The sequence below is a fragment of the Phacochoerus africanus genome, chromosome 9 (genome assembly GCF_016906955.1).
Source record: "Phacochoerus africanus isolate WHEZ1 chromosome 9, ROS_Pafr_v1, whole genome shotgun sequence".
NCBI lineage: Eukaryota > Metazoa > Chordata > Mammalia > Artiodactyla > Suidae > Phacochoerus > Phacochoerus africanus.
Window position 1 is genome coordinate 31028505 of NC_062552.1, and position 128537 is coordinate 31157041.

Consider the following 128537-nt stretch of genomic DNA (forward strand, 5'->3'; position numbering starts at 1 on the left):
AAAGGAAGAGATAAGTGGAGCTGAGAGGTGCTCTCATTTCCTTGTGGTTCCACTTAAATGTTATTACCCGCGCCCCCCACCCCCCACAGGCACACTCTCACGCTCACAGGCAGCCTGGTCCTCCTGCATCCACAGCCAGATCCCACACCCCAGGGGCACGGAGATCCTGTTTTGTCTCTTCAGCTCTTGACTTTTCTCAGAAAAGTCCAGTTTGTGTCCATGTTATTCCATTGCTTGATCTTGGTCTGGAGAGTCTGCCCGTCTTTCGAATCATCCATACAATTTGCCAGCGATCTCCTTCCAGTCTTGTGCTCAGTAGGCCAGACCACTGCTCTTTGTTCCTATTACCTGCTGGGCCAAATCCCTCCTCTTCTCTTTTATATCCCAGCAGTCTGGTGTTCTGATGTTCACCTTTTTTTTTTTTTTTTTTTGCCTTTCTCTTGAGCCGCTCCCGTGGCATATAGGAGGTTCCCAGGGTAGGGGTCTAATTGGAGCTGTAGCTGCCGGCCTACACCAGAGCCGCAGCAACTCGGGATCCACAGCTCATGGCAACGCCGGATCCTTAATCCACTGAGCAAGGCCAGGGATCGAACCCGCAACCTCATGGTTCCTAGTCAGATTCATTAACCACTGCGCCACGACGGGAACTCCTGGTGTTTACCTTTTTTTTTTTTTTTTTTTTTTTTAACAGCTGCACCTGCAGGCATTTGGAAGTTTCTGGGCTAGGATAGAATCGGAGCTGCAGCTGAGACCTCTGCCACAGCCACAGAAACCCCAGATCCGAGCCACATCTGTGACCTACACTGCTGCTGGAGGCAACACTGGATCCTTAAACACTAAGAAAGGTCAGGGATCCAAAGGACAGTATATCAGGTTCTTAACCCACTGAGCCACAGTGGGAATTCCTGGTGTTCATCTTTGTGTGTGTGTGTGTGTGTTTACATTTTTAACATGTTCAGCAATTGATGACAATGTCCCATAAACTGGGTTTTGCTGACCTTCTGGTCTTTGACATTTAGATACCTCCAGCAATCTTTGATAACTCCATTTTCTGTCTCTCTCTCACACACTCACACACCTGTTCTGCTTGGATTGAACTAAATCAGATTTTACAACTGTCTTTGATCTGGGCATGTACATCTGTGATGTGTACAACTGCAGCAGAATATTATGATTTTATTTATTTTAATTAATGAATTAATTTTCATTTATTTTAATACTATTCAGATGGTTAGGTCATAAAAACTTTTTCAAACAACGTTATGAGTAGTTTGGGCAAAGGGAGGATTTTCTCATTTGGATGGACACCCAGTGACCTAAAGCACATTTTCTTCAGAGGTGTTCAAACAGCAGACACATCAAGGTGACCTGCAGGGCAGGGGCGGGGAGGCGCTGGGCAGGTGTCTACACTGACCCTGAAAAGGCTGAGCTAGGACCCCGAACATGCCCCTCCCGTGGCTACTGACCCAGGAATCTAGCTAGACCTCTTCCGAGGAGACGAAGCTACAATTTCAGAAGAACCACGCATTTGGGGATGAATTGGATTGAACTTCCTCGGTGCCCGCAGAACCCGTTGCTCCCTGTCCCCTCACAGCCCCTGCCTCATTCTGTCCCTTCTAATATTACAGGCCTCACAACTCCGGAATTAGATTTCTGTTCTGGAAACTTCCTCCCGGCAGAAGGAAGGGTGGAGTGGAAGGAGCCGGCCTAGACACAGGCCCAAACCTTTTGGGGGTCCCTACGCCCTTCAGGATAGCCTTCCTACGCCCTCCCTACAAGGCAGAGGCCGCAGGTCCAGCCACTCCCCACCCGCCCCTTTCCAGGCCCCGCCGGGAGGGAGTGGGAGGGGATGCGAGGCTCCGCCCACAAGAGAGCGCTCGACGCCGCGGCGGCCATCTTGGACCCGGGCGGCCCGCCCCCCTCCCGCCCTCCTCAGCGCGGTCGCGCGGTAACTGACCGCCGGGCGGATGGGCGCCCCCCCATCCCCCAGCTCGAGGACGGGCTGGAGACTAACGGCTCCAGCCCCCACCTCTCCGGCCTGACCTCGAGCCAGTATCCTGGCGGCAAGGGCCAGCTCCCCACCCTTCCCATCTGATGACTCTGGGCAGGTACCTCAGTTTCCTTATCTGTAAAGTGGGAGTTTGAGGGCCCCCGCCGATCACAAGCCGAAAGGCCTGCTGGTTGGGCATGTGTGATCAGTTCTCGGCAGAAAGCCCGGCACGTAGTGTGTCCCATAAATGTTGTCTAGAACTTTAACGGCAGCAGATTGTGGGGTGGCGCTGGGGGTCCTGTGGCCACCACGGCTGCAGGGCCCTCTCCCTGGAACTGGGAGGACTCCGAAAACTTGGGTGGAGGGCCCAGGCGATTGGCAAGACGCCACCAGGGGTCAGGGGAGTGAAAGAGAAGCCCGAGTGCTTTAGGCCTTGCATGTGACCGTTCTGGAAGGGTGTCAGAAAACAGAGTGCCCCGGGCTGGAAAGACTTTGTCGATTTTGGAACATCTAAACGCCCCCGTGCTTGTTATTTTTATCCCCCTGGCTCAGTCCCCACAGGGACTCCCGTGCAGCACAGAACTAGAATGGAAAGCCCTGTGTGTGAGCTGTGGGGGACACTGTCCCAGCAGGAGACAAGCGTGACTGGTGGTCCCCTGAAGCGAGGAGGAAGTCAGGCCAGGCCTGTGGGGGTCCCCAGGCAGGTGCATCCCCTCCATGGGCTCTGCTGCCAGAGCCTAGCAGTTTGGAGACCCGTGACTTCTGTGGGGGTGGGAAACTTGCCTGGAACCCAAAGAGATGAGGGGAGTGACTGGAGAAGAGGCCAGAGAAGAGAGGGGCCTTCTGGGGGGCTGGAGAAGCTTGCCCAGCCCTCCAGGGGATCCTGGAGGCCCAAGATGAGACTTTATTCTCACTAAACCAGGTGAGAGCCAGCCATGCCCAGGTTCCCCCAAGCCAGTCTGACTGGAGAGAGGGGTAGCCCAGGAGACAGAAATGATCAAACGGGAGTGGGGGGGTTGCAGTTTATTTTCAGATACACTCAGAGGTTGGGCAGTGGCCAGCCCTCTCCAACTGCACCCCCTCCCTGCATTTAGTATAATCAAGAACTCCTTCCCCGCCACCTCCAAACCCCTGCAGTGCAAGGTAGACAGCCTGCTCCCCACGCCAGGGGCTTAAGCAGGTGTGCAGTGTGGCAGGTGGAGATTGGGGGTCGAGTTCAAGTTCACAGTTCCTCTAGCCACACCCCCGATTACACAGTGCCCTGGCCACAAGGGAGGGTCCCAACCCCAGGGTTCCTAGTGGTGTTCACAGCCCTCAAGATGAGCTCCCTACCCCTTTCCCTGATAGTAACAAACCTAAACCCTGCAGTCTGAGCAAGGCCCGTCCTCAGGACTGCAGCACCCAAGACCCCTGCCTGCCTTAGTTGGGGTGATGGGGACGGGGTGAACTTCATTTGTAGTGAATGGGGTGGGAGCAAGTAGGAACAGGTGAGGGTGGGGGACGGGGAGGACCTCAGGAGGCAGGCTTGGCAGGAGCTGATGGAGGGCTTCAGACAGCTCTGGTCTGCACCCCTGCCCCAGAATCCCTGAGTCCAACTGCAGTGGCAATGGGGGATGGAGGGATGGGGGGGAGGGGGGAAGTCCAGCAGCACCTCCCCGCCCCCCACCCTCCACCAGTCCTGTTCCCAGAGAATATGATATTCAGGAAGGGCCTGGGCTCCAGGCCCAACTCTCAGGCTCTGCCCTTCCCAAAGGGCAGAATCCTGGGGCAGAGCTGCTGCCGCCCCCCCCACCCCCCCAGCCATCCTAGCCTTGGGCAGAGTGCTGGGGATGGGCTGTCCTCCCAAGGGTATCAGGAAAAGCTAAAACTCCTTGGGGAGAAGTGGCTCCTGGCCTATCCCCCAAGTTATCAATCTCTCCACGCCCAGCAGATGGGCTAGGGGAGGGGTCACAGCCCCTCTGAGAGGGGCCCATTAGCACCACACAATGATGGGGCACCCCTGCAGCCTGACCGACTCCTTCATGGGGGCCTCCAATGCTGGGGTGCCCACTTGCTAAAGCTCCTGTACTCTTGCGGGGGGACCCCTGCAGGGGAGGAGGGGAGGGGATAAGGCTGGGCCAAAGTCCATAAAGGGGTCTCAGGACCCCAAAGGGCCCCTCTGGGAGTCATGACCTGAAGAATCTGCGTACCACAAACTGGCCCAGCAAAACCACAGCCAGAACTAGCAGCACGTTCCGGATGGGGCCATTTCCCAAATCCAGGGCTGCCACCTGCCAGGAGAGACAGAGTGGTCAGAGGGGGGTGGGCAGCAGGGCGGGGCTGGGACTGGGGCTGGGGCAGCTTCAACACCCAGGCACTCACCCAGCCACCCCTCTGCGCAATCCACCGGGCGATGCAGTGATGCAACATGAAGTCGGCCACAAAGCGGGTCACCTGGCCTAGGAAGCCGGTCAGGCCCCTCTGGTAGACGTACAGGGCCAGGCGGTAGCCAAAGCCCAGAAGAGCCACCACTCGGCCCCAGTTGATGCCACTCTCGAACAGGCTGCAGGCAGAGCATGGATACAATCAGCGGGGACCCCCAGAAAGCCCTCCAACCTGCTTCCCCTCTCACCCCTGGGACCTCATCCCCTCCCCCGGCTGGAAAGCAGAATGGCTGAGCCTGACCTCGATTTGGGAAGAGCCTGCGTCTCTGTGGGAGGAGGAAGCTCAGAGGGCAGGTGAGCAGATGCTGCTGTTGGGGTGCAGCCCCGGGGTTGGGGACGTGGAGGGCACAGAGCACAGGACAGAGCGAGCGGACAGAGGCCGCAGGGAGATTACCTGTGGGCGTTGCTGTGGCCTGGCAGCCCGAGGGACAGCAGAGAAAAAGGATAGAAGAGGAGTTAGGACAGGTCCCAGACTCACAGCAGAGTGGGTGGTGGCCTCTGAGGACACGGGCAGGATGTGTCAGCTCTGAGCACTAATTCTGCAGCTGTTGCCTACTCCTGCCTTCTCTCAGCCTTAAATCTACCTGAGATGAACCTCCTTACCCCAGATGCTAATAACAGCTAATGCCTTTGAGTGTAGACACTCTTCTCAGCATAGTCCCCCTATTTTATGGACCACAAAACTACAGGCTAGAAAGTTGCCCAAAGCCAGTAGATGGCACAGCCAAGATGTGATGCAGGCAGTTGGTCCCTTTAGCCACTGCAGATGGCTTGTCCAATGCCAGAGGACAGCATCTGGACACCATTTCTAGGACTAGCAACCTTACCATCTTTTTTTTTTTTTTTTTTTGGCTTTTTAGAGCCGCACATGGGCATATGGGATTTCCCAGGCTAGGGGTCAAATTGGAGCTGCAGCTGCTGGCCTACACCACTGCTACAGCAACACCAGATCTGAGCCGCATCTGCGGCCTACACCACAGCTCACGGCAACACTGGGTCCTTAACCCACTGAGCAAGGCCAGGGATCGAACCTGCATCCTCATGGATACTAGACGGGTTTGTTACCGCTGAGCCACGACGGGAACTCCAATCTTACCGTCTTTGGTATGAGTCATGAGTCCAAATCAGAAGGACAGCTATGTCCTTCTGGGGAGCTTTGGGGACAGTCCCACCCAAGCCCTCTACAGTCCTGACCTAAGCAGAGCTCACAGGCTGTGAGCTCAAGGGCTGTGACCTTATGCACCAAAGATCAGGCATCTGGGCCCTGAGTGAGCAGACAGGACAGTGAGCACATTTCCTGACAACAATGGAGGAGCGGGTGTGCCCCCAGGGGCAGGGCCCAGTTTGTTGGTGATGGCTCTGGCTCGGCAGGGGTGGTGGCCAGAGCTACCTGGAGGCGATCTTGGTGAAGTACTCATAGGCGTTTTCCGCTGTCGGCTGCAGGTGTTGCAGCATGGCCTGGAACTCCGAGTCGTATCGCCGGTTGATGTCGTCCCCAATGATGGCGAGCTGGCGGCCTACCTGCCCCATGGTGCTGGAGGAAGGTGAGGCAGCAGGTGAGCTGGCTGGCAGACAGGCAGTCCCGGGCCCTGGGCTCACGGCAAAGGGCTTCTGCCCAAGATGCCTCTGGCCCTGTGCACCCTGGCCTGCTGAGGCCCTGATGGGGTTCTCAGACAGGGAGCCAAGGGCCAGGGACAAGGTCCGAGACGGATGGGGCTGCAAGCCCAGATGAGAAAGGTGCAGCAGTGGGAGAAAGGAAGACCCCCCCAATCCCCCAGGTCGCTCAGCTCCCAGGGCTGCGTTTGAGCCTCGACCTCTCTAGAGGTGTCCCTGAGGGCCCAGGGGCTGCTGCTCACCTGCTAGGTTCTAGGGGCAGGGTGACCATCTCTGGGTCGGTGGGCGCAGCTGCCCCCTCGGCCTCCTGCTCCTGCTGATGGCGGTGAAAAACGTAGCTGCGGAAAACCTCCTCCGTGTCCCGGGCCACCTGCTCCTCTGAGGATCAAAGCCAAAGCTAGAGTCAGGGAGGGATGCTTTGGGGACGGTTGGTTCACTCTGCCTGTGGACAGAAGTGTCCCCGAGTGGTCTCTAGTTAACCCCTAGAGCTCACGCTGGCCTTTTACTCCTCACAGCCTTGTGCGGTGGGCGATCCCCAGTTTACAGATGGGGAACCCCAAATGTTTAGGTAACTGGACGAGGTCACACAGCTGGAGCCAGCAGTGCAGCCAGGATGTTACCCCAGCCAGCAGGGTCCCTCACTCACGGCTTAGGGAACATGGAGAACAAATGTGAGACTCTAGCCCAGAAATGTCTCATTGGGCAGCAGTGGCAGGGCTGGGACTGAGCCCAGAGTCCAGAGGATGGCCTGTGGTGGGTGGCCCTTGGGCAGAGGGAGGAGGGGCGGCCACCTGATCTCCCCCCAGAGTGGGACAGTCCCTATCCCTGTGAGGGCTGACTTGGTGAGTTCAGCTTAATTTCTCCCACTGCCCTCTCTACCCACTGCCCTGGTGGCACTGGGCCCTCCTGCTCACTCCCTGGCCCTTTCCAGCCGCCATTGCCCCCACCCCACCCCGCCCCCAGGCTTAACCTGGTGTGCACTTGGCTTCTGAGCCCACGGGCAACTGTGCTGGGTGGGAGATGCTTTGCCGCGTATCCCAGGTGAGTATTCAGGGGCAGGCGAGCCTGCTTTAAGTCCTGCCTGGCCTCTCCATCCTCACACATGGTCCTGGCGGTTATGGGATGGGTGAGAGGCAGCAAGATCCTTACCTGATGTGGACGAGGGGTCGGGCTCTCCACAGCCCTGGCTGGGGGGGCCTGGGCCTTGGCCGGATGCCATCTCTCAGGTCCTGGGGAGGGGTGAGAGAGCAGAGATGGGGTCAGAGCTGCCCAGAGGGAGGGCCCACTTCCGGAAGGCCCCCCTGCCCTAAGCACTTGCTGAGTATTTTCCTGGCAGTTCTTCAAGGGAGACGGGGTTGGGAAAGGCTAGCGGCCAAGATTCCCACCCTGGGGTCAGCCCCGGGAGGGGTGGGTCTCTGGTCGTGTTTCACCCCACTCCTGGGCCCGTGAGGTGAATTTCAGAGGCTGAGGTTCCTTCTGCTGCTCCCTCCCCAGCACACGCCTACGGCAGACTTGCCACCTTCCAGCCAGTGACCCATGAAGGCCAGCCCTGCAGGTCCCACTTCCCCTTGGCCAGTCAGAACACACCTGTTTTCCATGTCAGGCCTGTGAGCCGCAAACCCTCCTGAGTGCCTGTGGTAAACTTCCAGCACGTACAGAGGAGTCCTCCCCAGGGTGCCGGACACAGAGCACATTGACCTGACCACAGGGTAAGCACGGTCATACCCACTATCCAGGTGGGAAGAATGAGGCACAGAGAAGTCAGTGCCAAGGCCACGTGCTGGTCCAGGAGTCCGGTTGGTTGTCTGAGCTTCCAGGAGCCCATCCTCCACTCAACACTCGTTTTGGAACCCCCTGAGCAAGGCCAGGGATCGAACCCGTGTCCTGATGGATAGTAGTCGGGTTCGTTAACCGCTAAACCATGACGGGAACTCCTCGGATTTATTTCCCAGTTTATGGACCTCAGAGAGTGTCCTTTCCAGGGCAGCTTCCCCGTTTGCCTGTGCTCTTCCCACTCCCTTCTCACGGGGAGTTGAGAAAACTACATGCACCCCTTGCCCTCGGGTCTCCAGCCCCTACTCTCCTTTTTCACCCAGTTCTGGCTGCTGCCTGGGCTGCTCTGTAAACCCTCTGCAGAGGGAGTATTTCCTGGACATGAGCTGTTTCACTTTCAGTTTGCACCCCTTCACTTCCCTCCACCCCAAAGCTGCCTCCATCACCCAGGCAGAGGTCCCTCCTCCCGCCCCAGGGAGGCCCCTCCCTGCCCTGGGCCAGCTCCCTGGGAGGACCAGTGCACCCTCCCGGCCCACCCCTCCCTCTCAGGCCTGGGGCTACTTTCGAAAGCAGCAGAGAGAAGGGTGGGGACGGTCCGGACCACCTGTGCCTCCCCTCCTCCACCCAGTGCCACCTGGGGAGGACAAACCTTGGCCTGGCATGCACCCATCCCAGCAGCTTCCTCCTGAACAAGGTGCCCTTCTGGCTCCCTTGGTGCCCCCAGGACTGCAGGGCTGGAGGATGCTGACAGCACCCCTGCCACCCTCGGGCTCAGAGCTGGGGAGAAGTTGGCGCCGCAGAGCAGCCCCAAGGCCCCAGGCCTTGCTGATCTGGGTCTACCCCTGCCCCCTCCAAGCGCCTGACTTCCTGGTACTCTGAGTTCCCCACTTGTGGGGTCTGCCCAGGGGAGGAGGGTGGCCAGGATGCTTCCCCAGGGGAAGTGCCTGACTCTAGACCGCTCTTAGGTCTCCTGGGGCAGCAGGGAGGCTGTGAAAGTTCTCCCCGTGCCCTTGACCTTGGCTCTGACCTCCCCCCCATCCCCCAGACTGCTAAAGAGCCTGGTTCTTTGACACCCGATTCTCAGGCCCCTAGGGCCAGGGTGAGAGGGGAAGCTGCCTGAGGGGTGGCCAGAGGGAGCCCCGGGTGGATCAGACCCCCAACAGGGCTCGGTGGAGTCCCGGGGGTTGGGGGGAGCCTGGGGCCTCCCCCCCCAGCCCCCTGCCTCCCTCACCTACCCCCGGCCCGGAGCTCCCAGGCGTGGGGAGCACAGGCGGGACCCTCCCGGCTTACCTGCCCAGACCCTGGCCCAGGCCTGGGTTGGCTCAGCAGGGCGGAGGCCGGTGATCCCAGTGGCCAGTGGCCACTCCCAGGGTAAGGTACCCAGGCTCGGCCTCCAGAGACGGGCGCCAGTGAGTTCCTGGTGTCAGGATGCAGCCTGGGCTGGCCCCAGCGCGGCCTTCAGGACCCGCGAGGCTTTGGCGATCATAGAGGTGCCGGCGGCTCCCGCTCCAATCAGCTCCCTCTAGAGGAAGTTGCTCTGCGGCCGCCGGATGCAGCCGCTGAAGCCTGCAGCGCGGGGCTGGGGCTGGGCTCAGGGCGGAGAGCGCGGCTCCCACCCCTGCCGAGTGTCCCCACCCACAGCTTTTCCCACCCTGGTTCCCTGTCCTCCTCCTTGATCTTGCCCCACTTCTGTCAGTCGGTATCAGCAAGAAAGCCAGGCTGGTGAAGTTTGTGAAGCCCTGCTGTGTGCTGGGCACTTTATTTTATTATTATTATTATTATTTTCGTCTTTTTGCTATTTCTTGGGCCACTCCTGCGGCATATGGAGGTTCCCAGGCTAGGGGTACAATCGGAGCTGTAGCCACTGGCCTACGACAGAGCCACAGCAACACGGGATCCAAGCCTCGTCTGCGACCTACACCACAGCTCACGGCAATGCCGGATCCTTAACCCACTGAGCAAGGGCAGGGACCAAACCCGCAACCTCATGGTTCCTAGTCGGATTCGTTAACCACTGCGCCACGACGGGAACTCCAGTGCTGGGCACTTTAAACCAGCCTCACTGAACGGTCTCAACCACCCTTGGAAGTAGGTGCAGTGACCACATCCATTTTACAGATGAACGAACTGGGACTCGGCTGCTTTAAGGAACCTCCGACAAGGTCACTGAGCGGGGTTTATAATCAGGCATGTAAGTGCCATGGGCATAATAAGATGAAATTGAGATTCCACGGAGTTCCCATTGTGGCTCAGCAGGTTAAGAACCCGACTAGTATCCATGAGGATATGGGTTTGATCCCTGGCCTTGCTCAGTGGGCTAAGGATCCTGCATTGCTGGGGCTGTGGCATAGGCCAGCAGCTGCAGCTCCGATTCAACCCCTAGCCTGGGAACCTCCATGTGCCACAGGTACGGCCCTAAAAAAAAACAAAAAAGATTGAGGTTCCACGTACAGTTGAGGCCTGTGTACCAAGCTCCTCAATGGCTGCGGAGGTAGAAACCCTGCAGGTGATAGGCAGGTAGATGTGAACATGCAGAGGGCCGATGAGACTGGCTGTGAAGGGAGGGGTGGGAGGACACACACTCCCACCCTCCTGGACCAGCAGCCACAGCCAGAGGAGGACAGGCTGTGGGGAGAGCTGTGTGCCCCATTCTCAGAGTTGGGGTCCCCACCTCTGCATCTCCTGGAGCCTCGCCAACCCCCACCCTCGGGGTGCTGCATTGACACCCCCACCCCCACCCCCGGGCACACTCTGCCCCCACCCCCAACCCGCCTTCGCCTTCTAGAACTCTGGGAAGTTTCTAACCCCCTCTGTTCTTAAGCAGTTGGTCTCAGTAGCTGCTGCGGCCCTTCCCTCTTGAGTCAGGTCCCCTTCAGGATGGAGGCCCCAGCCCCAACCCCTCAGGCCCATAATCTGGGCCGCTCGTCCATGTTCCGCCTTTTCCGTAGCCTGGTGGGGGGCAAGGGCAGCCCAAAGAGCTCAGACCAGGCCCTGGTGGGGGGTCAGCCGTGCCCCTTGCAAGAGCAGGACGCCACCCCCCTGATGACTGGCTGTCAGGGAGCAGCGGGGCAGAAGGAATCCTGGCCACCTGCCTCGCTGCCCTGTACCCTCGCTGTGGCCCTGCCACGAACTAGTCCCTCGGGGCTGGAGCTAGGGGATGCGGGGGCCCAGACCCCCACCCCTGTGCAGGTCCTGAGGGTGGTGGCCCGGGGTGTAGAAGTAAGGTCAGATCCACGCAGAGGAGGCCAGGAGGCGCTGGGCAGCCTGTCTGAGATGGACGAAAGGGAAGAGGAGGAGGTGGCAGGGGCGGCCTTGGGGGACCCGGGGTCCTCAGACAGGTGAGAGGTGGGCTCTGGGCGGCAGGGACCTGGGAGCCTCCTGGAAGGCAGAAGGGAGGGTGTGGGCCTGAGCTGGGAGGGTCCGAATGGGGGAAGGACTGGAGAGGTGGGGGTGGGGAAGCAGACTGGGTCCTCCACCAGTGAGGGCTTGGGGATGGAGGTCCCCAAAGGACAGGAGGACAGGCCGGGCCCTGGGAAGGGTGTGTGTAGGGTGAGCAGGGTCCCAGTGCTCCCCAGCTCCTTTATGGCCCCCTCCCCTGCCTCCCCTCCCCCTTCTTCTGGTTTCCAAGTTCACTTGGACTTGGCGCCCCTCCCTTTACTTTGGGGGAGCATCGTCATCTCTCTGATGGACCCCAGAGGGCTGTGCAGGAGGGGGGAGTAGGCTAAGCGGGGCCTGTGGGAGAACCTTGGGGTGGGGGCTTAGGGGGGCTTTCACCGCATCTCTGGGCTGCACCTGCCACCTCCACCTGACTGTGCTTTGGGATCAGGGGCCGCTTTGCCCAAGCCTTGGAGGTGGATCAAGGATGCCTGCAGAGGGCTGCGGGGCCACTGGAAGTCAGCCCCAAGGCCTTGGCCAGAGAGGAGGAGGAGTGTCTGCTTGACGGTGAGTGTGGCGGCCACAGGCAGGGGAGGTACCAGACATGGACAGAATTGACTCCTCTGGGCACAGGGCCCAGAAGGGCAGGAGCAATCTGAGGGAAGGCCAGAGGTAGGCAGCCTGGGTCTGAGTCCCAGCGCCACTAGGCCAAGCTGTGTGATGGCAGCAAGTCGCTCGGCTTTTCGGTGCCTCAGTTTCCTCATCTGTAAAATGGGACTAGAACTGCTTATTTCAGCAGGCAGCTGCAAGGATCAAATGAGAAGTTCTCTGAGAAGCGCCCAGAACTGTGCCTGGCACACAGCAGGTGTTTGCTTAAGAAAACAGGGAAACCACACCCTCAGCTCAGCCCTCCTCATGCCTCTGTGGCCTGGGCCAGGCCTGGGCTGCCTCTCACTTCTGTCCACCTGTCAGTGACCACCACCCCTCCACAGGAGAACTCAGGCTGGCCTCCTCGAAGGTGGGGGCAACGCCATGGAGCCGCCTCCTCAGCTTGTACAAGCAGCTTCAGAAGTCAGCCATGACCAAGGTCTGTGCAGCCGGCTAGGGTGGGGGTGGGGGACCTTCTGAGAGCTGCCATCCTGCCTGCTTTCTGTTTAAGGTCAGGGTGGGGGTGGGGCTGGACTTGGGGACCCCCTCCTCACCTGCTCAGCCCCTGGCACACCCTCAGTTTCCTCTCAAGGAAGTCTCGCCCCAGGAGGACAAAGACATAGAGGAGGAAATGGAGGACGATGACAGTTCCTTCAAGTTCTGTGTCCCAGGCATCGTCACCCTCCCGTCGCCGCTGCGTAAGCCTTTTAGATCGTCAGATACACTAGGTAAGAGTGGTGCCCCCAGCCCATCCAAACAGCTCCCAGATGGCCCTCTGTGGCCGCGGCTCGTGGGTGCGATACCGGTTCCTACCACCAGGTGGTAGCAGAGGACCTAAGATGACCACTGGGGCCGGGGGACAGGTGTGCAGCGGGTCTGGAGGTCCACCTAGGGCTGCCTGGGGTCCTCCTCCCTCAGGGTTTGGGTAGGGAGTGGTGGGGAGTGGGGTGGGTTGTGACTAGGGCTGTGGCTCTTTGAGCACCACACTTCCCCAGCTGGGAATCCTGACTCCAGTAGCCACCTCTGTCCGTGGTTCTCTCATCATGCATGCACTGCTGTGACAGTGCCCAGAAGGCCCCCTGTCCTATTGCAGCCCCCTTGCTGATTATAGCCAGTACTGTGGGCCAGACTCTATTCCAAGCACTCTCCATGAAGTAATGTATTTTAACTTTTAGGTAGGTCCTGTTACGGTCTTCACTTCCCTGTAAGGAAAATGGGGTACAGAGAGGCTAAGTAGCTTGTCCAAGAACACACAGCTAGTAAGTGGCAGAGCTGACACAGGAACCCAGGCAGTTTGGGTTGTTCCAGATACATGCTCCGGAATCAGTGGCTGGAAGGGTTGTGGGGGTGTGTGGACAGATGTCACCCACACACCCGGGGAGGCAAGGAAAGAGACTCTTGCAGCCAGAGGGAGCCATGGGAAGTGAGTTTTCTGGGGCAGGCAGGGCAGTGGGAAAGTGGAGGTCTGGCTGGAGATGAGGGAGCTGGAGCCATGTCCTCTTCCTTCCCCCACTCCTACCTGCCCCATGCTGAGCTCTCTGCTCTCAGGTTTTGTGGAGTCAGAGTTAAAGAAGCTTCTGGTAGTACAGCGGGAGTCCCGCCTCTGGAAGACAGACAGCCCCGAGGGCTGGGAGCTGCTGGCCCAGTCAGAAGTCACCCTGGAGGAGGCGGGCATTGTGGACAGCCAGGTATTTGGCCCCTCCGAGCCCACAGCCCGCTGAGGGCCCTGGGGAAGTGGGCAGGAGGCCTCCCACCTCCTCAGGCCTCTGGACTGATTCCCTCTGGGTGGCCCGGGCATGCACAGCTCTCCATCAGTCGCTCACTTGGCCTGGGGTCCACGGGTCTGCTTTTAAAGCTTCCCTGCCACCCACTGGCCATGTGGCCTGTTCCCTCAGCTCCACAATGGGCTTTGTCCAGGTGCCTTCGTGGCTTTCCTGCACATCTGTCTTAATGTTGCTCTTCTGTTTTCTGTCCGGTTGACGCCTGTGCCCATGCCTGCGAATACACGCAGGTGCTTGGGAGTCCCCCACTGGGTCACCCCAAGGACCTTTCAGCCCACCCTCCTTGACACTGGCCCATCCCAGCTTCTGTTGATGAAAAATGCCTCCGTGTCCTTTGGCAAAATTTCTATTCATTCTTCAGCTCATCCTTTCGTTCAGCGGGCTTTGGCCCCTGCCAGTCTGTGTAGTTCACAAAGGAAGGGGCAAAGTCTTTAGCCAAGTCCCTGCTCTGGCACCAACTTGCCCTGTGACTTCGTTTCTTTCCTTTTTTTTTTTTTTTTTAATGGCCGCACCCACGGCATATGGAGGTTCCCAGGCTAGGGGTCCAGTCGGAGCTGTAGCCACTAGCCTATGCCACAGCCATAGCCACAGCAACTCGGGATCTGAGCCATGTCTGGGATCCCAGCTCACGGCAATGCCAGATCCTTAACCCACTGAGCGAGGCCAGGGATGGAACCCGAATCCTCATGGATACTAGTCAGGTTCATTACCTCTGAGCCATGACAGGAACTTCCTGTGGTTTGGTTTCTTTACCAGAAAAGGGGATTGTTGGAGGATCAGAAGAGCTGAAGAATGACTGGCAACCTCAAGGACACTCCAGGGTTAGGGGTCACATCCACACTCTGGGGGTTGCGCACATCAGAAATACTTGCCTACCAGGCACCGGCAGGCAGCCCTCCCATCATCTGCCTGCCGTGTCACAGGGTGGCCACCTCACCCTAAAGCCACGCAGGTTGTGGCTTGGCAGGACCCCTGCTTTTGCCTCTTCCTGCCAAAGGGATCTCTCCCCCCTCCCCCCTCCAAAACAGCCCCCTGACCCCCAGCTGACCTGTCTCAGGGCCTCCAGTCCTGGGGTAGCCTGAGAAGCCCTGAGGACCCCCAGGGAGTTTCTGGGTGGCAGGTGGGAGCCAGGTGCAGTCCTGGCTTGGGGACAGAGCAGCCTCAAGAATGTCTTCCTCCTGTGGGTGTTTCGAGGGTCCGGCCTCATCAGCACCTCCACTCTCTCCTTATCTGCCCCCAGGGACACCAAGTGGAGGGAGAAGGAAGCCACCTCCCAGCCTTTGGGGAATGCTGGGGACCTGGGGGCAGGATGCTGAGGCAGCAGAAGCAGCACCCCAGGCTGGAGGGCAGGGTGCGGAGCCCCCTTGGTGTGGCTTCCAGGACAGAGGTGAGGGAGGGGACCCCAGGCTGGAGGGAGAAGGGCACCTCCGTCCCCTGCGGGGGAGGCGGTGCAGGGCAGGTGGGCCCGCAGGGCAGGGACGGGCCACTGTGGGCACCTGGGGGAGGGCCTGGGGAGGTGGCCTTGGGGTGCTTGTCTTGGGGAAGGTGGGAAGGTTCTGGAGGCTGAGCTGGGAGGGGGAGCCCAGGGAGGCCAAGGCATCTTCCTCCCTGGCTCTGCCCCCAGCACCTGCTCCTGGACGAGATGGACGAGATGGAAAACTGGCTTCCAGAGTGAAGCTGGGGCCACCGTGCCTGCCCTACCCCAAACCGCTGCCCTGGGGAATGTCGCCCCTCCTCACAGGGCCGGTCAGAGAGCCCTGGGGCCAAGGGGTCTTAAGATACATGGTGTTCCTGTGTCTGCAGGGTGGGCCTGCACAGCATACTCTCCCCACCTATCAGACCCAGGCCTCGGATGTTCAAATAAAACTGTTTGACTTTGGCCTCCTTGGCTGCCTGTCTGGGCCCCGCCCCCACCCACAACCTGGGGACAAGCTCAATTCCTGCCGGGTCTCCATCTAGTCTAATGGCCCAGGTTTGGTGCACCTGGCCTGGGGGCGGGGAGCCTTGCGGCCACAAGACCTGCCCCTCCTGCCTAAGTTCCTCAGAGGGAGGATCCGGGAATTCTCCTACAGGAAGTCCCTGCCCAGCCAGTACAGGGACAAAGCCAGGAAAGCAGCCCTGGGGCCATGGGAACCTGCCTCAGGCTGGGCTGGGGGCAGGTGAGGGGTCCCTGCCAGGCGCAGTGCCAGGCACCTCTGGGGATCTGGGCGGAGGCGTCTGGAGGGCCCAGGTCTGCCCAGGCCCAGAAGCAACCTGGCTTTGTTGGGATCCAGTGGGAGGGTGGGCCCTGCCCAGCTTAGACACCTGGAGGTCCTGCTGGCTCCTGGTAGGACCCTGGTGCCTTTGGTCCCCCGCTGGTCCAGGCCCTGAGTCTCCACACACGTGCGAGAGCTCGCATCGCCTGCCCAACTCCTATCAGCACAACTGCTGTGCACAGAAGCTGGCCTGGCTTCCCCATGGGGCCCCCTCTGGGTCTAGCCCTTGGCCTGTGGCAGAGCTGAAGTTCAGTGTCAGAGCAGGCAGCCACTCTGAATTATTACTGTGATTGGTCCCAACAGCTCTCGGGTGGGCAGATGGCCTTGCTTGGGGTTGGGGGAGGGAACTCCAGCAACCTGGCCTCCTGCCGCAGCTCTGCCCAGCCTAGCGAGGGTGGGGGGTCCCGGCCAGCCGCTGGGGCGGGGGGTAGGGGGAGACCTGGAGAAGGTAGTGATTCACACGTGGGCTGGGGCTTCTTTTTCTCCTGGGCTTCCCGGTCAGCCCCCACCCCCTGGAATCCTTGACTCAGGCTCTGAGGTGGAGCTGGTGGAAGGGCCCATCTGGACGGTCCCCTGAGTCAGCCGGGAGCAGCCTTGTGACCATATGACTCACCTGTGCCCTGATTACTTCCTCCCAGAGTCTCAGCTGTTGGGAAGGGGGAGCTGTGGAGGGAGGCCTGTGGGCTCCCTGGTTGCGCATAGACTCCATGGAGAGGGGGCCTCTCTGCCTTCCCCCTTCCTAATGGACCCCCAGACCCGCTGCCAGCCACACCTGGGCTGGAGGGGGTCTCCGGGCCGCCCCCTGCCCCGTTGCCTCCTGGGTGGGGCCAGCCAGCAGCTCCTGGGCACCAGCAGGCAGCAAGTGAGCCACATGGCCACTCAGAGAGAGCATCTCATCCTCGGACCCCACAAGGTTGGAGCTGCCGGGGGTGAGGGGAACTGCTCCTCTCTGCTCCTCTTCCCTTGCTGTCGAGGGAAGCTCATGGCTCCTCCTTGTCCCTCCCACCCCCTATTCCTACAAAACTAGGGGTAGGAAGGTCCAAGGCTGGGGGGCGATGACAGTTGGCTCCTGGACTGCTTTCTGTGGGCCTGGCCTGAAGCTCACAAGTGGCGAAGGCGGGGTGAGGTGGCCCAGGGGGAGGGGAGGCCCAGGGGCAGAGTGCTGGGCACAGGCTCGCTGCCCACACGGAGACATGCCGGGTGTTCCTGCAAGGCTTTGAGGGGACCCTGCAGATGCATCTGTGGGTCTGATCTATGACGGGGCAGGGTTTAGAGTTGTCTCCTCCTCCCCCCAGGTGTGGCTCAAATACTTATTAATCACCTACTCCATCCTGTTCTAGGCCCGGGGAACAGAGCAGGAGACAACATACAAAACCTTCACGGTTCTAAGCATTTGTTACTGCTGCTGTCGCAGACCTGGGGGGACAGGTACTATGAGGAAAAAGGTGAGCCTGAGTCAGGGGTGCTGCTTCAGAAAGATGGGATGAAAAAGGACTCTCTGAGGAGGTCAGGTGGAAGCTGGACCATCAGGAATTGAGTCAGGAGCTGTGGGGATGTTGGGGAAGGGCTTTCCAGCAGAGAGAACAGCAAGGGCAGATGCCCCGAGGCAGAGCAGGCCTGGGGTGTTTGAGGCAACAGGAGATTGTGGCAGAGCAGAGCCAGGGGGAGGAGGAGTAATATGGGTGCGATCCGGAGGGAGGGAGATCATGGTCTTTGCTGATCTCGTTTTGGGGGGTTATTTTATCAGACTGAGGAGTGACCTGATGTGGTTTACATTTTAAAGTCTCCCTTGGGAGTCCCCTCTCTGGTACAGTGGGTTAAGAATCTGACTGCAGTGGCTCCGGTTGCTGCAGAGGCATGGATTCAATCCTCAGCCATGTGCAATGGGTTAAGGATCCAGTGTTGCCACAGTTGCACTCAGATTCAGTCCCTGGCCTAGAACTTCCATATGCCATGGGTGTGGCCATTAAAAAATAATAATAAAAATGTGAGGAGTTCCCATTGTGGCTCAGTGGTTAACGAATCCAACTAGGAACCATGAGGTTTCAGGTTTGGTCCCTGGCCTCCCTCAGTGGGTTAAAGGATCCAGCGTTGCCATGAGCTATGGTGTAGGTCCAAGACGTGGCTCAGATCCTGGGTGGCTGTGGCTGTGGTGTAGGCTGGCGACTACAGCTCTGATTAGACCCCTAGCCTGGGAACCTCCATATGCCATGTGTGTGGCCCTCAAAAGACAATAAGTTAAAAAGAAATAAAAGAGCTTCCATTGTGGTACAGTGGAAATGAATCAGACTAGGAACCATGAGGTTGCAGGTTCGATTCCTGGCCTAGCTCAGTGGCTTAAGGATCTGGCGTTGCCATGAGTTGTGGTGTAGGTCACAGATGCAGCTCAGATCATGTGTTGTTGTGGCTGTGGTGTAGGCCCGCAGCTGTAGCTCTGATTCAACCCCTAGCCTGGGAACCTCCATATGCGGCGGGTGCAGCCCTAAAAAAAGCAAAAATAAAATAAAATAAAAATAAAATAAAAATAGGAGTTCCTGTTGTGGCTCAGTGGGTTAAGGTCATGATGTCTGTATAAGGATGCAGCCTTGCTCAGTGGGTTAAGGATCTGGTGTTGCTGCAAGCAGCACTGTAGATCACAGACGCAGCTCGGATCTGGTGTTTCTGTGGCTGAGGCATAGACCTCAGCTGCAGCTCTGATTAGACCCCTAACCCAGGAACTTCCAAATGTTGCAGGTTCAGCCTTAAAAAGAAAAAAAAAAAAAAATTTGTCTCCCTTGGGAGCTCCCTGGTGGCATATTAGGTTAAAGATCCGGCATTGTCACTGCAGCAGCTTGGACCACTGCTGTGGCAGGGTTTGATCCCTGGCCTGGGAACTTCTGCATTCTATGGGCGCAACCAAAAAAAAAAGTGAAAAATAAAAGTCTCCCTAGGCTTTTGAGTGGGGAAGAGACTGCAGGAGACCGCAGGAGGCTATGGGGGTCCTGCTCTTTGGCCTCACTGGTTGCTGTTATTATTATGAAGGGGGTTTGAGGGTTGGGTGGGGGGTTCTTTACCACTAGGGAGCGGCCCCTGGACCCGCAGTGATCTACCAATCCTCACCCCGAGCCCAGAAGGGTGGGGAAGGTGAACCTCGGGCCTGGAGTCTGGGAGGGCCTGAGGGTCTCCATGACTTCAGCTGAGGAGCGCTTGGCACAGGCAGGGCCTCTGTGTGCAGATCGCGGCAAACACGTCCTGGCCAGGACAGCCCCGCCACCCCCACCACCTGAGGGTGGCCGCAGTCTGCCGAGGTGAGCACGTGGGCGAATCCCCAAACCTTAGGGTGTTTCCAACTTAGCGCGGAATGCTTGGGTTGAATCTGTCAGGAGACCGAGGGTGCCTGAATCTACAGTGGGGGGCGTGGAGTAAGAGCAGAGCCCTGCTGGGACACTCAGAGCCCCGTGTCGCTCTGACATAGGTGGGGAGAGCACAGAGGAAGGAGCCAGGAATTTCATGGGAGGAATCCGGAAGGCTTCCAGGAGGCAGCACCATTTGTGACTTTGGCTTGCAGGAGATGGAGGAATTTGACAGGTGATTAAGGGGAGAGGGCACGCCTGCCGGCGGGGGCGGGGAGAGCACTCCGTGGTTCCGGGCAAGTGTCCAACCTGCACCAGTTCCCCACTGGCCACTTCTGACCCGGCCAGAACCACCGCAGACGCCCCTCTCCTCGGTCTCCTCGCTCAGCCCGCCCGTGTGTGTTCAGTCTTTGGCTCCCCGCGGCCCATCCTCTTACACCTGCACTCTCCGCGCCTTTGCTGGGGCCCAAATCACAGCCTCTCCGAGTGGCCGCACCTCCTCCCACTCTCCTCCCGCCCCTGCCTCCAGCACGGCTCGACCCTGGAGCCCCCTCTTCTGCTGTCCTCACAGCGCGGGCTCTGGGACTAAGGATGCACACGTCGTCCTGCTCGCCCCGACCACGGGCCGACACACCCTGAAGGCAGGCCCTGGGGGCGGTGTCCGGCTGGCACAGGGCGGGCTCAGCACCAGGTGCTGGGGGGGAGGGGCTCAGGGGCGGAGCTGCGGAGCTTGGGGAGGCGGGGCCTTGCTGTGTACGGCCGCCCACGCCCACCTGCAGGCTCTTCACCTATCCTGAAGGCCTTGGGCTGGGGCGCTTGGGGCTGTAACGCTGGGGGAGGGGCCTGGTGAAATCCCTGGACCTGGGAGGTGGGGGGGCGGGGCCAATTAGGCGTCTGTCCCCCTCGTCATCGCGAGGGTATGTGAGCCCCAGCTGGGGCGGGCCGCAGACGGGAGTGGAGAGGATCCTGGGGCAGTGGTTCTCAGGGGCTCTGTCTGCCAGGAGATGTGATGTCTGGAGATTGTGGTTTGTGACTGGGGTGGGGGTGGGGGGGGTGGATTCTTCTAGCGTCTAGGGGTAGAGACCTCTCTAGGATCAGTCCTTATCTTTATTAAAGGTTATTGGGCAGTTCCCACTGTGGTGCAACGGCATAGACCATGTCTCTGCAGCTCCAGGACACAGGTTCAATCCCCTGCTGGCAACAGTAGGTTAAGTATCCGGTATTGCAGCTTAGGTTGCAACTGCGGCTTGGATCTGATCCCTGGCCAGGTTAACGCCATATGCTGCAGGGCAGACAAAATAGAAAAAAAAAAAATCTTTGGGAGGATTAAATGAGTTTATATATGTTCAGTGTTCAGAAAAGTGATACTTTTTTTTTTTTTTGGTCTTATTGCCATTTCTTGGGCTGCTCCCGCGGCATATCGGAGGTGCCCAGGCTAGGGGTCGAATTGGAGCTGTAGCCACCAGCCTACTCCAGAGCCACAGCAACGCGGGATCTGAGCCGCATCTGCAACCTACACCACAGCTCACGGCAACGCCGGATCGTTAACCCACTGAGCAAGGGCAGGGACCGAACCCGCAACCTCATGGTTCCTAGTCGGATTCGTTAACCACTGAGCCACAATGGGAACTCCAGAAAAGTGATACATATTAAGCACCAGGTAACATGAGCTACTGTGATTTTATTTTATTTTTTTTTAATTTTTTTTGTCTTTTTGCTATTTCTTTGGGCCGCTTCCACGGCATATGGTGGTTCCCAGGCTAGGGGTCGAATCGGAGCTGTAGCCACTGGCCTATGCCAGAGCCACAGCAACGCGGGATCTGAGCCGCGTCTGCAACCTACACCACAGCTCACGGCAACGCCAGATCGTTAACCCACTGAGCAAGGGCAGGGACCGAACCCGCAACCCCATGGTTCCTAGTCGGATTCGTTAACCACCGTGCCACGACGGGAACTCCTGATTTTAAAACATAAATCCGGAGTTCCGGTTGTGGCTCAGTGGTTAACGAATCCGACTAGGAACCATGAGGTTGCGGGTTCCATCCCTGGCCTTGCTCAGTGGGTTAAGGATCCGGCGTTGCCGTGAGCTGTGGTGTAAGTTGCAGACGTGGCTGGGATCCCGCGTTGCTGTGGCTGTGGTGTAGGCCGGCAGCTAGAGCTCTGATTAGACCCCTAGCCTAGGAAGTTCCATATGCCGCAGAAGCGGCCCTAGGAAAGGCAAAATGACAAAAACAAACAAACAAAACCCATAAATCCTCTGAAAAAAACTAACCAGTTTAAAACAACTCCTCTGTTCAAAGCCCTGCACTGGCTCCCCGTTGCCCACGTCCTCCTAGGGCTGACCCAGCCACTCACACCTGCTCCTTTTCTGTCTCCTGTTGCCCTCCTTCACTCTCTGGCTGCTCTCTGCTTTTCTTACACACACAGCCCACTCCTGCCTCAGGGCCTTTGCACTGACTGTTCCCTCTGTGTTGGAGACTCTGCCCCAGGCATTGGCTTTATTCACTTCCTCCCTCCTTGAGGTCTTTCCTTAGCTGTCAGCTTCTCTGGGGGATATTTCTTAAACACCCTCTGTAAAAAAAAAAAAAAAAAAAGTTCATACGTATATCTTCCGACTGGCTCTCTCCTTGTGTTCCTTTCCTATTTTACTTTTCTTTGAAATACTTTGATCATCTATTTAGTTTGTTTATGTGCTTGTGGTTTCTCAACTGGAATGTAAGCTTCATGAAGGGCAGGCACTGTTGCCTGTTTTGTTTGCTGCTGTATCCCCAGGCCTAGAGCCTTAATAGTCTGTTAAGGGTCTGTTCCAAGAACCCTTAAACGTTGCTAAGAGGAATGAACAGAGTGAATAAAAAATCCCTCCAGGAGTCAAGAGAGGCAGGAAGGTGGGGAGCAAAGGTAGAACAATGCAGGGGCGGGGTGGGGGGTGGGGGGGAGCCGATTGGACATCTGAGAAGGGCTGGGGGCACAAAGCCTCGCTCATCTGCCCTCCCTAGGCCTCGCATCTTGATCACAGGAACCTCCTGCAGGCCGAGGCCGGCTCTACCTGACAGGCCCTGCACGCAACACCCTGGTCCAGATGGGTGACCAGGCCTGAACACAGTGTCCTTTCCCCTCTGATAAGCTGCCCCCTTCCAGGGTGCTCAGGGCAGGACACGTGCTGCTGCTGAGGAAGTGCCCAAGGAGCGCTGGGGAGCCTGGGCAGCGGCCAGGGCAGACCCCCGCCCACCACCAACCCCAGCGCCCTCTCCTCATTCATTCACCAGATCTCTCTTGAGAACTTGTCTGGGGAGCCAACACCGCCAACCCAGCCCTGCCTTTCCATGAGTCCAGCCCCCAGGCAGCAGCTGACAGCCATTCTGGGACAGACCCCCAGCAAGAGCCTCCTAGCCGGGCCCTCCTGAATACCTGACCCACGAGATCCTGAGCAAAATGAAATGGCCCTTGTTTTGCTCAACTAGATTTTTGATAAAATTTGTTTCTTTTTTTTCTTTTTAGGGCCACATATGGAGGTTCCCAGGCTAGGAGTTGAATCGGAGCTGCAGCTGCTGGCCTACACCACAGCCGCAGAAACACAGGATCTGAGCCTTTTCTGTGACCTACACCACAGGTCACAGCAATCCTGGATCCTTAACCCACTGAGTGAGGCCAGGGCTTGAACTTGAATCCTCATGGATACTAGTCAGGTTTGAAACCCCCTGAGCCACAACGAGAACTCTTTTTTTTGGCCATGCCCCTGGCATGTGGAAGTTTGCAGGTTAGGGACTGAACCCATGCCACAGCAGTGACAATGCTGATCCCTAACCAGCTGAGTAACCAGGGAACTCCAGTTCCCTCTCTTAGGGTCATTTGGAGATTAAAAGAGCAGATGGAGACAGAAGTGTTAGAAACTGCTAATTCTTATTGGCCGTCAGTGGGAACAGTGTGCGCTCTGGGTGTGGTCCTGACTGCAGGTCTGAACAGGTCCTGGAGGCAGCCTCCCAGCTCCCACTTGCAACTCAGCCCTGAGGGCAGGAAGCTGAAGGAATTTCATTAGTCTGGAACCCCTGAATTTGGATTTTCACTCAGGCAGCGTGCCATATTCCTCTTTTAAAGAACCCTTCCACCTCTGGCACCCAATCCCTGAACCTTCCAGCCCCAACAGCTGGAAGTCCTCCCTGCTGTCTCTCCTCTTCCCCTCTTGCTGTGCATTTTGTCTGTGGGGATGAAGGGGGAGCTAATGAATGGTGGTGCTGGAATCCAGGCAGGTGCAGCCTGCATGTGGACCCCAGGCTGTGCCGCCCAGAGGGAAGCTGTCCTAGGCACAGAGGCCCTGCACCCCCCAGGATGGAGGGAGCCGGGCCAGGCCCCTCAGGAAGGTGGGAAGGCACTAGGTGGCAGCTGGAGGTGGAAGCAGGAGGCACAAGCTACAGTGGGGGGTCCCAGAAGCACCACTGGGGCAGGGTGTGTGAGGAAAAAGGGGCAGCCCTCTGCCGGGCCTCAGTCCTGAGGAACAAGCCCTGCCACGTTTCCTGTCTGTGACCCTTCTGCAGCGGGAGGCCTAAGCCACACTCTTGGATTTTTACTCAGCTTGCCTGACCTCAAGTCCTACCGCTGTGGCTTATTAGCCATGTGACATCGAGCAGGTCCCTTCATCTCCCCAAGCTTTCTTTATCTGCAGAGGGAAACAGATGCCTAGCTACATGAGCTGCAAGGTCTGCTGGAGGCTGGTTTTCCTACCCAACCATCTTCGCCTCAGCTCCCTGAGTCTCTGGTCTGTCAATGGGGCCAGGACTGAGGGCCGACCAAGCGCGGATGCGGCCACAGCGCCACCTAGGGGCGGGCGCCCTGCGGGCGGTGGTATCACTACCCGCTCCCTTTGCCTTGGGGGCCTCTTCTCTGCTCCTCCAGCCCACCTGGGAGTGGTGACGATTGCCAAGAGAGTGCAGAGTGACTGCTAGGCCAGTCCCAGGCTGTGTCTGCTGAGGTTCAGCTTGGTCCAACTCTCGTCTGTCCGGTCTGCTGGGGGGCAGGGGTGGGAACCACAGTGACCCCATCCTGCCTGTATGGGACCCAGCACCCCGCACAGATTCAGTCAGTGTCTGTCAGGGGGCCTGCTGCAGCCCTCCTTGCTGGACGCTAGCCCTGAAGGCCCAAGGGTGGCTTGTTCTCTGAAGACCAGGAGGTCCCCTTCCGGAGGGGCCTGCCCAGCCTCCAGGGCCCAGGCCCGAGGGTTCTCACAGCAACTGGGCTGCCTTGGGAGGCTCTGGTGTCCTGGTGGGAGCAGGGGCTGTGCCTGTCTCTTCCTGTGGGTCAGGAGCTCCCTGGGGTAGGGGGAAGAAGGGGCTGATCTCAGCCTTGGAACCCCACCCCCCAGCTCCCCATCTGGCCAGCAGCCTCCCCCACTGCCGCAGGACAAGGGCCCCAGTGTCTGCTCAGCTCCTGGGCAAACAGCAGGCCTTTCTCTCCCTTTCCCCTCCCAGAGCAGAGCGCCTTGACCATGACCCCTCCCTGCCCCTCTGGGAAGGGCCTGGCACACCCCTCGCTGCAGGACCTCCTCCTTCTGAAAGATCCAGAAACAAAGGCTGTAGGAGTGGGTCCTGTCCGGTGTATGAACTCCTACATTTCAGCCATTCTGAGCTATGGCCGGGCAGCCCAGGCAAGGGCCAGCTCGCCAGGCCTGCGTCCTGCCAGGGTGGGTGTGGGGCATGGCTGGAGGCCAGGGCCCAGTGCAGGTGGACTTGACGGCATCCTGTTCTCTCCTGCTGGACAACTCACTCCTGCCTGGCCCTGGCCCGGGGATGAGGGGAGGGTTCTCATGCTGGTCTCCTTTCTCAGCAGGGTCCTGGCTGAGTCCCTCCTCCAAGCCCACCTCCCTTGCTGGCAGGTGAGGTGCAGAGGCCTGTCCACCTTCTCTCCCAGTGCAGGGACACCTCCAGTCTGGAGAGACAGAGTTATCAGAAGCCTCCCTTTGTTTCGGGGTGCCTGCTGGGGTCCTGACCTGAGCATCAGGATAGGAGCAACTGCAACTGCACAGGCTGAATGGGACCTCTGTCACGCCCTCTGCTGTAACCTCTACTCTCCTCAACTCTGACTCAGCCCTGTGGCTGGGGGCACATGTAGCCCAGCCAGCTTCCCAGCACTTCCTCCTCTGGCCGGTGGGTGTTAAGGCTACTCAGTAGCTGATTATTCTATCAGGGAGGGATTGCTTTGTGGAAACCTCACTAAAATCTTGGTCCTCAGAAATATCCCCTCCTTGGTCATCTCAGCAACCAAAATTCCACTATTAGATTCTCATTTCTTTAGATCTATAAGCACTTTATTGAGAACCCTGAGGACTATGCAAACAAAGACAGTTAAAGAATATTTGCTGCTTGAAGAGTTCCCATCACGACTCAGTGGTTAACAAACCGACTAGTATCCATGAAGACACGGGTTCCATCCCTGGTCTCACTCAGTGGGTTAAAGATCCAGAGTTGCCATGAGCTGTGGTGTAGGTCACAGACACGGCTCGGATCCTGCATTGCTGTGGCTGTGGTGTAGACCAACAGCTACAGCTCTGATTCGACCCCTAGCCTGGGAACTTCCGTGTGCTGCGGGTGCGGCCCTAAAAAGACAAAAAACAAACAAACAAAAAAGGAATATTTGCTGCTTGAGCTATAATGTTTTACAAAGTAGTTATATGCTGGATCATCTCCCCTCACCCCTCCAGATCTACTGTCCACTCTTCCCTTCTCGGCGGTGTCCCAGGAAGCTGACCATACTCTGACTCCCTTGTCCTCTGAGCCAGTGGGAGGCGCTGGGAAGAGACTGGAGGGCAGGAGAGAGAGGTTGGGTGTTCCACTGGCTCCCTTTCAGGCCTGGAAGGTAGCATAGCATCTCTCTGCAGTTCCCAGCTCTAGGGCGCTGCACCGCCCCTGCCTGGGGCCCTAACCCTGCCCTCAGCTCCTCAGGTCCATCCCCTCATCAGCTCCCGTTAAGCACCACCCTCCCCTCCCCTCGGACAGGTACTGCCAGGTGCCCCCCAGGATCTCTCCAGCGCAGCCGTGGGTTCTTACTTCGCACCGGGAACCCGGAGGTCCAGAGAGGTGGGCGGCGGGCTTCGCGCAGAGCTGGCAGGGGGACGGGGGGCGGGGCTGGTGGTCCCGCCCCTTTTCTGCTTCCCACTGAGTGTGAGGGTGCCTGGGGAGGGGGTCATGCATGTCAGCCTCAGGGCAAAGGAGGAGGAGAAACCTCAGCCCTCGGGCGGGGCGGGGGGCTTCTCCGAAGTTAGCAGTGGCGGGGGGGGGGGGGGGGTGTCACTCTTTCTTCTGTGACCAATGGCAGTGGCGGCAGTAGGTGCCTTGATCCCTTTCTTCACAGGCCAGGACCACGTGTTGGGGTTAACTGGCTGCGTTCCTACCCTGTTTCCTCTTCTGTCTCTTGCATGTGCTAAGTGGTCAGCAAATGTCTGCACTAAATAGATAGGGCATTGATGCCCCGGAGAAGGGGCGGGGGAGGGGCAGGTGGTCAGAGCTCGTTCTGTCTCCCGTCGGGCTCCCTGGGGGAGCGGGGGCACATATGTGAGTGTGAGTGAGGGCTGGAGGGGCCAGCAGCCTTGGCTGCGGCTAAGTGGTTACTGTGGGCTGGGTGCCCGCCCCGGGCAGCTTATGGCATGGGGAAGGAATTCTGCGGGAGCCCCAGCGGGCAGTGGGTGGGGTGCCCGAGTGACCGGGCTGGGTGGCTGCTGCACTGAGTCAGCCCTTCTGGCCGCCCCCGCCCGGCCCCACCCTACCCCGCTGTGAGAGGCAGAGGAAGCCGGGGAGAGCTCCCTGTTATCTGCCCAGACCACAAGATGGCACAGCTAGTTGTGGGGGGGCAGCGTTCCTGCCCCTCCCAGTCAGAGCCAGGGAGGGCCAGAACTAGCTTACCGAGCAGTCAGGCCAAGGCTGAAATCTGGAAAGTGGCATGACCTCTGTCCATAGGAAGGACCCTGAGGCCCAGAGAGGCCTGTGCCTCTGCAATTCCTAGAAAGTTGACAGTGCACCTGGCCTGTGACAGAGTAATTCCTCTTTCTGAATTCACACTCTGGAGCAGTTTCTCAGCCTTTGGGCAGGTATCCTCAGGCACACACTGTGACCCAGAATACACACACCACACACTCAGGACACACACACCTTTCACCCTAAAAGTGACCCCCATGACATGTGATGCATGTTATTATCTAATCAATTTGGAGCTTTTTTTGTTTTTCGTTTTTTAGGGCTGGAGGTGCAGCATATGGAAGTTCCCAGGCTCCCTAGTCAAATTGGAGCTGCAGGTGCCAGCCTGTGCCACAGCCATAGCCACGCTGGATCCTAGCAGCATCTGCAACCTACACCAGAGCTTGTGGCAATGCCAGATCCTTAACCCACTGAGCAGGGCCAGGAATGGAATCCGCCTCCTCACGGATACTAGTTGGGTTCGTTTCTGCTGAGCCACAATGGGAACTCCAAGTTGGAGTTTTTAAAAATTATTTGTCTGGTCTTTTTAGGGCCGCACCTGCAGCATACAGAGCTTCCCAGGCAAAGGTTGAATAGGAGCTCTAGCTGCTGGCCTACACCACAGTCACAGCAACACCAGATCCAAGCTGCATCTGCGACCTACACCATAGCTCACTGCAATACTGGATCCTTAACCCACCGAGGGAAGTCAGGGATGGAATCCGAGTCCTCATGGATGCTAGTCAGATTCGTTTCCTCTGAACTTGGGCGTTCCCATCTCTGTGGCTGTGAGGTAGGCTGGCAGCTGTAGCTCCAATTGGACCCCTAGCCTGGGAACTTCCATGTACCGTGGGTGCGGCTCTAAAAAGCAAATGAATAAATAATAAACAAAAATGCTGAGCTTGGAGTTCCCAGCTATGGTGCAACAGGATTGGAGGTATCTCTGGAGCGCTGGGACACAGATTCGATCCCTGGCGCAACTTAGTGGGTTAAGGATCTGGCGTTGCCACAGCTGCAGCATAGGTCACAACTGCAGCTTGGATCTGATCTGTAGCCTGGGAACTCCATGTGCTGAGGCGCAGCCAAAAAAGAAAAAAATGCTGGTCTTGGAGTTCCCTGGTGGCTCAGTGGGTTAAGGATCCACACTGTCACTGCTGTGGCTCAGGTTGCTGCTGTGGCACAGGTTTGATTCCAGGCCTGAGAACTCCTGTATGCCGCCCCCAAAAGTGCTGATCTTTACCCACTAAATTTATTTCAGGATCCACGAATACATCTGAGTTCATACTTTGAACAACATTGCCCTAGAGACATTCCTGTGTTTGCACAAGGAGACAAGAATGTTCACTGCAGCATTGCTGTAACAGCCAAGACCTAGATAGGGCTTTCATGGTTGCTGAGAAGACAGATAAATAAATTGTGATGTGGTCAGGAAGTGGACTATCACAGCTCTACTCGCACCAAAGGATACAAGCGCTGGGTGATACTGTGGTGTAAAAGGTAGAACCCTGCAGGGTGCTGGCATACTTGTTTATGCATATGGCTGTGCGGTTCAAGCATAAAACCCGCAGGAAACCATACCCCCCAAATCAGGTCGGTGGTTATCTCTGGAGGGAGGGGGAGGGGAGTGCAGCCGGGGAGGAGTGCGTGCGGTGCGTAAGGAGCTTCAATTGAAATTTGTTTTCATTTTTTAACTGAATGTTCAAGATTTAATTAAAAATGTATATTGGAATCAAGTTTTGCAAAATATTAAGATCTGACAAAGTTGGAGGAAAGGTGCAGGACACTCACTATATTTCTTATGCATTATTTTAAATTTAACATTTCTTTTTTTGCTTTTTTTTGTATTTTTGTCTTTTGGGGGGGTCACATCTGAGGCATATGGAGGTTTCCAGCCTAAGGGTCCAATGGGAGCTGTAGCTGACAGCCTGTGCCAGAGCCACAACTATGTGGGATCTGAGCCTTGTCTGCGACCTACACCACAGCTCACGGCAACGCCAGATCCTTAACCCACTGAGCAAGGCCAGGGATCGAACTCACAACCTCATGGTTCCTAGTTGGATTTGTTTCCACCGCACCACCACAGGAACTCCCCTAACATTATTTCTTAAAAATTTTCATACTACTTTAAAGATTGCTGCTCCAGGACATCAGAGAAGGAGACTTTATTCTACCCCTGGGAATAGAAAGAGGGGGGTGGGGGGGGATCCCGAGCCTAGGTACAGAGGTGGGGAAGTGAGACTGAACACGCTGTCCTTTTTTTTTTTTTTTTCCCCTTTTTTAACCTCCCTGTGGTATATGGAAGTTCCCAGGCTAGTGGTTGAATCCAAGCTGGAGCTGCCTCCTTACGTCACAGCCACAGCAAAGTGAGATCTGACCCACTTCTGTGACCTACACCACAACTCAGGGCAACGGTGGATCCTTAACCCCCTGAGCAAGGCCAGGGATCGAACCCGAATTATCGTGGACACTGTTGGGTTCTTAGCCGGCTGAGCCACAATGGGAATTCCACTCAGAATGTTCTAATCTGACGGTCGAGGGACAGCCAGCAGCATGTGCTTTGGAGATGGGCCCGACCTCCTCCACCTCCTGGCTGTAAGATCTTGGCTGAGTTATGGAACCATCTTGAGTCCCAGGGGAGGAAGGCTGTGGACCCCTGAATGTGCCTGTGCCAAGGATGGCACATGTCCAGGCTATAGTACAGACACTGACAGGGTGTTTCCAGCCCACTGTCTTTATCATCTCTGTCTGGGGAAGGGGAGAAGGCAGTTGGGCTGAGGCTGGTGGCTTGATTGGAGCCTGGTGCCCAGCAGAGGCCTGGCACAGAGTGGGCCCTTAATAAATGCTTATGGAACGAACGCAGAGGTTTCCCTTCCCTCTGCAGGAAACACCATGGAGGCCTGACCTCTGGGAGCAAGTGAAGCTGTTCAAGTGGCTGGCTTTTCCCAGTTGGGCTCCAGGGGTGGAGAGCTGAGGCTTCAATGGCAGTGTGAGGCCGTGGAGAGAGAGCCAGGCTGGCAGGAGAGAGAGCCAGGCTGGCAGTCAGGGGCTGGGGGTTGAGGACTGGCCTTCTGGCCCCAGTTGCCCTGAACCTGCTGCCTGACCCTGAGGTCAGCTCTTTTTGGCAGAGTGGCCTGGACGAGGTTTTTCCAAGTGCAATTTGCAACCCATTTGGTACATTTAACAGAACAATTTAGTGGTTCGCAATCAGTATTAACAAAACAAAACGAAACATAACACAAATAGAACAGAAAAATATCGGAGTGCAATCACGGGTCATAAGGGTAAGTATTGTTTGTGAAACTATTGTTTGGCTTATATATAGAGAAGGTGGGACTGGCCCGATGTAAAATTTATTTGCTACGGTGCCTCCTGGTACAAAGACTGTAAAACGAGCTCAGCAATGAAGTTCTGAGGTGGCCTCCTCTCCCTCGAGGATTCTGGGGGTCTTTGTGGCCGAACCACACTCCAGGTGCTCCTCTCCCTCCCGTGTGTCAGCAGCTGTCTCTGCTCTATGCCTCACCCCTCTCGGGTCTTTCTTTTCCTGCTTCAGTCCTCACTCCCTACTCCCTTTCTCCCAGGGACCAGCCCCCCTTCCCAGGAAGTCAGGGTGGGGGTGGGGGGCGTCGGAGGGATTGAATGGGGGTGGCAGTGGGCACTCTATCCCAGAAGCTAAACTAAAAGGAGTGGTAAGCAAACACCCGGGAACAGAACATAAAGTGGGCGAGCCCGGCCGTGCGCTGGAGGGCAGGACTTGGTGAGCAAGAGCTTGGCTGAGACACCGCAGCGGGTCACTCCCAGGGGGCCGGCACCGGCCTTGGCAAGGTTGGCGCTCGGGTGTGCTATTAACTAGGAAGGTACTTTCACTCCTGCCACCTCCCACCTTGGAAAAAAAAAAAAAAGGAAAGAAAGACAGAAGGAGCCAAGAGTTCCGGAGCCAACTCCTGGAGAGGGAGCGGCTGAACTGATTCGGAAGCTGGATCTCTTTGTACACAGGAATGCGGAGAGAAAAAACAAAACCCACCCCATTGCTTCACTTCCCCTCCGAGCCCGAGCACTTTCTATTGTGCAATGAAAAGGCTTTTCACGTTGAGAAAAATGAATCCCAATTTGCGCTGCGAAGGAATGAGCGCGCCTCTCCGCTCGAGACGGCTCTCAGCTGGGCGCGGAGACGGCGCAGTGGCCGGAGGGCGACCGCGGCCAGGGCGCTTCGGAGCACAGCCCCCGCGCGCGGCTCGTGGTGGAGTCCCCCTTCCCCGGGCGGCGGCGCCGACTCTCAGCGACCCGCGGGCCGACGCGGAGAGTGTGGGGAGCTTCGAGGGCGGAGAGCCCCCGCTACAGCTGGGCCTCCCGGGGATGGCGGGTCGGCGAGTCCGGCCGGACACTCGCCAGAGCTGGGACTCGGTCCCGGGAACCCTCGGAGTCTCGCGGGGCGGGCGGTCCGGACCGGGACCCGCCAGGGGCGCTGGAGGCGGGCGGGCGCACGTGGGTGCCGGCGGGCGGGCCGCGGCGGGGTGCGGGGGGCGGGGTGTGGCTTCCCCGCCTCCCGGGCGAGATTTGCATGTGTGTGTGGCGGCCCCAGACTTCCTGCTCTTTTACGCCGCAGGTACGCGCGGGCCGGCCGGCCGGGCTGGCGGGCGGCGGTGCGCCGAGACGCGGGCACCTCCTCCCCCGGACACCAGCACCGGCTCCCGGGCCGTGCCGCGCCGCCTTCCGCTCCGCGGGCTGCTAGTCCGCCCCGGCCGCGCGGAGCGCCCGGCTCCGAGTTGGGGGCGCGCCGCTCTCGGCCTCCCTGGTCCTCTCGGCCCTCTGCCCCAAGCCTGGCCGCGCGCCCCTGGGCGCCCCTACCGCCTCGGCTCCCCGGAGGGCCGCAGTCATGAGCGAGATGTCCAGTTTCCTCCACATCGGGGACATCGTCTCCCTGTACGCCGAGGGTTCCGTCAATGGCTTCATCAGCACTTTGGGGTGAGTGAGCCGAGTTCAAGGGGGTGCGGGCGGGGAGGGGGCGAGTGGGTTCCCATGCCAGTTGCGTGCGTCCTGCCGCCTCCCTCCGACGGAGGACCTGGGCGTCCCCAACCTCCAGGAGCGGGGGAACGGCTCGCCTCCTTTTAGAGAAAGGAAGTGAGATATTTGCCCAGGTAGGAGTCGGGCGCCCTGCCGGAGCTGGCGGGAGGCGCCCCCTCCGCGAAGCCGCCACTCTCGCGCGCTCGCCTTTCTTCAGAAGGGGCGGGGACGCCGAGACTTCCTCTGCAGGTGGTCCCAGTGCGGGGGGCAGGTGGGTGGCTGGGGCGTCAGCTGAGGAAAGGCATCCGGGCCTGGACGTGACCAGCTCCGGGGTGGGGCGGAGCTGCGGGGGTGGGCGGCTCAGCCTGGAGCCCCCGTCGCACCTTTGAGGGGACGCAGTTTTTCCTCCCAGGATTTCCCCGTCCTGCCCCCCCCACCGCCGCCCCCCGCGCGCCATGGGTATCTTCCCAGCCCTCCTCTTCCAGGCGTCCCAGGTCCCCACGCTGCCACCTCCCCCGCCCCGTCAATTTCCTGCGCAGCTCATCTGGCGCCCCTGGGTCCCTGGTCCCCGGGATCTCTGGAGCACTTTACAAACATTAATTAATTCTGGCCGCCACCCCCCAGGGTCTGGATAAGCAAAGAATCAGCTCAAGTCCCAGGAGAGGGCCAGGCCTGAAGCAGGCACAGGGCCGGGAAACAACTAGAGAGAATGGTTTATCTTCAAGAGGAGCAGTTGAGCAGTTGAGTGAATGGCTGCGGATGGGAGCTTGTGTGGTTTCTCCCCATCTTCAGCCAGGCCCCAGGGCACCGCCTGCTCCTTTGTCACATTTTCAGTCTGGGACTTGTATTGAATCGTCTCATCTTCCCCACCACACCCAGCCAACTTTTTAGGATAAACCCACCCCCTTCTGCTGCTCCTACTGTGGATGCAACCAGCTACAAGGAGCCTCCTCTCTGGGGGTGCTGGGGGATGGCCTTGGCGCCCTCAGCCCTGGGGTGGCTCCCCAAGCCCAGAGGTGGTGGTGGGGGGTCACCTGGCTCCCTCCCTTGGTGGCTTGTTGGGAGTTTAGCTTTAGGCGGGTAAGGAAGGGAATCCACTAAGATGGATGGTGGATGGGCCGGGCCCACAGGGGCTTCTCACTGGCAATTCCAGCCTAGCTTGCTCCCCTTATCTCTGCACCCTCCGGGCGCTTGGTGCTGGTGGGGACTCCCCAGCCCCGGGGAGCTGACTTCTGCCTGCCTGCTTTCCCAGAGGAAGGGGGTGAGCCACATCTGGCCAGGTTCTGTGCCCCCCCCACCCCCCAGGGAACTGGCTGTTGCATGAGGGGAGGCACAGAGAAGGAGCAGAGAGTACAGGGCTGTGGGGGGCATGGAGGCTGGTGGTGGAAGCCCCCCTCCTAGGGTCTGAACAGTGCTGGGGCTTTGGGGAATAATCAGCTTCTCTGTTGCCCAGTGCCTGGCTCAGGCCTGAGCCCATAGTGGGGGCTTTTTAAGCATCTGATAGGTCTGACCCAATCAAGGGAAACATTCCGCCTCCCATACAGGCTGCCCACCCCCAAGAATTCCTTCTGTTACTTCCTAGCAGCTCTGTCCCGCCTTGGCCTTCCTGCCCCAGGAGGGAAGGCCACTTCCGCCGTCCAGTTTGAGAGGCCTTCTGCCCCTGGTGACCTCTGAGAGGCCTTCTGCCCCTGGTGTCCTTCCCTGGGCAGACACCTCCAGCAGCTCCCAACCTTCCTGACACCCCCCCCCCAAAATCTTTGCTCTTTCTTTCCCACCTCCCCCTCCACACCTGGACACTCGTGGGGGGGGCACTGGGGGGGCACTATATATACTACCGGAATTCCTGGAACCTACCCCAGGCTCTTGCTCTCTGTCTCTTTACCTTTTTTTTTTTTTGTCTTATTGCCATTTCTTGGGCCGCTGCCGCGGCATATGGAGGTTCCCAGGCTGGGGGTCTGATCAGAGCTGTAGCCACCGGCCAACACCAGAGCCACAGCAACGTGGGATCCGAGCCGTGTCTGCGATCTACACCACAGCTCACGGCAACGTCGGATCGTTAACCCACTGAGCAAGCGCAGGGATCGAACCCGCAACCTCATGGTTCCTAGTCGGATTCGTTAACCACTGCGCCACGACGGGAACTCCTGTCTCTTTACCTTTGCTCCTGTGTTGCCCCCCTGCCCTTCAGCCAGTCTACACCTGGGTAAAACCAACCCACCTCTAAGACCTAGTGCCAGTGGCCTCTTGTGAGATCCAGCCCTCCCCCCCCCACCAGAATTAATCCCTTTCCCCCCTGTGCTTCTGGCTGCTTTCTACAAGTCCCTCTCTTGTGTTACTGGTATTGTTTTCCAGTTAGTTGGAGGGTTTTCTTAGGGGCATCTAATGCTGGGCACTTGGCCAGGGTTAACTAACTAATGGCACCATCCGTCCACTCAGGCACTGTAGTGGGCCCGGGGTGAACATGGGAGCCGTGGGTCCCCCTTCTTCAGAACTTGAGTCAATGAGAGAATGATTTCTAAACACTAAGTCATCCGCTGCTCAAAGTGTAGTCCTTGGTCCTCAGTGTCACGGTGAAGCTTGTTACAGAACATACAAAGTTTCGGAGCTCCCTGGTGGCTCAGTGGGTTAAGGATCTGGCATTGTCGCTGCTATGGCTCAGGTCACTGTTGTCCTGTGGGTTCTATCCCTGGCTCGGGAAGTTCTGCATGATTTATGCACAGCCTAAAAGAAAAGAAAGAAAAGAAAAGAAAATACAGAATCTCAGACCCTTGCCTGTCTTACTGAGTCAGAATCTGCACTTTGATCCCCAGGGGATTTGATGCCTTAAAGAGAAGCCTTGCTCTAAGTGATTGCCTCTCTGCTCTGTCCTCGCTGGCATCTTTCTGCCTCCATCCTCAACTCTGGCTCCTTCACCTTCCCCTGGCTGTTGGTTCCGTGTCTGCGGACCCCGTAGGCTCACTGGACCGAGTTCCCAGGACCCGCCCAGTGGTGGTGTCCAAGAGGTGCCCAGTCAGGGCTGCAGGAAGTGAATTTGACGGTGGGCGGTGGGGCTGGCTCAGCTGGGAGGGGAGGGGGGCGCTGGTGGGGGAGGGGGTCTGGGGCAGCCTTGAGGTTTCAGCCGGGCCCTGCAGAGCCAAGTGGAGGAGGCCAATTAGAGCCGCCTGGATAGTCAGAGCTGCCAGGGAAGATTGCACATTAACTCTGGTTGGGAGCATGGGAGGGGTCTGGGGAGTGGATCCTGGAGCAGGTGGAGACCTTGGCTGGGAAGGGAAGGCAGGCTTACGCCTGTTCCTGGCAGGAGAGGAGGCCAGGGACACTGCCCGGTCCCTCACCTGGGTGGGAGAAGCAGGGGCAGGGCGGCAGTAGGAGGCGAAGGATTTACCATGGCTCCGGCCAGTGGCTGCTGGAAACTGGCCCTGAGTGTGTGGGGCGGGCCCCTCAGGGTCACACCGGATTCCTTGAAGGTGTCTTTTGCGTGCCCAGAGGGGTGACCCCCAGACCACCAGGAGGAGCTGGGGTGCGCAGGTGACCTGGGTCTTGAAGGGGATCTCCCAAGACTGTGAGATGGCCTGTGCCCACACATGGCTGGACCTCGGAGCACCATCTGGGGGCACTCAGGGCCCCTGGACCGGTGTCACTCAGGGTTGGGTGATTGCAGGGAGTAGGGTCAGAAGGCTCCCCTCTCGCCTTGGGGTTCCCTGTCCATCTCCCAGCCTGATCTGCTTCCCCAGGAGGGGGGCACTAGAGGTCAGGACCTTTGGCTTGGGAGCTCCCCAGGGCATGGCTGTCCTGTTCTGTTACCAACTGGGTAGGTGGTGTAGACAAGGCCTACCTTCTCAGAGTGTGTTTCCTCAGCCTGGCTGTCCTCTGATTTGCACCGAGAATTCCCCTATGGGTCTTTAAAAAAATTAAAAAAAAATTCCAGCTCCCACCTCCCATGTCAAACCAACTATTGGCATTTCTAGGGCTGGAGTCTGAGGGTTGGGTTTTTAAGCTCCCTAGTGATTTTATTTTATTTTATTTTGTTTTTATTTTTACAGCCCTTTGGTAGTTCCTGGGCTAGGGTTTGAATCAAAGCTGCAGCTGAGGCCTGCTCCACAGCCATAGTAATGCAGGATCTGAGCCTCATCTGTGACCTATGCTGGACGTAACCCACTGAGTGAGGCCAAGGACTGACCCTCATCTTCACAGAGACAATGTCAGGTCCTTAACCCTCTGAGCCACAATAGGAACTCCTCCCCAGTGATTTTATTTATTTATTTATTTGTCTTTTTTTTTTTTTTTTGGTCTTATTGCCATTTCTTGGGCCGCTCCCGCAGCATATGGAGGTTCTCAGGCTAGGGGTCTAATCAGAGCTGTAGCCACCGGCCTATACCAGAGCCACAGCAACGTGGGATCTGAGCCGTGTCTGCGACCTACACCACAGCTCATGGCAACGCCAGATCCTTAACCCACTGAGCAAGGCCAGGGATCGAACCCGCAACCTCAAGGTTCCTAGTCGGATTCGTTAACCACTGATCCACGACGGGAACTCCTTCCCAGTGATTTTAATGTGCACCTGGGGTGGGGATCCCTTGTGAGAGCCCTCCCAGGCTAATGGGCTGGAAGGAAGCCTACTTGTTGGGTCTACCTGCCCCTTGGTCCAAAGAGCCCCTTTCCAAGCCTTTGTCAGACTTCATTAAGTCACTTAACAAACATTTAATGAGCACCACTATGTGCCAGGCACTGTTCTAGTCACTGGGGTATCAGTAGTAGTCAAGACAGAGTCCAGCCTGTTTCTAGTCTGTTCGGTGGAGAGCTAGAAGGGGTCTGTAAGGGCTCTTTGAGCCTCAAGTCTCAGAGACACATGTTGTTTCAGGAGGAGGCGCTGCCCCTCCTGTGCAGACTGCATTCCCCAAGGATTTCAGACCTGCCCTTGGCTTTCATTTAATCATGATTTCATTGGAATAAGATGTTGGGCTTCCCCTTGTGCTATGCCCCAAGGCAGGGTCTCAGTCTCTGCTAGGCCAATCAATATATCTCATTTTTTGGAAAATCCACATTTTTTTCTGACTGGAAAATAATATAAACACCATGGAGAAAACTTGAAAAACTAAAATAAAAAATTATCTGGGAGTTCCCGTCGTGGAAGCGAATCTGACCAGCATCCATGAGGATGCAGGTTCGATCTCTGGGCTTGCTGCGGATCTGCTGTTGTCGTGAGCTGTGGTATAGGTTGCAGACGCAGCTCAGATCTGGCCTTGCTGTGGCTGTGGTGTAGGCCAGCGGCTGCAGCTCTGATTTGACCCCTACCCTGAGAACTTCCATATGCCACAGGTGCAGCCCTAAAAAAAAAAAAAAAAAAGGATCTGGCATTGTCATTGCTGTGGCTTGGGTTTGATCTCTGGCCTGGGCACTTCCACATGCCACGTGTGCAGCCAGAAAAGAAAATAGCATATCTGTAATACCACTGTATATTGACATTCTCTATTTGGGCTTCTTAGCCTTTAATGCACACAGGTTAACAGTTACAAAGTGTGTGTATCCTGTCCTTTTGCGGGGTACATTAAGCTTTCCCACACTTGCCAGTCCAGCACCCCCGGTGTGGTGCTCTGGTGTCTGCACTCAGCCTGACTCTAAGCTTTCGCCGTTATAAACAGTCTGCACTCAACACCCTCGTCCATACATGTCCTAACGCTTGTCCAGCGAGCCTCTCAGGATAAATTCCCAGAAGTGCAATCTGAGATCAAAGGGAAGGCGCATCTGTGACCTCACCAGCTCTAAGGAGGTGGAAGGGGGGGACCCTGCGCCCCAGGGCTCTGGCCCACTTGACATCACGAGTCTGGGAGCGCCCAGCCAGGGGTGCGGGAGGAAGACCCGCCCCGCCCTCGAGGTTGGGCGCGGTGGCCGCCACTGGCGCCAAGGGGAGGGGCAGAAGCGAGACAGAGGGGCTGCCTGAGGCAGGAATCTGCCCCAAGGTGGAACCCAGGCCGGTGAGTCCTGGGCTCTGCCCTACATTCCTGACCCCACGTCCCAGGGGGGCGGGTGGGGCAGAGGCTTGGGGTGGGGTGGTGGAGGGCTGATGTGGGGCCTTGCGGGTGGGGTCACAGCAGCTTTCTGCTCTCAACTTAGCAGGGAGGCTTCTGGCTTTCACATACCCTGAGCGCACTCCCAGACTTCACACCCCTGTAGAGCTGGGGGGCTCCTCCCTGGAAGTGGGGGCTGAGAGAGGAGGGATGGAGGCCCCGGGGGGAGGGGAGGAGAGGGGAGCTCAGCTCTCCAGGAGTTCATCACAGACTCTGTGAGCTCCAAGCGCCCCAAGCAGGTGACGGTGGTCACTCCCAGGAGTGGCAGCTGTCCCTGGCATCGGTACCTGCAATGGGGACTCCTGGCTAGCAGGGCTAAACAGCTTCCCAGGGCTCACATGGGAGGGGTGCGCCACCAGGGAAAGGGCTGTAGGGCTTTCTGTGGGGACTGGGGGGCAGAAGTGAGGCTGAACGTCGTGGGCACAGTGCGCCCAGGAACCTGGGTAGGAGCGCACAGCAGAGGCGTTTCCACTTGGGGACACAGACCCCTTGCGGGGGGGGGGGTGCGTGGGGAGTAAAATGATGACAGTGCTGTGTAAAGGTCTGTACTTTTTTGGCTGGCAGGTGGGCAGAGCCAGGAGCGACAGTGAACGCAAATCCTGGCCGGGCAGCTGCAGGTGCTTGAGGCAGACACCTGTGCGGATTTGGTTCGCAAATCCCTCTCCCGCCACTCACTGAGCCAGCACCCCTTCCTCCAGCCCCCAGGAGGGTCTGAGCCTAGAAAGGGGAGACGTGGTCTGAGTCTAGATGTGGGTGACAGGTTGACATAGGTCACAGGAGGGGGCACTAAGTCTGTGTCTTGAAGCTGTTGGCAACGCAGACTGCAGCGCGTTTACCACTCTGGCCCATGCTGTCTTTGACCCCTTACCATGAGGCGGAGGCACAAATATAATTTATGAAAAGGAGCGAGGACCATTTTAGATTACCATATATCACCACCTAGACTTGATCATTGTTTACATTTTGCTACATTTACTGATTATTTTTTGCTGAAGTATTCATTTTTTTCAGCCACACATGCAGAAGTTCCTGGGCCAGGGATCAAACATGCACCACAGCAGTGACCAGAGCCACAGCAGTGACACTGCCGGATCATTAACCCATTGAGCTGCCAGGGAACTCCTTTTTTCTTTCTTTCTTTTTTTAAAAATTTTTTTTTATTTTTAAGGCCCCACCCGAGGCACATGGAAGTTCCCAGGCTAGGGGTTGATCAGAGCCGCAGCTGCTGGCCTATACCACAGCCACAGCCACGCCAGATCTGATTCACATCTGCAACCTACACCACAGCTCACGGCAACGCTGTATCCTTAACCCACTGAGCAAGGCCAGGGATGGAACCCACATCCTCATGGGCACTATGTTGGGCTCTTTACCAGCTGAACCACAATGGGAACTCCTTCCTGAAGTATTTTATGTTAAATTCCATACATTGCATGTTTTCACCTCTAAATACTTCATTTTACATCTCTAAGGGAGTTCCCTTGTGGCCTTGTGGGGTAAGGACCCAGTGTTGTCACTGCTGTGGCGCTGTGTGTTTGATCCCTGGCCCAAGAACTTCAACATGATGAAGGCATGAGCACACGCACACGCGCGTGCACACACACACACACCCACGCACACACACACACACCTCTCTAAGAAATAGGCTATGTTCCTGTGTAACTACAGTTATCACACCCCTTAGTAATTTCCTAATAGCGTCCAGTGCCCAATCTGTAGTCAAATACACCCCATTGTTCTCAGTCTGTCCTTGACCACTGGTTTCTTTAAATCAGGATCCAGTCAAGGTTCACGTGTTCCAGCGGATTCTTATGCCTCCTGCATCTCCTTTGCTCTCAAGCAGTGCCCCGTCCCCACCTCTTTCTTTCCCTCCCTGATAAGCACGGAGCCCTGGAGACGGTCTCACTTCCTGGAGGCGGCAGGGCTGCGCCTAGATTGCTCTGCTCTGCGGTGGTTTCACAGGGGTCTGGAGCCGGGCGGGCCGGGACTCCTGCAGCCTCAGCTGCTCTGTCAGGTTGGACAGGCTGAGAGCCAGGCTCCAGACGGAGAGCAGGAGGGAGGCCTGGGCCGGGCCAGGCCCGTGTGGGAGGCAAAAGTGAGCTGAGTGCCCAGGGTTGCCCCTCTTCTCGGCCTCTTCTCAGCTTCTCCTCCAGCCTCTTCTGTCCCCGTCCCTCTTCTTGGCCTCACAGACACGCCTTCCTGAGCGCCCAGCAGCTCAGCCGAGACTCAGAGTCCACCCATCCTGAGAGCCAGGAATGTGGGCCTGCGGGGTGTGTCGGGGAGCCGTGTCGGGGAGCCTGAAGGCTTGCTCCCACAGGCTTGCTCACCGCCGGCCAGGGGCCTTTCTTTCTCTCAGGCCAAGTTTCGGCACTTTTGCTGCCTCCATTCGTCACTGGAGAGACTCTCGGGTCCCCTGAGTGTTCGGCTTACCGCCCTTTCTAGACTTAAGCTCTCTGAAAGGATGAGCCATGCTTGTTTCAAATCCCATGTGCCGGTCCCTTTCGTGGCTCAGGGTGGATCCCGGTGAAGAGAGACATGAAGAGGTCAAGTCAATGGACGTTTCTGCAGGGATGCAGAAGTGAATTTTGTTTCTCCAAGGAGCCAGGATCCCCTCCGGTGAACCTGGGTTTCTCCCCATACCCCAGTGGAATGTGACTTTGGGTATTTGGGGAGGAGATCAAGGCTGCCACCCGCCACCCGCCGATCCCAGTGTTCTGACGGTGCCTGCTTTGGGAGCGGCCTTCCATAGGTTTGGCCTAGATCTGCGGGGTGGTGGCCGGTGCCCTGGGCTGGAGGTCAGGAGATCTGGGGTCTGGAACTGGCCGGCCATTCCTTTATCTTGTGTGACTGGAGCTCAATCAGTTCCCCCTGCACGCCTCTCTTTTGCAGGCTAGATGCGGGGGGTGGGGGCGTCCAGGGACCCAGCCTGGTTCCTCCTCCCTTGGCCACCCTCAGAGGTGCCCACGTGGGTTCAGGCTCCTCTGACAGTCACTTGCCCCACTTGTGACTCCCTCCTTCCTCCTCCTTATCTAATCTTTCCAGACGGCACTGACCCGCCCCACTGCCTTTCTGTGGCTCCCACCGGATCTCAAAGTCCACCCTGGGCAGAACGGGGCCAGCCAGGTCCCTGGATGCTTCTGCCTCCCCCTCTTCCCTCAGACCAAGGTCCTGGGATGCAGACCCCACAGGCATTTCAGGGTCCACACTCTCCTCTGCATCCTTCTAGAGCAGAGGGTCCAGGGAGGCCCACCCACATTCTGCCTGCCAGACCCTCCCTACCTCTTGCCCTCATGCCCAGGGGCCTGCATGGTGGGAAGTGGGGGGGGGGGCAGCTTGCCTGGCTCAGGACATGGCTGCTGTACTCACAGCATTCAGTGTGGTGGCATGAGCGTCCAGAGGCTGGGGACCACACCCAGCACGTAATCCCTTCTCAGTATGTGCATGGAACTGAGGTGGTACCAAGCCCAGTGGTTCTTCAACTCTGTGACCCTCACCCTGGACTAAGAATGGAATGAGGTATCAGATGTGAAAACAAGTTATCACTTCGCGTGTTCCACACACTGGTGGGCGGGTTTCTCTAAGGTGATCTTGGGTGGGCTGCCACAGAGGCCTGGGCACTGCCTTGAAGAGGAGGCGCGACTGGGTGGGGGGGCTTCTGCGTGAGCGGAGGCATGGAGGTGGGTCAGCGGGAAGAGGGGGCTGGCAGAGCCTGGGAGCAGGCCCTTCCTGGGACCTTGGGTGGAGGGGCAGAGGTGGGGTGGCCCTTGAAGCGACTGGGCACCTGGTCCCAGGAGAGCCCGGCTCTGGTTACAGCGCCAGGTGTGCATCCTAAGCCGGACACCTGTAACCGGGAGAGTATCATCAACACAGATGCCCCTGCCATGGGGAGGGTGCCGACCGCCCGGGACGTGGGTGCCTCCAGGTGGGGAGGGGTCCCTCCCCCCGCGGCCACCCTTCCGGTGGGGGAGGAAAGCCTCGCGCCCGCCACCCGCCGCCCCCGCGCGCGCCTGGCACGGGGCCCGCGTCCCGGCAGCGGCTGGCAGCAGGAGGCAGGCCGGGGCGAGGCCGCGCTCGCATTCCCTCGCGGCGCGGCTGGGGCGACGGCCACACGCGCGGGGAGGCCAGTTTCGCTGGGTGGTGGGGGCGGTGGCGGCGGGGCAGGGGCGGGGCCGGGGCTCGGCGGGCCGGGGGCGGGGTTTCAGGAGGCGGGAGGGCGCTCGGCGACCCCTGCACCGCTCCAGGGACAGAAGTCCCGGTCTCGCCCTCTGAGGCGCACCCCCCCCCACTCCGCCCCGTATCCTGGCGGTGGAACTCCAGGATCTCCCCGCAGCCCGTCTGATAAGGGCTTTCCCGCTTATCTGTTAATGGCTTCATGGGACACCCCTCCCGTCCCCTCCCGCCTGATAGCACCTTCTTGGGATGCCTATGTCCTAAGGAGTAGATGCAGAGGAATGGAGGGGCGGCTTTTGCGGGCGCTTGGGCACACCGTGGGACTCTAAAACAGCCTGCGGAGCCTTGGTGGAGCACCAGACAGGACATGAAAAGATGGGGCTGACGGGGTGCCCTCCCTTAGAGGTTGCAGGGGGCATACAGGATATTCCCGGGCCTTGTTAAATTTACTCCTCCAGGACCCACATTTGGAGGAAGGGAGGGTGTGGACCACTGGAGCCAGAGCTAGGAGGAAGCTCTGAAAGTCCCATCTTCCTGACCTTGTTTTCCTGACACCTTCCGGGAGCCCCCTGCCTTCTTACTGTCCACGTGGCTTGCTTCTCTGTGCTGGTTCCTCACACAGGCCGTTGCTGTCCCCTCTTGGCTGAGGTCTGGGATGTTTCCCTTCCCAGCCTTGCTTGACATTCTCCTCCTGGAGGCCACACTCTGTCCTGAGCGAGTCTGCCCCCTTCTCTGAGTGGCCTCAGCTCGTCCTCCCCAAATGTGCCCTATTCTGTAAACCACGGGCTCTGGGGAGGGGCTGAGTTGGAGACATCAGGGCCTCAGAGGCTGTGCCAGGTTGGGCGGGAACTGGACGTCTACAAAATGACCAGGCAGATTTGTGCCAGGAGGATTAGGGAAAGTACGCCAGGCATTCAAATGTGCATGTCTTTTTCCTGCATGTGTGACCCGGACAAGGAGTCCCCAGGAGAAGGCTGGAGAGGGGTCTGGAGTGAGGATGGGTTTTTCCTTGGACAGGGAGTAGCCAAGATGGCCTCTGCAGAGCCTTGTGCACTGGTCAGGGTGGGGCTGCAGGGGCTACCCTGCCTCTCTTCAACTGCACCTGCTTCCGTGATGCTCTGTCTGTCTAGTGCCCCCAGCAGAGTCAGGTCCCAGGTCCCTAGCCAAAACTTACCCATCCTCTGTCCCCTCCCCTCCAGGGCTTTGCCAGGAGACAACCAGCTAATTTCATTCACGAATGTCTTACAGGGAATTCTATGAACTCTGCAGGGCTCTGTACAACTGCTGCCTCTTCTTTCACACCTTCTCTGATTGGCTAAGCTCTGACCTTTCCCTTCCCTGGACAAGATCCATACTTGGTACCATCAGTTGGCACCAGTGCATATTCCTTATATCATTAACTCTTCTGAGTATTGTGACTTGTCTTCCCAATGACATTTTAAACTCTCCGAGGTGAGGCGGGGACCTTATCTTTGGCTTCTCTGTACTTCCCTCAGCTGCCGGTAAAATGATTGATTGAGTCAATATGCATTTCATGTGTGCCTGCTCTGTGCCAGGGAGATGGTCCAGATGCTAGGGATGCAGGAGGAAGCAAGGCAGACACATCCCTGTCCTCCTGGGGCTTCCATCTCAGGCTGTGGGGTGGGGATAAAAGAAACTGGCAAAATCCATAGCAGCCGGGTGGTGTGAACAGTGAGGCAGGGAGCGGAGGGTGATGAGTGTGGGAAAGAGCAGTTTACAGTTTTAAACAGAGTGAGGAGGGTGTCCAAGGGGTGGGTCCTTTGAATTGAGATTGAAGGAGGCGAGGGAGGGAGCCAGGAGATGTGCGAGGCAGAGAGAGTTCCAGGTAGAGGGAGGAAGCAGAGTCAAATCTCCTGGAAGGTTTGAGGAGCCAGGAAGGGGGGCTCTGGGCTGGAGCCGAGTGGGCAAGGGGCCAGGGAGGAGCTGAGGTCTGGGAGCAGAGGAGGTGGCTCCTCTGGGGTCTTTCAGGCCATTGTGAGTTCTCAGCTTGGTTCTGGAGGGTACTGAGCAGGGCACTGCCCTGATTTGACTTACCTTTTATTTTTTTAAAATTAATTATTTTTTTTTGTCTTTTTATCTTTTTAGGGCTGCACCTGCGGCATATGGAGGTTCCCATGCTAGGGGTCCAATTGGAGCTCTCGCCGCCAGCCTACTCCAGAGCCACAGCAACTCGGGATCCTAGCCGTGTCTGCTACCTACAGCACAGCTCACGGCAATGCCGGATCCTTAACCCACTGAGCAAGGCCAGGGATCGAACCCGCAACCTCATGGTTCCTAGTCGGATTCATTAACCGCTGAGCCATGACGGGGACTCTTGACTTACCTTTTAAAGGGACCCCTCTGCTGCTGTGTGGGACAGGCTGTAGGGGGATGAGAGGGGATGTCAGCTGTGAGGAGGCGGTTCCATCAGGTGGGGGGGCTGCTGAGGGGGGTTGGACCGGCGGCGGCAGCATGATGAAAAGAGGTCTGATTCTGCATGTATTTTAAAGATCAAGCTCATGGGGTTTCCTCACAGATTGGGGTTGAGGGTGAGTGGAAGAGAGGATCGAGCATTGGTCCAAGGTTTGGGGCTGAAACCACTGAAAGGGTGGAGTTGCCATCAGCTGTGGTGGGAGGCCTTCAGGAAGGGCACATGCAGGGTGGAGCGGGAGCTCGGTTCAGAGCAAGCCTGTGGCGCTCGACGTGGAGCCGTGGAGGGGGCGGTTGGATCTGAACCCATGTTTGTGGCCTAGATGACCCGGGGCCTGAGTGCAGGTGGTCAAGAGGAGAGGGCCGAGGACTGGGCTGGAGGCTGGGGAGGGGGAGGGGACCGAGTAGGTCCTCACAACCAGGGCCCCCCCCCCCCGTCACCATCATTGTCACTGTGAGGTCCCCACAGCCTGGCCTCAGAGCCCAGCTCTGCCACTTGCTGGCCGTGTGTGCCTCTCTGTACTCTGGTTTCCCTGCCTGCAACATGGACATAATAACAAAGGAGATTTAGAAAATTAGATGACATGTGGAGTTCCCGTCGTGGCTCAGCAGTTAGCGAATCTGACTAGCATCCATGAGGACATAGGCCTCGCTCAGTGGGTTAAGGATCCAGCGTCGCTGTGAGCTGTGGTGTAGGTTGCAGGTGCGGCTCGGATGTGGTGTTGCTGTGGCTGTGGTGTAGGCTGGCAGCTGTAGCTCTGATTCCAACCTCATGGTTCCTAGTTGGATTCATTAACCCCTGTGCCACGACGGGAATTCCTGCAACTCTGATTTGACCTCTAGCCTGGGAACATCCATTTGCTGCAGGTGTGACCCTATAAAGAAAAAGAAAAACCCAGGATCCTATCCTCAAGGAACCTTCCATATAGACCTGGCAAGTAGTTGCAGTAAAAGAGGTGTGGCAGCAGGAGAGGCCAGGACCAAGGGCTTCAGGAACACGGGGGAGGGAGGGCATGGCCTGGCAGGGCTCCCCAGAGCAGGAGGGGCTGAGGGTGGAAGAATGAAGGGAGGTCTGGGAGGCCCAAGGCTTGGAGGGGATCCAGGGGGTTCTGGGCACGGAGGACAGTGAAACTGCTCAGACCACCTCTGGAGATGAGAGCTCGAGGGACCTTGGGATTGGCTGGAGGTTTAGCATGGCTGGGACAAGGAAGTTGCGAGGCTACCTAGGGAGTGGGTGAGGTCAGATCACAAGAGGCCTTGTTAGCCACTCCAAGGAGGGGAGTGACTTGGGGCACTTTATTTCATATTCAAACCCAGTTTCCTCCTCTGTGAGATGTGTGCATGACTAGCCCCTTGTGGAGAAGTTGATGAGAATTCAAAGGCAGCAGTTGTGAAGGGCTGAAATGGAGCTGGCCTCTGAAAGGGGGGTCATTGTCATCCCTTTGGCTGGGGTGGCTTTGCAGACGGTTAAGTGCAGGGACAGATGGGTGGGTGGGTGGCTGTTCTCCGGGGACTTAGGAATAACCCCAGTCTTGGCTCTGAGGGAGGAGTTTCAGGCCCAAGTGTGGTCAGGAGTTCCCGTTGTGGCTTAGAGGCTAAGAAGCCGACTAGTATCCACAAGGATGTGGGTTCAGTGGGTTAAGGATCCAGCATTGCCGCAAGCTCAGATCTGGCGTGGCTGTGGCTGTGACCCCCAGGCCTGGGAACTTCCATATGGGCAGGTGCGGCCATGAAAAGAAAAAAAGCCAAACCAAACCAAGGGTGGCCACAGAGGAGGGTGTGAGATGGGCCTGACTGAGGTCGGGAAGGGCAGGCTCTGTGTCCTGTCTTTGAGACCTGGAGGCCTGTCCCCCTGGTTCAGTGTCACATGAGCTTCTCTCCTCCGTCGTCCGTCTCTGGTCTCTCCCGGCTTCTGTTTCTTACCCTTTTATCTTTCTGACGCTACTATCTTTTTCTGTCTCTCTTGATCTCTCCCTGTTTCTGTCCCTCTGTCCCTTCTCCGTCCTCCGTCGCCCACTGCCCTTCAGGTCTGGGAGGGTCTTGGGGTGACGACAGGAGTTACAGCTGCAGTGTGTGACAGCCTAGACTGGCAGCAGACCCTGCAGGGCTGACCCAGCTCTGGCTGGGGGTGGGGGCCGGTCGAAGAGGGGCTGGAGAGAGGATGGGGGAAGGGGCTGGGGGGGCTGGTTTGTCTGTTTTTCTTGGGGGCTCCCCTGGGCTCACCTTGCCGTTAAGAGCGGGGCCGGGGGAGGGAGGGTTTGCTGGTTTCTTTGGAGGCCCCCCCTCTGGTGCCTTGGAGTCCTCTGCCCCGAGGGAGGGGTCCCTGGGGGTGCCTGGGGAGGTGGTCTCTTCTCTCCCGCTGACCCAGCTCCGTGTCCCCCAGGTTGGTGGATGACCGCTGTGTGGTGGAGCCCGCGGCTGGGGACCTGGACAACCCCCCTAAGAAGTTCCGAGGTGAGACCCCCGCTACCCCCCACCCCAGGCTGCCGTGTTCCGGGACCCAGGGGGCAGGTCGGACGCGCTGCCATCTGTGGAGACCCCCCCCCCAACCCCCGGCCCCTTGGGCTTGCTCGACGCCATCCTGCCCTGCCGGCCGGCCTCTCCCTTCATTTCCTGGGGACCACACCCCACTTCTCTGGGGCACACCCGCTTCTGGCCAGCTATTCTCCCCCAGCCCCCTGCTACCCACAGGGCTCTCTGTGTCTGGGCAACTGGGTGTCCTCTGAGGGATGGGGGAAAAGAGACTTCCTAGGTGTTCAGAGGCCCTTCTCTGTGTCACCATCTCCCCACAGGATGGTGAGGTCCCCAGTCCCTTCTCCTGGCCCCCGTGCTGTCCTCAGCCCTGGGCCGTGTGCATGAGTCCTGCCTTTGGGGACCCTGTGGTGCTGGAGCAGGCTCTGCTGTGTGACCCTGGCAGGCGCCCTCCCCCTCTGTGTCCTCTATGGTCAGCAGCCCCACCTGCGGGCCCGGGGGCCCTCGTGAGAATGAGGTGACACCCTGCTGTCACTGTGGTGTCACCGTGATTACCTGGGAGGCTGTGGCAGACAAGCAGGCACTCCTGGGCGTGCTGGGCAGGGCGGGAGCAGGCGGGAACACGCTGGCTGTTCACCCAGTCTGCCCTGGGGGAGGCCAGCTGGACTGTCCTGGAGACAGATGCTGGGAGGGCCGGGCGCTGCCCCTCCGTGGGGGAGTGGAGGACAAATGCGGAGGCCTCGCAGCCCGTGGGGGCCAGGTCCTCTGTTCTGCTTCTGCTTCTATCACAGGCTTCTGCAGGGGTGTTGCCTGGGGGTCTTAGGTCCGGACGCGCCTAGAGAAGGGGCCCTGCCTCCGGCCCTGTGCTGTCCTCATGGCCCTGCCTCCGGCCCTGTGCTGTCCTCCTGAGACCCTGTGTCCTGTGTCTTGAGACCCCTGTGTCCTGTGACCCCTATGTCCTGAGACCCTGTGTCCTGTGTCCTGAGACCCCTGTGTCCTGTGTCCTGAGACCTTTGTGTCCTGTGACCTCTGTGTCCAGTGTCCTGAGATCCCTGTGTCCTGTGTCCTGAGACCTTTGTGTCCTGTGACCTCTGTGTCCAGTGTCCTGAGATCCCTGTGTCCTGTGTCCTGAGACCCTGTGTCCTGTGTCCTGAGACTCCCATGTCCTGTGTCCTGAGACCCCCGTGTCCTGTGTCCTGAAACCCCTGTGTCCTGTGTCCTGAGACCCCTGTGTCCTGTGTCCTGAGACCCCCGTGTCCTGTGTCCTGAGACCCCCGTGTCCTGTGTCCTGAGACCCCTGTGTCCTGTGTCCTGCAACCTCTGTGTCCTGTGTCCTAAGACCCTTGTGTCCTGTGACCTCTGTGTCCTGAGACCCCCGTGTCCTGTGACCCCCGTGTCCTGTGTCCTGAGAACCCCATGTCCTGTGTCCTGCACCGTCTGGCCATGTCACCTCTCCCCTCACTCCTCCCTGGCTGCTCCCCCAGTCCCTCTGCTGTTCTTCACATTTGTGGGCCACACTCTCGCTAAACGTGGGGGTCTCGGGGTGTTCATGTGGGCCCCCTGCTTGGAGGCGCGGCTCTGACTGGCCTGCGCTGGGGGCCTGAACGTGGGGGTGGCAGCGGTGGGGACTGGGGCCTTCCTGGGCCAGAAATAGGGGGGCTTTGAGGCTGCAGGGGGGCAGGTTTCCCTGTGCCAGGGAGCCCATCCCGTCTTGGGAAGCACTCAGAGGGGCCAGGGTGGTGAGGGGCTGGCGCAGGCTGTGCCAGGGCGAGGACTGGGGGTGAAAGGTGTGTCGCGGTGTGTGCAGCCAGCCGCGTAGCCTGATAGGTGGTGACAAGCGGAGGGTGTGGTGGGAAGATTAGCCCTAGAGTTCCGGCAGACAGTTTGGGGCCAAGTGTTGACAACAAAAAAGCCACTGAGCAGAACAAATGCTCCTTTGACGCCTTATCCCCCCCCCCAGCCTGTTCCTTCCCGCTCCTTTCTCTTCCTCTTTATGTTCCCAAAGCGGAGAGCAGGGCCCATCCCAGATCTGAGCTGCCCTGGGGTCCCCTTGGCCCCGGGGTTGCAGGGGCTCAGTGGCTCCCCGCCCTCCAGCCCCATCGGGGCTGCGGGGTCTTGGTGAGGCGGGTGTGGCCCCTCTGGACCCCATCTGGGCCTCTTTGGATCTGAGACAAGGGCCAGAGCCTGGTCTCCGTGCGGCCCCACAGCTGCCGGGCACAAGGCGGAGTGTGAGAACTTGGGACGGGAGACGCGGGCTCCAGCCTCTTGAGTTTTGAGACCGAAGCCCAGAGACGAGAAGGCGGAGCTTGGTCTGCAGCCCTGGAGGCCGGCTCTCAGGGCTCCCCGTTTCTCCTGCTAACAGCCTGGAGGGAGGTCCCGGTGAGGCTGTGGGGACCATGGCAGGCCTTTCAGAAGTTGTTGAGAGGTCATCAGAGACGACTGTGGCCTGAGGGCACCCTGGGGTGGGCCCAGCCATCCCTAGGAACCCCCAGCTGCTCCAATCGCGGAGGCCCCCAGGCTGGGCTGGCAAAGCCAGGAAAGCCCCCGGCCTGCCTCCGTCAGCCTCTGATGAGCTCCCAGTTTGTGGTTTCATCTCCCGCCACCTTCCGAGGCCCTCCCAAGCCCCAGCACGTTCAGGGAATTCTTTCCAGAGTTTGCTGGGCCCTGGGAGGCCCAGGCTGCTGGGGCCCCAATGGGTTGGGCACCCCGCGCCAGCCTTGCCTCCCTGCTCTCGCTTTGCTGAAGGCGTCTTGGGTTATGGCTGCTCCGAGTCCTGCTCCCCTGGCCCGGCCTGACCTGGGCAGGTCCCTTCCCACGAGCCGGTTTTCTCCTCCACGTTGGGTGCAAAGACTCAGCGCAGAAGCCCCGGCCCTGCAGTTGACCTCGGGGCAGCTCAGTGCTCACACCCCAGCTGCAGCGACCCCGTGAAACGTGACGTCTCACTCACCACCCAGGGGGCCGAGGAGAGGCCTCTCCTGCTTACACACTGGGTGCCCCCAGCCTTGTGCCTCTGTTCTACTTATCTACCTGCCGAGCCCGGTTTATTGTTACTTTGACTATTATTAAGACCCATTTCAACTGTACAAGAGTAAAGAGAAAAATAGGGAGTTCCCATCATGGCGCAGAGGAAAAGAATCCGACTAGGAACCGTGAGGTTTCGGGTTCAATCCCTGGCCTTGTTCAGTGGGTTAAGGATCTGGTGTTGCCATGAGCTGTGGTGTGGGTCGAAGATGCAGCTTGGATCTGGTGTTGCCGTGGCTGTGGCGTAGGCCGGCAGCTGTAGCCCTGATTGGACCCCTAGCCTGGGAACCTCCATATGCCGCAAGTGCAGCCCTAGAAAGTTTAAAAAAAAAAAAAAGAGTAAAGAGAAGAATAACACACACTCATGGACCCACTACTGAGCTCTCTCAAGTCCTTTTTGCTGTGTTTCTTCAGGTCCTTTTATTTTAATGGCTATACCTTCGGTATATGGAGTTTCTCAGGCCAGGGATCAAATCTGAGCCACAGCTGTGGCAATGCTGGATCCTTAACCCACTGTGCCACAGCGGGAACTCCAAGGTTTTGTCATTTTAATTTTTTAAATTAAAAAAAAGTTATAGTTGATTGGAGTTCCCGTCGTGACACAGTGGTTAACGAATCTGACTAGGAACCATGAGGTTTCAGGTTCGACCCCTGGCTTTGCTCAGTGGGTTAAGGATCCGGTGTTGCTGTGAGCTGTGGTGTAGGTCACAGATGTGGCTCAGATACCGTGTTGCTGTGGCTCTGGTGTAGGCCGGCAGCTACAGCTCTGATTAGACCCTTAGCCTGGGAACCTCCATATGCTGCGGGAGCGGCCTTAGAAAAGGCAAAAAGACAAAAAAAAAAAAAAGAGATCGCATCTTATGTTTGTGCCAAAGCCACCCTCGCCCCCTACATCTTCGCCTTGACCCCTCTCCGTTCCCCTTCCCCCTCCCCAGAGGCAGACACACTCAGAAATTGCATGTCTTTCAGGGACCTGTTCTTATGCTTTTGTTGTTCATACATAGAGCTATTTCCAGGATTTACATAGGGTTTTCTTTTCCATTTTTCAATCGTGTATTTTGAGGGTAGCCTTTGAAACAGATCTTTCTGCACTTTTTTCATTCTGCACTGTTTTTGAGATTTCTCCGTATCAACATGCATGGCTGTAGTGGCTGTAGTTCATCTATTTAATTGCTACGTAATATTCCGCTGGGTCAGTAAACCGCAAGCCTTGGATTGGTTCCCCTATTGACAGATGTTTAGCTCATTTGCAGTTTTTGGCAATTGTGTATGATGCCAGGGTCACCTCTACAGGTATGTCTCCCTGGGCTCAAGGCCAAGGGTTTCTTGGGTGTGTTCCGAAGTGGGGGGTGCCCTGGAGGGGGCTCCTCTGCCTTGGTTGGAGGGCCTTGCTGCCTCCGCAGGGGCTGTGCAATTCCCCCTACCTCAGCCCCAACAGGCTGTGGCTGCACACACCCCGTGCACCCTGCTGCACCCCATTCTGGCCATACTTGTTTTGTCCCACTTCACTGTTGCCCAGCCTGCTGGGTGTGAAATGGCACCTCGCTGAGCTTTTAATTTGCATTCCTCTGACTCTTAGTGAGAGGGAGCCTCTTCTGTGTTTCTTGGCCACTTACAATTTTGTTCTTAATCTTCTCTTTCCCCCTTTTATTTTAATTTTATTATTACTATATATTTTTTTAGGGCCGCACCCACAGCATATGGAGATTCTCAGGCTAGGGGTCAAATTGGAGCTGCAGCTGCCGACCTACACCACAGCCACAGCAATGCAGGATCCGAGCCGTGTCTGCGACCTACACTGCAGCTCATGGCAACGCTGGATCGTTGACCCACTGAGCGAGGCCAAGGATCAAACCCACAACCTCATGGTTCCTAGTTGGATTCGTTTCTGCTGCGCCACAACAGGAACTCCTATTTCCCCCTTTTATAAAAAGTAATGCAAATACTCCCTAGACTGTAGTTTTAAGCATTTATAAAATATTTATTTTGGGGGGGAGTTCCCTGGTGCCAAAGTCGGTTGAGGATCTGGCATTGTCATTGCAGTGGCCCCTGTCGATGCCATGGCTCGGGTTTGATCCTGGGTCCAGGAACTCACACATGCCAAGGGTGCGGCAATAAAAACCCCAAACAAAACCACCCTCCCCCATAAAACTGAATGAGCTTTGCATTCTCTTCTGTAACCATGGTGGAGTCTTTGGTGTTCTATAAGGTAAATGTTGAGAAAGATTAAAAACAGGTGTTTACATGACTTACACAGAGCTTATGAATAATCGTGGCACGTAGCCTTATCCTCTGTGTTCTAGGCTCGTCTCAAATCTCTGTGGTGCTGGAGTTCCCATTGTGGCACAGCAGAAAAGAATCCCACTAGGAACCATGAGGTTGTGGGTTTGATCCCTGGCCTCACTCAGTGGGTTAAGGATCTGGTGTTGCTGTGAGCTGTGGTGTAGGTTGCAAACGTGGCGTTACTGTGGCTGTGGTGTAGGCCAGCCACTGTAGCTCTGATTTGACCCCTAGCCTGGGAACCTCCATATGCTGCGAGTGGGGCCGTAAAAAGTTAAAAAAAAAAAAAAAAGCAACTCTGCTGGTGCCTTTCAATCCTGGAATCATTTGGGATCTGGGTTGCGGGTACCTCTAAAAATGCATATCCCAGGACCTCACCCTACTACCAAGGTCTAGGGGGACTTGAGAGTTTGTATTTTTAAAGTTCCCCCAAGCCGGGTTGATTCTATGAAGCGATGGTTTTTGGAGTATTGTATACCTTAGTCATTTTGGAAGAACATCAGTTTATTTATTTATTTAATTTTTGGCAGCACCCACAGTATGTGGAAGTTCCCAGGCCAGGGATCGAACCCAAGGGGCAGTTGCAGCCTGAGCCATAGCTGGGGCAACTCTGGATCCTTAACCCGCTGCGCCACGTAGGAACTTCCCAAATGGCTTCTTAAATGAATATCCTCAGAGTTCCTGTCGTGGCGCAGCAGAAATGAATCCGACTAGTAACCGTGAGGGTGCTTGTTCGATCCCTGGCCTTGCTCAGTGGGTTAACGATCCAATGTTGCCATGAGCTGTGGTGTAGTTTGCAGACTCGGCTCGGATCCTGTGTTGCTGTGGCTGTGGCTGTGGCCAGCTGCTGCAGCTCCAGTTTGACCCCCTAGCCTGGGAATCTTCATATGCCGCAGGTTTAGCCCTAAAAAAAACCCAAAAACCAAAAAAAAAACCAAAAAAAAACCAGAGAAAAGAATATCTTCTTGTTTGAGCCTCACAGCCCTGTGTCCCCTTGCCCACAGGTACCTGCCCCCCTAGCACACAGTCCTTATTGTAGGAAAGGCCCCAGAGCCAGACTTTTCTCTTGGCCTTTGGTGCTGCTGCTCCTGTGTGGACCAGATCTCCTGGTTGCCCTTGTGCCCTGTAGTTTGGTGGGAAGGAAAGTACTGACCCCTCCTGGGGTTTGGACAGGGCTACCTTTGAGCAAAGAGCACAGCAGAGTAAAAGTGTGGGGTGGGCGGCAAACATTTCAGAGAGCTCAAATCACTTATTCATTCAACAAGCATTTTTTTGGCTGTGTTATGGCCAAGGCTGTGAGAGAGCATCTACATAAGAGAACAAGACAAAATTGTCACATTCCAGGTAGCAAGTTTCAAAGAAAGATATAGAGGAATCAGGAGCAGGGAGGGATCTCTGCTGGCTTCATCCCTCTGCCGGTGTGCTCTGTGCCTCAGGGCAGTGTGCTGTGTTCAGACACAGCCTCAGACCCTGGTGGGCTGGGAAGTCCTTTTACTGGGGCTCAACCATCCTTCAGAGAATTGGATAGAATATCATTAGAATGCATCTCCTGTTAAATACATTCAATGAGTTTTGAATTTGAAACTTTTTACATTTATTTATTTTTATTGAAGTGTAGTTGATTTACAGCCTTGTGTCAGTTTCTGCTGTACAGCATAGTGACCCAGTCATAGATATATATACTGTATTCCCTTTCTCATATTATTTAACATCCTGGTCTGTCCCAAGAGACTGGATATAGTTCCCTGTGCTGTGCAGCGGGATCTCATTGCTTGTCCATTCTAAATGGAATAGTTTGCATTTACTAACCTCAAACTCCCCATCCATCCCACTCCCACCCCCTCCCCCTTGGCAATTGCAAATCTGTTTTCTACCTACGTCTGTAAATCTTTTTTTTTTGTCTTTTGTGTTTTTAGGGCCATACCCTTGGCATATGGAGGTTCCCAGGCTAGGGGTCCAGTTGGAGCTGTGGCTGCCAGCCTACGCCACAACCACAACAATGCCAGATCCGAGCTGCATCTGCAACCTACACCACAGCTTGTGGCAATGCCGGATCCTCAATCCACTGAGTGAGGCAAGGAATTGAACCCGCAACCTTATGTTTCCTAGTCAGATTTGCTTCCGCTGCACCATGATGGGAACTCCTTCTATGTCTGTGAATCTGTTTCTGTTCTGTAGATAGGTTCATTTGTGCCACATTTTAGATTCCACATATAAGTGATGTCGTATGGTATTTGTCTTTCTCTTTCTGTGAAGTTTTTATTTCTAGAAATTTTGTTTCTTTTTCATTCTGCTGTGTCATATTTTATTGTTTCTTGTTCTCTGTAGGGATCCTCAAGTTTTTCTTTTATTGGTTTAACCAGAATAGGCCCATCTATCTTATAGATGATGTGTGTGTCTGACGTCTCTTCATGTGTGTTTCTGGTGTGTGTCTTGTGGGTTTGTTCTCTCTCATGGCCCCTGGTTCCCAGGATTCCTGGTTACCTGACTGTGTATGCGTCACTGCATGTAAACATTTGGTCTGAGTGGTTGTGGACGAGGAGGAAGGTACCTTCCTTCAGAGAGGCTGTGCGTATCCCATTCCCAGATTCCTGGGGGCACCGCGTCCATGACTGCCAAGCCAAGCTCGAGTTTGGGGTTTCTGGCACCATCCAGGGGACTCCTGTCTGGCTCTGATTCCTGGAAGGAGCTGTCCTCTGGGTTCAGCCTATACCTGGGAGTTGTGACCCTTTGGGGTCCAAGCTCATTGAGGGAAGGTTTCCTGTTACATGTCCCACCTTCCCTGTCTGGGCTGGGATGTCTGCCCCTTTAGCTGGTGAGGCGTCAAAATCAAATGTCATGTTTTCTGGACTCAGCAAATACCCAAGGACAAAAGTCTCTTGGGTGTGTTCCTATATCTCCCTGACCTCCTTTTAGTTCTGGCTGGACAGTTCCTCACTGTCTTGCCAGTTCTTTAAGAAGTCTTGGAATTCCCGTTGTGGCTCAGTGATTAACGAACCTGACTAGGATCCATGAGGACGTGGGTTCAATCCCTGCCCTTGCTCAGTGGGTTGAGGATCCGGCATTGCCATGAGCTGTGGTGTAGGTTGCAGACGCAGCTCATATCCTGTGTTGCTGTGGCTCTGGTGTAGGCTGGTGGCTACAGCTCTGATCGGACCCCTAGCCTGAGAACCTTCATATGCAGTGAGTGTGGCCTTAAAAAGACAAAAGACCAAAAAAAAAAAGTCTTACGATAATATACATTTGAAAATTCCGGTTGCTCTTATTGTTTTCTGGTCAGGCTGGTTCAGAGCAGATCCCAACAATGGCTCTCAGTCTGTCATGCCCAGAGTCTGCTCAGCCCCCAGGGAGAGGAGGTCCCCATGGTGTTTCGGGAAGCGGTGACCCTGGGTGTATTTTCTAGGGGACTCAGGCCAGAAGGGTGTGGGACCCCCTGCTCTCAGGCGCCCTGGGGAAGCATCCGTCTCCCCTCCTTTTCTCCTCTCTGGGTTGGGCGAGGGGCAGGGGGAGCAGCTTGCTCAGGACCCCAGGGCCTGTGAATTTCTGGTTTTGCTGTCCTCCCTGCTCTGGGCCCACTCAGGGCTGGTGTCCCTCCTGGCTCAGGTTGCGGGGCCTTGGAGGCGGCCGGCCCACATGATCACTGCATCTCGTGCCTCTCACTCGCCCTTCCTGCCACTTGTAATGAGGCATTACCCCTGATCCCTCTCCTCCCTCCCTTCAAGGCTAAATTCAGGCCCCACCTGATCACACACCGGAGGCTCTTTTCTAGATTGGTGTGTTCACCTGCCAGACACTGGCTAAGCCCCGGGCTATGGGCTGGGGACACAGCAGTGAGCCCCGGGCTCAGCTCTGCCTGCCTGCCCTCAGAGTCTGGTGGGCGCGGTTAAAATATAAGCAGACCAGCCTGTCAGACTCAGGACCCCTTTAATGTTATACAGTGGAATTCAAAAATAATACAACCTGGAGTTCCCTAGTGGCTCAGCAGTTTAAGGAGCCAGCATTGTCAGTGCTGCAGCTCAGGTTTGATCCCTGGCCTGGGAGCTTCTGCATGTCTTGGGAGCAGCCAAAAAAAAAAAAAATCTATTCATCTCCATATTTTATTTATTTATTTGCCTTTTAGGGCCACACCCACGGCATATGGAGGTTCCCAGGCTAGGGTCGAATTGGAGCTACAGCTGCCAGCCTACACCACAGCCACAGCAACGCCAGATCCTTAACCCACTGAGGCCAGGAATTGAACCCGCAACCTCATGGTTCCTAGTCGGATTCGTTTCTGCTGTGCCACAATGGGAACTCCTATTCATCTCCATATTTATCTATTATAAAGTAAGAGGGGGATGTTCAGGGGAGGGAGTGAGGCCAATATAATGCCATAAGCATGTCAGAAAGAGAAATAAAAGAAAAGCAATTTATTGTTATTTTTTCTGCTGCGTCTGCAGCATGTAATAGCTCCTGGGCTCCTGGGCCAGGGATGGAGTCTGGGCCACAGCAGTGATCAGAACCGCAGCTGTAACAGTGCTGGATCCTTCACATGAAAGGGCACTGGGGAAGTCCCAGGAAGGCAATTTATAGCAAAAGTCTTATGTAGCTTCTGGAGGTAAATGTTGGGCACAACCGGCAAATGTGAGGGAGCAGTCAGAGCTTGCCTCTGACTCACGGACTCGGCGGCCGCGAGGGATGCGTTTCTCTGAAACAGCAAAAATCTCCTGGTGAGGCTGGAACAAGACAAAGGGCAACACAGATTCCCTCAGTTTATATGGGAGTTGCATTCCTGGGAAAGTTGGCATTTGCTAAAACCACGCAAACAAGGCTGTGTGTCTGCGCTGCTCGGCCCAAGCACAGCGGCAGGCTGTTTGTGTCAGGAGCAGGTGACCAGGGACCCGGTCCTGCCTGCTGGATGCTGGCTGTGATCTCAGTTGTTTGGACAACCTAAATCTACCCCCCAATTTCCAAACACCCCCTGGTTTGGCCCTATCCACCCTCCTGCCGGGAACCAGTGGCCTCTAACAAGTTAGTGAGAGTGACGTGGTGACCAGGGGGAGCCCTGAGGGGTCTGGCTTGGGCTAAAGAAGCAGAAGGACTTCCTGGAGGACGGACACCCCGGTCTTGAAGGTTGAGCAGAGCCCCATAAAGACACATTCTCTCCAGCAAGCGAGCTGTTGCTGCCGAGGGGACGCCCACCCACGCTGGTGGTGCCAGACTGGGCTGGGCGGAGCAGCAGCTCCATCTGCTTAGGGAGGGGGGTGTGGCCTTTCTTCCCCTTCAGGGAGGGTCTGTTCTCTGGAAACTTTGACTCCCCCAGTTTCCCTTCCCGATGACCAGGGTCTCTGCCTGCTGTGGGCTTTGCAGAACCCAGTGGTGCCCCCTGCATGGCATAGCCTTCCTTTAAGAGGACAGAGGAGGGGGCCTGTGGGGGCGGGGGGGCGTCTCTGTGATCTGTTCCCCGGGGGTCCCTCCCAGGTTCCCCACACAACCATCTTCCTCTTGTGCTTCTGCTGCCGGGGCATCGCCAATCTGGAGCCATGGCCCTTCGGCCTGGGAGGGTCTTAGAGGAACCCTATGCCCCCCTGGGATCCCTCCCCTGATGGGGAGCTCACCACCTCACAGCAGGGCCCTGCTGTGATCAGACAGACCCAATCCCTGTGCCAGTGTTTCGCTGGGCCCGCCACACTTGAAATAGGATTTTCCATCTCATGTCGCCTTTCCATACGTAGAAAAATCTGGTGCTCTTTCTAGTGTCTGGGCTTGTGGAAATCAATAATGTTTTGTCTGCTTCCGAAAAGAGGAATCAAGCATTAGAGACCTGTTTGTGGAATTCTAATGGGCCCCTCCTGAGGGTCCCTAGACGCAGAGCCGGTGCCAGAGAATTACTGAGGAGGGTTCCGAGAGGAGCACGAAGGCAGGAAGGAGCTGGTTTCAGGGACTAGAAGCTCAGCCTGACGCCCCAGGGTCACTGCAGACTGTCCCCTCCGCCCCTGTCACCACCTGATGCAGGAGGGGTGAGGATGCCACTTCCCAGGCATCTGGAGGCGAGGTGGAGGTTGGCCAGAGGGGGACACTGCTGTGAGTGGACACAGGCAGGCATGGGGGGAGCGGCCAGGAGCCTCTGATAACTCTCCCAGGGGAGCCTCTGATAAATCTTCTCAGACCTGCCCTGGGGTCTCCCTTCTCCGTAGGATGTGCTGCCTCCCCTCCTCCCCGCCGTGGGGTGTGGGGAGGGCTGGGAGAGCCAGTGGGATTGCGGGCAGGGCTGCAGGCCGGCCTGAACCCGTCTCTCTCCTTTTGCCCGCCCCCTGCCTCCAGACTGCCTGTTCAAGGTCTGCCCCATGAACCGCTACTCGGCTCAGAAGCAGTACTGGAAGGCCAAGCAGACCAAACAGGACAAGGAGAAGATCGCCGACGTGGTGCTGCTGCAGAAGTTACAGGTGTGTGTGCAGGGCCCCCGCATGCGTGAGCACACAGGGCCGCCGCTCGTTGGAGATGCTGGGGGCCCAGGACTTTTTAAAGCCCGCTGTGCCGGAGAGCGGTGTGTGTCGCCGAGAATGAGGTGAGGGGCAGGAGCCTGCTCTTCCGGCAGCCCACACCTCCGTTTGGCCCCTTCGTGCCAGTTAGTGGCTGGCACGGCCCTGTACCAGGCAGGGCACATGGCTCTGTGAGTGGGAGGGGAGGCTGCACTTCAGCCCCGCCCTGGGCCTTCATCTGGACCCCACGGTGCAGGGCACAACCTGCACAGCTGTACATGGAGTTGCTGTGGCTCCTGGACACAGCGGCTCCAGGGACCCGACTTGAGAACTCATCTTTTTTTGTTTGTTTGTTTGTTTGTCTTTTTGCTATTTCTTTGGGCCGCACCCGCGGCATATGGAGGTTTCCAGGCTAGGGGTCTAATCGGAGGCGTGGCCACCGGGCCAGGCCAGAGCCACAGCAACGCAACGCGGGATCCGAGCCGCGTCTGCAACCTACACCACAGCTCACGGCAACGCCGGATCGTTAACCCACTGAGCAAGGGCAGGGACCGAACCCGCAACCTCATGGTTCCTAGTCGGATTCGTTAACCACTGCCCCATGACGGGAACTCCCCTTCAGAACTCATCTTAACCTCTCCCCTCATCTTATAGAGTTGGAGCCTGGGGCCCTGGAGGGAGCTTGGCTGTTGTGGGCATCCTGTGAGTCTGTACCGGGGCCTGGGTGGCCGCTGGGTCTCTGCTACTTTTGTGTGGGGTGTCAGAGCCTGCTGGCTGCTCACAGGCCTCGCAGTTCAGACCTTGGGTGGTTCTTTCTGGACAGAGCCCAGGGCCCCAAGCCCAGTCTCCGTGAAAGGGAGGGTGGGAGGCCTGGCTGTGGTCAGTGGCTTTGTAGCCCGCTTCTGAGACCCTCCCTGGGGCTGGGGGCCCCGCCCCCATCTGGCAGACCTTGCTTTCCTGAGGGGGTGGCTGTGACTTGGGGAGGGCTGTGAGTTGGACGGGAAAGGAGCTGGGTGGGGGCTGCGGAGCTCTGTTATAAATCATCTCTCGTGCTGGGCCGGGGGCCGTCACAGACCGAGGCCGAACTGTGGGTCTGGACTGGGCGTAGGGCATTTGCACGCGCACAGACACTCAGAACCACACATGGTCACCCAGCCGTACACGGTAGGTCTGTGGAAAGTCACGTGGTCCGTGCCAAGGTCCCCAGCAGCCATCCTGGCTCCAGCCTCAGGCATGAGGCCGGATAATGGGACTAAGCCGGTGAAAGGGGCAGAGAGCCAGTCTGATGGAGGCAACAGAGCGTCCCCCCTCCAGGAACGGCCAGTCTGATGGAGGCCGTGTCTGTCCTCAGGCAGCTTCCAGTCTAATGGGTCGGAAGAGCCTAACAAGGTGTCCTTGCTGGGATGCAACCAAGTCCCGGAGGCACCAGAGGTGGCTCCCTCTGAGTTGGATGTGGCCAGTCAGGGAAGGCTCCCTGGAAGCAGTGGGCTGGGGGCAGTTTGGGGAGGAAGGGTCAGAGATGCGTGGGGTGGAGGAGGAAGAGGAGGAAATGGAGTCTGGTGAGAAGGGGTCCTGAGGCTGGGGTGTCGGGGTCTAGGGGGCTCATGGCCTGCAGACATGCCCCTCCCCCTCTAGGGAAGGTAGGGGACAGGGGGGAGGGGTTGAGATCCCCGGGCTGTGAGCTGTACGGCCTTGGCTGCCCCTCTGCGCTCAGCTTCATTCTGTCATCAGTAGTGGGAGCACTGGACTAGAAAGCCTCTGGGGTCTTCTGGGGGCAGTGCCAGGACATCTGTGTGTGTGTGTGTGTGTGTAGGGGTGGGCTGTGTCCCACCAGGAGCGGGCTTCTGGGCCCGCCCTTCACCCTTGTGTGTCTGTGTAGCACGCGGCCCAGATGGAGCAGAAGCAGAACGACACGGAGAACAAGAAGGTGCATGGGGACGTCGTGAAGTACGGCAGTGTGATCCAGGTGAGCTGGGATCCAGGTGAGACAGCAGGGAGGGGGCGCCATGGGGGAGGGGTGCCAGCTGCCAGGGCACCACCCAACCCAGGCCTGTCTCCGTGACTGCGTGTCTGCCTCTGTGTGTGCCCGTTGCTGTGTGGCCTGAGTAGCCGTGCCCACAGCTGTGTGGTCATCTGCACAGATTCTGGAGCCAGGAGGTCCGGGTTCGAGTCTTGGTTCTGTGGCCTGGGCGAGTTACTTTATTCCCTGAGCCTCTGTGTGCCCCTCTGCAGAATGAGGCAGGGACAGTGCTTCACCCTCGGTTGTTCTAAGGCCACGTGACGCTATGCACGGAAGCTCCTCCGTGTGATCCCACAGGTGTGTGACTGGGTGTGTGGTTGTGCGCATGGCTGTCTCTATGTGTTCATATCTGTGTGTCTCACACAGTATGTGTGTCAGGCTCTGACCAAGAGTCCAGGCTGCCTCCCAGGGCCTCTCCTCTGACGGGCCAGCCTCCTGGGGTGACTCTGTCCCGCCTGCCCCCCCAGCTCCTGCACATGAAGAGCAACAAGTACTTGACCGTGAACAAGCGGCTGCCGGCCCTGCTGGAGAAGAACGCCATGAGGGTGACGCTGGACGCCACGGGCAATGAGGGCTCCTGGCTCTTCATCCAGCCCTTCTGGAAGCTTCGGAGCAACGGGGACAATGTGAGGACAGGGCTGGGTTGGGCCTGCTGGAGGGTGCAGGCCGCAGCTGCTGGGGGGCTTCTCCAGGCTCTTCGATGTGGAGGTTCCTTTTTTAGGGGGTGAACTGACCAGAGAGAAGCCGGGGGCCCGGCTCTCCCCCCTCACCCTGCTCCCCTGTCCCCATAGGTGGTCGTGGGGGACAAGGTGATCCTGAACCCCGTCAACGCCGGGCAGCCTCTGCACGCCAGCAATTACGAGCTCAGTGACAATGCCGGCTGCAAGGAGGTGAGCGGGGTGGGGCTGACCTGGGGCCGGGACTGGGACCTCTGCTGCAGCGCGTGCGCCTGCACCTGGACGAACATCTGCTGAGCAGCAGGTGCAGGGAAACGCTAAGGGACAAAAGGGACCACGCACGCGCAGTTGGGGCAAATCATGGACGATAAGGTACAAAAAGGCTGCAAACCAGCTGCGGTGCTGGGAGCAAAAGCTGGGAACTGCACCACTGAGGGGGTAGGCAGGCCACCTAAGCCCCGCCTGCTGACCCGCCCCCACGCTATTTAAGGGACTAGAGCCGGACCCCCTCAAGGAGCAAGCGGGGGCACCTGTTACTTGTTCTTGCTCCTCCTGCTGCAGCAAAACCCAGTAAATCCTCACCTGAATTCCTCCTCTGGCCCCTTGTCAGCTTCCTTTGATTAAAGCAAGGACCCGGGTGGGTGACAGGGCCAGCCCTGCAGCAGAGGGGCATTCCCCCCCTACCCCCGGGGCCCCTTCCTCCAGTCCTGTCTATCCCCTGGAGGCCTGGGCCTCACCACTCCCCTCTGTCTCCAGCGGCTGTCCCCATGCTCCAGCCCGCAGCTTGGCAGCCCCAGGGCAGCTGGGCTGGGGCCGAGGGGCCCGGTTGGGAGAACACCCCTCTCCTTGTGTTTTGACGGGGGCTGGGTTGGCCTCCCCTCACCCCCTACAGGGCTGGGGGTCTGCCCAGCGTGACGGGCCTCTCCTCACCTCTCCAGGTCAACTCTGTGAACTGCAACACCAGCTGGAAGATCAACCTGTTTATGCAGTTCCGAGACCACCTGGAGGAGGTGTTGAAAGGGGTAAGGACCAGGCACCTGCCCCCTTGCGGCCCTGCTGCCACCTTCCCAGCTCCACTCCCTGTGGGGCCCCGTCTGGCCCTGTGCCCCCTCCAGCTTCCCCCCACCCCACCCCCCAGGAAACACAGGCGGGTTGCCCCTTCTCTTGTCTCAGCCTCACAGCCCCCTACCCACTCCCGGCTGGTCTCACTTGGCTCTCCTGCTAAGGGGGTGTCAGTGGGCTGGGGGTCCCCGTCCCCACCTTGGGGTGGGGGCAATCCTTTGAGCACCCTGCCCCTCCCCACCGCCTGCTCCATGGTTCCAGGCCAGGCCCCCTTCCCTTTGCCCTGTGCCCTCCTGGGCAAGGCTGCTGAGTCAGGGCCTGTGTCTGGAGGGGAGGGGACGGGCCCGTGGGGGACAGCGCCGAGGGAGACTCCACGGTGGAGGCTTTGCAGGGACTGGAGCGGGAGTGGAAGGAGGGCTGGAGAGACCGGGGGAGACCCCGAGAACCAGGCGTGGATGGGAGAGGGGTTCAGAGGCCCTTCAGGTGGGGCTGCAGGGTTCGGAACCAGCCGGTTGGGGTGCAGGCAGTGTATGGAGGGCAGACATGGGGAAGAAAAGGGTAGGCTCCTCCACTGGAGGAATTGGCAGGTACATGGCTGGGGTGCCTGTTAGAGGGACAGACAAGCCTTAAGGAGGTGGTTCCCCCCCTGCACCCCACCACCCCCCAATGCACTGGCCTCCCTTGCTCGGAAGCCTGCCGAGGCACCTTTGCCCCCGGGCCCCAGCCAGGCTGCTCTGATGTTCCCACCCTCCTCCTCCCTCCCCTAAGCCTGTTCATCATCCACACATTGGCCAAGGCCCAGCCCTTGTGCCATCTCCTCCCAGAAGCCTTCCCTGATTGCCCATTCCAGCCTCATTTCTGTGCCGTGCTTAGAAAATGTAGCATCAAAAAAAAAAAAAAAAAAGTAGCATCACTGGTTCCAGCCCCGTGCTGCTGCTCTGAGACGTTTCTGTGGATCTGTCCTGGCTCCCGGGTCAGACTCCAGGCAACTCGCAAGTGAGACTGAAGCTTAGATCCCCCCCCTTTGTGCTGTGGCGCAGCACTGCCGGGCAGGAGAGTCAGTAGCTCAGCCGTAGGACCTGCCCCACTTGGTGTGAACTCACTCGCTCACTCCCTCACTGCTGCGGTCACTCCACAGACAGTGACCAAGTACCTGGTGTGTCTGGTGCCAGGAAGACAGATCAGGCCGTTATCTGATAATAAGAGACGTGGCAGCCAGGGGCAGACCGCCGTGGGAGGGAGTGTGGGCTCTGGGGCACGTCCCTTGGCAGGACACGTAGCTTTCCCTGTGCCTGAGTTTCTCCGCCTGTTGATGGGGAGAATGGGAAGTGCATGCGGGGGGCTGGTGGGAGGATTAGGTGAAACAGCCCATGCGGGTGCTCGCTGCAGTAAGTGCACAGTGCTACCCCCTTATACACAGGAGAGTCCTTAGTGTTCCCATTGTACAGAAGGGGAAACTGAGGCTCTGAGGGGTTGAGGGACTTCTCTAAGGTCACGCTGCTTTTAAGAGCAGAGCCAGGATCCAGACCTAGTCTCAGTGTCTAAAGCTACACCAGTGACCAGGCCAAGGTGCCTGTCCTCCAGCTGCCCCAGTCCAGTGGGGAGCAACAGAAATGGGCTTCATCTACTGACACTGAGGCAGGAAGGGGCCCAGGAGGGGTGCAGCGTGGCCTGGGGAGACACTGTACCCCTTCGCAGCGGGGGTGATGTGAGAATGGCCTTAAGAGTTCGGGTGAGGGAGTTCCCATCGTGGCGCAGCGGAAACGAATCTGACTAGGAACCATGAGGTGGCGGGTTCGATCCCTGGCCTTGCTCAGTGGTTTAAGGATCCAGCATTGCCGTAAGCTGTGGTGTAGGTTGCAGACGTGGCTCGGATCCCTCGCGTTGCTGTGGCTCTGGCATAGGCCGGCGGCTTCAGCTCCGATTAGACCCCTAGCCTGGGAACTTCCATATGCTGCAGGTGCAGCCCTCAAAAGACAAAAAAAAAAAAAAAAAAGTTCGGGTGAGGTTTCTAGAAGGACAGCACGGGGAGGGAGGCAATGAAGGCAGATTTGGACGTGGGCAGGCCAGGGGGGTGGGCTTCGGACAGAGAGCCTGGCTGAGGGCCCAGCGCTGGCTGCCCTCGGGAGTGTCCCCGCCCGCCCTGAGCCCTCGCCCTGCCGCCCGCAGGGGGACGTGGTGCGGCTGTTCCACGCGGAGCAGGAGAAGTTCCTGACGTGTGACGAGTACAGAGGCAAGCTGCAGGTGTTCCTGCGTACCACGCTGCGCCAGTCCGCCACCTCGGCCACCAGCTCCAACGCCCTCTGGGAGGTGGAGGTCAGGCCCTGCTCCCCCCCAGACCCGCCCTCCGGTCCAGCCCTGCGCCCCCGGGGGGCGAGGTCCGCCCGGGCCCAGCCCCTCCGCAGAGCCTCACCCCTGCCCCCCGCAGGTGGTCCACCACGACCCCTGCCGTGGAGGAGCCGGCCACTGGAACGGCCTGTACCGCTTCAAGCACCTGGCCACTGGCAACTACCTGGCTGCTGAGGTGAGTGGGGGCAGAGGGCATCCTGGGAGCTCAGGTGCCGGGAGCTGGCGCACGAGGGGCTGGCCCACAGCTGCACAGGGACATTTGCCAACCTTCACGCGTGCATTGACTCAACACATGTTTCAAATACATGCGTGACTGTGAACACGTCTCATTGCTGTGATCCTCCCAGGCCAGCAGCACTATGCCCAGCCCTCGTGGAACTTAGATTCCGCATCCATGTCTGTCTGCGATGCACAGGCTGTGTGTGTGTGTGTGTGTGTGTGTGTTTCTCTATCTGTGGGTCTATGTAGAGGGACCCTGGAACTTAGATTCTGCATCCATGTCTGTCTGCGATGCACAGGCTGTGTGTGTGTGTGTGTGTGTGTGTGTGTTTCTCTATCTGTGGGTCTATGTAGAGGGGCCCTGGAGGGCAATTAGCACCTGCAGGAGCACCATGAGTTTGGGGGCTGACGTGGGCACCCTTGGAGGTGGGGGGTGGCTGCCTGTCCTAACCCAGGATCCTATGTGGACACTGTTTTGGGGTGGGAGTCATGGGGTATAGCTGGGTGTCCGACAGCGCCCCCGTCTGGTGTCTCTGTCTAGGAAAACCCCAGCTACAAGGGTGACGCCTCTGACGCCAAGGTGGCAGGAACGGTGAGGCCCTAAGGAGGTTTGCGGCCTGGGGGGCAGTGACTGGGGGGCAGTGACCAGGCTCCACCCTGGGGTGGGCGGCGCAGGGGACGCGGAACCGAGAGGTGGGCTGGAAGGAGAGGAGGGAGGGGCTCCTGCCTGAGCTGGGGTCCTCGCCCCAGGGGGCCCATGGCCGCACGGGCCGCCGGAACGCTGGGGAGAAGATCAAGTACCGCCTGGTGGCGGTGCCGTACGGCAACGACATCGCCTCCCTCTTCGAGCTGGACCCCACCACGCTGCAGAAAACTGACTCCTTCGTGCCCCGGTGGGTAGGCAGCACGCGCCGGGGGACTGGCCGGGTGCCCAGGCTAGGCCATCCTGTCCTGACTCCTGTGCCCACCACTCCTCTGTCCCCAGCTCCTTTGGCCTCAGGACTGCATGACCCCTCTTCTAGGGAATCCAGCTGTGAGGCTGGTGGCAGCTCACCCCCCCAAAGGCTTGCCACGTGCCCAGCCTGGGTCCCGCACCCTGGGTGCCGCCCTGTGCCAGCTGTCTGTCTACATGCCTTCTCTGCAGTGTTTACAGCCAGTCGGCCTGGGGCTCAGGCACGGGCTGCACAACAGCTTGTCTGGGGTACACCGGGTGTGGGGGCTGGGCTCCCTGACCTTTAGGGCCCCCATCCTGAGATCCTAGGACGTAACATCGAGAAACTTCCCGCGTCACTAAGCAGCTGTCTGACCTCAGGCAGCGGACTCAGTCACTTTGCCTGACTTCCTCACCTATAAAGTGAGAATATCAAGTGACCCATCACCAGGGTTGATGGGAGAATTAACTGAGTCCCTAAAGGCCCCCAGTCTCCTGCCAAGAACTCTTGGGGCAGAGGTCTTGGGAGGTTGAGATTGTTTTGTAATCAAAGACAGGAGTATTTCCTCTTTGAATTGGGTACTGTTGGCACTAAATGGGATGCATAGTTTAAAGAGCCTCATTTGTGCAAGTGAATTTCGGTCCCAAGCTTGCAGACCAGCCTGGGTTTTTGGAGCACTTGGCTTTGGCAAGAGCGGGGGAGGCGCATGGGCTGGGAGAGCACAGCAGGTAGCAGGGGCCTGGGGCCGGTGTGCTGGACTTTCTTCTCTGGCTCGGGCTCCTCACCTGGGCAGACCGGGGCCCTCTCCCACTGCCGCTGGGTGTGGAGTCAGGCGGAGGATGGGAAGCCACTGGGGTAGAGCAGCAGACGCTGGCCGTGCTCCGTGACGCACTCCCTGGACTCCGTCCCGCCCTCCTGCAGAAACTCGTATGTCCGGCTGCGGCACCTCTGCACCAACACGTGGATCCAGAGCACCAATGTGCCCATCGATGTGGAGGAGGAGCGGCCCATCCGGCTCATGGTGCGGGCACTTGGGGATGCGGGCTGGGGTCGGGCCAAGCTGGTCCCTGGGTGCCCCGCTGACCTCTGTCCCTGCAGCTGGGCACCTGCCCCACCAAGGAGGACAAGGAGGCCTTTGCCATCGTGTCGGTCCCTGTGTCCGAGATCCGAGACCTGGACTTTGCCAATGATGCCAGCTCCATGCTGGCCAGCGCCGTGGAGAAACTCAACGAAGGCTTCATCAGCCAGAATGACCGCAGGTGGGCCTCAGGGCAGGGTGCGTGAGGTTTCCTGAGAGGTCTGGTCCTCCTGGGGTCCTCCTGGGGTCCTCATGTCACAGACAAAGGAGTCAGAAGGCAGAAGCCAGGCAGCCAAGTGGGGGCAGGGGGGACGGGGGTGGGGCAGGGGGCTGGTCACTGCAGGGCCCTGGCTGAGCCTCATCGCTCACAGACTCCAAAGACTAACCCTGTCACAGAGCCATTGTTACCCTGTTTTACTGATGATGGGACTAAGGCTCAGAGAGGTTAAGAGACTTGCCTAAGGTCACACAGCTCGTAAGTGGCAGTCAGGGTGGAAGTGTTGAGCCCTGCTGGTCCTTTCCAGATCGGAGTACCGTGACACTCTGTCCGGGGGGCACTTCGGAATCCAGGGTGGGTGGGCAAGGGGTGCGTTTGGAGAGCAGTTCGGGGTGAAGCTGGGGAGAGGAACTGAAGGCCGACAGGGGGGGGCTCTGCTGGGGCACGGGGGCTGGTGGGTGGGGAAAGCCCTGTGGCTGCCATGGGGGCATGTGACAGGGGTTGGGGTGGGGGGGCAGGCTCCTCACACTCGTCATCCTTGGTGTCCCTTCCGGAAGATTTGTCATCCAGCTGCTGGAGGACCTGGTGTTCTTCGTCAGCGACGTCCCCAACAATGGGCAGAACGTGCTGGACATCATGGTCACCAAGCCCAACCGGGAGCGGCAGAAGCTGATGAGGGAGCAGAACATCCTCAAGCAGGTGCCTGCACATGAGGAGGCAGCGGGGACCGGGCGGCAGCGCCTTTTCTGTCTCCAGCTGGTCTCCAGCTGTGCTCTCCCTGCTGTTTCTCATCACCTCTTTTTTTTTTTTTTCCCCCCTCTGGCCACAGCATGCAGTGGCTAGATGTGGGATCTCAGTTCCCAGACCAGGGACTGAACCTGGGCTGCAGTGGTGCAGCAATTAGACCACTAGGGAAGTCCCTCTCATCACTTTTTTCTTTCTTTCTTTCTTTCTTTCTTTGGGCCTCACCCATGACATATGGAGATTCCCAGGCTAGGGGTCGAATGGGAGCTGTAGCTGCTGGCCTATGGCAGAGCCACAGCAACGCGGGATCCAAGCTGCATCTGCGACCTACACCACAGCTCACAGCAACACTGGATCCCTAACCCACTGAGCAAGGCCAGGAATCGAACCTGCAACCTCACGGTTCCTAGTCGGATTCGTTTCTGCTGCACCACAACGGGAACTCCGCAAAATGTCTTTTGAAAGCTTGTTCATTTTTGGAACCAGGATCCAACTAAGATTTCCTCCATTTCCTTTGATTCTGGCTCTTTGGTCTCTTTTCTGACACAGTTTTTCGCCCACACTCAGTTCCCATGTTAAGCTTCTTTTTGGACAAGGCGGGCCCGTGTCTGGCCAGACCCCTGAGCTGTGGTGACTCTCTGCTCAGGATCCCGGCTGGGACTGGAATTCACAGTGGGCAGGGGAGTGAGGGCTGGCACTGGGGCTGCTGGTGGGTGGACTGGGGTCGTGGTCTTGCTTGGAATTGGGGCGGGGGGGGTCATTTGGGGGCTTAGGATTCCTGGGATCATCAGGGCACGGGCAGGTCTGGGGATCCCACCTGACTCTGGCTGCTCCCCCAGATCTTTGGCATTCTGAAGGCCCCCTTCCGCGACAAGGGGGGCGAGGGCCCCCTGGTGCGGCTGGAGGAGCTGTCGGACCAGAAGAACGCCCCCTACCAGCACATGTTCCGCCTGTGCTACCGCGTGCTGCGCCATTCCCAGGAGGACTACCGCAAGAACCAGGTGCGCCCGGGGCTCCATTGCCGTCCTGCCACCGTCCTGCCAGCCTCACAGGCACAGTGGGCCTCTTTACAGGGGCCTTGTGCTGGGCTGAACGCGCTGACCTTGGTGTTGAAATTCTTAAATTTTTTTTTTTTGGTCTTTTTTTAGGGCCGCACCCATGGCATATGGTGGTTCCCAGGCTAGGGGTCTGATCAGAGCCACAGTTGCCGGCCTGCACCACAGCTACAGCCACGCCAGATCCGAGCCGCATCTGCGACCTACACCGCCGCTCATGGCAACGCCGGATCCTTAACCCACTGAGCGAGGCCAGGGGTCGAACCAACAACCTCATGATTCTTTAGTCGGATTTGTTAACCACTGCGCCACGATGGGAACTCCCTGAAATTTTTAATTTTTTTTTTTTTGCCTTTTTGCCATTTCTTGGGCCGCTCCTGTGGCATATGGAGGTTTCCAGGCTAGGGGTCTAATCGGAGCTGTAGCCGCTGGTCTACACCACAGCCACAGCAACGCGGGATCTGAGCCACGTCTGTGACCTACACCACAGCTCACGGCAACACCGGATCCTTAACCCACTGAGCAGGGGCAGGGATCGAACCCGCACCCTCATGGTTCCTAGTCGGATTTGTCAACCACTGAGCCACGATGGGAACTCCTGAAATTTTTAGTTTTTGAACAAGAGTCCTGCTATTTCCTTTTCACTGGGCCCCTCAAATCACGCAGTTGGTCCTGTCAAACCGCTAGGGTCCCTCTCTCTGGGAGGGTCGCTCTGGCAGGGAGATGGAATGGGTTAAATAACCGTGTTTATAAGCCCAGACCTTGGCCCCGGGCTGGCCTCCTCCCCGAGACCCCTTCCTTTCCTAGGGTCAGGGTGCCCTGCTGGTGTTGGGTCCCTGTCTCAGGGTCTGGGCTCCTGGTGACCCCTAGCCCGTCTGCCCCACCAGGAGCACATCGCCAAGCAGTTTGGGATGATGCAGTCCCAGATTGGCTACGACATCCTGGCTGAAGACACCATCACCGCCCTGCTGCACAACAACCGCAAGCTCCTGGAGAAGCACATCACCAAGACCGAGGTGGAGACCTTCGTGAGCCTCGTGCGGAAGAACCGGGAGCCCAGGTGGGCTTGCTGCCCCCTGCCCAGCATCCAGCGCCACCCCTCCCCTCCCTCGTCCCTTGCTGCTGCCGCCCCAGTGCTGGTCGTTAAAGGTTGACATCCTTCTTCACTTGTTGGTAAACTGTCACCTCTCCGAGTCCCACGCTCAAGTTTGGCCCAATCTAGCATCCAGGGGGGTTGGCTCCTGGTACAGCGGGAGGCCCTGGACCCTCTGCAGTAGCAGAGGCAGTGCCTGCCATGAACCAGTTACAAATTTTTTTTTGTCTTTTTGCTATTTCTTTGGGCTGCTCCCGTGGCATATGGAGGTTCCCAGGCTAGGGGTTGAATCGGAGCTACAGCTGCCGGCCTACGCCAGAGCCACAGCAACACGGGATCCGAGCCGTGTCTGCAACCTACACCACAGCTCATGGCAACGCCGGATCGTCAATCCACTGAGCAAGGGCAGGGACCGAACCCGCAACCTCATGGTTCCTAGTAGGATTTGTTAACCACTGCGCCATGACGGGAACTCCCAGTTACAAATTTTGAATATCACTTCTGTCCTTGTGCCTTTTTTTTTTTGTCTTTTGTCTTTTTAGGGCCGCACTCTCGGCATGCGGAGGTTCCCAGGCTAGGGGTCTAATTGGAATTGTAGCTGCTGGCCTACACCACAGCTCACAGCAATGCTGGATCCTTAACCCACTGAGGGAGGCCAGGGATCGAACCTGCAACCTCATAGTTCCTAGTCGGATTCGTTTCGCTGTGCCACAACGGGAACTCTTTTTTTTTTTTTTTTGTCTCCTCATGCCTTCTTTACTCTGACCCCCTGGACATCTGTCTAGCCCGAGGGTGATGCCCCCACCAGGGCAGCTGGGAGTCTGTACCCCCATCTCCAAGGTTTGGGGAGGGAGCGGGTGCTGCCAGCTGAGGAAGGAGGAGGGTGGGCTTGGTCCCCCACTGGGGGCCGCCTCTGAGCCCCTCCTCCCAGCCCTGCTGTCGCCACCCCAGGTTCCTGGACTACCTCTCTGACCTGTGTGTGTCCAACCACGTCGCCATCCCGGTCACCCAGGAGCTTATCTGCAAGTGTGTGCTGGACCCCAAGAACAGCGACATTCTCATCCAGACCGAGTGAGCCCTCTGCATGGTCCCACCCATAGCTGGGCCTCCGCCCAGGGTTCCTCCTGCCCAGCTTCCCAGCCACCTTGGAGCTGGGGCCCCCAGCCAGGTTCAAGGTGGAAGTGGCACCCCCGCTCTCTGCAGTCATGTGCCCATTGCTGTGTGCCCAGCGCTATGTGCCCAGCACTGGGTGCAGAACTGTGTGGGGGAGGGGATGATCCAAGGCCCCCGCCCTCCAGAGGCTCCTGGTCTCTTTGGGGTCATTAGCTGGGTCTCTTGTGGTGGGGGCGGGGGGGGCGGGCATCCAGGGAGCCTGGCACTCAGCCCACTGGGGGAGGGGAGGTCTGTGTGGCAGGGCGTGCCGGAGGAGGGTGCCTCCCTGTGATGGGTGCCTGGTCCACAGGCTCCGGCCCGTGAAGGAGATGGCGCAGTCCCATGAGTACCTAAGTATCGAGTACTCGGAGGAGGAAGTGTGGCTCACGTGGACCGACAAAAACAATGAGCACCATGAGAAGAGTGTGAGGCAGCTGGCCCAGGAGGCGCGCGCTGGCAACGCACATGATGAGAATGTGCTCAGCTACTACAGGTGCGCCCCTGGGCTGTGCCCTGCATCCTCCGGGGGCTCTGCCCCGCCCTGCTCCACCCCGGGTCCTCCAGGACCCCGCCCTGCCCCAGGACGAGCTGTGGCAGCTGCAAGGGGGCTCCTGCCTCCACCATCGGGGTGACTGGGCGGCCCGAGGCCAGGCTCCGCGCAGTGACCAGGCCCGAACGAAGCCCACACCTGTCTCCACACATGCGTAATTGACCAGTCAGAGTGCCAGCCCTCGTCTGACGCCATCTCCCAGGCACTGGTCCAAACACTTCATGCCAGCGGTTATTTCAGTCTCACAACAAACTGTGAAGTAGAGACTACTTATCATTGCCCTCATTGTGAGGTTAGGGAGACAGGCACAGAGACGTCAAGGAACTTGCCAAGATGACACAGCCCTAAGCGCAGAGCAGGGTACAACGTGGAGCAGAACAAGGCTTCCTTCATGCAGTCCTCACTGCTGAGGCTCTTGCATCCGGGTCTCACTCTCCCCTCCTCTTGCCCTCAACCCCTCCCCCCAGCCTCCCTTCCTCTTACCCAGCTCTCCCCCCACCCTACCAGCCTTCCCTCTACCGCCCTGGCTGAGCCAGAGCGCATCTTCCTCCTTAGCGAGGAGGGGAGACTTGCCGTCACTCAGAAGCCCAGACTCTGTCCTATCCTGGTCTCACTCAGAATTATGCCCCTTCTGTTTCAGTGGCCAGTGCATGGTTTAACCCGAGTCCCTTTGCCACTTTCTCAAGTCCATGACAGGCCCGGGCTGTGCCAGCATCCCTCGAGAGCCCACCTGCAGTGTCCTCACGGTCCTCCCTGCCCCGCAGGTACCAGCTGAAGCTCTTTGCCCGCATGTGCCTGGACCGGCAGTACCTGGCCATCGACGAGATCTCCCAGCAGCTGGGCGTCGACTTGATCTTCCTGTGCATGGCCGACGAGATGCTGCCCTTCGACCTGCGTGCCTCCTTCTGCCACCTGATGCTGCATGTTCACGTGGACCGCGATCCCCAGGAGCTGGTCACGCCGGTCAAGTTCGCCCGCCTCTGGACGGAGATCCCCACAGCCATCACCATCAAGGAGTGAGACGGGTGGACGAGGGTGGGCCCGGGATGGCTGCGGGTCGGGTCTCAGGGGTCCTCACACCCCATCGCCTCCCTCCGCCCCCAGCTATGACTCCAACCTCAACGCCTCCCGAGACGACAAGAAGAACAAGTTCGCCAGCACCATGGAGTTCGTGGAGGACTACCTCAACAACGTGGTCAGCGAGGCCGTGCCCTTCGCCAACGAGGAGAAGAACAAGCTCACCTTCGAGGTGGGCTGGGCTTCGCGGGCCTGGCTTGTGCCCCCTGGGAGTGGCCGCCGCGTTCCTAAGCTCGCTTCCCAAAGTGCCCCGGCAGCACAGGGAGACCGCACAGACCTCGGGGACTCCTGGGAGGGGGGCTGCCTGCCCTGGTCCACTCGCCCCATCGGCCCGGGGCTGGGTCACAGGACCCCAGCAGGAGCCGCCCTCCACGTCCTGCATTTCTGCCTTATCCTCCCCACAGTGGCCTCCTCTGCAGGCCTCTTTCTCAGTAACCCCCTGGGGCCAGACTTCTCTTGGCCATGCAGCCCCGGCATCCTCCAGCCTTTGTGGAGGAGTCAGCCCCTGGTTCTACCCATTGGTTCCCCAAGATGGCCCCGCCCACCACGCGTTGGCCCCTCCCACACTCACCTCGGCCCCGCCCCCTTTCTGCAGGTGGTCAGCCTGGCGCACAATCTCATCTACTTTGGCTTCTACAGCTTCAGCGAGCTGCTGCGGCTCACGCGCACGCTGCTGGGCATCATCGACTGCGTGCAGGGCCCCCCGGCCATGCTGCAGGCCTACGAGGACTCAGGTGGTGAGGCCTTGCCCCGCCAGCCGTCTGCCACCCATCCCAGCATTCCTCGATCTCCTCTTAGCTCCGGAAGTCCTCGCCATCAACCCTCCTGTTTAGCTGCCCCCTGGCTCTGCTGCAGGACCCTGTCCCTCCCGTCTGGGCTAGACCAGAGAGGCCCCTGCCCAGGCGCTGTGCAGACCCTGGGGTCTGGGCAGATGGCTTTCCAATACAACTTGGTGGCATGCACGCATTCTAAACGCAACGTGCAAAGAGACCGGCCCCTGGCTTCTAGTGCTCTCCGCATGGTGGCCCCAGTCCCCGTGGTCTGTAGCAGCTCTCACCATTTCCTACATGAGAACTCTCTCATCTCCCCACGCCGTTCCCCTTTGCCCCGGCCCTTCCTTCTCTTTCCAGATTTGGCTGGGTTAGCCCTGCCCCTTCCTTAGCATGGCTTTGCCCTGTAGCTGATGGAGATGCATCAGACCGGTGCCCCTGCCATGCGCCGTCTGTGACCCGCTTCTGCTCCCTGCTCCGCAGGCAAGAACGTGCGGCGGTCCATCCAGGGCGTGGGGCACATGATGTCCACCATGGTGCTGAACCGCAAGCAGTCTGTCTTTGGTGGCCCCAGCCTGCCTGCGGGGGCCGGTGCCCCCGAGGCCCTGGACAGAAGCAAGTTCGAGGAGAATGAAGACATCGTGGTGATGGAGACCAAGCTGAAGATCCTGGAGATCTTGCAGGTGGCCGTCCAAGGACGTGGCGGTGGTGGGGCAGGAGAGCCGGGGGCAGGTGGGCGCTCTTCTGGGAGGTGGGTGAGGTGAGCCCCTGCAGCTCACAGCATCTGGTCCTGGGGGCTCCACCGTGATTCTCCGAGCGCAGGCTCTGAGGAGCAGCGGCCTCACCTGGGAAGTTAGGCATGCAGGTTCCCGGGCCCCAGTGAGACAAGGCTCAGAAACGCTGGAGGCGGGCCTGCGGTCTGCGCTGTGACAAGCCCGCCCAGTGATTCTGGTGTGCGCCGAAGTCGAGCTCTGTCCCTTCACTGTACAGATGAGGACAGGGAGAGAGGGGAGGGGACTGTCCTGTGGCCCCACAGGTTTTGAAGCTGGACTAGAGACTCGAGAGCCCGTTTCCTGGTGGGCTGGATGCAGTCATCCTTCTGGGTGTCTTCTGGGCCTGAGACCCCACTCCCCTCCCCCCACTCCGCCACACTTGGGGAAGGGGCTTAGCGTCCCGAGGAGGGATAAATGGGGATAGGGGCCCCTGCTTTTGCTGTGCTGCCACCAGAGGACAGAGGGTATTGCAGTGACTTCCTTGGGGGCCCAGTTTGGGCAGAGCCGGACTCATTCTGGGGGCCAGGGCTTCCAGATCTGAGTTCTGGGTGTGACCAGAGGCTCCATGCCCCGTGAGGAGAGAGGATGGATGCTGGGGAGGGTGTTTGCAACCCTGCGTCCTCATGCCACCCCTCAGGGGCCTCTCCTGCTCCCACCTGCCCATGCTCCCTGGTCCCCCTGCTCCCGGGAGCCCAGGTGTGTTTGCCGACGGACAGGAGGGCTGGGCTCGGCCTCTGAGCTGGGGAGCTTCCCGTCCCTGTGAGGCTCCAGCCTGGGGAGGGGCACTGAGGGGCTGGGAGGGGGGTCTCTGCCTCACTGAGGAGGGGAGCCATCCCCCATCCCTGGTGCTGGGGGCGTGGGGGCCCTGGACCACCCTGGGGATCAGAATCTTGATTGTTTCTGTCCCACGTCCCATGACATCCCGAAGACCTGTGCCGAGCCCCCGAGTGCTGAGATAGCTGCTCACCCCTCCTGGAGCCGGGCTGGCCTCCTGACCTCAGAGGGGTCCTCACCCTGCCCTCTCCCCCCGTCCAGTTCATCCTCAACGTCCGCCTGGACTACCGCATCTCCTATCTGCTGTCCGTCTTCAAGAAGGAGTTCGTGGAGGTGTTTCCCATGCAGGACAGCGGGGCCGACGGCACAGCCCCTGCCTTCGACTCCACCAGTGAGCGTCCGTCCACCTCCCCTCACCCGCCTTCAGGCTGAGGCTGGGGTGTCCAGCAGCGGGCTGCAGCCTGCGATACCTCGGGCAGCTCCCAGCCCTGCCCGGTGCCCGGGCTGCAAGGGCCTTTCCTCTCCCGTGCCCCAGTGAGGGGGTGGGCAGGGCTGGTCCCTCCTTCTCCTCCATGGGGAAACCAAGGCCCATAGCTGGGCAGAGACTTGCCCAAGGTCATGGGCAATCAGAGGCTAAGCTCCCTCAGCCCAGAACCCTGCTCAGCCCAGCAGGGCTGTGGGGCTGCTGCCGACCCTGTCCTGGTTGGCTCCACCTCCACCAGCCCAGGGGAACTGCCACCCAGCCAGTGTGGGGAAGGGGTGGCTTGGGTGTTCCCTGCCCCCAGCATCTTGCCTGCGCGTGGACCTGCCTCATCTGCCCGTTTTGTGCCCCACAGCTGCCAACATGAACCTGGATCGCATCGGGGAGCAGGCAGAGGCCATGTTTGGAGTAGGGTGAGGCCAGGGTTGAGGCGAGCGATGGTGGGTGGGTCTGGGTAGGTGAGGCCGACGTCGGCTTGAGACCCCCCTGTGGGTGGCCCCTTCCTTCTGGGTCAGTTCCCCTGTGGACCCTTCCCCGGCTCTGGGGCAGGGGACCCCAGCTTTGTGCTCTGATTCTTCCTGGCCTGCCCGGCCCCAGTGTTGTCCTAGTCACTCTGTCTCCACTCAGGGCAGCTGGACTGTTTGTGTATCAGGACTTGGGCCAGGGAGCTGGGGGTTGTCCCTGGGTCCCACAGCAGGGAGGGCAGCCTGTTGTACAGAGCGGGCTGGAGTGGGGGTCGCAGTTGAGAGTCAGGGGCTCTTAACCATTTTTGTGCCATGCCCATGGCGTCTGGTGGAGTCTTGGGATACCTTCTCAGAATGGCATTTTTAGATTTTTTTTTTGTCTTTTTCAGGGTCATACCTGCAGCATATGGAGGTCCCCAGGCTAGGGGTCAAACCAGAGTTCTAGCCGCTGGCCTACACCACAGCCACAGCAACGCAGGATTCGAGTCTGCGACCTACACCACAGCTCACAGCAACGCCGGATCCTTAACCTACTGAGCGAGGCCAGGGATCGAACCCGCGTCCTCACGGATGCTAGTCAGATTCGTTTCTGTTAAGCCACGACTGGAACTCCAGAATGGCTTTTTTAAATTCATAAAATAATGCACATAAAAATTACAAAGGAAACCAATGGCATGGAGATGCAGTTATCAAAATATTGAGGAAAACAAACTTGAAGTGATAGTTACAGATGTGCCTCTTTATTAACGCATTAAATAACAAGCAGAGCCGGGGGTGTAATTAGTGCCGGTGCTTCCAAGTAGTGAGGAGTGTAAACCATAGGCTGCGATTTCTGGAACAGCTCTGAGGTGATGGGAAAACATCTGCGATTTTTCTGGGTGCCCAAGTCAAAGGTACCATGAATTTTTTCTCACCGAAGGGCACGCTGCATTTCGGTGAGAGGTTGGTGAAAATAAAGTGGTGTGTTTCCCCACCTGTGTCAGGGCCCGGCCTCTATCCTGGGGCCCCCGGGGAAGAGTCCCAGCTTCAGGTGCCTGGCCAAGGGGAGGCCCGCGGGGGTCACGTGGGGGCCCGGGCGGGCCAGGGTCTGAGCGCAGCTGCTCCCTGCAGGAAGACGAGCAGCATGCTGGAGGTGGACGACGAGGGCGGCCGCGCCTTCCTGCGCGTGCTCATCCACCTCACCATGCACGACTACGCGCCGCTGGTCTCGGGGGCCCTGCAGCTGCTCTTCAAGCACTTCAGCCAGCGCCAGGAGGCCATGCACACCTTCAAGCAGGTGCTGCCTCTGCCCTCCGGGGGGTGGGGGGAGGGCCCTGGGGCTCCGGCGGGCAGCTGTCCCACCGCGCACTAGGCCAGGGCTGCTCACCCCCTGGGGACAGCTTGAGCTATGTTCCTGGGGGTTCGGCCTCACTGAGCTCCTTAAAGCGGGAGCCACGCCTTGGCCACCTTTATCTCTTGTCAGCATGGGTCAAGGGCTATTGCTTTTTTTCTTTTTGTTTTTTGTGTTTTGAGGGCCGCACCCATGGCATATGGAGGTTCCCAGGCTAGGGGTCCAATTGGAGCTACAGCTGCTGGCTTATGCCACAGCCACAGCAATGTGGGATCCGAGCCGTGTCTGCCACCTACACCAGAGCTCACGGCAACACCGGATCCTGAACCCACTGAGCGAGGCCAGGGATTGAACCTGCAACCTCATGGTTCCTAGTCGGGTTTATTAACTACTGAGCCATGATGGGAACTCCGACGATTTTTTTTTTTTTTTTTTTTGCTTTTTAGGGCCTCACTCGAGGTATACGGAGGTTCCTAGGCTAGGGGTCAAATCGGAGCTGTAGCTGCCGGCCTACAGCACAGCCACAGCAACTCGGGATCCGAGTCGTGTCTGTGACCTACACCACTGTTCACAGCAATGCCAGATCCTTAACGCACTGAGCAAGGCCAGGGATTGAACCCATGTCCTCATGGATACTAGTCAGATTCATTTCTACTGAGCCACAAAAGAAACTCCAGCCTCTTATGATGCGCACAGCACTTTACAGATTGCAAACTGTATCATGTGCACCTTTGCTCAGGGCTTCGAATCAGGCCTGGCATGCAGTCAGCCCTCACTGAGGGGGCTGTGGTCTGGATGGCTCCCTGCCACGCTGGACGGGCATTTAGCGAGGGCAGCTGTGTACCAGACACCGAGCACTGACTTGAGTTCACGGAATTCTCCAAGCAGCCCCGCCAACGAGGCTTCTACCCTCATTCCCATTTTACAGATGGGAGAAACTAAGGCCCTGGGGAGCCCTCCTCCCCAACCCCTGAGCCAGAGTGGGTAAGGTGAAGACAGAGTCAGGGTTCAAGTCGCTCCTCTAGCCAGCATTCGGCAAGGACAGCATGCTTTGCCCTGCCCTGTTCAGGACCCGAGCAAAATGACAGGCCATAGCAGCATGTGACGTGCGGGTCAGTGAGTCAGTGAAAGCAGGTGACGAGGCAGCTCTCGACCAGGGGTACAGGGAAGGCTGTGGCCATCCGGGAAGGCTTTCCTGGAGGCAGCAGACTTAGAGCAGAGCCATAAACCCCAGTAGGGTTTGGCTCGGTGGAGAGGAACAGTGGCGGTGTGTAGGTGCCAGCAGCAGAGGCCATCTCACCGGGCGGCCCGGCGTCCTCCTCCAGGTGCAGCTGCTGATCTCGGCCCAGGACGTGGAAAACTACAAGGTGATCAAGTCGGAGCTGGACCGGCTGCGGACCATGGTGGAGAAGTCGGAGTTGTGGGTGGACAAGAAGGGCAGCGGCAAGGGAGAGGAAGTGGAGGCGGGGGCCGCCAAGGACAAGAAGGAGGTGAGCGGGTGCAGGGCTGCGGCCGGGCGTCCTGCGGGTCTTGGGCCCTGCTGACTGCCCCCCTGTGCCCGCAGCGGCCCACGGACGAGGAGGGCTTTCTGCAGCCGCCGGGGGAGAGGAGCAGCGAGAACTACCAGATCGTCAAGGGCGTGAGTGGCTGGCTCTCGGGGGTGGGTCCAAGGCCATCTGCCCTGGAGGCCCCCGTGGTCTCCTCCTCCTCCTCCTCCCGCTCTGCTGGCCTGTGAGACATCCAGCTTTTGCTGAGCGTTAAACACAACTCTGCCAAGGTCCAGATGGAATTATTTTAAAGCTGAAGGAATTTGATGAAATTCCATCTCAAAGTCATATTGTTCTATGGACTTTTATGGGTGGGACCCGCTTTACATGCTTCCTGGCCTTGTTGTGGCGATGATCGGATTCAGTGGCCATGCCCCCTCTCGGCCTCTGCCCCCCGAGTGGCTGGCTGAGCAGTGGGGCGGGCCAAGGGGAAGCTTGAGGAAGCGGGGGGGTGCAGGGGTGCTCTGGGCTCATCCTCCCCACCCCCAGATCCTGGAGCGGCTAAACAAGATGTGCGGTGTCGGGGAGCAGATGAGGAAGAAACAGCAACGGCTGCTCAAGAACATGGATGCCCACAAGGTCATGCTGGACTTGCTGCAGATCCCCTATGACAAGGTAACCCCTGACCTCTGACTCCCGGGGAAGCTGCACCCTGAACCCTGACCTGATCTGTCCAAGCCTCACCCGAACCTTTTACACTGGCTGCCCCAGATATCTTGACCCTTTCGTCTCGATGCTCTTTGACCTTGAACTGACTCCAGCCTAACCCTGATTCTTGACCGTGACCGTTTCCCTCTCTGGTCTGATCCTCATAATCTCAACTTCAATTGAACCTCTGACCCTCAGCCTTTTTAGCCTGACTCCTGCTGACCTGAATCGGACCCCAGCCTCTCCTTGACGCTCGGTCCTTATCTCGACCCCTGACTTTGATTCTTCACCCTAACTGCACCCTGACCTCTTACCGGGACTTGTCTCCGAGCCCACCCGGGCCCCTAACTCCAAGCACAACCTCGTCTCAGCCATCGACTGCTGCCTTTGACCTTGATCTCGACATGCCCGAGCTTCTCCCCGCCTCTTGACCTGACCCTTTCGCCATGCTCCCCAGCCCCAGCCGCATCTCAACCTCTGACCCTCCGGCGCTAGCGCATTTCCGCACCCTGACCCGCCCCCACCCATCTGAGCTGTGGCCCAAGCACCTCCCCCTCCTCTCTGCGTCCAGGGCGACGCCAAGATGATGGAGATCCTGCGCTACACACACCAGTTCCTGCAGAAGTTCTGTGCGGGGAACCCGGGCAACCAGGCCCTGCTGCACAAGCACCTGCACCTTTTCCTCACGCCCGGGGTGAGGGCGCAGGGCGGGGCTTGGCAGGCGGGGCAGGGGCGGGGCCGAGCCAGCGACCCCTCCCTGACCAACTTCGTGCTTGCCTGCAGCTGCTGGAGGCAGAGACCATGCAGCACATCTTCCTGAACAACTACCAGCTGTGCTCCGAGATCGGCGAGCCCGTGTTGCAGCACTTCGTGCACCTGCTGGCCACCCACGGGCGCCACGTGCAGTACCTGGACTTCCTGCACACGGTCATCAAGGCCGAGGGCAAGTACGTCAAGAAGTGCCAGGACATGATCATGACCGAGGTGAGGGCGGCCGCGGGGTGCTCGGGCACAGACTGACGGGCCCCTGAGGTGCTGGCTTGCAGAGGGTCACGGGGGCAGGTCTAGTAGAACACAGGCTGCAACCTGACAGAACTTAGACGCCTAGTAGAACTCGGATAACAGGCCTGAAAGAATTTGAACACGCATTCCTTCCCGTATCATTTATTATTCTTTATTTACAAATCACGAGGCACCTGCTATGGGCCAGGGACCATATATCCCTGAGGGGAAATCCTTCAAATGTCAGCTCAGACACCTGAAGGATGACAGGGGTCAGGGTGACAGGGATCACGCCCTTGTGGGCATTGCAAAGGCCCCAGAGTCGTGCCCATAGTCGATACTCAGTGAACAAGCCAGCAAGAACGGCTGGGTCTAAATCTGGAATAGCCGGCGAGTTCCCATCGTGGTGCCTCTGAGACAAGCTCAAGTGGGATTTCTCTCTAAGGAGAGGACAGGGAACTTTCTGGGTCCTGGGTCAGATGTTCCTGATGACGGAGGCCCTGAGACATGGGCCTGTGGCCCTAAGGGCCCGGGAACCCCAAACAGAGTTCCAGTCTGTCCCCGGGAAGTGCAGGAGAGGGACGGGGCCCCAGGCCTGCGGGGCTGAGGAGGTGTGACATGTGACCCCCTCTCGCCCTCAGCTGACCAATGCAGGGGACGACGTGGTTGTGTTCTACAATGACAAGGCCTCGCTGGCCCACTTGCTGGACATGATGAAGGCCGCCCGGGATGGCGTGGAGGACCACAGCCCCCTCATGTACCACATCTCCCTGGTGGACCTGCTGGCCGCCTGCGCCGAGGGCAAGAATGTCTACACTGAGATCAAGTGCACGTCCCTGCTGCCCCTGGAGGACGTGGTGTCTGTGGTGACCCACGAGGACTGTATCACCGAGGTGGGGACCCCGGGGCCCTGGAGGGTGGGGAGAGCCGTGGGGGTGAAGGGGCGGGATAGAGCCAGGCCAGGCAGCCCCTCGGCCCTGCGGAGAGGCTGGGGGCGGGGGGTGAGTGGATGGCGGGGAGGTGGCGGAGGAGCAAGGGGCAGGTGGGGAGGGATCTGCCCACCCTGACCCCCCACCTGCTTGCCCAGGTGAAAATGGCCTACGTGAACTTTGTGAACCACTGCTACGTGGACACAGAGGTGGAGATGAAGGAGATCTACACCAGCAACCACATCTGGACGCTCTTTGAGAGCTTCACCCTGGACATGGCTCGGGTCTGGCTGTGGGGCCTGGGCCTGTGGGCGGATGGCAGGGGCCTTCCGGGGGCTGGGGGTGGAGCCCAGGCATCTGTCTCTCTTACTCCAGGTCTGCAGCAAGCGTGAGAAGCGCCTGGCTGACCCTACCCTGGAGAAGTACGTGCTGACGGTTGTGCTGGACACCATCAACGCCTTCTTCAGCTCCCCGTTCTCCGAGAACAGCACCTCCCTGCAGGTGAGCCCCCGCTGCCGCTTTTGTGCAGGGAAGGGGGGAATCAGAGTATCCGTGTATATGCATACTTGCCGTGGTGCCTGATGATACAGCAGAAAGATCCGCACATGTACTAGTTATCAACACTGTGTAACGAATTGCCCCCAAATCTAGCATTTATTATTTCACAGTTTCTGTGGGTCAAGAATTACAGTGGGGGCTGTACCATAGAACAGGAATGCCTAAATTGACTCGGTGTGATGGGTCCCGAGGTGGCAGGGGACACCTGCCAGCCCAGGTGTGATGCCGACAGCAGAGAGGAGCAGAGGTCAGAATAGTCTTTGCCCTTGGCTTGTTGGTCGTGGGTCCCTAGAACTATAAGAGGTAGACGGTCTCCAGAGCCTTGTCTGCAGAGGCAGAGATGCTCTTGACTGGTGAACTTGAATCACCGAGAGTCACAGCCCCTCAGTCAGTCCCCACATTCCTGGACTTGAGCGGGGTCACTGTCCCAGAGCCCCTTGAACAAGGAGACCCAGGTTCCCTTGAGGAGGGGCCTGCTGCACTGGCTGATTCTTGGGCACTGGAAGGACATGCAGGAATCCAGGGCTGCCCCTAGGCTGAGGGACTGCGGGTGGAGAGGGGATAGAGGGCCAAAATCTCTAGGTCCTGCGTTCCCAGCAAGGATTAGCTTATTTTGACACATGTGTTTGCGCCCCAGGAAGCCTTTGGTTCTCTGGGACTCTGGTGACTGGTATCAGCTTTTCCCACCTCCCATCTGCCCCAGGGCAGAGCACGGGAGCACGGGGGTGATGGAGTCAAGGCTGGAGGCAAGACTTCTTAAAGTATTCCTTTTTAGACCCTTTGGGTTTTTGAACCACATAAATAAATATGTCCCCTTTTCACAACATTAATTTATTTAAATATTTTTTAAAGGAAGAAAAGGGTGAGCTGTAGGGCTTTAAGTCCCAGGCCTGGACCTTAGGGAGTTCTCACAGGGTTGGTGTATACAGTTGGGCAGGTTGTGCACTGCTGAAAGGAAAAGGGGTGCCTTTTCCAACTGGCACAAAGATACATGGTAGCAACTGGAGGCCCCATCCCTGTGCCTGTGCCTGTGCTCAGGGGGCCCAGTGACCGGGCCTAGTGCTGCGCGAGGTGGAGGGTGGGTCAGGATGTAGCCGCTGGCGCGCTGCCTCTTACAGACACACCAGACGATCGTGGTGCAGCTGCTGCAGTCCACCACGCGGCTGCTCGAGTGTCCATGGCTGCAGCAGCAGCACAAGGGCTCAGTGGAGGCCTGCATCCGAACCCTCGCCATGGTGGGTGAGTGTGGGGCTCCGGCCAGCCTGCCCACCTCTCCCCTCCCACCGCTATGCCTAAGCCTGCCTGTCAGCTACTCCTAGGTGCTTCTCAGGAAGTCCTTCCTGGTGTCTAACTGGCATCTTGACAATTGAGAGAAGCCGTCAGTTCCCTGGAGGGGTGCTGGCTGACATCCCCAACCAGAGTTCCCTGTGCTTGCAGAGGGGCTCAGGCAGGGGGGAGGTGGTAGATTTTGGGGGGAGTTAGCAAAGGGGAGAGAGGAGGGGAGGGTCAGAGTGAGCCAGGGTGGACTTGAAGAGGCAGAAACTCCCTCTTTTTACCCAGAAAAGGGAACAGGGCACCTTCATCCAAATGGGGGCCAGGCCAGGGCCCCTAGTTCACCCTGTCCCCCATTGGCTGGCTCGCTCCTCACTGGCACCCCATCCGCTCCCCCAGCCAAGGGCCGGGCCATCTTGCTGCCCATGGACCTGGATGCCCACATCAGCTCGCTGCTCAGCAGTGGTGCCAGCTGTGCCGCCGCTGCCCAGCGGAGTGCTTCCAGCTACAAGGCGGCCACTCGGGCCTTCCCCCGCGTCACTCCCACCGCCAACCAGTGGGATTACAAGAACATCATCGAGAAGCTGCAGGTGGGTGTGGGGCTGCCGGGCTCTGCGGGAAGGGCCTCTTCTCGGCCCGGAAGGGGCCATCAGCTCATCTCCCCGGGGCTGCTGGGGGCAGGGGACCATTCCAGGGTTGGTGCTCGCGAAGGGTAGGGACACCCCTCATTCCCGACAGCACCTCGTCTTTAGATGACACACTTCTGTTCGCCGTCTCCTGGGCCAGCAGAGGGGGTGCTGGGTTACTATCCCTGTGTGACCGAAGATGGAAGCCCAGAGAGGGCAAGGGGTTTGCCTGAGGTCACACAGAGCCAGAGGAGCAGCTGGGAGAAGAACCAGGGTGTGCGGCTCCCTGCCAGGGGCACTGAGCAGACAGGCATTGTGCTCTGTTTGGGCGGCTTTGGGGCCTGGGGCTCCTCAGATGGGTGCAGGCCACTCCATGGGGCCCTTATGGTGTCGGGGTCGGGGAATAGCCATCACGCCCTGGTCACCCCTGGGCCTGGGCGGCCTGCCCTTTGCCCAGCGGTGACCTGCCCTGCCCCCCCAGGACATCATCACAGCCCTGGAGGAGCGGCTGAAGCCCCTGGTGCAGGCCGAGCTGTCTGTGCTGGTGGATGTCCTGCACTGGCCCGAGCTGCTCTTCCTGGAGGGCAGTGAGGCCTACCAGCGCTGCGAGAGTGGGGGCTTCCTGTCCAAGTGAGTGTGGCGCTGGCCTGGGACGGGGAAGGACCCTGGGTGGCAGAGGCGGCCTAGGGGACGGCCCATGGGGTCAGAGGACCGGGATCGGGCCGCCCTGAGCACGCGCCTCCTCCCGCGGCCAGGCTGATCCAGCACACCAAGGACCTGATGGAGTCGGAGGAGAAGCTGTGTGTCAAGGTGCTGAGGACGCTGCAGCAAATGCTTCTTAAGAAGACCAAGTACGGGGACCGGGTGAGTGCCAGGCGGCTGGACGCCAGACGGGCTGAGTGTAAACGGGAAACGTGGCATTACGGGCCTCCCTCCCTTCCTGCAGGGCAACCAGCTGCGCAAGATGCTGCTGCAGAACTACCTCCAGAACCGGAAGTCCAGCACGCGGGGTGACCTGCCGGACCCTATGGGCACTGGTCAGCACCATGTCTCCCACCGAGCCTCCCAGTAGCCCCTTCGCCCTGGGCCCTCCTTTCCCCCGCCCCCCAGCTCCCCCTTAAGTGAGCTCCCCCGCTCCAGGCTTGGACCAAGACTGGTCAGTGATCGCGGCCACCCAGTGCCGGCTGGACAAGGAGGGGGCCACCAAGCTGGTGTGCGACCTCATCACCAGCACCAAGAATGAGAAGATCTTCCAGGAGAGCATTGGCCTGGCCATCCGCCTGCTGGACGGCGGCAACACAGAGATCCAGGTGTGGAGGGGGCGGTGTGCCAGGTCTCTGGGGCCACGGGGCTGGGCCATGGGCCTGGGTGTGGCGGCCAGGGCAAGGCCAGCTCCCCAGGGCAGCTTTGCACCTGGGATCTCCCAGTGTCAAGTGGCTCTTTTCTCTCCACGCACACCTGCCCTGCTCCAGCCGGGCCTGAGTCCGTCTCCCACCATCCTGCCCCCGTTATGTCCACTGCCCTTGCCTCTCAGCTCTGTCCAGGCCTCCTTCCCTCTTCTCCATCCTCCCCAGGCTTTGCCTGCTTTCTCCAAAAGCCCCCTGATTATTTCATCCCTGTTCTTTCATTCCCTTATTCCTGGCTCTAATAAGCCTGCATGGAGCACCCTCTTTGTGCCTGGCACTGTTCTAGGTGCCCGGTGTTCAGCAGTGAACAAAAGAAATCCACGCTCTGGGTCCTTATATCCTAGTGGGGACGACAGTCTGTGACTGCAGTCCCAGGTCACATGGAAGAGCGTGTTGGACGGTGCTAATTCAGGCCTGGGGCTTGCGGAGCGCTGGGCCAGGGCCTCTTACACGGACAGACCGCAAAGGCCCTGCGCGGGGATGTTTGAATGAGGCCTGGGAGCGGGAAGGGGGCTGGGCGCATGCGCAGAGCAGGCCGCAAAAGGCCGAAAAGTGGGGTGGTTGACACGGCTGGAGGGGCGGAGCGGGGAAGTGGGGAAGAAAGGGCGCGACAGGGTTTTGAGCCGCGGAGGCACGGTAGACTTCAGAGAGGGCTTCTGGCTGTTGTGAAGGTGCAGACTAAGCCCAAAGGCAGGTGCCCAAGGCGGTTAGGGAGCTGCTGGTGGCCTCCAGCACCACCCTTACAGTCCCGCCTCCTCGGCCTCCGATAATCCTGACCCCGCCCCCCCCCCCCCCCAGCCTTGATCACAGAGCGCAGGGCTGTTTCCCCCACCTCGCCTGCTTGGGCCCATCGGCGCCCCATCCCAGCCCTTCATAGCATGGAGCCCCAGGGCCTCCCTAGAGCTTGCTTAGAACCAGGCCCAGTGCTGAGGCTGCTCGGTCTCTCTGTCCACCCGCAGAAATCCTTCTACAACCTGATGACCAGCGACAAGAAGTCAGAGCGCTTCTTCAAGGTGCTGCATGACCGCATGAAGCGGGCGCAGCAGGAGACCAAGTCCACCGTGGCGGTCAATATGAGCGAACTGGGCAGTCAGCCCCGCGAGGATCGGGAGCCGGCCGACCCTGCCGCCAAAGGTCTGGTGCAGAGGGTGCAGGGTGAGGGGGGTCAGGGAGCGCAGGGATGAGGGCAAGGTATTTGGACTGGGACTCAGGGTGGGAACCTAGGAAGGGGATCTGGTGGTTCCCAGCATTACCGGGCTTTGCCCGCAGGCCGAGTGGCCTCCTTCTCCGTGCCAGGCTCCTCGTCCCGCTATTCGCTGGGCCCCAGCCTGCGCCGCGGGCATGAGGTGGGCGAGCGCGTGCAGAGCAACGAGATGGGTTCGTCGGTGCTCATCATGCAGCCCATCCTGCGCTTCCTGCAGCTGCTGTGCGAGAACCACAACCGGGACCTGCAGGTGAGCGCCGGCCCCGCCCTGCAGCCCGCCCCCGCCCCCCCACCTCCCGCCTCGGCCCCGCCCCTGCTCCAGCCCCGCCCCCTGTGCTCTACAGAACTTTCTGCGCTGCCAGAACAACAAGACCAACTACAACCTGGTGTGTGAGACGCTGCAATTCCTGGATATCATGTGCGGCAGCACCACGGGCGGCCTGGGGCTGCTGGGGCTCTACATCAACGAGGACAACGTGGGCCTCGTCATCCAGACCCTGGAGACCCTCACCGAGTACTGCCAGGGCCCCTGCCACGAGAACCAGGTGAGCGGCCAGGGCGCGGCGTGGAGGCAGGGGAGGGCGGGGCGGGCCGGCAGAGGAGAGACCAGCCTCTGAGCCCCTACCACTGCCTCCCGCCAGACCTGCATCGTGACGCACGAGTCCAACGGCATAGACATCATCACTGCGCTGATTCTCAACGACATCAGCCCCCTGTGCAAGTATCGGATGGATCTGGTGCTGCAACTCAAGGTGGGCTGGCGGTAGCCCGCTTGCACATGCGCGGGCGTGCTTGTGCAGTTGTGCTGGAAGTGCGCGAGTGTGTAGTGGTGTGGATGATGGGTGATGTTGGCGTTTTGTGTGTGTGCCCTGGGTGTCACATACGCAGCCATGTGTTATGTGTGTACTATGTGCGTGTTTCTGTGTACACATGAGTGCATGTGTGAGCAGATGTGCTGGATGGACACTTGCTCTGGAAGCAGAGGGTTCCTGGGGTTTATCCTAGAAGGTACACGTGTCTGGGTGTGGGGGCAGGCGGCCTGCAGGTGGGCTGGTAGGCAGGGCTTTTTCAGCAAGCCCTAGGGGTCAGCGGGGAATGAGAAGAAATTACGGTGTAGTCAGTGGAGGGGTCTTCAGACTGTGGCCTGTGGCTGCCTCCCGCCCCATAGGACAATGCCTCCAAGCTGCTCCTGGCCCTGATGGAGAGCCGGCATGACAGTGAAAACGCCGAGCGCATCCTCATCAGCCTGCGGCCCCAGGAGCTGGTGAGGCTGGGAGGGCGGTTGCGCTGGGAGGCAGACCCAGCGGGGTGTGAGGGGATGGGGCTCAGGGCCCAGCGCGCCCTGTGCTCCAGGAGAGGGTATTCGAGCAGGCCCTGCCCGCCAGGTGGACGTCATCAAGAAGGCCTACCTGCAGGAGGAGGAGCGTGAGAACTCAGACGTGAGCCCACGTGAAGTGGGCCACAACATCTACATCCTGGCTCTGCAGGTACCTGTCCCACCCTGGGGCCCCGCCCTGGCGGTCTGACCCCACCAGCCCCTGTGCCCCCGTGACTGTGCTGCCCTCCCACTCAGCTCTCCAGGCACAACAAACAGCTGCAGCACCTGCTGAAGCCCGTGAAGCGCATCCAAGAGGAGGAAGCTGAGGGCATCTCTTCCATGGTGAGGCCCAGAGGATGGGGCTGGGGGTGGGGCTTAGGCCTAGGGGCGGGGCTTGGCGGGACATCGGGTGGGACGGTATCTGGGGGTGAGGCCTTGAATTAAGGGCGAGACCGAGACGTCAGAGCCTGGCTGGAATCTGGGATGAATGAAGAACGGATAGAATTGGGGCGGGGGGTGGGGGCGGAGCTCAGGGTCCGTGGGAGCCAGACTGGTGGCCTGGACTTAGGAGTGGGAGCACGGCTGCAGTGGGGGGTCTGCGGCGGGTCTAGAAACCTTGCAGGACCTCTGGCCGCACCTGGGCAGGACCATGGAGGGTGCTGACTGTTCTGTAGGCTTGTCCCCCCTTTGGGGTTGCGGCTAGTCTGGCTGGGGAGGGGCGGTCACTCACTGGGGTTGTAGTTCAGAGCTGGGCTCAGACCTGGCAGGTGGGGGCTGCTGGATCTGATCTCGGCACCGCCCCACCCCCAGCTCAGCCTCAACAACAAGCAGCTGTCGCAGATGCTCAAGCCCTCGGCGCCGGCCCAGGAGGAGGAGGAGGACCCCTTGGCCTATTATGAGAACCACACGTCTCAGATAGAGGTGGAGCCCGGGGCAGCTGGGGCGGTGGGCGAGGGCTTGGTCTCCAGTGCCTCGACTCGGGGATGACCCCACGTGCCCTCGTCCAGATCGTGCGGCAGGACCGCAGCATGGAGCAGATCGTGTTCCCAGTGCCCGCCATCTGCCAGTTCCTGACAGAGGAGACCAAACACCGGCTCTTCACCACCACCGAGCAGGACGAGCAGGGCAGCAAAGTGAGCGACTTCTTCGACCAGTCCTCTTTCCTGCACAATGAGATGGAGTGGCAGCGCAAGCTCCGCAGTGAGGACCCCTGCCCGTGCGTGGGAGGGCGGGGCTCTTCCCAGCTGCCCCTGGGGCTCTGTGCCTGCGGGAGAGGGCCTGCCCCCGCCCCGCCCCCGGCCCCGCCCCGCGTATTGGCCCCGCCCCCGCCCCAGGGGGGCGCCCATCAAGTTTTCCTCCTGAAGTGGGGCCTGAGCTTACGCGGCAGGGGCGGGCAGACGGTGTTAATAAGGGTCCCCTCCTTTCACACCACCTCCCCAGGCATGCCACTCATCTACTGGTTCTCCCGCCGCATGACCCTGTGGGGAAGCATCTCCTTCAACCTGGCGGTTTTTATCAACATCATCATTGCTTTCTTCTACCCCTATGTGGAGGGCGCCTCCACAGGTGAGGACGCAGGGCTGGCCGGCAGGGACTTGAACCTTCCCTGCCCCTTCGGCCAGGCTGTGAAGGCATGCAGAGGGGGGAGAAGCACCCTTGCACTGCCCCTACGTTCTGCACCTCATCCTGGGGAGACACGGGTAGTCTAGTGGGACAGCAGGGTCCTTTACCTGGGGATCCAGCACACACGCTTGCAAGCCAGGGACCAGTTATGGTAGCAGCAGCTGCAGAGGGCCTCCTGCAATGGGCCCACAGGTGCAGGCCTGATGGATGGGGCCTAAAGCCAGGTGCCCAGAAACTTCTGGGAAAGCTCTCATACCTTTGGGGCTCCTTGGGGTCTGCTGGGCCGTGCTGCCCTCAATGCTGCTCCGGCCCCCAGGTGTGCTGGGCTCCCCACTCATCTCGCTGCTGTTCTGGATCCTCATCTGCTTCTCCATTGCTGCCCTGTTCACCAAGCGCTACAGCGTCCGCCCCCTCATCGTGGCACTCATCTTGCGCTCCATCTACTACCTGGGCATCGGGCCCACGCTCAACATCCTGGGCGCCCTCAATGTGAGTGCCTGAGACCCCCGTCCCCTCTGGGCTGGTCTGCTCTGTCCCATCCCCCTCGTTGCAGTGTTGGGGGTCCCGGGTTCATTATAGACCCGAGGTTGGCACTACTCTGTCTCCTTGGCCCCCTGGACACCTGGGGCAGCGGGCACACAGAGCTGCAGAGCATCAGCTTCAGGGCTGCTGCCTACACAGCATGGGTTGTGTGCTGCCTGAGGGCCCATAGAAGACACCAGAGCTTTGTGGCTGACAGTTTTCTGCAGGTGGAAATCAGGTGCCTGGGGCGAGTGGGTGGCACCTTTTCCTAGCTCACTCAGTCGCTGTAGAGGGCCGGCTTCCGACACATCCTCCTCTATTGCACCTCCCTTTCCTCGAGTGGGGACTCAGGGGCTTCTCTTCTGGTCCCAGTAAGGAGCCCAGATGCAACCCGAAGGCTGGATGCATTTTCATGATCGCTCTGCCTGCCAGGCTGAGCGTGGCCAGCTCAGATCCATCCCACTGAAGATCCAGCCTCAGGAGTTCCTGTTGTGGCTCAGCGGGTTAAGAACCTGACTAGTATCCATGAGGATGTGGGTTTGCTCCCTGGCCTTGCTCAGTGGGTTAAGCATCCGCCTTGAGCTACGGTGTAGCTTGCACTTGTGGCTCCGATCTGGCGTTGCTGTGGCATAGGCCGGCAGCTGTAGCTCTGATTTGACCCCTAGCCCAGGAACTTCCATATGCCACACCTGCGGCCCTAAAAAGAAAAGAAAAACCCCCAGCCTTTGCTCTGGTCGCCGGCTGGGCACAGCCACAGGGGTGGAGGTTCAGGGTGCACAGGAGGGCACTGACCCCAGGTCCTGCACTTACCCACAGCTGACCAACAAGATCGTGTTTGTGGTGAGCTTCGTGGGCAACCGTGGCACCTTCATCAGAGGCTATAAGGCCATGGTCATGGATGTGGAGTTCCTCTACCATGTGGGCTACATCCTGACCAGCGTCCTGGGCCTCTTTGCCCATGAGCTCTTCTACAGCATCCTGGTGAGGCCCTGCCAGGGCGGTCTGGGTGGGTGTGGGGCGGTGGGGCCTCCTGCCATGGTTCACAGTTCCCGGGCACCAGGCCTCTTGCTGCGGGCTGGGAGGGATGGATTTCTAGGCTCTCTTCCACTGGACCCCTGCCTGGCCTCGGGGGCTCTGATGGCTGCTCCTGGAGCCAGGACGCCTGGGCTTGCATCCCACCGTGGCCCCTGCTAGTGTGTGACTTTCAGCAAGTTTCTTAACTGCCTGTGCCTCAGTTTCCCCATCTGTACAACAGGGATCATTAACAGCACCTCTCTTCTCTCTTCAATTATTCTCTTCTAGAATAATTGTGAGGGTGGAGTGAGCTAAGGCACAGAAAGCACGCAGCAGATGCACCGTACAACTAGCCATTTTCTTACCACTGTGTGGCGTTTGCTGCCCATCCCACCTTCACATTCTCCCTGCGCCCCCCTCTCCCTTTCCTGGGCCTGAGAAACCCGGGTTCCTTGGAGACTGCCAGCCTGGCTGCACCTGCCTGAGCATGGAGCCCCCTGGGGGAGGCTGGGGAACCCCTGGGAGGTAGGCAGCCCTGGGTCCAGCAGTGTCCCCAGCCCTCACCCATCTCTGCCCTGCAGCTCTTTGACCTCATCTACCGCGAGGAGACGCTGTTCAACGTCATCAAGAGCGTGACTCGAAACGGCCGCTCCATCCTGCTGACGGCCCTGCTGGCACTCATCCTGGTCTACCTCTTCTCCATCGTCGGCTTCCTCTTCCTCAAGGATGACTTCATCCTTGAGGTCGACCGGCTGCCAGGCAACCACTCCAGAGGTCTGGGGGCGCCTCTCCTGGGGCGGGGGGTGCGGGATGAGGCCAGGGCCTGGGAGCTCTCGCCCACCACGCCCACTGCAATTTCTCCTCTGGGTCTGGGGTGGGTGGTCCAGCTCACACCCGTCTGCCTCCCTCTTCCTGGGACAGACCAGGGCTGGGAGAGCCCAGGGTGGCTCTGGCTTGCGGACCATGGCTCACATTAGACTCGGTATTTGCGGGGCTGCCCGTGTCCCTGGTGGGGTGCAGATCTCCCTCCCCGCCCTTGGAACACAAGCCTGTGGAGCAGCTGCATCAAGACCCTTCCCTGTAGTGGGTGGAGTAGGGAGGCTCGAGGCTCAGGGTGGGCTTCCTGGAGGGTATGAGGCTGGGGACAGAACCAGGGGAACCTCCTGGTGACCTTGTCCCTGTTCCCTCCAGCCAGCCCCCTGGGGATGCCACATGGAGCTGCCACATTTATGGACACGTGCAGTGAGAACAACATGGACTGTGTCTCCAGGGTCTCAGTGCCCCAGGTCCTGGAAGGTGCGGGCGGTGTGTCTCTGGGGTCCCGGTGCAGTGGGAGGAGGGGTAAGTGGTCCAGCCTGGGGATGAGCATGCACTCTGCTTGCAGAGGACGAGGAGCAGGCCAGCACGGAACGGGCCTGTGACACTCTGCTCATGTGCATTGTCACCGTCATGAACCACGGGCTGCGCAATGGCGGTGGCGTAGGCGACATTCTCCGAAAGCCCTCAAAAGATGTGAGTGCGCCCCTGCCCCAGTAGCCCTCTCTGTTCAGGGCAGCAGCTGTGAGGGCCCCGCCCTCAGGTCACAGCCAAGTAGAGTGTCTTGGCCTCCCATCCTCAGGGTGGTGGGTCCCTGCACGTTTGCACCCCTTTTCCTGCCCAGTCTTGTGCTGCTACGGTGTAGCTGAGCTGTCCCCGCCCCACCAGCTCGGGCACCCCCACCAGCTCACTAAGGAAAAGCCTTGGCCCCCAGCCTCCCCAGGGTAGGGAAGGTGTGAGTCAGCGGTGGGTCCCTGGCCACACCGGCTTCATCCTCAAGGCAGAGCTCCAGCCTGAGGGCCAGGGTGCTGAGCTGGCTCATGAGGAGGCCTTGGGGTTTGGCTGGGCAGCCCAGCATCCCAGAAGGTCAGTGTGTCCCCACTCTCATGGGGTGAAGCCACTTCCTGGCCAACAGAAGTTTCTAGGGGCATCCTGAGGGCAGGCAGAGGAGTTCAAAGCTGCTCCTCCCCTAACAGGCCAGCCTGGCTCCCACGCCAGACTCCTAGGGGCTGCATCCCAGCCACTGAGTCCCACCCGCACCCAGGCCTCGGGTCGCGCCTCTCACTCTGCCATCCCCAGGGTGCTGGGAGTCAGGGGCCACCTCCTTCTGTGGGGCTGGGCCCCGAGCCCCCACCCGACCGACCCAGCCTTGCTGCTTCCCCCGCAGGAGTCGCTCTTCCCGGCCCGCGTGGTCTACGACCTCCTGTTCTTCTTCATTGTCATCATCATCGTGCTGAACCTCATCTTTGGGGTGATCATCGACACCTTTGCCGACCTGCGCAGCGAGAAGCAGAAGAAGGAGGAGGTTCTCAAGACTACGTGCTTCATCTGTGGTGAGGCCACGCTCCTGCCCACAGGCCTTCCTGGGTCCCTGTGGCCCCTGGGAGCCTGTCCTGGGCTGATGGCTCAGTGGCACTTGGCCCGGAGCTGGGGAGAGCTGGACCCTGCCGGAACGTGGAGTCCTAGGTGGAGGTGGGAAAGGCCTCAGGGACTGGCCTTTAAACTCTGGGTTTCAGACGAGGACCTAAGCCTGGTCCATGGCCTTGACCCTGTGGTCTGGGTGCAGAGCTTTTCTCCATGTGAAGCGCTGTCCCTCACAGTCACTGGAGGCCCAGGGGCAGGTCGCCTGGAGGCCCCTTCTCTGTGCTTCCTGCCCCCTGGGCTCCCATAGGCCTTGCTGCTGGGTGGGAGCTCTGTGTCTAAGTGGATGCTGTCTTAAGTAGAAGTGACCTAGCCAGGTGCATGTTTCCCCAGAGCTGCAGTGGCCCTGGGTCACCCTCACCCCTGCCCCCTCAGGTCTGGAGAGGGACAAGTTTGACAACAAGACGGTGTCCTTTGAGGAACACATCAAGTTTGAGCATAACATGTGGAACTACCTGTACTTCATCGTGCTGGTCCGCGTGAAGAATAAGACTGACTACACGGGGCCCGAGAGCTACGTGGCCCAGATGATTAAGGTGTGCCCTGGGGGAGGCAGGGGGTGGGGGGGCGCGGCGGACACCCGCCGAGAGCTGGCAGGAGAAGGGTAGCTGGAGCCAGCTCCCTGCACACCTCTGGGTGGGCTCTGGTGTCTTGAAAGAGCCCACGTGAGCCTGCTCACCTGAGGGGCCCGAGAGCGTGTGTGGGGTGGGGTCCCAGGGCCTGCAGACGCCTGACACATAGGCCACCTGCTCATGGCCACTGCTCTGTGGCCCCCATCTTAGGGGCCTCTCCAGCTGGGCCAGAGGGTGCCTGGAAGAACTTGAAACCATCAGACTTAGTAGAAGTCAAACGTAACTGTCCCATTTAGTAGCGAAGGGGGTGAAGGCAGAGGCTAGTCAGGCCTGGTGGCATCAAGGGTATAGGAAGTAGTCCCATCAGCTGCGGTGCATCTTCAAGACTGCACTACAGATGAACTGCAGCCTGAAAGGGAAGACCTGTTTGGTGGGAAAAAGGGAGCAGGGTTCTAGTCTCTTTTAAGTCTGTATTTGGACTGATTATCTGTTGGGTCTGAAAAATTCTGTTTGCAGCAGGAACCAGAAAGCTGCTGGGTTCCCCCTCCCCCCCACCGGCGTGTTCTCTGCCTGGCTCATCTTCCTGGGGTGCGGGGCGTGGGTGTGGGGTGTGGGGCAGGCAGGAGGAAGGAAGGAAGGAAGGAAGGAAGGGTCTCGCAGGGCGTTGTAAGAGTAAACAGATGGTGCGGGTACCAAAGGTGGCTCCAGGCTAAGGCAATCAGCCTGCCTTAGGCAGGGGCTTCACTGCCAGCTCCCCCGGGGCCCAGGGAGGACCCTGGACGACTCAGATTTCCCCATGACACGTTCCTGCAGAGTCATCTGGCTGAGGGTGTGGCAGCAGACTCCCCCATACAACCGCGTTTCTCACGAGGCCGTCCCAGGCTGGGCCCATGCTTGCTCAGCCCATGGAGATGTTTTTCAGAACAAGAACCTGGACTGGTTCCCCCGGATGAGGGCCATGTCGCTGGTGAGCAATGAGGGCGAGGGGGAGCAGAACGAGATCCGGATTCTTCAGGACAAACTCAACTCCACCATGAAGCTGGTGTCCCACCTCACCACCCAGCTCAATGAGCTCAAGGAGCAGGTGCGCCCCAGCCTCTGCTGCCCCAAGGGGCAGCCCCAGGCTGGCTCTGGTCACACCCAGCCTGCCAAGGGGGAGGTGGGGGCGGTCCAGCTCCTGCAGCGGGTGGGTGGGGAGACCGGGGCCTCTTTCCGAGTCTCCGATGCCCCCCTGCCCCATGTGGCAGTGATTAGAGGCAGTGATTAGAGAGTCGGGCAGGCGCTGCTTCCCCAGCTGCACCATGTCAGGGTTGTGACTCACGAATTAAGGACCAGGGCTCAGGGCTGACATCCATCTGCAGCCTGAGGCGGTGGGGAGGGGGTGCCCAGCATCCTGACCCGACCCGACTTGACTTGCCGGCATCTGTTGACCTCAGATGACAGAGCAGCGGAAACGCAGGCAGCGCCTGGGCTTCGTGGACGTCCAGAACTGCATGAGCCGTTGAGCGGCCGCAGAGTCATAAGGCCCGCAGACCCCGGAGAGCCGTGCCTGGGAACTTGGCCCTTCCCTGTGGAGAGGGCCCTGCCAGCCGCCAGCCTCTCCAGGGTGGGTGTCCACCCCGCCCCTAGCTCCCACTCTGCCAGAGCCCTTCCAAGTCAGCCCAGCCCTAGACTGCCTGGAGGGGGCACCACAGCTGCCAGTCCTGCCCCAGACTGAGCCTCACCTGTGTGCCTTACTTGGAGGAAGACTGAGCCTCACCTGTGTGCCTTACTTGGAGGAAGCGAGTCCCCCCTGAAGGGGGGCTGCTTATCCTTTATGCTTTTTAGGGTCATAGGCGCGGCCTATGGAAGTTCCCAGGCTAGGGGTCCAATTGGAGCTACAGCTGCCAACCTACACCACGCTCAGCTCACGGCAATGCCGGCGCTCAGCTCACGGCAATGCCGGATTCCCGGCCCACTGGGTGAGGCCAGGGATCGAACCTGCATCCTCATGGTTCCTAGTCGGTGTTCGTTAACCGCTGAGCCATGGTGGCCACTCCCCTGCTTGAGCTCTAAAGCAGTAACTATATCCCCCTGGTGGGTGATTAGGAGGCGGCCTCCTTATCCCAAGCACTACATGTTGGCTGCTGCCTCCTCTGGAGCAGCCGCAGTGATGCTGTTACTAGTGAATTTAGGGCTTTGTTATTTAACTTATTCAAGGGCCAAATGGCTCCTTCAGTGCCTCAGACCTGCTGTAGACAGTGTGCAGACCCTGCTGAGTCCACACCCCCCCCCTCCCCGCCTCCCAGAACCTGCCCCTTTCCGGGTCTCCTGGGGAGTCATGCCCAGGTAACAGGGCTGGGCCATGTTAAGAGCGGCTTGTTTCTTCTCCTTTCAGTGTAATGTTTTATAAATCCTTTGGCCCAAGAACTAAAGTGGATTGCCATAAATTAATGAATAAACCCAGGCCTTTGGAGGGGGGCTGTCTCCTGTACACCTGGGCTTGGGGGGGTGGTGAGCATGTGCCGCCTGGCCTCACTGGGGCTCCTGGGAGACGCAGAGCCATGTCCTACTTCCTGGACAGAACTACTACATTTTATTTAATGCATCCTGAGCTGTCAGGGACCAATGAGGTGAAGATCTGACTCCCAGCTCTTCCCAACAAAGGGTGCTGGTGCCCTGCCTTTCTCAGCTCTGTTCCTGACAAGAAGCCTCAGTAGGGAGTACAGATGGCCCCCAGTAAGGGCTAAGGTTCTGGGGCAGAGTGAGGTGACCCTGTGTTCTTGCCTTCTGCAGAATCGGGGTGCAGAAGCCTGACCAAGGCCGTCTTGGCTTTGCCCCATCCCTTTGACCAGCCTGGAACATGACTCTTCTGCAAGGTCAGGGCAGAGGACCGGCTCGTTCTGAGTCAGTGGGAAAGGGCGCCAGGCAGGCTTTCCCATCCTTCTGTTTGCACAGGATGCCCTCTCCGCTATTTTTGGCTCTTTCCCAGGAGCTCCTGCAACAAAAGGAGCCTGAGAATCTTGCCTGGAGCCAGCCAGACCCCTGCTGGCAGGTGGGGTCCTGTGGCCTCAGGAAGCACCTGGCCCAGAGACCGTGTCACCTTCCCTTCTCAGGCCCAGGCGAGCCCCACTTCCTCTCCCTGGGGAGCCCCTAGCCGCGGCAGGCGGGGCAGGCGGGGCGTGTGTTCAGCCCGCTCCCTTCTCAAAAGGCCAGGCTTTCTTTAGAGCAAAGGCTTCCTTTCTGTGAGGCCAGAGATGGGGGATTGGGGCATTTTATTGAGGATGGCAGCAAACAAGACTTCGCGCTCAGGTACGTGGGCGCGACAAGGCGCGGGCCCAGGCCTTGTGTTTCTCCTCGGGATTCCTGGGGGCAAACCTCTCCTGCAGTTTCTTCCACACGCCTTTATCCATCTCCTTGAACTCATCCAAGGTATCTGCAAAGGGGAGACAGCAGACCAGGGTCTAAAATGGCTACATGGATTGGCCCTCAGGACATCTGTTTCCACACAAGCAAGCCCTGGTTTTCAGTGTGTCCCCAAGAAAGTGGAATGGCGCTGCCACTTCCAGTCAGCACAACAGGTGGTAACAGGGAGTCCCCACAAATCAGGACTGCACCAGGCGCTGTGTCCTTATAGGGGCCCCTGCTTGCATCTGAGCACTGTTCCACATCCAAGCAGCCCCTTCCACCCAGCTTCAAGTGATCACAAAGATGGTGCTGCAGCGTCAGCCACGAGGCCCACACAGCCTTATCTCCATTTTTCAGAGGTGGAAACAGGCAGAGTGGGGTTAAGGAACTTGACAGGTCACATGGCAAGGAAGTGGTGAGGCTGGGATTGGAACCCGTGTTGGGAGTGGAGGAAGCCCCAGGGGAGGCAAAGACCTGGGCCCCTCAAGCAAATCAGCTGACCTCTAACTCTCCAGCTCCTCCTTTGTAAAGTGGAAATAAAAACACCTGCCTCCAAAGGTGAACCTTTTAAAGGAAATAATAGGGAGTTCCCATTGTGGCGCAGTGGAAATGAATTCAACTAGGAACCATGAGGTTGAGGGTTTGATCCTCGGCCTCACTCAGTGGGTTAAGGATCCAGTGTTGCCATGAGCTGTGGTGTAGGTTGCAGACATGGCTTGGACCCTGCGTTGCTGTGGCTCTGGTGTAGGCTGGCAGCTGTAGCTCCGATTTGACCCCTAGCCTGGGAAACCCTCCATATTCAGTGGGTGCAGCCCTAAAAAGCAAAAAAAAAAAAAAAGGAAATAATGGGAATAACATGGCTGGCACTGGCCTGTGCTCAAGAAAAGGAAAAGGTAGGTCTCCTCACAGTGAAGGCAGCAGATGCCCTGCCAGCCAGTGGGCCCTGTTTAAACGCAGGTCTGCACCACCCTCCCCCCAAAATCAAGGACTGAGGCGGAGGTCCTCAGTCTGAGACCCAATACCATGTGGGGCTGACAGGCCACTGCAGCTGCATCTCCCCACTCGCACCCCCCACCCCCTGCCCTTCCCCCCCCCAGCAGTGACAACTAAAATGGTCTCTAGACCAGGCCACACACCAGCCCCCAGCTGAGAAGCACTGGCCTAAAGTCTCTTGGGCCTAAAGTTCTATGATACCTAATTTCACATAACACCAAACTTCATAGCCTGGATTTCCAGTTGTTAATGAAAGTTCTGGAGCAAACAGTTTTTCTAAACAAAAAGGTCACTACACTATTAGCATCCATCACCAGTGGGCTCACAACCTCAGCCGTGAGCCCAGCATCCACCAGAGGACTTCCCCGAAGTCCAGGTGCCCTCATGGGGCACGCAATGGGACGCTGAGGGGTCTCTGTCCACGGACAGGCCATTGAGCACCCCCTAGGATTGCCATGACCCCAAGTCAAGGTGGATACACCGGGACCCAGACTTGCCGGCCCTCAAACCCTCACTGCAAACACTGTGAGGGGCGTTCCTGCCCCGTCAGAGACATTCGGGAAGCTCACTCCATGGTCCCCACGAAGCCCTGCAGCGTGCTGGGCAAATGTGACCCGTTCCCTCTCTGGGGCTGAACCCTTAGCCAGGACAAGCTGCTGCCCATGCCCACTGGGGCGGGAGGGGGGATGTCCCACCTCTCCCTCCTTTGCTGCGGCCCCTTCTCCCCCCAACTCAGGATTCCAGGGTTAACTGAGGGCGGAGGCTCAGCTTCTGGAAACTCTTTCCATTCTAATTCAAGTTCGAACCTGGCTCAAAGCCTCACAATGACACTGCATCTATGCTGGTAATTAAGTGGGCCAGGGACTTGGGGATACACTTATTTGTGTGTGTGTGTGTGAGAGAGAGAGAGAGAGTGTTTGTGTTTACTTTTTAATTGCCAAAAAGGTAATTCTTGCCTGGACAAAGTATCTTTACCCCAGTTTTCCACAGTGCTGTGACAAAAACCAGGATCAGAGTTGATAGACAATAGCAGATGACACCACCAGGTTTTAATCTGTTCAGAAGGTTAAGAGTTCTCTGGAAGCCTAAATCCTCAAAACTTAGTTGCTAAAGGCTGCCAGAGGAACAGGAAAGAGAAATTTCTAGAGTATCAGAGGCAATGTTTCAGGGCCATGTCCTCCCAGAAAAGATTAGCCTATTTTTATATATGGTGTCCTTGGCAATAAAAATAGTAAATTTCCAGAACCTGCCTACTTCAACCCAGGCTTCCCCTGTTGCCACCCCTATGTCCCCTGCAGCGACAACGCAGATGGGGAAGTGAGGAGGGGATGAGCTATGCAGAGTGTTTCTTTTCTTGTTAACCAGAGTCAATAACTCCAAAACACACCTAGTTAAAGCCCTATCTAACCCACAGACCACGTCCCCTGGGTCAGATAACTCTTAGGCGGATATCCCCATACACGTTTATTGAATGGCTTCTTGTTTTAATTAAAACCCTCATTGTTTATAAAGCCCCCTTAGGACCATAAAAATACAATTATTTTCCTTCCATCCTGATTTCAACTACTTCCATTTGGCAAATACATATTCCCCTCCTCCCTGCTGCCCAGCCTTGAATTTGAAAGCTCTCAAGACGGATTTTCTTTTTTTAAACAATGCCCTTGACTGTCTCCATATTCTATAGCCAAAAAGCATGAGCCCTGGAGCTCCAGAACTTCCTCTGGGCCGTTCCACAGACTTGCCATCAGCAAACTGCTTATTAGGCAACCCCCTTGGGCTCATCTGCAAGCCAAGCAGAGGGCAGCCGCGCTTCCGTACCTGTGGATAGAATCAGCTTGTACTCTTCCAGGGACAGCCCACTGAAGCTGGTCTCTCTGGGGCGAGGGTACTGGTCAAGGCAGGGCGGGGAAGAAGAGATGGAAGAGAGATTAGTTGTGCAGCACAATTCGAGGCCGGAGGACCGGGAGAGAAGCTGCGTTTGACCGCACTTCACCCCCCATGAGCGCCCAGGGTAAGGCTGCAGGTGGAACAGCGCCACCTGGAGGCAAGGCTTGGCCGTGGCAGGACCAGCATCACCTGGAGGGTGAGCCGGGCTTGCACACGGGCCCTTGAACCCTCTCAGAAAGCAGCTGTGGTTCAGAGGCTTGGGTGGGCCCACGATCCTGCACTAACCAGCTCCCAAAGGTGCCCTACTGCTGCTCTCACTTTGAGGTGCGAGGGTTTGGAAGGAATCCCTTTTTCGTGCAGGTGAGGCTTCCGGCCATGTATGTTGGTGCAGTGAATGAGCACATTTTTCAAGAGTGGGTAAAAAAGACTAAACAGAATTTGACAGCAACCCTGTCAGGGCAGAGGAGAAGCCCAGCTTGGTCTACAGGACTTTGCAAGCCACCCCACTTTGTCGCAGAGTGTGCGTAAGACCAGTTCCCTCAGAGGGGATGGGAGCACACTTGGAGAGCAACAGCTGTCAGACTGGGGTGTTGAAGCACACACTGGCACGGAATACACATGCTTTTATTCAAAATTATAAGCAGCTTTCATTTAGGTGAACTGAAAGACTCTACCAGGTGCCTTTGTTGGCTTGGCTGAAACTAATGGTAACATATCGAAGTGGCAAAACCATAATTCTTTACAACACATGGCCTAATCAAACTTCACACATTCTCACTGGCAGTCTGGTCAGAGGCTGGGATACAAAAGGCTGGCCCACTCACCTTGTGTTTGTAATAGTTTGAATGGAGCCGAGCTAAGCTCTCGTACATCTGGTCACAGGCCTCGGGCTCTGCAATCTGAAAAACAAAGCAGCCCCAGGAAAGTGAGCAGCCATTCCTGCCAGCCCCAGCCCACCTTGATCCCCAGGGAAGGGCCCACTGAGTAAGGCTTTCACAGGTACAGGCCTGCAGTGATAGCTCTGTCCCTTGGGGAGCGATGACAATCACTTTTCTGGAGTACAGGCCCCACCTCAGCACCCCCCACCCCACCTGCAAAAACACCTGGCAACAAACATTTGCCAAGCACCTGGACCTCTGGGCCAGCATGCCACCGCAGCAGGAGGTGGGGTGGGGTGATGCGAGGTGGCAAATGTCAGAGGAGGGGGCTGTGCACTCAAGCGGTTGGTGGATGTTGGGAGGGAGGCTATGCTGGGTTCTAAAGGATACACAGGAGCCGGGGCGCTGAGGAGAGAGTGAGAGGGCCTTCCTGGTGGAGGGGTTGGGGTGCCCTCTAGGCCTTGGACCCGAGCATCAGGCTGGCAGACTGAACATGCAGGTAAGAGTCTGAAGCAGGGAAAAAGAAAGTTTTTTTTTTTTTTTGTCTTTTTAGTGCCGCACCCTCAGCATATGGAGGTTCCCAGGCTAAGGGTCTACTGGAGCTGTTGCCGCCGGCTTATGCCAGAGTCACAGCAATGCCAGATCCGAGCCATATCTGCGACCTACACCATAGCTCATGGCAACACCAGATCCTTAACTCACTGAGCAAGGCCAGGGATCGAACCTGAAATCTCATGGTTCCTAGTTGGATTCGTTTCTGCTGTGCCACGACGGGAACTCCCAAGAAAGAGCTTTTTAAGTTAAACCTTTAATATGAAATGCATGAAAAAAAAGATTCTTTTATGAAAGGCAAAATCACCTGAGCTTTCATCTGTGCTAAATGGGAAGCTGCTGAAATTTTACAAGAAAAGGAACATGGAGAAAGCTTTGTCTGAGGATGAGACAGTGAAGGGAGGTGAACCAAGGGGCGGGTCCGGTTGGGTCCTGCCACGAAGGACAAGGCCCAGAGCCCGGAAGCCTCCCACGGGAAAGGGGGGAGGAGAACTACCTGCTGCAAATTCCAGGGAAGGCCCAGCCACAAGCAGGTACAGGTGCTCTTCCCCTTCCATACTCTTCTGTCCTTGCTATTATTTAGCTATAGTTCCTTCAGTATTCTGCCAAGAATTTGGAAAGCTCCCCAGAACGAAACTTTCTCTTTAGTGTTTCCCCAGGATTCAAATGATGGGTTTTTCCAACCTAAAGCCTTTCTCCAAGAAGGCAGAGCATAAGTAAATCAGTAGTTAAGTGTTTTAACAAGGCAGCGCTGCTTCCGCCTCCATGTGTGCATCAAATGAGATCCCCATTTTACTCAAAACAGACAATCCTGTCCCTGGGTCCAGGCCACCCATCATGAGGACACCCAGGCAGCACATCAGAAGAGAAGGGCGATGGGCTACAAGGCAGCCAGCATTTTTGAATAACCATCAAAGGCATTACTTGAGTGGACTGGGGCTAAGGGCCGACAAGGAAGGATGGAGGGAAACTGTGAGGCTGGTGACTGAGCGCTGACTCCCTGCGGGCGGCGCCTTAGGGGAGAGCCTAGCTGGAATAGAACTGGGCAGCACGCTCCCAGGAGGAAAGCATTTTGAACGTTGTCTTCAGCGGAGCACGCAGAACTAACCAGATGACAGACAAACAGAAGGCACAAGATACAAAAGGAGAAAGAGAAATAGCAGCCACATTTTCAGAAATCAAGAGATTAGCAAGATAACTGTGCTCCATCTTCTGCCTGCTCTCCTCACACCTGCACAGACTTGTTCACTTTTACGTTTAAAAAAGCACCTATGTGGACCCGACCCGAGACTAAGCAGGTCGGTGGGCCTGGGGGAGCAGTGGAGCCAAACTGCCTGATTTGGGCCCCATCACCTGTCAGCGATGGACCATCAGGCAAATCAGCCCACCCTACTCCACCCCACCCCACCCCACCCCTGACACTTCAAATAATTTGCCACATTTCCTTTACCCTTCTCTATGTCTTTACATACTTATTTTTTCTTCTGATCCCTTTGAGAGGAAATCAGGCACAATAGGTCCCTAACAGGTCAGTGTGCTTCCTGAGAATAAGGGCATCTTCTTACATAAGCACAGATCAGTCATCAGATTCAGGACACTCGGCCTTGACACTTCTATCCAGTCCATCGTCAGCTGTCTTGGTCGGAACCTCGGGGCCGGGGGCCCTACTACACTACCTCCCAGGTCCCTTCCTCCTTGCACCTGTGACAGGTCCCCGCCTTCCTATCTTTCTCGAATTGACATTTCTGAGGTACACTCGCCAACTTAACTTTTCCTGTAAAAGAGAAGATAATAATAGTCCCTATTTCTGGAGTTCCCATCGTGGCGCAGTGGAAACGAATCTGACTAGGAACCATGAGGTTGCAGGTTCAATCTCTGGATTTGTTCAGTGGGTTAAGGATCTGGTGTTGCTGTGGCTGTGGTGGAGGCCGGCAGCTGTAGCTCCGATCAGACACCTAGCCTGGGAACCTCCATATGCCGCAAGTACGGCCCTAAAAAGACAAAAAGACCAAAAAAAAAAAAAAGTCCTTATTTCTGAGGGGTGTGAGGATAAACAAGGTAACATGTGGACTGCTCTGAACTGGGGCTGGACCTGGTGAGGGATGCGGCAGGCAAACACCCACGGGAAACACAGCCTTCGCTGCACCCCACAAGGGGAAAGAGACTTCAGGACAATCCAGGTGGCGACAGGGGACCCTGCCTGGGGCCACGCAGGGTTGGGGGAGGCCACCAGAAGGAAGTGGGGGCCCCAGGCCCAGGATGGCAGTGAGGATACAGCAGGGATCACTGCACTGGCAGAGGTGATGGGGGGACGGGAGATGGCCAAGCTTCACTCGGACCTGGCCTGGCCCCCGGCCCCCAGCATTCCATGATCAGTCAGCGGGGGCCGCACACCACCCCTGACTCTGCCCTTCCCTTCCTACCATACCTACCTTTCTAAGCAGGCTCCCGAGAAAGGCATCCACATGCTGACTCCCCCCAGCACCCTCCTGGACCCTTATTAAACCTGCACCCCCAAAGTCCTGCCCCTAGGAGCCCCTCCTGCTTCTCCCCAAATTCGCCAGGGGTGCAGCCGCCACCCGCTGCACCCTCTGGGCAGGCAGGGGGTCCTCTTCTTCCCCAGCCCTTCTTGCCTCTGTAGGCAGCAGGGGACAGGTCACCCTACAGAGCACTGCTCAAAAGCCAGAATGACCCTCTGGCCTCCTGTACTACTCCTCTCAGGATTAGAGACAGCCTCCCAGATACGTGACAGATGCCTGGAGCTCAATGACAATCCGGGAGGAACCAAACACCTAAGTGCCTATACATCATCAATCACCAAAAACTGACCCTGTCAGATGATTTCCCGTCTGGGGTCAGGAGGCTGTACAGGCAGCTCGGTGGAGGTTATGGGAGTCTGAGGTGTGCCAACCTTCAGCCACGGCATCACTACCTAAGAAGAGATGGAGCTGGGGCCAGTTCTTGGTCCCTGGTCACCCCAACCCAACTTGGCAGTTAGAAAGTGGTCTCGGAGTTTCCATCGTGGCTCAGCAGAAACCAATCTGATTAGCTTCCAAGAGGACACAGGTTTGATCCCTGGCCTTGCCCAGTGGGTTAAGGATCTGGTGTCCTAAGCTGTGGTGTAGGTCACAGATGTGGCTTGGATCCTGCGTTGCTGTGGCTGTGGCACAGGCCAGCAGCTACAGCTCCAATTCAACCCCTAGCCTGAGAACTTCCATATGCTGTGAGTGCGGCCCTAAAAAGACCAAAAAACAAACAAACAAACAAAGTGGTCTTATTTACTGCTTGAAAGTGAATCAACAGAGACACCTATCTAATTCCAGAAGCTTCACCCTGGTCCACATCCCACACTTTGTTCAGACTCCAGCACATGCATTCCTGAATGTTGAAACACATTTTTCCTGATGAAGTGTACTATGAACTATTAGAGATAGTCTAACATACAAGCTTTAAATTACCTGGTTTCACATTCACACCTAATGAGATTACAGACATTTTAGGACTAATAGCAGCGCTGGGTTTGAAAAAGGCAGCAGTGGGATATTATGAAAAATTCAGCTCTGCTCCCTAAATGTGAATAAAATAGATGTTCAACTGACAAAGTGTCCTTTACGGCTCAATTTTTGCTCCTTTTGCATTTCCCCTGCTCGGTCGTCAGTAAATTTCTCTTTACCATATTAAATTTTTATACATACAAATCTATATCACAGCCGCAGGCACTGATTTCGATTTTCCAAATTGAATTTTGGGTGGTGATAGCAAATGGTACATCGGCCCCTATTCTAGTCACACCCTTTTGGCAAAGGGTGTCGCAAACTGCTTTAATTAAGGTAGAGCTGGATCTGGTCCAGGAAAATCTACGAAAGGTTTTATGACTTGGTAATGAACTTCTGGGGCTTCTACTCCAACAATGGGGAGCAGACCCTGCCCCTGACAGGGCTGTGACAACCACAGAGCACAGAGGAGGTCTTGCTCAAAATCCAGTGCAGGCTCTGGTCACCACACCACCAGCCACACACCCCCTTCAAGGGGACAACGGCCAGCACACCCTGAGGAAAGATGTGGCAGCATCCCTACCAAAAATAGCCCTTGCACCCAAAATATCAGACACAGGGAGGGTCCCACATAGAAACTGCTTTCCAAGAACACAGTAGCTAACTGTTTCTCCTAAAGCCACAGTCAGAGAAATATAAGTAAAATGAAAAAGCAGAGGAACTACTCCCAATTAAAGAACAAGAGAGGAGTTCCCATGGTGGCGTAGTGGTTAACGAATCCAACTAGGAACCATGAGGTTGCGGGTTCGATCCCTGGCCTCACTCAGTGGGTTAATGACCCGGTGTTGCCATGAGCTGTGGTGTAGGTCGCAGACATGGCTTGGATCCCGCGTTGCTGTTGCTCTAGCATAGGCTGGTGGCTACAGCTCTGATTTGACCCCTAGCCTGGGAACCTCCATATGCTGTGGGAGCAGCCCAAGAAATGGCAAAAAAGACAAAAAAAAAAAAGAGAGAGAGAGAATTCCCCTGAAAGGCCAATGAACAGACCTCTTCAGTCTAATAGCACTAAATTCAGAGGGAATAAAAATCCTGAAGGAATTAAGACTACTGATAGAAATGCGGATCACTGGAACAAGGGGCTGGAAACTATAAAGAGGAGTCAATCAAAATCAGACAACTCAACTGCCAAGATGAAAACTGAGCTAAAGGGAACAAACACAAACTATTTAATGCAGAGGAGCAAATAAGTGATCTGCAAGATCACCCAATCAGAACGGCAGACAGAAAAACAAACGGGAAAAAAAAATGAGAGCAACATCTAAGACCTATGGGATAAGATAAAGTGGGACAATCTATACATAATAAAGATCCCAGAAGGAGAAGAAAGAGAAAAGGGAATCAAAAAGAAAACTTCCCAAACCTAAAGGAAACAGATATCCACATTCAAGAAGCATAGAGGGTCCCAAACAAGATGAACCTCAACCCTACACTAAGGCATAGAATTAAAATGGCTGAAGTCAGGAGTTCCCATTGTGGCACAGTGGAAACAAATCTGACTAGTATCCATGAGGCTGCAGGTTCCATCCCTGGCCTTTCACAGTGGGTCGGGGATCTGGTGTTGCTGTGAGCCGTGGTGTAGGTTGCAAATGCAGCTCAGATCCCGCATTGCTGTGGCTGTGGTGTAGGCCAGCAGCTGTAGCTCCAATTTGACCCCTAGCCTGGGAACTTCTATATGCCATGAGTGTGGCCCTAGAAAGCAGTAAATAAATAAGTAAAATGGCAAAAGTTAAAAGAGGGGATTCTAAAGGCATCAAGAAAAAAACAGAGTTACTTAAAAGGGAACCCCTATAAGGCTATCAACTCATTTCTCTACAGAAATGTTGCTGGCCAGGAGTTCTTGTGATGGCACAGCAGAAACAAGTATGACTAGGAACCATAAGGTTGTGGGTTTGATCCTTTGCCTCACTCAGTGGGTTAAGGATCCAGTGTTGTCATGAGCAGTGGTGTAGGTCGCAGATGTGGCTTGGATCTGGCATTGCTGTGGCTGTGGTGCAGGCCAGCAGTTGTAGCTCCAATTAGACCCCTAACCTGGGAACCTCCATATGCCATGAGTGCAGCCCTAAAAAGCAAAAAAAAAAAAAAAAAAGAAAGAAATGTTCCTGGCCAGAAGGCCATGGTAAAACATATTTAAAGTCCTAAAAGGAAAAAATCTGCAACCTATGATACTCTACCCAGCAAGATTACCATTTAAAATATTAGAGAGATGAAATTTCTCAGACAAGCAAAAATTAAAGAATATAGCAATACTAGACCTATCCTAAAAGAAGTATTGAAAGGTCTTTTCTAATAGAAAAGAAGTATCTATAGGAAAGAGAAAATCATAACAGGAAAAGCAGATATATAAAAGGATTGTAAATCACATAAATAAACCAGAACATATATTTTTTTAAAAAACCCAAAACATGCTATGAAAATGACTGTAACTACAATAAACAGCAAAAGGATAAAGATGAAAATGTAAAACAGGATATCAAAATCATAAAACATAGGGGAGGTGAGTCAAAAAAATGTAGATTTTTAAGAATATGTTTAAAGAGTTCTCTTGTGGTGCAGGAGGTTAAGGACCTGGCACTGTCACTGCAGTGGCTTGGGTTGCTGCTGTGGCATGGGTTCAATCCCTGGGCTGGGAACTTCCACATGTCGCAAATGTGGCCAAAAAAAAAAAAAAGAAAGAAAGAAAGAATATGTTTGAACTTATGTGACTACTAGTCTAAAGCAAGTAGGCACAGTAATGGGTTAATATACTTGAAAACTAGGATAACCACAAATCAAAAACATACAACAGATTCACAAAAACCAAAAAGAAGAAAACTCAAGCATAATACAAATGAAAACCATTAAAACACAAAAGAAAAAATAAAAAGAAAGGAACAAAGAAGAAAAATAAAACTGGAGTTCCCATTGTAGTTCAGTGGGTTAAGGACCCAACGTAGTCTCCATGAGGATGTGGGTTCTATCCCTGGCCTTGCTCAGTAGGTTAAGGATCTGACATTGCTGCAAGCTGCAGCATAAGTCACAGATGCAACTTGGATCCTGCATTGCTGTGGCTGTGGTGTGGGCTGGCAGCTGCAGCTCTGATTTGACCCCTAATCCAGGAACTTCCGTATGTCACAGGTGTGCCCATAAAAAGAAAGAAAGAAAAAAAATATATATATATACATATATATATATATAATCAACTAGAAGACCAGATTTAAAATGGCAATAAATACATACCTATCAATAATTACCTTAAATTTCAATGGACTAAATACTCTGATCAAAAGACACAGAGTGGCATATTGGATAATAAAACAAGAGCCTATGAAAGGCTGCCTACAAAAGACTCACTTTAGGGAGAAGGACACAGACTAAAAATGAGGGAATGGAAAGAGACATTTCATGCAAATAGAAATAGAGGTTCTTTCTGAACCTGAGGTTCTTTCTGAAAAGAAAGCAGAGGTTGCAATACTTATTTCAGACAAAACAGACCTTAAAACAAAAGCCATAGAGAAAGATACCATATAGATGTTCCCTGGTGGTCTAGAGGTTAAGGATTTAGTGTTGTCACTGCTGTGGCTGGGTTAGATCCCTGACCCTAGAACTTCTGCATGCCACAAATGTGTCCAAAGAAAAATACACAGGATGGTATAAAACGATAAAAAGATCAATACAAGAAGAGGATATTATGCTTGTTAACATACATGTACCCAATATAGAAGCATCTGAATACAAAAAACAAATCCTAACAGAGATAAAGGGAAAAATTGACAGGAACACAATAACTGTAGGAGTTTTTTTTTTTTTTTTTGGTCTTTTTGCCTTTTCTAGGGCTGCTCCCTCAGCACATGGAGGTTCCCAGGCTTGGGGTCAAATTGGAGCTGTAGCCACTGACTTACACCAGAGCCACAGCAATGTGGGATCCGAGCCGTGTCTGTGACCTACACCACAGCTCACAGTAACGCCGGATCATTAACCCACCAAGCAAGGCCAGGGATTGAACCTGCAACCTCATGGTTCCTAGTCAGCTTCGTTAACCACTGCGCCATGACGGGAACTCCAACAGTAGATTTTAACACTTCACTGATGTCAATGGACAGCTCTTCTAGACAGAAAATCAGTAAGACAACAGAGATCCTAAATGATACAGAACAGTTAGACCTAACTGATATCTTCAGGATGCTACATCCAAAAAAATCAGAATACACATCTGTTTCAAGTACACATGGAACAGTCTCTCGAGTGGGTCACGTACAAAACAAGCCTCAACAAATGTAAGAGGATGGAAATTATTTCAAGCATCTTTTCTAACTACAAAGCCATGAAACTAGAGATCAACCACAGAAAGAGAAACAAGAGAAAAAGATTACATGGAGCCAAAACCTATTACTAAAAAACCAATGGGGCCCAGTAGAGGGTTGATCTCCAGAATTTCTATAGAGCAGAGGCAGCAGATGGTGGCCTGCAGGCCTGTTAGTTTTTTGTTTTTTTTTTGGTCTGTCCACACAGGATTGCCAAAACGATGTTTTATCATTAAATTCGTTGTGAACAGCTTCCACTTTGTGAGGCTGCAAGGAGAGGTCCGCAATCTGGAAGAGGCTCTCACCCAACCATGTCGGCACTATGATGGACTTAAGAGCATCCAGAACTGAAAAATGATGAGAACTGTAAGACATGTATCCAAGAACATGGAATTACTTTAGAAAATTGTTCCAGGGGAGATGAGATTAAGACGATGGAACAGAAGGACTGGAGCTCAACTTCTCTCATAAAAACAACAAAATTACAACCAAATGCTGAACAACCTTCAACCAAATAAATGGACTGGAAACTTTCAAAAAGATATCCTACTCCAGAAAACAAAGAGGAGGCCACATCAAAAAGTGGGAGGGGTGATCACGCAATGTAAACAACCCCATACCTCCCGGGTGGGAAGCCCACAGACTGGAAAGTAATTGTTATCACAAAGAGTCACCTACAGGAGTGAGAGTTCTGAGGCCCACGTCAAGTCTCCACGCCTGGGATCTGGCACTGGGAGAAAGAGCCCCCAGAGCATCTGGCACTGAAGGCCAGTGGGGCTTGTGTGCAGGAGCTCCACGGAACTAGGGGAAACGGAGACCCCATTCTTAAAAGGTACACACAGACTTTCATGTACACTGGGTCCCAGGGCAAAGCAGAGGCTCCATAGGAATCTGGGTCAGACCTGACTGTGGTTCTTGGAGGATCTCCTGGGAAAACAGGGGGTGAATGTAGCTTGTTGTGGGGGAGGACATTGGAGGCAGAGCTCTTGGGAATATTCATCAGTGTGTGTTTCTCTGGAGGTGGCCATTTTGGGAAAATATGACCCCATCCATCAGTGCTGAGGAACCCCAGGCCAAACAATAATCCAGGTGGGATCACAGCCCCACCCATTGGTAAACAGGCCGCCTAAAGCCACCCCCCCCCACACACACACACAGCCGCCTATAATCTCACCCAGAGACAAAGCCCTACCCACCAGAGGGATAGGAATCAGCCCCACCTACCAGTGGGCAGGCACCAGTCCCTCCCATCAGGACCTACAGCAAGCCCCCATATCAACTTCAGCCACAAGGGGGGCAGGCATCAGAAGTAAGAGAGGCTACAACTCTATTAATAGTCTGCAAAAAGGACACCACACCAAAAACCTATAAAAATGAAAAGTCAGAGAACTGTAACTCAGATAAGGGAGAAAGAAAACCCCCCAGAAAAACAGCTAAGTGATCTGGAGATTATCAGCCTCCAGGAAAAAGACTTTAGATTGATGATGCTGAAGATGGAAATAAATTGGAGGCAAAGATTGATAATTTACAGGAAACATTGAGCAAACAAATACAAGATTTAAAACTTAAGCAAGCAGAGATGCACAATACAATAACTGAAATAAAAAATTCATTAGAAGCAACCAACAGCAGAATATAGGAGGCAGAAGAACGAATAAGCAAGGTGGAGGACTAGTGGGAATCACTGATGCAGAACAAAAAAGAGAAAAAAGATGAAAAGAAATGAAGAGAGTCTCAGAGAACTCTGGACGATGTTAAACACACCAACATCCATATTCTAGGGGTACCAGAAGGAGAAGAGAGAAAAGGACAGAAAAAATATTCAAAGAGATAATAGCTGAAAATGTCCCTAATATGGGAAAGGAAACACTCACTCATATCTGGGAAGAAGCACAACGAGTACCATATAAAATAAACCCAAGGAGGAACACCTCAGACACATATTAATCAAACTGACCAAAATTAAAAACAAAGAAAATATTGAAAGCAGCTAAGGAAAAAAAACAAATAACATACAAGGGAACCCTGATAAGGTTATTGGCAGATTTTTCAGCAGAAACTCTGCAGGCCAGAAGGGAGTGTCACAGTATTAAGTTAATGTCATGAAAGGAAAAAAAACCTCCAACCAAGCAAGGCTCTCATTACCCAGCAAGGCTCTCATTCAGATTTGAGGGAGAAATCAAAAGCTTTATCTGTAAAGATAAGCAAAAGCTAGGAGAATTCAGCAACACTAAACCAGCTTTACAACAAATACTAAAGGAACTTCTCTAGGCAGAAAAGAAAAGGCCACAACTAGAAACAAAAATACCTCAAATGACAAGGCTCACCAGTAAAGGCATATATATAGTAAAGGTAGGAAATCATTCACACACAATTATGTTACTAAAATCAGAAATCAGAGTTCCCATTGTGGCTCAATGGTTAACAAATCCAACTAGGAACCATGAGGTTGCGAGTTCAATCCCTGGCCTTGCTCAGTGGGTTAAGGGTCTGGCGTTGCTGTGAGCTGTGGTGTAGGTCACAGATGTGGCTTGGATCCTGCGTTGCTGTGGCTGTGGTGTAGGTGAGCAGCTACAGCTCCGATTGGACCCCTAGCCTGGGAACCTCCATATGCCATGCATGCAACTCTAAAAAAAAAGACAAAAAAAAAATTGTGTGAAGAGGAAGGTACAAATTTAGGACACTGGAGATGCACTTGCAATTAAGAGACCAACAACTTAAAACAATCTCATATATATATAGACTCCTATATCAAAACTTCAGGGCAACTGCAAACTAAAAATCTACAATTGATACACAAACAAGTAAGAAATATCAACTCAAATACAACACTGAAGATAGTCATCAAACCACAAGAGAAGAGAACAAGAGAAGGGAAGAAAAAAGAGCAACAAAAACAAATCCAAAACAGTTAATAAAATGGCAATAAGAACATACATATCAATAATTACCTTAAATGTTAACGGACTAAATGCCCCAACCAAAAGACAGAGGCTGAATGGATACAAAAACAAGATCCATATATATGTGGTCTTTAAGAGACCCACTTCAGTTCTAGGGACACATACAAATTGAAAGTGAGAGGATGGATGAAAATATTCCATGCAAACAGGGATCAAAGGAAAGCTGGAGTAGCAATACTCCTATCAGACAAAATAGACCTTAAAATGAAGAATATTTTAAAAGGCAAGGAAGGACATTACATAATGATCAAAGGATCAATACAAGAAGATGTAACAATTGTAAATATATATGCATCCAACATAGGATTACAATATATAAGGCAACTGCTAACAACCTTAAAAAGAGAAATCAACAATAACACAGTAAGAGTGGGGGACTTTAACACCCCACTTACAGCAATGGACAGATCATCCAGACAGAAAATCAATAAGGAAACACAGGCCCTGAATGAAGCATTAGACCAGATGGACTTAAATAGGTATTTGTAGGACATTCCATTCAAAAGCATCAGAATACACATTCTTCTCAAGTGCACACGGAACATTCCCTAACATTGATCACATTCTGGGCTACAAATCAAGCTTTGGTAACTTTAAGAAAATTGAAATCACATCAAGCATCTTTTCCGACCACAATGCTATAAGACTGGAAATCAACAACAAGAAAAAACTGCAAAAAGCACAAACAAGTGGAGACTAAACAACATGCTACTAAACAACCAATGGATCACTGAAGAAATCAAAGAGAAAATTAAAAAATACCAAGAAGCAAATGACAACAAAGATACAACACTCCAAAACCTATGGGATGCAGCAAAAGCAGTTCTAAGAGGGAAGTTTATAGCAATACAAGCCCACCTCAGGAAACTAGAAAAAGCCCAAATAAACAACCTAACTTTAGTTAAAGCAGCTAGAAAAAGAACAGATAAGACCTAAAGTTAGTAGAAGGAAAGAAATCATAAGATCAGAGCAGAAATCAATGAAATAGAAATGAAGAAAACCACAGAAAAAAAAAATCAATGAAACTAAAAGCTGGTTCTTTGAAAAGACCAACAAAACTGATAAACCCTTAGCCAGGCTCATCAAGAAAAAAAGAGAGAGAACTCAAATTGATAAAATTAGAAATGAAAAAGAAGTTACAATAGACATCACAGAAATACAAAGGATCATAAGAGACTACTACACGCAACTATATGCCAATAAAATGGAAAACCTACAAGAAATGGACAAATTCTTAGAAAAGTACAATCTTCCAAGACTAAACCAAGACGAAATAGAAAAGATGAACAGACCAATCACAAGTACTGAAATTGAAACAGTGATTAAAAAAACTTCTGGGGAGTTCCTGTCGTGGCTCAGTGGTTAACGAATCGGACTAGGAACCATGAGGTAGCAGGTTCGATCCCTGGCCTTGCTCGGTGGTTTGAGGATCTGGTGTTGCTGTGGGCTGTGGAGTGGGTTGCAGACGTGGCTAGGATTCCATGTTGCTGTGGCTCTGGCATAGGCTGGTGGCTACAGCTCTGACTAGACCCCTAGCCTGGGAACCTCCATATGCCACGGGAGCAGCTCAAGTAAAGGCAAAAGGACCAAAATAAATAAATAAATAAATAAAAAATAAGTAAAAAAACTTCCAGAGTTCCCGTCATGGCACAGTGGTTAACAATCCGACTAAGAACCATGAGGTTGCGGGTTCAATCCCTGCCCTTGCTCAGTGGGTTAAGGATCTGGTGTTGCCGTGAGCTATGGTGCAGGTCGCAGACGCGGCTTGGATTCCATGTTGCTGTGGCTGTGGTGTAGGCCAGTGGCTACAGCTCCGATTTGACCCCTAGCCTGGGAACCTCCATATGCCACAGGGGCAGCCCTAAAAAAAGGCAAAAAGACAAAACCCAAAAAAAACAAAAAAAACAAAGATGACACAAACAGATGGAAAGACATACCATGCTCGTGGATTGGTAGAGTCAATATTATAAAAATAACTATCTCACCCAAGGCAATCTACAGATTCAGTGCAATCCCTATCAAATTACCAAGGACATTTTTCACAGAACTAGAGCAAAATATTTTGAAGTTTGTTTGGGAGCACAAAAGACCCAGAATAGCAACAGCCATCCTGAGAAAGAAAAATGGAGCTGCTTGGCTCCTTGGCTTCAGACTATACTACAAAACTACAATCATCAAAACTGTATGGTACCGGCACAAAGGCAGAAATACAGATCAGTGAAAGAGGATAGAAAGCCCAGAATTAAACCCACACACCTACAGTCAACTAATCTATGACAAAGGAGGCAAGAATATACAATGGAGAAAAGACAGCCCCTTCAATATGTGGTGCTGGGAAAACTGGACAGCCGCATGTAAAAGAATGAAATTAAAACACTTCCTAACACCATACACAAAGATAAACAAAAAGTGGATTAAAGACCTAAATATAAGACCAGATACTATAAAACTCTTAGAGGAAAACAGGCCAAACACTTTCTGACATAATCCACAGCAACATCTTCTCAGATCTACCTCCTAGAGTAATGACTATAAAAACAAAAATAAACAAATGGCACTTAATTAAACTTAAAAGTTTCTGCAAAGCAAGGGACACCCTAAACAAAACAAAAAGACAATCCACAGAATGGAAAAAATATTTGCAAATGACACGACCGACAAGCAGGATTGACCTCCAAAATTTATAAACACCTTCTTCAGATCAATACCAAAAAAATGACCAACCCCATCAAAAAATGGGCATAAGATCTAAACAGACAATTCTCAAAAGAAGACATACAAATGGCCAAAAAGCATATAAAAAGACGTTCAACATCACTCATTATCAGAGAAATGCAAATCAAAACCACTATGAGGTACCACCTTACACCAGCCAGAATGGCCATCAGCAAAAGGTCTACAAACAATAAGTGCTGGAGAGGGTGTGGAGAAAAGGGAACCCTATTACACTGTTGATGGGAATGTAAATTGGTGCAACCACTGTGGAAAACAGTGTGGACATTCCTCAGAACACTGAAAATAGAAGTACCATTTGATCCAGCAATCCCACTCCTGGGCATCTATCCAGAGAAAACCATGACTCAAAAAGACACATGTACTCTGATGTTCACTACAGCACTATATACAATAGCCAAGACATGGAAACAACCTAAGTGCCCATTGACAGAGGAGTGGATAAAGAAGATGTGGAACATATACACAATGGAATATCAGTCAGCCATTAAAAGGAAAGAAATAACAGCATTTGCAGCAACATGGATGGACCTAGAAATTACCATGCTGAAACCAAAAAGAAAACAAAAAGACAACTTACAGAATGGGAGAAAATAGTTTCAAATGATGCAACCGACAAGGGCTTAATCTCTAGAATATATAAACAACTTACACAACCCAACAGCAAAAAAGCCAATCAATCAATGGAAAAATGGGCAAAAGACCTGAATAGACATTTCTCCAAAGATATACAGATGGCCAGCAAACACATGAAAAAATGCTCAACATCGCTGATTGTAAGAGAAATGCAAATCAAAACTACCATGAGATATCACCTCACACCAGTCAGAATGGCCATCATTAATAAATCCACAAATAACAAGTGCTGGAGGGGCTGTGGAGAAAAGGGAACCCTCCTGCACTGTTGGTGGGAATGTAAACTGGTACAACCACTATGGAGAACAGTTTGGAGATACCTTAGAAATCTATACATAGAACTTCCATATGACCCCACAATCCCACTCTTGGGCATCTATCCGGACAAAACTCTACTTAAAAGAGACACATGCACTCGCATGTTCATTGCAGCACTATTCACAAGAGCCAGGACATGGAAACAACCCAAATGTCCATCGACAGAGGATTGGATTCGGAAGATGTGGTATATATACACAATGGAATACTACTCAGCCATAAAAAAGAATGACATAATGCCACTTGCAGCAACATGGATGGAACTAGAGAATCTCATCCTGAGTGAAATGAGCCAGAAAGACAAAGACAAATACCATATGATATCACTTATAACTGGAATCTAATACCCAGCACAAATGAACATCTCCTCAGAAAAGAAAATCATGGACTTGGAGAAGAGACTTGTGGCTGCCTGATGGGAGGGGGAGGGGGAGGGAGGGATGGGGAACTTGGGCTTATCAGACACAACTTAGAATAGATTTACAAGGAGATCCTGCTGAATAGCATTGAGAACTTTGTCTAGATACTCATGTTGCAACAGAAGAAAGGGTGGGGGAAAAATGTAATTGCAATGTATACATGTAAGGATAACCTGACCCCCTTGCTGTACAGTGGGAAAACAAAAAAAATTATAAAAATAAAAAAAAAAAAAAAAGAAATTACCATGCTAAGTAAAGTCAGTCAGACAATGAGACACCAACATCAAATGCTATCACTTACATGTGGAATCTAAAAAAATGGCATAGGAGTTCCCGTCATGGCACAGTGGTTAACGAATCCAACTAGGAACCATGAAGTTACAGGTTCAATCCCTGGCCTTGCTCAGTGGGTTAAGGATCTGGTGTTGCCTCGAGCTGTGGTGAGGGTCGCAGACACGGCTCGGATCCCGTGTTGCTGTGGCTCTGGCGTAGGCCGGTGGCTACAGCTCTGATTAGACTCCTAGCCTGGGAACCTCCATATACCTCGAGAGCAGCTCAAGAAAAGGCAAAAAGACAAATAAATAAATAAATAAATAAATAAATAAATAAAATAAAAAAAGGGCACAATGAACTTCTTTGCAGAACAGATACTGACTCATAGACTTTGAAAAGTTTATGATTTGCAAATGAGACAGGTTGGGAGGAGGGGGGATACACTGAGGGTTTGGGATGGAAATGCTATAAAATTTGGTTATGATGATTGTTATACAATCAAGTAATAAAATTAAAAAAAAAATGTAATAAAAAATAAAAAAAAAACCCAGTGGGTCAATGATGAAATCACAGAGAATTAAAAAATACCTTGATGGAGTTCCCATCGTGGCACAGTGGTTAACGAATCCGACTAGGAACCATGAGGTTGCGGGTTCGGTCCCTGCCCTTGCTCAGTGGGTTAACGATCCGGCGTTGCCGTGAGCTGTGGTGTAGATTGCAGACACGGCTTGGATCCCGCGTTGCTGTGGCTCTGGTGTGGGCCGGTGGCCACAGCTCCGATTAGACCCCTAGCCTGGGAACCTCCATATGCCGTGGGAGCAGCCCAAAGAAATAGCAAAAAGACAAAAAAAAAAATACCTTGAGGAGTTTCCTTGGTTAACAAATCCGACTAGGAACCATGAGGTTGCGGGTTTGATCCCTGGTCTTGCTCAGTGGGTTAAAGATCCGGTGCTGCCCTGAGCTGTGGTGTAGGTCGCAGACACAGCTCAGATCCTGCATTGCTGTGGCTGTGGTGTAGGCCAGTGGCTACAGCTCCTATTAGACCCCTAGTGTGGGAACCTCCATATGCCACGGGAGTGGCCCTAGAAAAGGTAAAACGACAAAAAAAAAAAAAAGGAGTTCCCATCATGGAACAGCGGAAACTAATTCGACTAGGAACCATGAGGTTGCGGGTTTGATCCCTGGCTTCACTCAGTGGGTTAAGGATCCAGTGCTGCCGTGAGCTGTGGTATAGGTCGCAGATGAGGCTCAGATCTGGCGTTGCTGTGACCGTGGTGTAGGCCAGTGTCTACAGCTCCGATTAGACCCCTAGCATGGGAACCTCCATACGCTGCGAGTGCAGCCCTCAAAAGACAAAAACAAAAACAAAACCTCCCTACAAAGTACAGGACCAGATGGTTTCACTGGAGAATTCTACCAAACATATAAAGAAGAGCTTATACTAATTTCTCTCAAACTCTTCCAAAAGACTGAAGAGGAAAGAATACTCTCAAATACATTCTATGGAGCCACCATCATCCTGATAACCAAAATCAAAGACACTAGCAAAAAAGAAAATTACAGGCCAATATCTCTGAAGGATATGGATGCAAAAACCCTCAACAAAATACCAGCAAACAGTATTTAACACATAAAAAGGATCATAGACCATGATCAGACTGGATTCATCCCAGTGTCACAAGGGTGGTTCAACATACGCAAATCAATCAACATTACGTGCCACATCAATGAAAGAAAAGACAAAACCCACATAATTATCTCAACAGATACAGAAAAAGCATTTGATAATATCCAACATTCATGCATGATAAAAATTCTCACCAAAGAACTATAGAGGGAACATATCTCAACATAATAAAAGCTATTTATGGAGTTATTGTTGTGGCTCAGAGGATTAAGGATCCGGCATTGCTGCAAGCTGCAGCAAAGGTCACAGATTTGGCTTGGATCTGGTGTTGCTATTGCTGTGGCATAGGCTGCAAGTGCAGCTCTGATTCTACCCCTAGCCTGAGAACTTCCATATGCTGCAGGTACAGCCGTAAAAAGAAAAATAAAGCTATTTATGACAAGCTCACAGACAACATAATACTCAAGAGTGAAAAGCTGAAAGCCTTCCAGCTAAAATCTGGAACAAGACAAGGATGCCCACTCTCTTCACTTTTCTGCCCCTCCCCCCATTCTCACCACTTCTATTCAACATAGTATTGGAAGTCCTAGCCACAGCAATCAGATAAGAAAAAAAAAAAAAAAGGCGTCCAAATTAGAAGAGGTACAATTGTCAATTTATAGAGATGATATGATACCCTACATATAAAACCCAAGAGACTCAACACAAAAACTATCAGAACTGATAAACAAATTCTGCCAGGTAGCAGGAGACAAGGTTAACATACAGAAATGTATTGCATTTCTCTACACTAACAATGAAACATCAGGAAGAGAAACTAAAAAAACCCCCAAAACCAACCAAACAAAAAAACCCTATAAAAATCATGCCAGGAGTTCCTGTCGTGGCTCAGTGGAAACGAATCCAACTAGGAACCATGAGGTTGTGGGTTCAATCCCTGCCTCACTCAGCAGGTTAAGGATTTGGCATTGATGAGAGCTGTGGTGTAGATAACAGACAGTTCAGATCCTGCGCTGCTGTGGCTATGGTGTAGTTTGGCAGCTGTAGCTCTGATTCGACCACTAGCCTGGGAATCTCCATGTGCCATGGGTGCGGCCCTAAAAAGCAAAAAAAGAAAAAATTTTTTTTTTTAAAATAAAATCATGGGGGAGTTCCCGTTGTAGTTCAGTGGTTAACGAATGCGACTAGGAACCACGGGGTTGCGGGTTCGATCCCTGGCCTTGCTCAGTGGGTTAAGGATCTGGCACTGCCATGAGCTGTGGTATAGGTTGCAGACGTGGCTCGGATCCCGTGTTACTGTGGCTCTGGCACAGGCCAGTGGCTACAGCTCCGATTTGACCCCTAGCCTGGGAACCTCCATATGCCACAGGAGCGGCCCTAGAAAAGGCAAAAAGACAAAGAAAAATAAATAAATAAAAATTAAAAAATAAAATAAAATCATGGGAAAAAACAAACAAACAAACCAAACCTAGGAACAATCTGACCAAGGAGGCAAAAGACTTGTATGATGAGAACCATAAATCACTGATAAAAGAAACTGATTATTCAAAGAAATGGAAAAATATCTCAAACTCTTGCATTGGAAGAATTAATACTGTTAAAATGGCCACACTGGAGTTCCCACTGTGGTACAATGGGTTAAGAACCTGATTAGCATGCAGGAGGATGCAGGTTCAATCCCTGGCCTCAGTGGGTTAAGGATCCAGCGTTGCCATGAGCTGTGGTGTAAGTTGCAGTTGTAGCTCAGCCTGTGTTGCTGTGGCTGTGGTGCAGACCAGCAGCTGTAGCTCTGATTCCACCCCTGGCCTGGAACTTCCATATGCCGCAGGTACAGCCCTAAAAAGAAAAAGAAAAAAAAGAATCTGACTGTGGTGACTTGGTCACTACAAAGGTACAGGTTCAATCCCTGGTGTGGCACAACGGCTTAAAGGATCTGGTGTTGCTGCAGCGTAGTTCACAGCTGTGGCTCACATTCAGTCCCTGGCCTGGGAACTTCCACATGCCACAAGTGTGGCCATAAAAATAAAAGTGAAATTAAATTAAATGACTATAAAGCAATCTAGGATTGAATGTTATCCCTATCAAATTACTCATGACATTTTTCACAAAACTAGAACAAGTAATCCTAAAATTTATATGGAACCAGTAAAGACTCAGAATTGCCAAAGCAATCCTAAGGAAAAAGAAACAAAGCTGTAGGCATAACCCTCCCAGACTTCAGACAATACTACAAAGCTATAGTAATCAAAACGACATGGTACTGGCACAAAAGCAGACATATGGATCAAAGGAACAGAACAGAGAGCCCAGAAATAAACCCACACACCTATGATCAATTAATCTTCAACAAAAGAGGCAAGAATATAAAATGGAAAAATTCTTTTCAGCAAGTGGTGCTGCTGGGAAAGCTGGAGAGCCCCATGCAAATCAGTGAAGTTAGGACACTCCCTCAGATCACATACAAAAAATAAACTCAAGGCTTAAAGACTTAAATATAAGGCATGACACTATAAAACTCCTAGAACATTCTCTAATATAAATCACAGCAATGTTTTCGGCATTTTTTTTTTTGCTTTTTGCTTTTTAGGGCTATACCCTCAGCATATGGCGATTCCCAGGCTGGGTGTCAAATTGGAGCTGCAGCTGCAGGCCTACGCCATAGCCACAGCGACACAGGACCCAAGCCGCATCTGCAAACTACACCACAGCTCACAGCAACGCCGGATCCTTAACCCACTGAGGCCAGGGATTGAACCTGCAACCTCATGGTTCCTAGTCAGATTCATTTCTGCTGCACCACAATGGGAACTCCAGCATTGTTTTCTTAAGTTTCTTCCAAGGCAAAAGAAATAAAAGGGGAAAAAAACCCACTAAAACAAAAAAAGAAATCATACCTAATCGAACTTAGAAGTTTTGCACAGCAAAGGAAACAAAATGAAAAGACAACCTATGGACTAGGAGAGGGAAAAAAAAAAACCAACACCAATTTCGCGGCTCAGCAGTTAACAAACCCAACTAGAATCCATGAGGACGCGGGTTTGATCCCTGGACTTGCTAAGTGGGTTAAGGATCTGGTGTTGCTATGAGCTGTGATGCAGTTGGCAGACACAGCTCGGATCCTGTGCTGCTGTGGCTGTGCCTTACAGGAGAAGCACCTGCATTTTAAACATGCCTGGAAAACCAGTCTGAACATGATCTCAATGCCCTGTAGCTCCACCTGGGGCTGGGGAGATTGGGACACCTGCACCCCTCAGAGCTGAATATCCCCACAGCTGCTGTACAGTGGGCTCAATATCACAACTAAAAATAGCATTATCTGTCTGCAGGCCTTTCCTTCAACACTTGACTTCAGAGGACCTACACACAGAGCTGTTATGCTGAGATGGCATCACTACTGCCCACAGGTGCCAGGCTGCTAAGGAGCAGCTCAGCCACACAGAGGCCACACAGAGGCTTGCTGCAGACCAGGCTTGGCCAGGTGACCAGGAAAACAGAATTACATCAAACCTTTCAAGACTCCTCTGAGGAGTGAAGCATCAGCTACATTACTGCCAACCCCAGACGAAGTTCAACTCCTTTCAAAGAGGGGCGACATTACTTAAACCTGGATATTTAACACAAGGGTGAGTGAGCCTCTTCCTGGGTGGCAGCATCTCCAAGATGCTCCCCAGAGCCGTGCCCCATGCCAGGTAAGTGGGTGCAGCCAGGGACCTCTCAAGAAGCTGCCTGTGCGCCTAACGATCTCATTACAAGGGCTTGCTCCTTCCTCTATACTTAAGCCAACAATTACAGCTGTTTAGCCTTCCCCCACGTTGTGATCCTTTCATTAAGCTCTCAGTGCTGCAGGGAAGACATGTTCCCAAAAGGAAGCTGAACTGAAAGGGCGAACTTCCCAACCTGCTCAGCAGGCTAGAGGAGAAGGGGATGTCAAGAGTGTTCCTGCCTCCCACCCCTGCCTCCTGGTGGGCTGGGGGGGCACCTGTGAGGGAATTGGTGCCAGAAGTCCTTGCTCCACTCCGGCACAGGTCTCAAAGATTCACCTGCTTGCTAGTGTTCTGGTTTTTCTGGCCGGTATCCTACCGAGGCCGGTCTTCTTCCCGTCTGCACTAGGAGCAGTGCCTGGGCTACAGAGAAGCAGGTGGGTGCTCACAGGGATTCTTTGCCAAAACTGACCCTGGTCCAAAAAGGTTGGAGCAGGAAATGAGGGGAAGGGAGTGGCTTGAAGTTCATGGACAAGAGGCCTTCCTAACAAGAAGTAACTCAATCAGGCAGGAAGGAGGCAGTGCCAGGCCAGGCAGCTGGGTCTGTGTCTCACCAGCCTCGCCACCTAACTCCCAGGGAACCCACGTACATTGTTTCACTTTTCTCATTTTGTTTCTTGGTCTTTAAGATGGGAACTGTGAGATGACCTCACTCAGCTGCACTGAGGACTGAACTAAATGAGACCGGTCAAGCATGCTGTGTGGTGCACGTTCAGTGCTACTGTGGTAGGAAGCCCAAGGCCGAAGACTGCCCGCCTCTCTCTCCTGGAACGAGGTGCGGGGCAGAGCTGCCCCCTCCAGGCCTGTCTTCCTGACAAGTGGCACAACCATGGGAGCTGCACACCCATCAGCCGACCAGGTCTACTGCCTGCTGGTGGCTGCCAGCCTAGCAAAGAACCTACCAGAGCGACCTTTCTCTCTCAGTCTGGGGGTGTGAGGGGGAGTAACTGACAGGACTGCCCTCAATTCCAGCAAGGGACTGTTCCTCCTAAAGATCACCACAAGCATTCACTGAGGCACCTTCTCAGGTGATATCAGGATGAGGTACCAGGAGGTCCTGAGTCATGTGTCTGCTGCCATCATGACGCCCTGGCTCACTCCACCAGGGCACATTCATCAGCCACTGTGGAACCATCACTGAGCGGTGACTTGCACCTGCAGCCATGACTCAAATCTGTGTGGGCCTCTGACTCATCGGAGCCATCTCCCCAGGTGATGACAAAGGATGGCAACTCCAAAGAGAACACTCTGCCCTCCTTTCCTGGCCCCTCGCCCCTCTCTAACAGTCAAGTTGGGGAAGGTCACACCCTCACTGCTTCTCTGCTGCCTGGTCCCCCGCCCTCCAAATTCCCTCAGAGTAAAGTCCCGTGAGCTCCCTAGTGATCAGGACCAGGTTCTGCCCCTCATCCGCAGTTCCCACAGTTCCCCAGTGAGTAAGCCCGCAAATTCATTCTCACCACTCAGGACACAGAAACATCCCCTTCTCACTCTTTGCAACTTCTCTCCATCTAGTTCTGCTACACCTGCAACTATATTCAAATGATTTTTGTCTCATGAGCCACCACCAATCATTTATGTAACCATCCATTCATTTACTGAGTGTCTTTTATGTGTGAGGAACTATGTGAGACACCATGGGGAGAAAGATAAAAATTGAACAACCTCTATTCTCAGGAAGCTTGCACCAGAAATACATAGGGAGCACAGCCCTAGAAGGCCTATGGGATTCACAGGATTGGGGCTAGCTATGATTCTTGCCTGCAAAATCTTTATCCTTTGGGCCAGTGAAGAGCACTGTAAGAAGTGTGAGGCCTCAGTGTGGTGTGACACCCCCCCCACACCCTCCCCAGCCCTAGTCAGACATTCCATCCATTCCACCACCCACCCAGTGCTTGTCTCCATGATGCCAGTGGGCATGTTCTTGCTCTACTAGGTGGGCTGGCTTGGCTCCGTGTAGCTAAGTTGAAAAAGACCATGTTCCTACTTTGACAGCTGTGGCCAAATTTTGCAAAAGTCACTTCCTCAGACTGTGTATGTGTGTATATGCTATCTCATAGGCCTGAGCTCTCACCCGAGCCCCAGGCTCAAATATCCTACTGTCTACTTGACATTTCCACTCAGAGGTAACAGCACTCTGCATCTCAAGTTCAACATGTCTAACACCAAACACAAGATGTTCTTCCCACATCCCACCTGTTCCTCATCTAGTCTTTCTCATCTCAGTTAATAGCACCACCTTCCACCCAGATGCTCAGGCCAAAACAATCTAGGTGTGACCCTTGGTTCACCTTTCCTTCTACCCTACATCCAATGTATCAGGGAAACCTGTGGCCGCAACCTTCCACGGCAACCTCAATCCAGCCACTTCCCTCTCCTGGGCTGCCTTCTGCATCCACGCCACCATTTCTTGCCTGGGCTGCCAGAGTAACCTCTTCTCCAGCTGACTGCTTCTATTCTTGCCCCCCTATAATCCATTCACAGCTATAACCAGAGTGATCTTTAAAAAAAGTAAATTAGGTCACATCGGCCCCCCGACTAAACCTTCCCAGCTCACTGGTCTTATGATAAAATCCACCTTCTAATCAGAGACTGCCTTTAAGACCCTATCATGGAGTCTTAGGGTCTTTTATGAGTCAAATGAATATGGCTAGCACCATGAGGACGAAGGTTTGCTCCCTGGCCTCACTCAGTGGGTTAAGGATCCGGCGTTGCCACGAGCTGTGGTGGAGGTGGCAGACGCGGCTGGGACCTGGCGTCGCTGTGGCTGTGGTGTTGGCCAGCAGCTGTAGCTCTGATTCGACCCCTAGTCTGGGAACCTCCATATGCCACAGGTGCGGCCCTCAAAACACAAAAGACAAAAAAAACCCCACAAAAACGCAGGTCTACTCAAACGCAGGGGTCTGGGGTGAGGACAGGGCTTTGGCTATGGGTCACCACATAGCACTGTGAGGTACGGAACAGTGTCAGGGGAGCAACAGACTGCCACAGGTACTGCGCCTAGAATCATGGAGAGCTTTTAAAAATGCTGAGGCCAAGCCAAGGCCTCCCCCACTGATTCGAGGAGGTCGAACGACCCAGGTCTCCAGATTTTTTAAAGCGTCCTAGAACTCCGAGGGGTGCGTTGCAAGAGCACTGAGCCGTCCGCGGCGCCCCGCAGGCTCCCGGGGCGGGGCTTTCAGAGGGCCCACGCGCACGTGTGGCCGAGGGAACGGCGCGCGCATGCGCCGGGCCCGCCACCGGCCCGCACTGCCTTGTCCTGCCCCCCCACCCCCCACGCCTTCCCGCCGCAGGCGGTCCCCACGCTGTGTCACCTGGGTGTTCTCTCCCTCCCGAAAGGCCTGCGCTACCCGCTGCCGCAGATAAGCGCCCAAGTCCCGGCCCCGTTTGGTCTCGTCCAGCGGCCATTCCTCACAGAGCCTGAGAAAACGCCGGTAGCGGCTGGCCGCCATCTTGGGCCCCGCGTGTCCCCGCCCCCGAGGGAGGAGTTCGCGCGGACGGAAGGCGTTTGCGCACTAAGGACCTCTGGCTTTCCCAGGAGCTGGCGCGGGAGGGGGGAGGGAGGAGGGAGGAGGGAGGGAGCATGCGCTTCTTCACCGCGCTCGCCGCATTCCGGGTGGGGGCGCTGCTCGCTTGCCCTGCGAGCCGAGCTAATTCAGTCCTTGTCCTCCTGGAACCAGCCGGTCTTCCAGGGGCAAGTCGGGCGTGGAGTACCCCCAGGGATGGCTTTGCTTCTCTTTTTCAATGAATGCACAAGCTCCAGACTAAAAATCCTCCTCTGAGACCTCTGCTGATTTGCATAAACGGATACATTTGCATGTAAATACAGGTTGTTATTCGATGAAGATATGTTTGAACTTAATATCCTAGCACACGTGGTTTGCAGCACCCCCCCTCCCGCCGCCCGCGCCCCTTTCCCGAAGCCCCGGTACCTATCAGTACCACAATTGGTGCTCTGCCACAATTCCTTCTTTAGTGCTCCTCGCTCCTGTCCCTGTGTCCCCAGCCCCTGTTAGTATCACTTCTGAACTTCCCCTTCCCAAGCCGTCCACTTGTCCCTGTTTGAGTTGATGCAGCCGAAAAAAACTTGTTTTACCAAGCTTGCTCTTATACAGTTCCAGCTCCATCCTGATTTTCCTTTTCTTAAACAAACAAACAAACAAACCCCAAAAACTCTACCTTCCGGATTTTCCTTGAGGAAAGCCTCATCCTCCTTTTGCATCTTTACTGTCCCGTCTTTAGACAGGACCATCCTATGCACACAGCGCTTGGCTTCCCCCAGATCTCTTCCTTCTCTCCACCCGTCTACTTTTTTTTTTTTTTGTCTTTTTGCTATTAATTTGGGCCGCTCCCGCGGCATATGGAGGTTCCCAGGCTAGGAGTCAAATCGGAGCTGTAGCCACCGGCCTAAGCCAGAGCCACAGCAACGCGGGATCCGAGCCACGTCTGCAACCTACACCACAGCTCATGGCAAAGCCGGATCGTTAACCCACTGAGCAAGGGCAGGGACCGAACCCGCAACCTCATGGTTCCTAGTCGGATTCGTTAACCACTGCGCCACGACGGGAACTCCTCACCCGTCTACTTTGTATGTTTCCAGGAGACTCCTGCCCTGAGTCAGGGAGTGAATTCAGAACCAAATACAACGTTAGAAGTGACAAGGGCTTTAATGGAAGTGTTAAAGAATACTAGGCGTTTGGAGAAAGAAATAGTCCTTCTAGCTGTTGAGATTGGGGGAATGGGGGAAGATCAGGGATTGCTTCTGAAGGAGATGGCATTTCTGCTGGGCCTTGAGGATGGTTAAGCTTTGAAAGTGGGATTGGGAGAGGGACTTTGAGCAGCAAGAGCCAGGCTTGGGGCACGACTGGGAGAGAGAGGAAGTGGGGGGACGGAGATCAGTGGGTGGTTTTAGCAGGGAATAGCTCTGAACTGTCTGAAGTCCTTAAGGGTAAAGACCTATGAATGGGAACACCTGGGGACACAGGGATGTGTGATGCCTGCTTGAGGGGAGTTGGGGGGGTGGAAAATGAGGCACTCAAGGCCCCCTCCCACGGCATTCTCCACCCACCAGTACCTCTCCCTGTACCACTCTCACCATTTGCAGTATTTGTAATGCACACTGAGTCTGTTTTACTTTAACCTTTGTATTCTGTTGCTTTTGCTGCAAGAATGTTGCCAAGAGCCTGAAATGTACAGGAGAGCTGTTTCTCAAGGCTCTAACCTTTAAAGGTATAGCACCACTTTCCCACTCCTATGGAGATTAAAAATTTGCAGAACAGAGAGTTGTCTTGTTGGAGGTTTATGGGAACATTGTGAGCAGACACTTGTGGATATCTGTAAGAACAAAAGATTCTAGCACCAAGAAGTTTGCAGCACCCAATCACATCCCTTCCTGTTTCAGTACAAAAGAAGCCAGAATTCTAACTTGGGGAAGGTTGTTCTTTGGGACACTAGTCCACCATCTTCTCAGTCTGCTGGCTTTCAGAGTAAAGTGGCTGGTCTTTGCCCCAGCAACTCATGTTTTGATTTATTGGCTGGTTGTGCAAGAGCAGTACCAGCTTGGACTCAATAACTTATTTATTTATTTATTTATTTTTGGTCTTTTTGCCTGTTCTAGGGCTGCATCCATGGCATGTGGAGGTTCCCAGGCTAGGGGTCTAATTGGAGCTGCAGCCGCCAGCCTGCACCACAGCCACAGCAACGCCAGATCTGAGCTGCATCTGTGACCCACAC

General features: G+C 55.8%; 4 protein-coding genes across 8 annotated transcripts; 2 read left to right on the forward strand and 2 right to left on the reverse strand.

Moving 5' to 3' along the window:
* Positions 1-2998: 2998 nt before the first annotated feature.
* BAK1 (BCL2 antagonist/killer 1) lies at positions 2999-9345 on the reverse strand. Its single transcript, XM_047795033.1, has 6 exons — positions 9091-9345; positions 7177-7256; positions 6270-6405; positions 5804-5947; positions 4352-4532; positions 2999-4260 (listed from the first exon to the last, which is right to left on the reverse strand). The coding sequence occupies exons 2-6, from the start codon at positions 7244-7246 to the stop codon at positions 4156-4158; spliced, it is 636 nt and encodes a 211-aa protein (XP_047650989.1). The 5' UTR covers positions 7247-7256; positions 9091-9345; the 3' UTR covers positions 2999-4155.
* LOC125135203 (putative gametogenetin-binding protein 1) lies at positions 7722-15484 on the forward strand. 3 transcript variants are annotated; one of them, XM_047795031.1, is made up of 7 exons: positions 7722-7736; positions 11627-11742; positions 12168-12262; positions 12404-12551; positions 13372-13511; positions 14845-14991; positions 15229-15484. In XM_047795031.1, exons 3-7 carry the CDS (start codon positions 12254-12256, stop codon positions 15277-15279), a joined length of 495 nt encoding a protein of 164 aa, XP_047650987.1. In that variant the 5' UTR covers positions 7722-7736; positions 11627-11742; positions 12168-12253; the 3' UTR covers positions 15280-15484. The 3 variants fall into 3 exon arrangements, with proteins under 3 accessions (XP_047650987.1, XP_047650985.1, XP_047650986.1); XM_047795029.1 differs by lacking the exon at positions 7722-7736 and adding an exon at positions 10189-11138; XM_047795030.1 differs by lacking the exon at positions 7722-7736 and adding an exon at positions 10189-11138 and having other exon boundaries at positions 12416-12551.
* Positions 15485-31707: 16223 nt separating this feature from the next.
* On the forward strand, positions 31708-96433 carry ITPR3 (inositol 1,4,5-trisphosphate receptor type 3). Of its 3 annotated transcripts, none has more exons than XM_047794720.1 (58): positions 31708-32093; positions 47181-47251; positions 58874-58995; positions 60911-60997; positions 61519-61677; positions 61843-61941; positions 62667-62750; positions 64960-65106; positions 65219-65314; positions 65900-65950; positions 66109-66251; positions 67212-67311; positions 67389-67549; positions 68143-68284; positions 69169-69330; positions 70272-70444; positions 71429-71548; positions 71940-72122; positions 72944-73195; positions 73284-73428; positions 73852-73993; positions 74510-74709; positions 75835-75964; positions 76410-76467; positions 77629-77794; positions 79174-79338; positions 79413-79487; positions 79885-80010; positions 80615-80737; positions 80827-81027; positions 81687-81938; positions 82133-82258; positions 82350-82475; positions 83651-83771; positions 84204-84394; positions 84912-85060; positions 85186-85294; positions 85377-85467; positions 85571-85740; positions 86796-86970; positions 87106-87290; positions 87385-87585; positions 87682-87792; positions 88209-88304; positions 88426-88527; positions 88614-88700; positions 89169-89279; positions 89366-89558; positions 89799-89924; positions 90298-90470; positions 91320-91484; positions 92099-92291; positions 92709-92813; positions 92902-93029; positions 93721-93886; positions 94350-94510; positions 95469-95630; positions 95983-96433. In XM_047794720.1, the coding sequence occupies exons 1-58, from the start codon at positions 32005-32007 to the stop codon at positions 96049-96051; spliced, it is 8016 nt and encodes a 2671-aa protein (XP_047650676.1). In that variant the 5' UTR covers positions 31708-32004; the 3' UTR covers positions 96052-96433. The 3 variants fall into 3 exon arrangements, 2 of the variants coding, with proteins under 2 accessions (XP_047650676.1, XP_047650677.1); XR_007136899.1 differs by having other exon boundaries at positions 31741-32093; positions 95360-95630; XM_047794721.1 differs by having other exon boundaries at positions 31744-32093; positions 73852-73990.
* Positions 96434-97783: 1350 nt separating this feature from the next.
* Positions 97784-126301, reverse strand: LOC125135331 (ubiquinol-cytochrome-c reductase complex assembly factor 2). Its single transcript, XM_047795350.1, has 4 exons — positions 126119-126301; positions 101638-101712; positions 100745-100814; positions 97784-97961 (listed from the first exon to the last, which is right to left on the reverse strand). The coding sequence occupies exons 1-4, from the start codon at positions 126254-126256 to the stop codon at positions 97834-97836; spliced, it is 411 nt and encodes a 136-aa protein (XP_047651306.1). The 5' UTR covers positions 126257-126301; the 3' UTR covers positions 97784-97833.
* Between the last annotated feature and the right edge of the window lie 2236 nt (positions 126302-128537).

Bases quoted from the DNA above. Each gene is read 5' to 3' on its own strand.
- ITPR3 (XM_047794720.1), top strand. From the start codon at position 32,005: ATGAGCGAGATGTCCAGTTTCCTCCACATCGGGGACATCGTCTCCCTG. The intron at 71,549-71,939 runs GTGAGCCCTCTG...CCTGGTCCACAG, and splicing joins GACATTCTCATCCAGACCGA to GCTCCGGCCCGTGAAGGAGA. The intron at 73,196-73,283 runs GTGAGACGGGTG...CTCCGCCCCCAG, and splicing joins ACAGCCATCACCATCAAGGA to CTATGACTCCAACCTCAACG.
- BAK1 (XM_047795033.1), bottom strand. From the start codon at position 7,246: ATGGCATCCGGCCAAGGCCCAGGCCCCCCCAGCCAGGGCTGTGGAGAG. The intron at 5,948-6,269 runs GTGAGCAGCAGC...ACCTTCCTCCAG, and splicing joins CTGCCCCTAGAACCTAGCAG to CACCATGGGGCAGGTAGGCC. The intron at 4,533-5,803 runs GTAGCTCTGGCC...CTCTGCCTGCAG, and splicing joins TTCACCAAGATCGCCTCCAG to CCTGTTCGAGAGTGGCATCA.
- LOC125135203 (XM_047795029.1), top strand. From the start codon at position 10,678: ATGGAGGCCCCAGCCCCAACCCCTCAGGCCCATAATCTGGGCCGCTCG. The intron at 11,743-12,167 runs GTGAGTGTGGCG...ACCCCTCCACAG, and splicing joins GGAGGAGTGTCTGCTTGACG to GAGAACTCAGGCTGGCCTCC. The intron at 12,552-13,371 runs GTAAGAGTGGTG...CTCTGCTCTCAG, and splicing joins TAGATCGTCAGATACACTAG to GTTTTGTGGAGTCAGAGTTA.
- LOC125135331 (XM_047795350.1), bottom strand. From the start codon at position 126,256: ATGGCGGCCAGCCGCTACCGGCGTTTTCTCAGGCTCTGTGAGGAATGG. The intron at 101,713-126,118 runs GTGACACAGCGT...TTTGTTTTTCAG, and splicing joins GGGAGGGAGAGAACACCCAG to ATTGCAGAGCCCGAGGCCTG. The intron at 100,815-101,637 runs GTGAGTGGGCCA...TGCCTTGACCAG, and splicing joins CAAACTATTACAAACACAAG to TACCCTCGCCCCAGAGAGAC.